The 138859-nt window shown below is 33.9% G+C and overlaps 13 protein-coding genes and 1 long non-coding RNA gene across 23 annotated transcripts; 5 read left to right on the top strand and 9 right to left on the bottom strand.

Annotated features, from left to right (window-relative positions):
• Positions 1-37385: 37385 nt before the first annotated feature.
• On the bottom strand, positions 37386-38517 carry LOC132695690 (COMM domain-containing protein 4). The gene is made up of 5 exons (XM_060660106.1): positions 38232-38517; positions 38041-38178; positions 37948-37987; positions 37675-37878; positions 37386-37619 (listed from the first exon to the last, which is right to left on the bottom strand). The coding sequence occupies exons 1-5, from the start codon at positions 38232-38234 to the stop codon at positions 37441-37443; spliced, it is 564 nt and encodes a 187-aa protein (XP_060516089.1). The 5' UTR covers positions 38235-38517; the 3' UTR covers positions 37386-37440.
• Positions 38518-38624: 107 nt separating this feature from the next.
• Positions 38625-44963, bottom strand: LOC132695689 (uncharacterized). Its single transcript, XM_060660105.1, has 5 exons — positions 44917-44963; positions 44181-44331; positions 42220-42525; positions 39278-39693; positions 38625-39222 (listed from the first exon to the last, which is right to left on the bottom strand). The coding sequence occupies exons 1-5, from the start codon at positions 44939-44941 to the stop codon at positions 38786-38788; spliced, it is 1335 nt and encodes a 444-aa protein (XP_060516088.1). The 5' UTR covers positions 44942-44963; the 3' UTR covers positions 38625-38785.
• A 3718-nt stretch (positions 44964-48681) lies between these two features.
• On the bottom strand, positions 48682-68059 carry LOC132695517 (nuclear factor 1 C-type). 5 transcript variants are annotated; one of them, XM_060659808.1, is made up of 10 exons: positions 67510-68059; positions 64045-64200; positions 61879-62254; positions 61022-61084; positions 60381-60476; positions 60173-60325; positions 56708-56898; positions 56310-56654; positions 56159-56249; positions 48682-53580 (listed from the first exon to the last, which is right to left on the bottom strand). In XM_060659808.1, the coding sequence occupies exons 1-10, from the start codon at positions 67588-67590 to the stop codon at positions 53282-53284; spliced, it is 1851 nt and encodes a 616-aa protein (XP_060515791.1). In that variant the 5' UTR covers positions 67591-68059; the 3' UTR covers positions 48682-53281. The 5 variants fall into 5 exon arrangements, with proteins under 5 accessions (XP_060515791.1, XP_060515790.1, XP_060515793.1 ...); XM_060659807.1 differs by having other exon boundaries at positions 60381-60482; positions 67510-68058; XM_060659810.1 differs by having other exon boundaries at positions 60381-60482; positions 67457-67596.
• A 5099-nt stretch (positions 68060-73158) lies between these two features.
• On the bottom strand, positions 73159-75943 carry LOC132695794 (glycine receptor subunit alpha-2). The gene is made up of 8 exons (XM_060660259.1): positions 75870-75943; positions 75632-75818; positions 75057-75283; positions 74738-74820; positions 74481-74615; positions 74127-74303; positions 73414-73616; positions 73159-73360 (listed from the first exon to the last, which is right to left on the bottom strand). The coding sequence occupies exons 1-8, from the start codon at positions 75941-75943 to the stop codon at positions 73202-73204; spliced, it is 1245 nt and encodes a 414-aa protein (XP_060516242.1). The 3' UTR covers positions 73159-73201.
• Positions 75944-76141: 198 nt separating this feature from the next.
• LOC132695760 (CTTNBP2 N-terminal-like protein) lies at positions 76142-79537 on the bottom strand. The gene is made up of 7 exons (XM_060660216.1): positions 79197-79537; positions 79037-79138; positions 78733-78981; positions 78230-78675; positions 78018-78178; positions 77877-77965; positions 76142-77819 (listed from the first exon to the last, which is right to left on the bottom strand). The coding sequence occupies exons 1-7, from the start codon at positions 79347-79349 to the stop codon at positions 77442-77444; spliced, it is 1578 nt and encodes a 525-aa protein (XP_060516199.1). The 5' UTR covers positions 79350-79537; the 3' UTR covers positions 76142-77441.
• A 292-nt stretch (positions 79538-79829) lies between these two features.
• Positions 79830-82023, bottom strand: LOC132708781 (major facilitator superfamily domain-containing protein 10). 2 transcript variants are annotated; one of them, XM_060681353.1, is made up of 6 exons: positions 81394-82008; positions 81172-81330; positions 80937-81119; positions 80636-80885; positions 80409-80576; positions 79830-80261 (listed from the first exon to the last, which is right to left on the bottom strand). In XM_060681353.1, the coding sequence occupies exons 1-6, from the start codon at positions 81721-81723 to the stop codon at positions 80020-80022; spliced, it is 1332 nt and encodes a 443-aa protein (XP_060537336.1). In that variant the 5' UTR covers positions 81724-82008; the 3' UTR covers positions 79830-80019. The 2 variants fall into 2 exon arrangements, with proteins under 2 accessions (XP_060537336.1, XP_060537337.1); XM_060681354.1 differs by lacking the exons at positions 79830-80261; positions 80409-80576; positions 80636-80885 and having other exon boundaries at positions 80942-81079; positions 81394-82023.
• Positions 82024-82885: 862 nt separating this feature from the next.
• On the bottom strand, positions 82886-97232 carry LOC132708778 (casein kinase I). 2 transcript variants are annotated; one of them, XM_060681351.1, is made up of 10 exons: positions 96509-97232; positions 94014-94058; positions 89855-90088; positions 89644-89792; positions 89468-89582; positions 88972-89411; positions 88844-88918; positions 87541-87624; positions 84827-85020; positions 82886-84768 (listed from the first exon to the last, which is right to left on the bottom strand). In XM_060681351.1, the coding sequence occupies exons 2-10, from the start codon at positions 94051-94053 to the stop codon at positions 84717-84719; spliced, it is 1383 nt and encodes a 460-aa protein (XP_060537334.1). In that variant the 5' UTR covers positions 94054-94058; positions 96509-97232; the 3' UTR covers positions 82886-84716. The 2 variants fall into 2 exon arrangements, with proteins under 2 accessions (XP_060537334.1, XP_060537333.1); XM_060681350.1 differs by lacking the exon at positions 88844-88918 and having other exon boundaries at positions 96509-97230.
• A 409-nt stretch (positions 97233-97641) lies between these two features.
• Positions 97642-99129, top strand: LOC132695563 (uncharacterized). 2 transcript variants are annotated; one of them, XR_009617853.1, is made up of 4 exons: positions 97642-98495; positions 98553-98728; positions 98795-98934; positions 98996-99129. It is a non-coding gene; the product is annotated as an uncharacterized LOC132695563 (long non-coding RNA). The 2 variants fall into 2 exon arrangements; XR_009617852.1 differs by having other exon boundaries at positions 97642-98728.
• Positions 99130-99715: 586 nt separating this feature from the next.
• Positions 99716-101277, top strand: LOC132708853 (protein SET-like). Its single transcript, XM_060681489.1, has 5 exons — positions 99716-100344; positions 100447-100636; positions 100687-100871; positions 100938-101076; positions 101137-101277. Exons 1-5 carry the CDS (start codon positions 100096-100098, stop codon positions 101166-101168), a joined length of 795 nt encoding a protein of 264 aa, XP_060537472.1. The 5' UTR covers positions 99716-100095; the 3' UTR covers positions 101169-101277.
• A 347-nt stretch (positions 101278-101624) lies between these two features.
• Positions 101625-104268, top strand: LOC132708664 (carnitine O-palmitoyltransferase 2, mitochondrial). Its single transcript, XM_060681134.1, has 6 exons — positions 101625-101880; positions 101970-103039; positions 103093-103286; positions 103351-103520; positions 103576-103991; positions 104047-104268. Exons 2-6 carry the CDS (start codon positions 102006-102008, stop codon positions 104174-104176), a joined length of 1944 nt encoding a protein of 647 aa, XP_060537117.1. The 5' UTR covers positions 101625-101880; positions 101970-102005; the 3' UTR covers positions 104177-104268.
• Positions 104269-104621: 353 nt separating this feature from the next.
• Positions 104622-113462, bottom strand: LOC132708622 (dual specificity tyrosine-phosphorylation-regulated kinase 2-like). Its single transcript, XM_060681059.1, has 3 exons — positions 112035-113462; positions 110708-111029; positions 104622-110653 (listed from the first exon to the last, which is right to left on the bottom strand). Exons 1-3 carry the CDS (start codon positions 112989-112991, stop codon positions 110355-110357), a joined length of 1578 nt encoding a protein of 525 aa, XP_060537042.1. The 5' UTR covers positions 112992-113462; the 3' UTR covers positions 104622-110354.
• Positions 113463-114446: 984 nt separating this feature from the next.
• LOC132708621 (exostosin-1) lies at positions 114447-121495 on the top strand. The gene is made up of 5 exons (XM_060681057.1): positions 114447-115375; positions 116358-116586; positions 117911-118112; positions 118807-119095; positions 119505-121495. The coding sequence occupies exons 1-5, from the start codon at positions 114715-114717 to the stop codon at positions 120302-120304; spliced, it is 2181 nt and encodes a 726-aa protein (XP_060537040.1). The 5' UTR covers positions 114447-114714; the 3' UTR covers positions 120305-121495.
• Positions 121496-122202: 707 nt separating this feature from the next.
• On the bottom strand, positions 122203-128571 carry LOC132708512 (zinc finger MYM-type protein 2). 2 transcript variants are annotated; one of them, XM_060680842.1, is made up of 10 exons: positions 127237-128571; positions 126533-127185; positions 126328-126480; positions 125065-126268; positions 124467-124996; positions 123889-124410; positions 122967-123425; positions 122772-122910; positions 122614-122713; positions 122203-122558 (listed from the first exon to the last, which is right to left on the bottom strand). In XM_060680842.1, the coding sequence occupies exons 1-10, from the start codon at positions 127973-127975 to the stop codon at positions 122384-122386; spliced, it is 4674 nt and encodes a 1557-aa protein (XP_060536825.1). In that variant the 5' UTR covers positions 127976-128571; the 3' UTR covers positions 122203-122383. The 2 variants fall into 2 exon arrangements, with proteins under 2 accessions (XP_060536825.1, XP_060536824.1); XM_060680841.1 differs by having other exon boundaries at positions 124467-124999; positions 127237-128570.
• Positions 128572-129074: 503 nt separating this feature from the next.
• On the top strand, positions 129075-136064 carry LOC132708513 (double-stranded RNA-binding protein Staufen homolog 2-like). Of its 2 annotated transcripts, none has more exons than XM_060680844.1 (8): positions 129075-129439; positions 129551-129621; positions 129820-129972; positions 130027-130734; positions 132961-133217; positions 133269-133682; positions 133743-134123; positions 134189-136064. In XM_060680844.1, exons 1-8 carry the CDS (start codon positions 129390-129392, stop codon positions 134393-134395), a joined length of 2241 nt encoding a protein of 746 aa, XP_060536827.1. In that variant the 5' UTR covers positions 129075-129389; the 3' UTR covers positions 134396-136064. The 2 variants fall into 2 exon arrangements, with proteins under 2 accessions (XP_060536827.1, XP_060536826.1); XM_060680843.1 differs by having other exon boundaries at positions 129076-129439; positions 130027-130746.
• Positions 136065-138859: the final 2795 nt, after the last annotated feature.

The raw sequence follows: 138859 nt of genomic DNA, 5'->3' as shown, positions 1-138859 counted from the left end.
TAAAGGCATATATTCGTGGGACGACGGAGTTTCTCTAAAACTCTCTAAAACTCATTTTCACTCACTCTCGGACACATACACACGCGCTTCTTTCGTGTCGTTTACCGCCGATGCCCCGACGTATCCTTTCTCTTTTTCTTATTTCGTTTCGCTTATATACTTACACAAATTAATTGGTCATTTGCGTTGGCGGATTTTTTTTTGTCCAGCGAGCGAAAAAAATCCCATACCTGAAATGAGTCATTCGCGGAAAGTTTCCCAAAAATCGCGCTGTAGGTATCATAGTTCGCCAAGGCTACGTACGCGACAAAATTAATCCGACAACATTGAGCTGAAATCTGATATTCTTCCGGATTTATTTAAATATTTGGCTTGGTCTGCATCCATACGCTTTCGAAGCCAGTTTGTTGCACCAGGAGAGCGACTTCTATGCTCGAATATCTTGTCAAATCAATAACTGGAGGTCATTTTCAATTACCGTAACCAATTCTCGTAATTATGACGTTTTTATTACTGGATAATACTGAATAATAAATATTTTGTTATTCACTTTCATTTTAATCCATTTGTCCAGTTTAAATATATAAGTTTCTTCATCGCATGTATGACAGCAAATTTTATGTATATTACTGATTTGTTATATAAAATAATATTTTTGTTGTAATTATTCGCCTTTTCTATTTCGATATATAACTGAGTTGCTTTTGCAAAATGCCAAAAAATATTGAAAAATGAAATAATGCTTTGCAAATTTGTATTGAAGAAATACTTAGTCGGTAAAACATTTTGGCAGACATTCCTATTCCGACCGATTCTGCAATAGTATTTTTGTTTATTGAATTATTTTCAAAATTTTGTTTTGTTGTTTTTGAAATTACATAGACTCTAGCATAGTAACTGACAATAATATTTTGCATACTTGGGTTAAAGAAGTACTTACTAATTTTTTACATATAGAAGAAATCTTTTTTTTAACTACCACTGTTACCGTTGAGGATTTGTATTTTCATCTATTCAGTAGTAATCAAACTCTTGACTGGAACCTTCGGCACTGTACTAACACACAATAACGCGTTTTACCACAAACCGAAACTCAATTTTACGTATTCGACGCGCGTTTCGCCAACCAAGTTGGCATCTTCAGGAGAAGATTAAAATTAAATTTAATAGAACAAATGTTCTCTGAAGTGGGAGGGGGAATTACGCACTGTTCACGCAACCAATCAGCGCGTATAATGGGCTAAATGGGATTGGACGTCTGTCCTTGTTCAGTGCCTTATTCCCTCTCTTAACAGTTTCTAAGCTTTCGTAGGCATCTAATTTTCTACTATTATTTACATGTTTAAATAATTTTAAATTACTAATATCAACCTTATGATTATTGTTGAACATATGTTCGGCTACACTTGATTTTCCTAATCTAGCAAATTTTAAATGAGCTAAATGTTCCTTAAATCTAACATTAATTGAACTTTTGGTTTGCCCTATATATGACTTGTCACATTCTAGCATCATTCTAACTAAAATCAATGGCAAAAATCAACGACTTTTCAAGCTGATAAGGAAAATTTAAAAGTAGTCTCAATTCCTTTCTCTCCCCAATATACAAGTGGACTTGATAGAGCCTTCAGGGCCGCAGATCTTCGAAGTCCGGATCAAAATTAAAAAATCTCTTGGGTAATCCCAAGGATAAACTAGATACCCTTGGAAAGTCGGGAATTTATGAAATATGTTGTAACGATCGTGACAAGTCGTTTGTAGGACAAACCAAAGGATCAATTGATGTTAGATTTAAGGAACATTTAGCTCAATTAAAATTTGCTAGATTAGAAAAATCAAGTGTAGCCGAACATATGTTCAACAATAATCATAAGGTTGATATTAGTAATTTAAAATTAGTTAAACATGTAAATAATAGTAGAAAATTAGATGCCTACGAAAGCTTAGAAATTGTTAAGAGACGGAATAAGGCACTGAACAAGGACAGAGGTCCAATCCCATTTAGCCCATTATACGCGCTGATTGGTTGCGTGAACAGTGCGTAATTCCCCCTCCCACTTCCCGATGTGTATATATATAGAGAACATTTGTTCTATTAAGTTTAGTTTTAATCTTCTCCTGAAGATGCCAACTTGGTTGGCGAAACGCGCGTCGGGTACGTAAAATTGTGTTTCGGTTTGTGGTAAAACGCGTTATTGTGTGTTATTCAGTAGTAAAGTCATCAGTTTTTTATTAAATCATTAAAACAAAGCTAGTATTTCCTTTATAAAATTAGAGTTAAAAATTCCTTTTGAAAATGGAAAGTGATAAAAAGGTCTGTCGGCCAGTGAAACCCACATTTTTTTACCACACCCATTAGTCCTATTCCGAGTCCCAAATAATTAGGGGTTAAAATTGCTTTTAAGTAGTGGTTATGAGAAAATCTGGAACTGGTTCTGCACATAATTTTTACTTCAAAAATTGCTCTCTATTGAATAGTGCCGTATCCTTTCCTTATATCCACAAAAAGTTACGTTTTCTTTATAAAATTGTACTCTAACAAAATACTTAGCAAATTGGACAATTGAATAAAAAAATAAATAGTAAAGTAGTATCCACTACCATAAACATATCTTGGGATTAGTTAAATAGAGTGTTATTTAGCGTTTCCCAAAAAGTAGACCTAGAGAGTTGCGATAAATGTATGAATGTAAATATAAAATATAATAATAATAGTACCAAATAATTAAGAAACAGGTAACCAGAGAGCAATGAGCAAAAATGGGTCACCCAAGAAGCCAATAGAACTGGTAAGATATCTTTGACGATTATTGAACGAGAAACACGTTTAGAAGATTGATTCACTATAAAGTAAACTATACATTTAAATAAAGCAACCATCGAGCTACACAATAGTGAACAAATAATAAAAAATAAAACCAACCCTCAAATAAGAGCGAGTAATCGGTTTGTTCTTCTGGTGCAACGGATGCCCCCCAGAATCGGACTAAAAGCTGTAGATGATGTTAATGGAGGAGAGACGGTGGCGGCCTCTAAACTCAAGATAGAACTACTCTGCATATCATTAATCTTAATTAAAGTTGAATTTAGTTATCTCGTGTAAGGATGCCGATGTCTATTTCATCCAACTCTCATGCGATCGCAAGACGTCGAGTATAACGATCACCTCGTTCTCGATTTTTCACCATAAAAAGAAATTCTAAAAAAATAAATAAATAAATCGCCGCGTGTAATATTCGATGTCAACAATCCTGCTTAACTAATATTATGTAAATGAAATGTAAAGAGGCTGAAAACAAGGGAATTAACGCCTGAATAAAATGGCGATGTCGATTTTCCGCTACCCAGTGAAACGTTTTAACACCCGCCATCAATTAGGAAATGAGATCATTTGTAGCGGTAAAAGGGTCCGGACTTGGGGGATGATATAACGTTACATTGTAAATATTCCACTGTATCCGAGCATGAAATTAAGTAGACTATCTTATTTTATTACTTCATCGAATGGGCTGTTCATTTGTCTCCTATAACTCGTCGGTGTTATAAAATACTAATGCCCTTACGAACGAATTAAAGCTAGTTACTATTTTAAAGCTCTCATTTAAAGAAACATCAGCGTTACATCAACACCCTTGCGGAACTTACACTACCCGTTTCTTTGTAAATAAGGGTTTAATCTAATTGAAAAGTAATCCGAATAGTTGACATCGTCGAGGCAGTTTCACTCAATTAGGCTGACGTGGTGGCTGCAGTCATCTTTAACAGTCGTATATTTGACAGAAGGGGTCCCCCGGATGATGGTCTATACTCTAGCCACCCCAACGCTAAAAGCCTTTTTGATATTACATGTTTAAATGGGGGTAAGTAATATGATTAAGAGACTATACACATAAAAGGCTGGGCGGAAATTCTTACATTATTTATATCCCGTTCAAATGTCGTATATTTAATATTGTTTTATCATATACTATTTACCTAACTGAAAGAGCAAGTTAAATCCGAAAATATTTTATTACCTAAATTACATTTTTGACAATATTTTGCCACACAAGTTACATATTTTTAAATATTCTCAATAATCCAATCATGGAAAACCGAAATGCGTTTCATCGATACTTATTTAATCGATTTAAATGCTGAAATGCTGAACAGCGCGGGTGTATGATATCGAAAGAAAATGGCAATCCTTTTCTCGAGAACACTGGTGTAAAATTGTGAATGATGAGAACCAGTCATTGTTTATAACATGATAAAAAATAGTATCATTTTTTAAAGAAACTTCCACAGGCTACTGTAATACTTTTAATAAAACTTCTGAATTCCTCCTGCATCGGTTTTTGTTTGAGTCGAACTAGCTAACGTTTCCCCAATCATCCTATTGGCTTCTTCAGAGCTTAACTGAAAACTGTTTTCTCTGAAGAAGCCAACAAGATGATTGGCGAAACGTCAGCAACTTCGAATCAACAAAACCGACGCAGGAGGATTCCAGAAGTATTATAAAAAGTATTACAGTAGTCTGTGGAAGTTTCTTTGAAAAATTAAAAAGCTATATGTGTTCTTCTGGACTGATTAAATAAATCATATCAAAAAAAAATCTATCTGCTGTTGCTACGGGATATGGAGATTAACGTGTTATTTGCGTTATAATAATTGCTTTTTGTAATTATACTCTACTGAATAATTTTTTGTAGCTTTTATGATAACTAAATAAATGTTATTATTATTATTTATTTATTTCATTTTGCATTTCGCTCATGGCTGAACTGAAGGAAAAGCGAATCCTTACAATAATGTTCTTTAAGCTTAAACTTAAACTTAAAACTTCAGGTCTTTATTTTCAGTTGTATATGGAGTGTTCAAACTAATCCTAATAAATATGAACCACTTCAAAATTCTAACTTATAAGCACGTAAAGAATTAAAATCTAATTTGGATAATAAAATTCCTCGACATTGCAGTTAATAGCTCAGTTGTCTTGCCTTACCATCTTCCCAAATAAATTTAAATCTCTTATAATATCTATAAATAATTTGTTATTATAATTGTTGTTTTTCCCGTGTAGGCATCCCTGAGCGTTTTTTTTGTTTTAATTTTGACAATATACACTTATTCAACCAAGTCTCAACTTCTCATTTGTCACATTTATTTTTGTTTTACTATATTTAACCGAACTCTTCAATAACTATCTCTGTTCTTTTTTCTCCCTTCTTAGTTTGAGTGGTATGCTGAAAAGCGCACATAAATAGACACACAGTTTTGTGCAATGTGGGCACAGGTCATCACGTTTTTGTGAATGTATTAATACTTAATAGTTAATTTTTCTTTCGAAAAATTTCTTTTACTAATGGGAACATAAACGTCTACGTCATTATTATTATAATTGAAACGCTCGAAAATGTTCAATTTTCTAGACCCTTCTTCTTTATAGAGGGAATAACCCTATTGGCATTTTTGCATCTATCTTTCTATACGAAGTGTTAATATTTGCGATTGTATGTGACGGGCACCAGGTGTAGGTAGGATCGGGGTTCTGATTTCGAAACATCCAAGACGGTATGGCGTGTCATTTCCATATACCCCCGTGACTGGAGCCGGGCGATATCTATCTCCTGGGATAAACAATTGAATTTGAAATGCGACTGACCAATACCGAGTGCAGATTACGATTCCGAAAATTGAATTCAAAAACTTGGTCGGAATCTATAATGCGACCTCCGTGATATATATATATTTTTTGTTTGCCATACGATTTCTTCAGGCTCCAGTACCGTAATGCAATTATATAAAAGCAATAGCCCTTTGGCATCCATCAACTGCAAAAATTTGTATGTATTAAATGAACCAGAATTTAGCAAAATCGTAAGACATGTGTAATAATGGAATGCCAAATTCTCAAAAATGTTTTTAATTACAAATAAATATGTAATTAATATATTATAGATATAATGCACAGTCGAAGAATTCATAAAATCTGGGTTATGACTTAAAAATAATGTATGGTTGACAACCTGATACAGACAAAACTTTTCAAAAACCTGGACGTTTAAATGAAAACGAAATAGCCCAATTATTAGCCAAAATTCAAGATGGGAGGGAAATCAATATGCGCATTATCAGATTTAACAGGCAGGAGCAAAGTACTAAAGGGAGATTTGAAAATTGCAAGAAATGCTGGGTCTCAACATAGCGTTAGCAGAACGGTCAAAGAATCTGACTTAAAAAGAGGTAATGATTCTTACAGAAGAACGGAAATAGTCTCATTTACTTTTCGAACTTAACTAAGGTTTTTCAGTCAACATATAACAGACAAGCGATCTTGCTTTCAGTCCTGGACGATTATCAGTAAGTGTATGGGGTTGGATAAGTGCTTATGGGGTTTGCTGGCAAATTTAGGGAAGGTTTAACGCCGAACATTACAGATTTGTTTTGGAAGATATATTTGGACAAAGATATGCAAAGACCTCATTTTTCTTTCAGTATGATAACTGCCACGTTCATACCATGGCCTTCTTACAGCCCCGATATTAATTTCATTTCATTTCATTAATTCATTTCATTTCAACCGGAAATTTTAATGAATTATGGGAAGTTTTCCGCGAGGTCTGGGACAACTTTAATGCAAATGTTATAGTGAATTTAATTAACTCAGTTTCAGACAGATTGGTTCAAATAGTAGAAAAAAAGTTTACATATTAATTTTTTATAACTTTATTATAAACCATAAATTAAATTATAATTACATATTAATTATAGTTTTCTGTTTTTACTATTGCTATTGGTTTGGTTGAAATTTTTGTTGCAGAAATACTTTTACACATTAAAATCATGTATCACATTTTCCATGTTTTAATATAATATAATAATAATATAATATAATAAGAAACATACAACTTAAAAATGCTCACGAACAATAGTGGTCAAAATTGGCTATTATGCGTGGAAACACAAATATCCTTCTCGGATTTGCAAACATGCGTTTTTGCAATTCACAATTTTATATATTGGAAATCTTATAAAGACTCACTGACAGATTTCTGCTTATGCAAAACTAGAGACAAGGGTGTTCCCTTTTAATTCAACTCTCTGATTTATTAGGTTACATTTTTCAAAAATTTCACAACCAAGCGTAATATGAACAAATAATTTTTCGGTGAAGAAGAAGTTATTTTAAAGTAATACAAAAATACATTTATTCCGATTGATTGAGATTGGACAAAACCAAAAAATATTTCATGTAAATAAATTGTATTTTTCGATTCTATGATTGTTGTAATAATAGAATATTATCTATTATCTTATAATCAAAATGTAATTTGAAATAAATTTTGTATGAATGTTTGACAAAGTTCATTAATTAGCATTTATTGTTCTGCCAACTGAAGAACCCGAATTATTTATATGAGCACAGGATGAGTAAACTAATAATAAATTGCTTATAGCGGAGGTGAAATATATAATAGAGGTGAAAAATGGCTTTCTTTTTTTTTTCATATATAGTTTCATGAAAGTTCCACGAATGCGTCCCTGTTGTCCAGAAATCGGGTAGGTTTACATATATAGTTGACGCATCCCTTCTCGTATATCGCATTGGCACTGGTGTTTGTGGTCGGTTTGCTAAGTGCCCATTTGTTTCCTTTAACAGGGACTTTTAACACGTCTAGTCTACTTTCTGTCTCAAGACAATTAGAAGCTATTCCCGCTATATTTGGGCAAATTTACAACGCAACCATAGTTTTAGATTCCTTTCCCAAATTTTCATTCTTTTTTAGCAGATTCGAATTTATTACTCTTCCGATCAGTGCTGCTAATGGTTTTTGGTCTTCGGTGCCATTAATTTTTTGATTTATGCACTCGCGAGTTTAAGAATACTAAAAGTTAAAAAAAAACACACGGGGAAGATGAATTCAAGAAAGAGGTCATCTTAAAACCATCACCACTCGTGAATGATTACGGTGTATAAGGGTTAAGTGTATTAGAAAAGTTTCGTTTTCTATAGCCTCTATCTTCCGAATTGTGTATATTTATGTTTTCAACTGTCGGTGCGTGCAAACAGTTTATTTTGGGAAGCTTTTAACGTTTCCGCGATTCGCATGTATTGATTTCTGACAACGATTTGAAATGATGGCTTTCTACTACAAACGGACGCGCGATATAGCCCATATATCAACTTCCACCGAATAGCAATATTGCTTGTATGGTGGAAAGATCAGTTTTTCGGCGGCTATAAATCCTCTCGGATATTTATGTATTTTTACAAATAATATATATATTTGAAGTCAGCTTTTATATAGGGTTTCGTCGTATAAAAATAACGTGGCCGAAATAAAAACGATGGAAAAATTTATGCCGCATATTCCGAAAGCAATCGCAGCGGAAGACGGCATCAAAACGTAGCCATTATGTTGTATACCTCGGTAATATCATCCTTATTCATTCCTTTCGTTCCCTCCGCAAAAGACATAATCCTGCAAAGGACATCTTAAAACACACCTTCGCTACAATATTCTACATAAAAGTTCCCGATATATCCACCCTCGCGGCCCGAACATAAACTTTTATTTGATTTAGTATTACCATTAAGATGAAAAATATCATCCCCGATGCTTACGTGATAAAAAACATCCATTTCATATTTGCAAATTGCAAAAGGGTTATATTTTTTGTACATATATGAAACAAGATGTAATTAAAAAACTGCCAAATTGCAGATAGGTAGCTATATATTTTAAAATTTACATTAATAAGTATCGTCCAAAGTTGCAGTTTCATCTAGGTTTTTAAATTTTTAATTTTTCATATATACAAGGTGTCCGGGTCATCTGTGGTAATTACCAGTGTTCCTATTTTAAATAGAACACCCTGCATATTATTGCATTTTTGGATTCTCTTTGAAATTCTAGATATTTTTCATGTGCAACTTCCATTACTTATAGCCAAATGACTTTTGCAGGCCCTCTAATAATAAACAATTTTTTCTATAAGGGACACTTAATTATTTAATTTTGGATGGATGCCTTGCGGAATGGGCCTATTGTGATATATTGAATGCATATTTTGAATGTAAGTTAATACAGGGTGACCAAAAATGATGGATGAACATTAAATTATAAAAAACGTATATATGTATCATATGTATAGTATAGATGTATGTATCACTGAAGATGGAGGTCATGGGGAACACTTGCTTTAAGTTTTGAAATTGTATTTATTTATTTTTATTTATTTAAATTTAAATTTTTAACATGTTATGCAATATTTATAATCCTACTTGCGCAATCTTTTGTGAATTGCATTCTGGTTTTTAACCGAAAAAATCTCATTAATTAAATCGAATAATATATCAATGACAGAGAACTCTTGTCAAACTGACATGTACTTTCTCACATCTACTACTTTAGTCTACTTTAAAGGGGTAGGAAACCTTATTTCGGACACCCTGTACCGGGTGACTATTTATTTCCCCTTATAAACACACATAAAAGTTGTATATTTTTTAATGGAACACCCCGTATATTATACGCTTAATAAAATCCCTTAAACTTTTTGTATAATATGCCCTATACAACAGTTTTTGCGATATAAGCTCTCTTAACATAAAAGCAATATTCAAAAATAAAATAATATTCTAAAAATAAAAAAAAAAACTGACAGTGACAGTAACCAGTTACAGATTTAGCAAAGCTTAAGTTAATTTTAATTTAAATTTTAAATTAAATTTAAATTTAAATCGATTCTATGACAAATTTCGACAAACATCTAGCCTAGCCAGAAAGAAGAAAACATTGGAAAGAGATGAAGATGGAGAAAGTGATTTAAGGATTTTACTAAGAGTTGAAAAAAATTCCAATATTTCCATGAGAAAAATACCTGAAACACCTGAAAGAAGAGTTTAATGATCAAAAAAATACATCGTACGGGAAGATTCAAACCACTCTCAAAAAAGTAATATACGAGGCAATCAAAATTAGACCTACTTCAAAATTAGCGTCCGGGGATCGAGGGTTTTGATATTGAAAAAAATTAACGGAAAGGATCCTTATTTAAGAAATCTTTTTTGGACTCACGAGTCATCATTTCGTCATCGAAAAAACAGTAGACAGTGGGACACAGTAAATCCTCCGCGCTACAAGGAATTTGAATTTCAAGGAATTTCAAGGACGTGATACTTTAGACGGATGAGCTGCCATTGCAACATTTAAGGAATCTCGTCTTTCAACAAGACGGCGCTCCCCCTCATTGTGTAGTATTTGTTAAAGACTATGTAAATCAAAGGTTTAATGAATGGAACAATAAAATGGTCATCCATCCTGACCTGACGCTGATGGATGCATTTTTATGGGGAATATGAAAAGATCGTTTAAATGCAAATACTAATAAATAAAAAATATAATTAGAATAAAAGTTCAAATTCAAATATATCACTACTCCATTAGAAAGATACGGAGGGCATACGTCAGATGTATTGAAAAAAATGAGGGATCAGTTGAACAATTCCATTTGTAAAACTAGTTACATAGATATTATATTATACTTACCTAAATTATAAGTTCTAGCATATTTTTTAATGTTGCGTTTAAGTTTACAAATATTTCCAAAACTTTTGAATTTAGGTGTAGGATATAATTAGGTATTAGGAGATAATATTATACGAAATGTTTTTTTCTTCTTTTTTTTTTCATAGATTGGGGATTAATAACAATTACACGTAGTTCCTTTTGAACCAATCTAGCCCTCTTATTTGGTTTAATAACCGTTTCCAAAATTTGTTGTTTTTCTTTTTGCGAATAAGGCATTTTATATATGATAAAAGGAGCATATTTTTGCTAAATCTGTACCTGTCACTGTCAGTTATAAACAAACATTTTGTTTTTTCGTGATTCACAGCCACCTAAGATATAAATTATATTATAATCATATATAGTATTATTTTTGAATGATGCGTCCATGTTAAAAGCGCATATATCTCAAAAACTATTTGATTTAGGTATAGGACATATTATATAAGAAATGTGCAGACTTTGTAGGGGTTTTTACTAAGCATATAATATGCAGGGTGCTACATTAAAAAATATATAACTTATATGTGGTTGATTTCTGAAACATCCTGTATATATAAAAACATATCTTGTGAATAGTTTACTACTTTTTGAACAACTTTGGTATTTGATGTTTTTTTTTCGAGCATTATTATATAAAAGTTAAATCATCATAGTTTGTTGGAAAAAATATATAAATTCGTCAGCTGATAATCTGAGCTGACGTGCTTTGATTAATTTCATTACGATAATAATACATTACGCCAAGACATGCAAATATCTTAACAAATACTTTTTTTCTAAAAAGAGCAAGACCTAAGTGAACTTTTGTTATTATTTATTTACAATTCACAAATGACAGACCTTATGGTGGATTGGAATGTATCCCACTTAACTCTATTTATGGCCAAGAATACAGGGTGTTTTCTAATTGAATATCAATAATTGGGGGAGCCATTTTTGGGATCATTTTAAAAAGGAAACTTACAGGGAGGTAAAGTTTTCAAAAATATATATTTTTTTAATATCTCTAATACCGCTTTATATATTTTAATGAGAAATCAAGAGGCATTTTTTAAAAATACACCAGTGACGGACGTACGGAATTTCACCTATCTCTTTTGGCAGACATTGATGCTACGCCACTGATTTCTCTTAAAATAAACATTTTTCTTACAAATCTCCAATCATTTCTAAAGAAATTAAATTTCTTGATTTTTTTCAATCCGATGTACGGTTTTCGCTTTAAAAAATAAAAACCTCTTCTCTGGTCAGAACAATATCGATAATATGACAGCACGCAGAAAATTATTATCGTTATTATTCCTTACCTCAGTAATTGTTTATCTGTTTTATTAAGATACTTACAACAATCGAATTATGTAAACTCTGAATTGAATTGTAGTAGACCGTGTCTCTAAGAATTACTAATTCTGTTGTCAATGCGGTTCTTTGACAGTTGTTTGACATCTGTTTTTAAATTCAGTTCTTCGTGTCTTATGGTCGAGTTTACTGCAAATATGCATTTCATGTATTGTTGGGCTGATATAGTCATACCAGTCATACATCGGACCGTAAGCACTCCAGAAATTAAGGAAGCAGTTTTAAATTCTATGAAAATCCTGAACTTAATACCAGAAAAATTGGAAAATTTTGCACGAGTTCAAGCGTTACTTCCCAGAGATTTTCCTTTACGTATTAACTTTTATCAATGGTTTTTGGACAAAACTGCGCATTATCGGTTGTTTGGCCAAGAAATACTATTTACAGATAAAGCTAACTTTCCCAGGAATGCAATCATAAATTTCCAAAATATCCATATTGGGACCAATGAAAACCCCCATCAAGTTGTAGAATTTAAACACCAGGAACAGTTTTCAGTAAATGTTTGGACTGGAATTGTTGGAAATTACTTAATTAGACCCTTGTTCCTGCCAGAAAGTCTAAAGGGTCATAATTATCGCAGATTTTCAGAAGAGTATTTGCCAATATTGCTAGAATAAGTACCATATTTAATTAGGAACAGAATGTGGTTCATGCACGACGGCGCGCCTGCTCACTTTAGTGTTGCAGTAAGAGGATATTTAAATCACACATTTAATAACCGATGGGTTGGTCACGGCGGGCCTCACCCATGGCCCCCTAGGTCCCCAGAATTAAATAGTTTGAACTTTTTCTTATGAGGGTATATTGAAAGTCTGGTTTATCGCACCCCAGTTAACACCGTGGAAGAACTGAAGGATCGTATAAAAGCTTCCTGCGATTTATTTAGAAACACAAAAGTGCTGAAGCGTGTATCCTTCAGGGTGGAGGTCACTTTCAACAACTTATCTAGTTTCTACGTTCTACTTTTTTTCAAAAAGGTTGATATTAATTTATTAACAGAAAATTGTGTTAAAAATAATAATAGTGTTCTTTTTTTTTAAATAAGAATAGTTTATTATTTACCTTGTTGGGATGTTATGTTCTTTCATTAAAATTGTAAAAGTAAACAGAACAGTCTTCCAATACACAATACAATACAATCGACATATTTCAACAATAACAAAGTGACAATAATATATGATGTATCTTAAACTACACATCAAAGAAGAATCTTAGTACAACGTATAAATTTACACTTGATTTTTAAATTTTACTTATTTGTACCGAGAAGAAGCCTTATTGATAGGCGAACATAATCTATGGAGTTTAACAAAATTACAGCATTATATGTAAAAGATCATCAAAATTTTGCAGTTGCAGTTGCAGTGTCTCAGATTCATGGGTCATGAACTGATTTCCTAAATACTAATTTGTCATCCAAATATTTAGCAATGATGGAATTTATTACAAGTTTCAAAGAGCATAGAAAGTTGTGCTTGAAATATATGGTCAAATTTGAGTGATAATATTACCATCACCAATTGTCTTGCAATGGTACACTATCCCAGCGAGAATGGATCAGAATTTAGGTCTGACCTGGGAGGATATATGTACAGAAATCATAGAGGCGTGGAACTAGGTAAGAGCTTTCTTTAAGGTATGGGATATGGGATATGGGTAGTTCTTAACATGTATTTCAAAATTTCAGAGAGTTATAGCCTGTGAAATCCACGACGGTAGGCAAAACAGTGGCTTTGGTTAGTTCTCTGGATTTAGATTGCGGGCGATATATTTCAACTTCTTCTCGACTTCTACACGGATGATAAACACGTATGCTTGACAAATCATTTTGACCATCTTGATTTTGCAATGTTCTGTCTGTTCCTATGGGATTACGTCATTAGTTACTACTTGTTTGGGCTCATGCTGGTACCATCTTTGACCCTTCAGTTCACATTGGTAAATTTTGCACAAATCAAAGCGTACGAAGGAGCATACTTTGTTATGCCTATCAACATACTATTAAAACAAGTATACTGCAGCCAGACTTGATGTGAACTACAGTCTCATTGTTTTTTTTAAGGATTTACACTTGTCATCCCTTCTGATTTTCATTCTCTGGCCCACATATTTTGTTCTTCTGGCTTAGTCTTAGGCACCAGTTAGCACTGCTTCTAATTTCAGTTTGTATCGTGTCTATCCTTAGCTAATAATTCCATATCACATTATTATTATTATAAATATAAAAAAAATTAATATTACTTATTTGGATGAGTTTTTTTTGGTCCCGCCGGAGCTTCCTCAAGTTCCCCGCCTATCCAGTGCGCCACTGACGTTATTATCGAAATAAAAAAAAATCTCTAATGGTCCCTAACACTTGCGAATCGGCTTAAGAAAATTTTGAAAGTTAATAACGCGGGTGGGGGTTCGCCCCACCCAAGATTTTAATCATTGTCGTTGAAATCGAAGAAAACCAGTTTGATCTTAAATCGCTTAGTCGCATATTGAAAGACGCTCGCGTCGGGGGAGGGGAAATAAGGACTTGGAAAATTTCATTAGGAAAATGTTCTCATAAAAATAATATAAATTGATTAATGGCCGGGGGGTAATTGAATCACGAGGCGCGAACAAAAAAATATCGCCCGCGGATAAATGACAAAATTTATTCGGGCTATGAAGTTTAAAAAGTTTGTAGTGACAGTTCGCAAGAGGGGGTAGGGCTTATTGGAATGAATGGCTCGGTGGAGCGCAAGAGCGTGAACCGCAGTTGAGAGAAGTGATTTAACATCGGGAGAAGGGCCCTAATTTAATATGAGCCCCTCTGCATTATTAGTTACATACACAAATACTATTAATGTAATGAAGAAGTTGTAATCCGATTTGCCATACACTGATAGCATTTAATAAATGACGTGCGATCACGGACACGAACAACTGAACGTTATAAGTTGTAATTTAAATTAATTCACTTCGCGCGTAAATGTTTCATTGAGATTAATAACAAAATATATAGGGAAAATGTATTGTACATAAGAGTACAGGTTAATTTGTAGCATCATGTTCAATGGTGGTGGTTTAAATCTGTTCCAAATAAAATTGAAAAATATTTTTAATCGATTATATCAAAATTAATATTGTTGGAGCTTAAAATTTTAAATTAAAAAATGTGAGAGGTCGTTCTTGAAACCAACTAAAATGTTTTCTAAACTTTCAATCACAGCACTATCAAATAAAAATTAATATATCAATGCAAAATAAAACAATTATAGGCTTTTTGTGAACATATACAAAGACGCATACGTAATAATACACATAGCGATTTTAATAAAATATAAACAAAAGAAAACATTCTAATAAGAACTCTCGCCCGGTAAAATCGTTGAAAAAAATTGTTCTTTTTAACAAATAACACAGTCTCTATAGTAACACTACCAGTTTTTCAAAAGGACTTAAAGAAAATCTTAATACTACATAGTGTTACAGGTTGTTCTTATCACAGAAAATATAATAAAAAGCATTATACCATTTTACAATACACAGCTTAAGCATCGTTTCTCGTATTGCAGGATTTAAATTTTAAAAAAATATTGTGAACTATATTATTTAATCCTCTTGTATAAGTCGGCTATCATTGTTTATAATGAATATAAAATTCTGTACAAACACTTTTAAAACCCAGACACTGTTTAATTTTTGAAAATACACTCTTATTTAACTCTTCTGTTATTAAGAAGTATATAATAATTATAAGTACATCTTTTTCATTATTAAGGGAATCGCAATTTAAATTGCAGAATAAAATATTAGGTAAAATATTTAACTCCGTACACTTAATTAACACATTCAATCCTCGTTTATGGAAAAATAACTTTATTATTGTTAAAATGCATTTCTCAACTAAATATGTGAGTTACATCAATTAAGCAAAAGAAATGTGTGTGTGTGTGTGTGTGTGTGTGTATTCAGTTTTAAATTAAATTACCCATAATACTCAATTTTTTTCCTTCTGTGTATCTTCAGTTAATAATTGCATGGGGACATTCTCAGCTTGACCTTTACATCTTCGAAACCTTATCGCCATCCTATTGAGGCCAGACAAAGGCCGCTATAATTATACAGTCGGCAACAAAATTATATTCTATGATATATTGATACATTCTTATAACATCAAATTCATACTGTCTATTGTTGGTAGCTATTTGGTGATGGCTTCATATTACGTTATGGTTCCCATCAGTGGCTATGTTATTGCTGGTATCGGTTTCTAGGACTGAGGCCTCTGGCCACGTCAAGGTCTATGCCCCCCTAGAGAGGGAAAGTTAACAACTTTTTAGCAGTAAGGATATTACTACTAATATGTATTTGTCGTAAATATATTAGTCTCAAACTCAAAGCACTAGAGTCGACTTAACAATGATAATGAAAATGACTTAATAGAGACGCACAGTAAGGCATAATATTTAAGATAGTTACTATTTGTTATTATGCAGGACATCCGTACAATGCATTAATTCCAACGGTCACAGATCAACGTTCGAGGGGTCCATTGAACTAAATTGACCATATGGACACAAATCTCACACCCATGGGCGTTGCCAATGGCAAAGATCAACATTAAATTTATTAGTAATTTCATTTTGAGTAATACGAATTGTAATACGATTTTTGCTAATTTAAAAAAAAAATCTTCATTCCTTAATGAATAATGCATATCCTGAACATAACGCTTGTAATTTAAAAAAGAAACCTGTCATAAGAAGTTTTGGCAAATTCAACGATCAAAAGAAAATATGGAGTATTTTATCGCTAACAAACGATAGGTTAAAAATATATTGGCCGTAACGCCACTGGTTAAAGACAATTTCCACGCCTTTTTCACCCGTGAAACGGTATCAAGGGTGTAGTTTCTATATTAAAACGGCCTCCATATAGAACGATTGTATTCTCAATGTAGGAAAACATTCGATTCAACGCTATATATGTATTATATTAAGAGTCATACGTTATAGATTTTTGAAGGGTCGTATTCCCACCCGACCAATTAATTTTATTGCTTATGCTCGCTGCTCCTATCGCAATCCAAACGTCGTACGAGTTTGATCTTGTAGTCAAAAAAGACAATGCACTCGAAAGTCTCGACGATCAAATAGCAAACAGTTAATGCGAAAGTTCAGCTAAAAGCGACAAAAACAAAACTATAACCGCGGAATATAAAAACCGAAGAAAATCATATAACGTAGCAAAATGAAAATTTAGTCAGTTATAAAAGTTTAGGGCAAATAAAATGTTTCCGTGATTTCCTACGATAAATCCGCAAAAGTGGTCCAATATAAAGACATTCGGTTATACCGAAAAGCCCAAGTACCTGAGTTGCTACGAGAACCCGTATAGTAACGTCAAGCGGCGGCTGGAACAATCGTAAACGTACAATCATATTTTGGAGGTTTTGCACCAGTAAATATACCCAAACACTTAAATACACAAAACGAAGTGTTTGCCGAACTTATATACCTGAAACTTTAACGCAACTTGATTAAAACTCCTATTAAGCTATATTACACCAAAATATGTTAGCTAAAATTAAGTTTTCCTGAATATGGGTCATTTTTTTTTAAATCTAAAGTAAACGTATAGGCTCTGTGTGGTCAAGGGAAAATTGGATGCCAGCGATTTTCGTGAGCGTCAGTCGAATCTTTGCACTCCGAATTTTCGTACACTCTAATGAGTAGTGTGATTAAAAGTGAAAATATAAATAATTTTAAACGGTTTTTAATTATAAATAAAAAATGGTTAGAACGAGGCGATCAGGAAATACTTGTGTTCCTGGCTGCTGTGTTAATGAAGACTTAAACAACATAAAATTTTTTAAATTCCCCACGCAAGGCTATAACCTCGAAAAGAGAGTAAAGTGGGTTAAAGCTGTGTAAAGAATCAAGTAAGTAAGACCATGATTATCCTAATAACTGATTAAGAATTTATTGTTATAAATTTGTAAAAATGATTATTCAATTTTCTGTGGTCGTGACGGAAGTTCTTGGGAACCTAGTTTAAGATCATGTATTTGCAGTCAACATTTTGTAGGAGGTAAAAAGTCGGAGCATCCTAATAGCCCTGCATATCTCGCAACAATATTTCCTGGAAAATATTACGGAAAACCAAAAATAAATAAATCAGAGCAAGTACAAGCCCAAAGCAGGTAATTTTTCTATTTATTAAACCTTGATTTATAAACGCGGGTATGTTTTTCCCCGGCCATGTAATTAACATTAAAAACAGAAAAAAAATCGCAAAATGTTTTTTCAACGAAAAACTATATTTTTTGCTTTACATTTGCCGTTTAGTTGGTTGTAAAATTTTTCATTTGTCCTTAATGTAATATTTATTGAGTAAACCACGTACATTTCAAGAAGTTTCTCTATCGGTTTCGTAAAATTATAATCGATATATCGGATTGACAATTAGTAACGTTATCAGTAATTATTGTACATAATTTTTGGACCGAGATCAGTAGATACAAAACGGCTGGACGTAAAAGACCCACGTTTGTACATGAAAAATTAATTGAATCGTAGATGTTCATTTTACTAAAAAATTATAGGATTTCTCTATTACAGATTCGCGAGAGCAATGCGGAGAAGTCAAAATTCAAATGGTTCCGAAATGGACAACACTAAGCTTGTTAATATAAGAACACGTAACGATGACCTCAACGACAATAAGGATACCGATAACCTGAATGATCATATGGATATCCAGCAATGTAGTGAAGTTATTATTGACTCACTGCAACCGCGGTTTAAAGATGTCGCTGTACAGATTGATTTTCATGAAGAAATGAATTCAACCTTCGTAAATAATATAATATATAACATAATAAATATGGTTTTTTTTTAATTGGACTTTTTCGGTAGCTACAGTTTCAATATAGCCGACATTAAATTTTTTCGTTTCTTTATCCCATATTGGTTTCGATTTGCATGATATGATATTTTGGGAGATATTTTCAAACCCGGTCTGCAATATTACCGATGCCATATTTTCAGGTTATGCTGTCAATAAAAAAACTATTATTATTTGTTTGTTACACGTTTTAATTACAGAAAAAAAAATTGTTAATACATAATTTTTACGTACCTTTCGTTTAAATCACTTTATACTACTTATCCATCTCAAAATTTATTGTTAATTGTTTTATTTATAAATTAACACGTAAATACAATGATAAAATTGGAGTGCTGTAATTCCTTCTTTTCCGTGGGCGGCGCTACTAGGTATCATACACGGAGCGAATACCTCCAATATTATTCGAAACATCTACATCTCGGTCCACAGGTTTTCTATAATTAATAATACTTAAGATGGAGTTGGGAGCATATTGTCAAATATTAATATTAATAGAATATATAAAACTATGAAAATAAAATACAAAACAACTTTAACGCACCTTGCACCAGATAGAGCTGTTTCCTTATTTATTTCAGTTAATTATCATTACATATATATGATAGGATTTAAAATCATTTTTTTTAGAAAGACGGAACTGAATGCTAACTGCTGCTTAGGCTAGATAAGCTTTTTTGTTTGTGTTTGAAAATTGGTACTATCGAAAACTGTATTTATATTAGTGTAATTATTACATATTTTTTATACAAATGATTCTTATCGGTTAAGTGATAAATAATGAATAACATAAACTAATGAAAAAATAACAAATATATTAGAACACATTACATATATATTGGTTGGTTTGTATTTATCTTTTCGTTAATCGTCACTTCATTTGTGCTAATATTTAAAAAAAAAAAAAGTTACGGTGATTTCTTGGGCAGAAGAATTTTTGGGCTCCATTTACAAAGTTGTATTTATTTTTTAATATTCTTCTTAACCTGGAAATTAGTGGAACGCTTCTTGAAACACCCACTATAACATAAACATCTTTAAACAAGAACGTCACGTCACGTCTTTGGAAAAATCAATATTATCCCAACAAAAATTTTCAAAAGTATATTAATATTTTCCCATTACAAGAAAATATGTCCTTATTCTAAGATTTATTATCTTGATCTAAGACAAGAAAAAATATTAATTGGTTGATCTGAACATCGCAAATTTGACGCAAAACGGCATGGTCATTTTGAATGTACATGATACATGATAAGCTATTATCTTCATTCGGGTTTAAAGGCCGTCGTCGATTGGAATTACTTCCTAACGTTTCGCTAGCACGAGTGGCGAGCTTCTTCAGAGGTCCTTCCATCTCCGATGTTGGACGTAGACTGACGATTTCTCCTGCGCAGGTTGTATTTATGCCGATTGGTGGAGAGCGGGGCTTGTTCCGCTTCGGTTGGTCTCGGGATATCGATCGGTACTGCTCGGACGTTCCTAAGGATCGGGTTCCAGATTTAGTTGAGTCTAAGGGTCTCCTCCTTTCGGTTGAAATTGTGTGGGTGTTTTTGAATCTCAATGGCTTCCGTGACTAGTCTGTTGTGATAGCCGTTGACCGATGCTAGTAACTTACAGCTCTCAAAGTGTATCCTGTGTTCCCCGCTGCCCAGTGCGTGTTCAGCCACTGCAGACTTCTCTGTATGTCCTAGCCTGCAGCTTGCTTTATGCTCCTTAAGTCTCGTTCCCATTGATCTCTTGGTAGTTCCGATGTAAACCTTTCCGCATGAACACGGAATGCGGTAGACTCCCGCAGCTGAAAGTGAGCCCCTCTTGTCCTTCGCTGACCTGATGGTCTGCTGGATCTTCTTTGTAGGCTTAAAGATTGTTTTGATGTCGTGTCTTTTCAATACTCTGCCAATCCTGTCGGTGACACTCGGAATATACGGCAGATATTCGTGGGAGGTGGAGGGTCGTTGTTCGGTATCCCGTGATCTTGATGATCTTGAGTTCATTGATCGCTCGATCTCCCTCTTACTGTAGCCATTTGCCTCGAACGCAGTTTTTAGGTGTTCAAGTTCCATCTGGAGGTTCTCCGGTTCGCAAATCCTTCGGGCTCGTTCTGTGAGGGTTCTGATAACCCCATACTTTTGACTTGGGTGATGGTTGGATAGAGCATGCAGGTATCTGTCCGTATGGGTTGGTTTTCTGTAAACTGTGTGGCCCAGCTTGTTACCTCGCTTCCTCACTAGTACGTCCAAGAATGCAAGTTGTTTGTCATTTTCAGTCTCCATAGTAAACTGGATGCTGGGATGCTGACTGTTGAGATGCTGCAGAAAGTTGTTGAGCTTGTCCATACCATGTTTCCAAATCACGAAGGTGTCATCCACGTACCGGAACCACGTTGCTGGCTTGTACTCTGAGGTCTCGATCGCTTTTTCCTCAACCAAGCCAACTTATTTATGGAACACTTAAGCCTTAACCAATTTATGATACATGATGTTAATTACCTCAAAGGCAAATTGGGCAGAACTAAATCGCTGTTTCTAAGTGAAAATAATAAAATTCGTGTATTAGACTATTTTAAATCTAAAAAAAAAATCTACTCGGTTTAACATGTTCAACAAGTATAAGCTTCATGCCGCAGTTTTTTAATTAAATTATTAAATAAGGCTCCTTTACCAGTACAACAAAATTTGTTTCAGAACTGATCTACACAATTTAAAAATATTTCGGAAGGGACACTTGATAGTTCCTCAATTAAATTAAATTTAGTATATACGAACTTTCGATGTCCCAATATTCTATTCTACTTATCAAACTTATCTGTCCTTCTATAGATTTTTTTCGATTCCTTTTTTTTCGGCCTATCCCAATAGTTGATTTTATTATTTATTATTACTATTATTATTATATTATGCTGAATTTATATATGTTTCTTCAAATTAGGCCTTCATCCGGATCTGGTTTTCTGGATGTCTGCTTTCACGCCCTTTGCGAGCCGTTTGCCATTTTTGTTAGAGATTGTAATTATTTTCTTTGTATATTTTATTACGGTTAAAACAATTATTATTATTATTATTATTAATAAAATTAATTGTGTAAAAGAAAATAAAGAACAATAATAATAACAAAAACAATATATACAAACAACAATAAGAACAATAAGAACAACAATAAGAACAAAAACAATATACTACAATAGAGTTAAACAGGTGGCGAGGTCTAGCAGCGCTACTCTACCTAACCACCGATACAATGTAGTAATATATTGAGAATTAACAAGAAAAAGAAACAACAAATATAAATAAGTCCCTTAAGTCCACCCGAGATTCACAATTTGACCATTTTAAACAAATCAAACAGATAAAAAAAGAAAAAAAAAAGAGAAACCGAGAAAAAACAAGTGCAATATTCAAAAACGACTAAAAGAAAAACAATAAACAAAAATAAACAAATATTAAAAAAAAATAGCGGTTCAGCCTTAAATGTAGACGTGGATGAACAAGTAATAATATCCAGTGGACGTCAATTGTAAGTTTTATATGTGAAAGAGCTCTGAAACGTAGCCGTACTATGCTTGGGAACATAGAGCAGGTTACGGCGACGAGTCGCCCTGTTATGTATATCACTACCCCAGACCAGTCTATCATAGAGATACCGGGGCTTTTCGTACCTAGTAATGTCATACACTAACGTATACAGATGCACAAAATACTTATCAGACAGATTTAACCACTGAGAATTCTTGAGTGCCGACGTTATATGATCAAATTTACCCAAATCATAGCTGTATCACAAGCAGGCATTTTGCAATTTTTGTAAGCGGTATTCGCCTTTCCGTCTTAGAGGCGGCCAGTATACAAAGTCCGCATATCCCAATAGAGAGAGTATAAGAGAGTCACACAATTTAATTCTAATCTCAGTAGATAAGTAGTCTTTATACATGTAAAGTAATTTCAGTTTCCCTTAGGACTTCTGCAGTAGATAAGATAAGTGAGAATCAAAAAGCAGCTTACTATCAAGAAAGATTCCTAAGTTTTTTCATTTGTCGACAAATTCAAGCGGAGTACCATTTAAAGAAAGCTTCAGATCTTTATACTAGATAATTTCCTCTCTTTTATTACCAAAAAGAACAACCTGGCTCTTGGAATCATTTAATTTCAGACTATGGGCTTTGGAGATTCTAGAAATCGACCGAGAATGATAAGTATATTGGCATATCATCTGCATACTGATGAAAATAGCATTTATTTAAATACCTAGAGAATTCAGAGGTGTAAATAGAGAACAATAAAGGTCCCAAAATGCTGCCCTGCGGAACTCCCACTAGAATTGGCAGAAAGTCAGATACCGCTAATCCCAACCCCCTGCCGGCGACCTTCCAAGTAACTTTTTATAAAAGCAATAGCGGTGTCGGTTAAATCGAAGACCTTTAAATTTAAAATAAAAAGACTATGATCGAAGGCTTTAGTATAATCCAACAAAATCAAACAAGTATTTCTGGACACATCCTGAGCCCTAAAAAGGTTATCAGTGACATTAAGCAGTGCTGTGGTCGTACTGTGTATTAGGAGGCGGCCAAAATATTCGAATCAGCAACATGATTATTAAGTTGATCATATATAACCCTCTCCAATATTTTAGACATTACACAGAGTAAGTTAATATAGCGAAAATGTGAGATTTTCAGAAGATGCAGTTATCTTAGCAACAGGTATTATATTAGCCTTCTTCCAAAGGTGTCAGATGAGGAGTAATTAAAGAAAGTATTTTCAGATCGAGGCCGTCCACAACCTTTGCATTTGATTTAATTCTGGATACTATTCTCTCCACATCCTCATCTGCTACGGTTGCAAAGCTAAGCTGACTAGCAATTCCATCATAAACACGAGCTAAATACAACTCCGAAATCATATCTTTATTAGCCTGCTCTTCACCAGCAGGAGGCGGAACACTTTCAGTAAAAAACTGATTAATTATGACGGATCTGAAACATCTGCTGGGTTGCAGCGAGACCCGCATTTATGTTCAAAAAGGTCAGTGTCTTCCAGCATTTTTTGTCATTTCTGAGAGCCATCGTAAAAAGGTTGCCCAAGGATTTATATTCATTTTTTGCTGCCTCAGTCATTAATCTTTTGTACTTAGACAAAGCCTTATTTCTCAGTGGTTTGATAAGTCTCAAATTATCTGTAAACCAAGAAACTGGTGCTTTGGTTATCTTTGATGTTTTCAGGGGAGCATGAATATTGAGTAAATTATCTAAGTTTTGGTTAAAGAAGAAAGCATATCATCAACATGAGTCAAACTATAAACAATATTCCAAGGAATACCGAACAAATTAATTCTTCTACCAACGAAAAATCAGAGAGTCTATAGAAATCTATCACCAGTCACCAATATGGGAATCAGTCATCCGAGACGGTGTTTATGCCCCTCATTTAGCTCCGCCCCCCCTCAAACAATATATAAGCAAGCAGGTACAGGTTTCAGTCAAGCCCTGAAGAAGCCAACAGGAAGATTGGCGAAACGTTAGCTAGTTCGACTCAAAAAGAACCGACGCAGAATCGAGGAGTTTTATAAAAATGCTTATGTTTTGTTTGAGGGGGGCGGAGCTAAGTGAAGGGCATAAGCGCCGTCTCGTATCACTGATTCAAAAATTAGTGACAGGTAAATGCATTGTCGCATCACCATTTATCATATATGATTGTAATTCGAAAATAATAAGAAATACAGTTTTAGATAGTACTAATAATATTATTATTATAGTCAACAGTGATGATAACATATTGTCTCATAATTTATTTTTATATTTTATTATTATATATTTTATTCTATTATATTTGTTATTTTTATGCGAGCGGTCAAAAATCCTATTTCTTCATTTGGAAGTTGAAACCCATTTTAAGATGTCGAACTGAAATTCTAGAAATATTTAAGAAAAAATCTTTAAGTCCCACCACCAAAGCGTTCGAACAACAAAGGAAATAATAAATTACCATATCGTTGTATAAATTCGTCTGTTTAATATACGAAAAGGCGAAAGAGTATTAAGAAAGTTGAAATTATTAGTTACGCTTTCGTTTCTAATTGAACTTTTCGTCGTATCCTTTGTATTTATAACTTTTTCGAATTTTCCCGTTTTGCCAAATAAATCACTTAATCGAATTGTATTCCGGAGTTTCGGGTGGCGACAGCAATTTCGCACGGAGTTATATTCTTCCCGGACGCTTAAGTTATACAAAGTTTTTAATTTGTGTTCGACATTTTAGGGCTCTAATTTTTACTAAAACCCCGGCTCCTATACCGACCAGCCACTCCGCATGTATATAAACGGCAATAAATTTTTATGTTGATTTCGTAACATTCGCGCAAATCGATAACCCGCATCATCCGTCGGGGATAAAAAAAATAAACGTCGACGACTTCAATTGGTCCACCGGCGAAACGCGGGTGTGGTGATAAATTTAAAACTTCACAATGTGTTTCATTTTATGTAATTTGATTTTTACCCTTAGCGGAAACGCCTACGCTGCTGGAAACACTCATTTACCCCCATTTACGGATTTCTTAATATGCGCTGATTTATTAGTGACGGTTATACAGGGCGCGTCGCAAAGATGAGTTAACCCGATAATTACGGATTTGTTGTGCAAAAATATTGGGGCTCTCATGCCATTTTTCATTTTCGTCTAAAAAAAACATTATTCTTTAATAAATCTCGCGGTTTTTCTTCCGTTAGATTACAGTGTTGTTAACTATTTAAGTATATGTAAGATGTATTTTTTATTCATTTCAAATCTAATTTAAATACAAATGTCCTTAAAATTTAAAATACTTAAAATTAAAATAAAAACTTGTATCGTAAGTGCTATTTCATACCTAATTATAGACCTACACAGATCTCCGACATTAATATGAACACATTGTTGGCAAACAGTTTTTTTTTTTATCTTAGTCCCTATACTTTTCTACCGTTAAATGTTAATTGTTTAGTAAATCTGAGTTTGAATGTCTTTTATTTTAATTGTACAATACATAGAAAATTTTAAGTATAAAAATTTAGTATTTTGGTTATTAATATACGCCACTTTTAAACAGCACGTTCCCCGGGCGGTAGTCCTCTGGATTTAAGTTTTTCGGGATGTATGAAAGATTTTGTCTATTCAGTTACTATTGCAAGTGAACATATCATTTGAAACGGCGAATATTGGAGATTGCTGTGAGCGTTAAGCAACCTACATAAGAGAGAAAAAAAATATGCAAAGTAAAAGTTTATTAAGAGTCGAAGACATTTGGAGTGAAATACGGTAAAAAATAAATTAAGGTATTTTTTACAAAACTTCTGGATTGCTCTTGCGTCGGTTTGTGCTGAGTCAGCTTCAGTCAAGCTCTGAAGAAGCCAACAGGATGATTGGCGAAACGTCAGCAATTTCGATTCAGCAAAAACCGACGCACGAGAAATCCAGAAGTTTTGTAAAAAGTATTACAGTAGCCTGTGGAAGTTTCTTTGGATAATTAAGATATTGTATAACTATAAGACGATGACAGTCCTGGTGATTAGTAGTAGTTTGATTGTGAACGACGTGTGATCAAATCTATTGAATAACTGCTTAAGTCATTGGACGTAGAACGACTGATAAAATTATAAAAACATCACGTCAGACACTGAATCTAAAAGTAAACTAGAAAATAATGGAGTCTTGTCCTCACACCGACATACATGTTGCACTTTGATGCTTGCACGTTGATGAATTCAATTTCAAACTGCAAATGTCACATTAGTGGCTATCAAGGCCCAGATTGGCAAAATCTGGCAGCTTGAGCAGTGCAAGCTCATGTTTAATATTATTCACAAAAATGCAACACAAGTTTTATTTATTCATCAGGTACATAGCTTGTAATAAGTAACGTAGCACTGAATAATCGGATTGCAAACACATCAAGTATGTATAATAAACTTCCTGAAAGATATAAAAGTATGCATAGCTATATACTATTTCTTAAACAACGAAATTCCCAATAGTAGCAAATCGTGCTGACCCATATTTTCAGCTCACCCTATATAACGGGGTAACTATCTTTTTCTATTATTCAACCGGTCTACGCCCTGCACTGGTCGTATGGGTTATTATACCAAGACAAATCCTACTGTCCGACCGCATAAAAAATTATTAATGAATCATTGACCAAGCGGAGATGCAGTAGCAGTCGAGTCATCGAAGAAATAAACACAACTAATGAATGAAGGCGAAGCTTTTTGTCGAAACGCTTTGAACACACCGTCTAAGATGGCGCGTTTCAGCCACCGGCGGTTTTAAATCATCATTAAACTGTATTCAGGATTTTGCCTCACACATACACTTGTGTTGCTTTTAAAGGCCACCTTATAACACGTGTGTTGAACTCAAAAACTCGCAGATTTGCATTTAGTATTCTTATATATACCGGGGTGTATTTAGAAAAAAACTATCGTTAAAGAGCTTTGGAAGGGTGTTCAATTTTTCATATTTTTGAGGTTTTAGAGATGGCCATCCTAATAACATTATATTTTTCACCACACCCAAGAGCATCTGTGTTTTAAATTTTCTATATTTTTATTTACTCCTTCTCCAATTATTTTCTCTTTCTTGCTGTAAGTCGGTGCAATTATAAAACTTGTGATTAAAATTAAAAATCCAGCAAAAATTAAAAACAATATATACGATATATACGAAATGGATTTCAGTAACAGTGTCGATGGTTCGACAGTTTTTGGAAATATTGAGAATGTCCTTCTCAGCAATATTAATATGATTAAAGTTCAATATTTGTAATAAATGGAATCTTACGACTCAAACACATCGAAATAATTAATACTTATGGAAATCAAAATAATTGTACAACTTTATGCTTAAATGCTCTGTAAAGTAGTAATGACATTTTCAAATTATTTTTCTTGTAATATTTGTTTTATATATTAATTTATTTTGACAACTATGACAACGACGAATTTTACCCTGTACCCTACAGAAATATCTAAAACTGGACACTTTGTACATGCTGACATAAAACTGACATAACAAATCAGTACGCAACAATCGAAATTCGAATGGTGAGTTGTCGTAGAGATTTAGCCAATAAGGGCAAGCGGCAAACGATAGGTGTTAGTATATATCAGTGGAAACCTCTAGATCAAATGAAAAAGCGATTTTCTTGAAAGGGAATTCATGGCAAGGCCCGTTCGATCAAATACGCATTAGCATCAAGTTAGCGCTTGCCGTCATGTGACCGCCTCCCCCTTTACGCCTTCCGTTCATCGCCAAACCGGGGTTTACTCGTCTACATATCTCCTTTCCGCCCTAAAATCAAACTGCCCCCACCAAATATAACGCTTTCGTGGTTGAAACCGTCCGTTTGAAAATCACACTTATACAGATTCCTGAAAAATTTATTCAAATCGTTTAAGTTTTTAGTTTTATGAAACAAAAAATTGAGTGAATGTTAAATATTTAAATAAAGTTAAAAGTCAAATTATCACCCTTAAAATGAAGAGTTTTTGCATATATAACAACATTTTTTGAAAAAGATATCAAAATCAAAAATGAAAAAAGCTTCACCTGGTTGCATGGTTATATTTTCAAATGTTAATAATAATTATAATAATCATTGCATTGTGCAGAGAAGAGATTGGCAATAAAAAGATGTAATAACAAGGTCGAACTGTGAAAAGTAAAAAATAAAAGAGGCGTAAAAGGTTTACAATTAATTAATTAAACTAAAACTTTAGGGATCGGCTGAGTGCTTTGATAAGGAAAATGAAAAATAATTGCTATTCAGAAAAGTTTCATTTATATAAAAATGACCAAAAAAAAAACCTGGAAACTGATAAAACAATCAACAAATGAATAAGAAATCATTAAGAACAGGATTGTAAATGTTTCAGTGAGGTAGGTGAGAAAACGGCAAGTAAAATAACTAAGCTCGATTTAAAAATTGACAATGACAAATTGACAAAAAAAAACAATTCTAGAAAATGAAATAGCCTAAAACAAGATTCCGTATCTGTAATCTGTAAGTAATAAAGAACAACCACCATCTTATCCTGCTACCACTTTAACATCTAGGATGCCAATCCATAAATCTTGGAGAATAAAAAATAACCAACAATTATAGCATTATAGCTCTGACCAGTAAAATAATTGAAGAGTGAATTAAATTAAGCTTAAATAAATATGTCGATAAGAATTATCTTATTTTAGAACACCAGTATTCATGTAGGCTCAGTTTTATGTTATAGGGAAAACAACAAATGCATGGGAATTTTTCTCGACCTGGGGGAAGAATTTGACACAGTGGCTCACCAAAATTTGTTAATAAAAATGGAAAAACTGGGAGTAAAATGTATTGCTAATAAACTATTCCGATTTTACCTGTCAAATACAACTAACTCAGAGTTCAAAAATTAACAATGCCCTCAGTAGCTCTTGAACAGCGAATCTTGGTGTCCTCCGGGGGGCGGTGCTTGGCCCAGTGCGTTTTAATATTTACGTTAATGAGTTATGTAGCTTAATATAAAAAGTTGGTATGATAACATTTACTTAACACTGAACGTTGATAAGTCAAATTTTCTTGGCTTCTCAGTAACAAAAGTGAACGACTCCACTTTGACTGTCAAAACAGCCCCCACTGCGATTGTACCCTTAAAATAAATAAAATTAATAAAACTAAATATCTTGGAGTCATTAGAGATTCAAATTTAAAATGGCAAGGGCATATTGAATACATTTCTAATAAAATTAAAAAATTTATCTATAAATATTATCAACTTAAACTGGTTATGACTGAAAAAAGGTGTACTGTGTGATAGTTGAATCACTACTTGGCTGCATCATTGCATGGGATGCAGCCAATTAAACCATAATTGAACCTTTCATTGTCGGTCAAAAACATGTCTTCAGGGTGATGTTGCATAAAAACAAGTTTTATTCTAGTATTTATTTAATCATACCCGTATTACAAAATAATCAATTGTATATAAAATCAGCGGTAAGATTTGCCCAAAAAATCAACAATACTTGCACAATGCAACAAAAAATATCACGACACACAAAAATATATTTTTAATACCATACGAAAAATATTTAACAAGTTACACATTGAATTTAAGAATAAACCATTTTATAAACTCACGCAGTCGCTAATAAATAATAAAATAACTTGGTCCATTTCTTAGCACGCTGGGTATAGTCTCTGCCTATTATTGTTATACTTTCTTTAAAACTCATTCCATTTGTTTTTATAATTAATAATCCTTAAATGTTATAGTATTTAAAACAAAAAATATTTTTGACCAATATATAGTCCATAATAAAACCACAAATTGCATTGTATCGTTTTGTAACCTGTTAGATTTAACAATTTGCAAAAATATTTTCACAACAGACACTGAAATCCATAGTGCACAGTATAATTGTTGGGGAATGTTATGTTGTAATTGCTGTTGTTAGAAATAAATCATTATCATTATTATTAATTTAAAAATATATACAAACGTTTAACAAAACAATTTTTCTAAATATTACTTTAGTCTACTTGGTATTGACCTAAGCAAAAGGTCTAAGCACTTGGAACCCGACATTTTTTTAACCCAGCATCCCTCAATTAGATGGGGCTACTGTTTTACACCTTCCGAAAGAATTAAATGATACTTTAAATGGAGTGTCATTTTCAGAATAGTATTTTCCTATCGGTGTTATATACTCGCGAAGCCATTTTTGTAATCGCTGGGATTTCATAAGCGTACTTAACATGCGTCTTATCTATTTAGCAATATTTGAAGTCAATTGTGGACAAAACTTTCCAAATTGGGTTTCATTACCAGGTCGAATGACGCAAATCATTACGTTTCCTTCTTGTTTTAATGGGATTTGATACTAATACTAGTTTTTTTCTCAGAAGTCAAATTAACCAAATCACATAGGTAATTTGCTAGCGTTAAGTAAAGAATTATAAAGTATTGTCGCTTTTCTTATCAATAACGTTATTAAGAAGTGGATGTAACATAATATTAGGTGCATTAAGCATCAAATTAGTTGATGTTGAGCCAACATTTCACCAAATCAGAGTCGTAAATAAAGTTTTTGGATCCATACGGTATACGGGATTACTCGGAAGCACAAAACTTAACTTAACTTAAACGAAAGAAAGAATAAAGAGTGAGACCGACATGTTCCGCTCATCGAAACCTGAACACGACTACAATCGTAAATCAAAGAAAATTAAATATTAAAAACGTTCAAACTTCTCGGAGCGCGCGTTCTAAATTTAAAATGAATGTAAAGTAGATAATTCGAATTTGAGAAATTTGAGCCATTCTTTTCGCAGAGCAAAGAAATTTAATTTAATAGTGTCGACACATGTGCTTGTCGTTTTGAGCTTTGAAACGTTATTTCCATATTTCCGAGACCGTCTTTGTCTGGATCTCGAGGTAGGGGGAATGCTGCGTTGACTTCTAGCACCGTTAAATTCGTAGCGCCATTTTCATTTTTTAAAAATATTTTTGTCGAATTTTTTTATATATATGTTGATGGAACATAACCACTCAGAGTTCTTTTACTCAATTATAGTCTGTTTATTTTATGACTAATTTATAACAATGATAGTTTTTTTATTAAGTTATAGTTTAATTTAAGTGCAGAGTAATAAACACTGTAATAGTTTTTACAAAACTTCTGGATTCCTCCTGCTTCAGTTTTTGTTAAGTCGAACTTGTTAACGTTTCGCCAATCATTCTGTTGGCTTCTTCAGAGTTTGACTGAAACTGGCTCGCATTTTAGGTTGCTTAGAGATTTCTATAGACTCTCCGATTTTTCGATTACATGCAAGAATTTTAGTTTTAAATAACATTTTATGTGCGGTTTCGTGATTGTATTCTTCAACTGCTGATGAGTTTATGTGTTTGAGTTTTAAGGGTCTTTCATGTTCTTTGAGCCTATTCCTGAAACTCTCACCATCATTTTAGACATATTAAAATCCGATAATCTGGAACCAAACCTCCTCACCTTAATTGAAAACTGCTTGTCTGGAACATATTTTTGAACAAACGCCGGGAACAGTTATGGGTTCTCCACTATCACCACTCATCGCGAATATATTTATGGAAGCCTTTGAGAAGAAAGCTCTCGACATCTTCGACATTTAAACTCTATACACTCTAACAGACGTTTTACCATTGAATTAGGAACTAATAACAACCTCCCATTCTTAGATATTCTTATCAATAGAAAATCAGACCTAACATTGGGTCATATCACCATCCGGGCCAAAAATCATCGGTTATCAACTCTCTTGTTTACAGAGCTGTAAAACTAACTCAGCTCGAGTCACTGAACCCAGAATTAAAACCCCTTACTTCTCTTCTCTCTAATAATTTCCACATTAAAGATATTAAGCGTTCCATCACAAAATACACTTCACCACAACCTTCCAATAGCACACTTGTCACTGTTGTCCTTCCTTCAATTCAAATTCATTGGAGAGACCGGAGGAAAAATCTCAACTAGGCTCAAAGAACATGAAAGAACCTTAAGACTAAGAGCAATAAACTCATCACTAGTTACCGAACTCAAATTTTATTGGATAAAACCAAAATTTTTGCATGTAATTAATTAATTAATATGGGAACCAGTCTTCCGAGACGGTGTTTATGCCCCTCATTTAGCTCCGCCACCCTCAAACTATATATAAGCAGGTATTACAGAGTAAAATGCGAGCCAGTTTCAATCAAGCTCTGAAGAAGCCAACAGGATGATTGGCTTGTGCATTTTTTATTCATAATTTTGATCGAGCGAAACTATTTTATTCTAAGTTATTAAGTTAAGTTAAGTTATTATTTGTTATTTTAAAAAATTGATTCTTTTTTTTTGGTGGAAATATCAAACTAAAATCTACAATTTGAGAACTTTGCTCTAGTATTTTGCCCCACATACGAGGGGGTATCCAAAAAAAACCGGAATCATTTTTTATAAACTATATATTGTTTTGAAAATCACAGAACGACCTTATCCCCTTCAAAATACTCTCCATTAAAACTAATACATTTGCCCCAGCGGCGCTTCCACTGTTCGAAACATTATTTATATTCATCTTTGGCTATAGCCGACAGCTCATCCTTCGTTTTTTTCTTGACCTCTTCAATGTTGTCAAATCGCTGTCCTTTCATGTCCCTTTTCATACGTGGAAATAAGAAGAAGTCACACGGAGCGAGATCAGGCGAGTAAGGTGCATGGGGCAGAGGAACCATGCCATTTTTAGCCAAAAACTGCTTAACAGAAATGGCTGTGTGTGCAGGTGCATTATCGTGGTGAAAGAACCAGTCCCCTGTCCGCCACAAATCGGGTCTTTTTTGTCGAATACTGTTGCGCAATCTTCGTAAAACTTCCAGATAAAAAGCTTGATTAACGGTCTCACCTGGTGGAACGAACTCTGCATGAACTACGCCGTTGATGTCGAAACAGCAAATCAGAATATTTTTGATATTTGACTTGACCTGACGACATTTTTTTAGAAGGGGAGACAGTGACGTCTTCCATTGGCTGGACTGTTGCTTCGTTTCTCGATCGTAACCATAGCACCATAACTCGTCACCAGTAATGATCTTTGAAAGAAAATCTGGATCCGTTTCAAGCTGTTGATTCAAAGCACGACATGTTTCAACTCGATGTTCTTTTTGCATGTCAGTCAGAACACGAGGAACAAACTTGGCAGCAACTCTTTTCATTCCCAAATCTTAGGTTAAAATTCGCTGATCCGCGCTCCAAGACAACCCACTAATCTTTGATAATTGTTCAATTGTTTGTCGACGGTCTGTGAGCACAAACTCTCAAACCTTTTCAATATTTTCGTCGATTCGAGCAGTTGATGGACGTCCAGAACGAGGTCGGTCATCAATTGACTCGTCGCCATTTTTGAAGCGAACAAACCACTGGTACACTTGAGTTTTTCCCATCACATCGTCTTTATAAGCTGTTTTTAATATTGAAACAGTTTCAGTAGCACTTTTACCGAGCAGAAAACAAAATTGCACAGCTGCACGTTGTTCTTTTAAATTTGCCATCGAAAAAAACGAAATAACAAAAAAACAGCGTTAACAAAAAATGGCACTGCAAGTGAACAAAACAAGTTAAATTTAAAACGAAGGTGGCGTTGAACTCGTAATAAGTTGTATCCCCAACCTAGCGGCAGAAAGGTGTACTATACAAGCTCTGCGCGCGGCAATTCAATTCCGGTTTTTTATGGGTACCCCCTTGTACATTTTTGTATAAACTTCACATACTTTTGTGTGCAACTATTATTTATATTTTTGATTATGTTCTTCTATGACAAATTAGAAAATATGAAACATTTTGATTTGTTTGAAAATCTCAACAAAAGATTTTTTCATGATTTGTTTTTTTGATAAATTGATTCTCTTAAAGCATCAAACCAAATGTACTCGTTTACATATCCGGATAACAATCTGATTAATTTTTAGCAAAGCACGGGTAAATCAAATAAACCCGCCGGATCTGTTTATTACCCCCCTTTATTTTTCACCATTGTTTGCGATGCCGAGTTTTAATAAGCGTAAGCCCAAAATTTATGTAACATATTGACAGGACGCAAGTGTTTTTGACTCAATCATTAATAAAAGATACATTAATTCCTATTATCCAAACTAATAAATAGGACGAGGCAATGGCTTTAACTACTAAATCAGGAGTGGGATATGAGCGCCCCTTCGGGATAAAGGAGGATGTTAGTCCCTTATTATATGCCTTGGTTGTGTCCCAGCTGACGCAAACGTATTATAACTTCGAAAAAACAGGCTAATATATATCACGGAGCAGAATGTGTCCACATATCTGTATTTTCGTAAAATAAAAGTCCGCAGCGTTGAATTTATGATGACAGGCCACTGTCGGATGAAATGTGGACTGCGATCACCAACAAAATCGAACGTATAAATAAGAAAAAGGACCCCCTACTTTTAAAATATATTATTGGCATCTTTTTCGTGTTATATAAATCCGAGAAATATGGACCGCGTATATACGAGGATGTCCGAAACAAAAAAAAAAACGACAGCGAGGATAAGTTAAATTCCGCTCTAATTGCCGAATGAGAATTATCAGTGACCATGCCGCATGAAAGAAAAATCCCAATTATCCGGGAGACGAAATTTGGATCCTTAATGACGGGAAAAAATGTCCCAGCTCATCGGATTACGTCATTCAGATGAGGTTCAACCGTTGGGGGGATTGGAAACGTCTAATCGAAAAAGAACGAAAATTTGCCTGGCTCGCTCTGTCTCCCTTTCTCTCTCTATCTCTTTCTTTTTTCTCTCTCTCTCTCTCTCTCTCTCTCTCTCTCTCTCTCTCTCTCTTTCTCTGCCTACAGAATGTTTGTTGGAGAAATCTAGAGAACGGGATTCCCACAAAATCTGCATTGAGTTTTTTTACAAAATACAAATATTTGAAGGGCATTTTTTTAGAAGGAGTAAATTCCCATAAATACGCATACAAGTAGTATTTACTTTTAATAATTTAAATATATCATTTAAAATTTGTCCATGACGTCATGCGGATTAATTTCTTTTTGTTTATAACTTCCATAAACTTAATAAACGTTCCGTTTGCAAAGTTGGTTCGCATATTATAATTAAAGCGATTAAAGGATTAATTACCAAGTGGCAATATTAATATAAATGTAGTATTGTTTAAAAATAATTTTAAAAAAGCAAGTATGTGTTAGGATTTGGTTATGAACCGCTGATATATCCCCAATATACTCTCTCGAGTTATCCATTTACAGTTACACCTATTAAACTCTTCATAATTTACTTTCTTACATGATGCTAAAGACGCAAATAAGATGAAAATAATGAAAAAATGATTATTGCTCGCTAATTTTGCAATATTATAAATATTATGTAAATTAATTATGAAATCATTAATTTTTGATTGGATAATAATAAAATTACAAATTTTTAACATAAGTCTACAAAATAAACAATCCATTGTGATTTTCTTAAAAGTGTGGTCTCCTTAAAAGTGAGTAAACAGAACGACTAAACAATTTTTTCAATGTGTTATAAAATCATGTATTACTTATTATGTGACTTATTATGTAATAAAAGAAAACCGTTTAATAATATTACAATTACAAATTTACAAACATAGGTTTACAAAATATATAGGCGAATATGATTTTTTTAAAAGTGTTTCAAAGGATAAAATTACTTTACATTGTTTTTATTTAAAAAAGTACTTATGTATTATTTATTATGTGAATTATTATGTAATAAAAAATTATAGGCTTAACAATAGTAAAATTACTAATTTACAACATAAGTTTACAAAATACATGAGTCAATGTCACTTTCCTAATAGTGTGTCAGAAAGGAAATTCTTTTACAATGTATTATTTATTATGTGCTAGTATGTAACATAAGGCAATGCTTGCTAAAGTGAGGTTGAATATATATTTTTTTATATATATAATTCAAGTCCGTTACCTGACGTTTCCAGGTTTTCCAGGTTAATAGGAATCCTGTAAGAATAAATCGACGAACTTCGAGAAAACATCATTCTTCTGTGGTATTATTGTAATGGGTGTTGAAGCAATTGAAGCAATACGTGTCAACACATGTGCATCGCATGTCGGCGTCATTAGAATCGCATTACAGACCGATTTAGGTTTATCCAACACGAGATCGACACGCGACTTTGACGATAGGCCGTATATACCCACCTCCTTTAACCCCGGTATTTGGCAAATCCCTTTACATTCCGCTTTCCCCCCACAGGATATACATAATATATAAAACACGGTTTTGATATCGGGCTTTCTAAGGTTTTAAAATTGTGATTGAGAATTTATAGCGGCAGATTATGTTCGGTTCGCTTCGCGGTCAGGGGTACATATTAAATTACGTCGAGATTTAGATACTGTTTTATCAGCCACTAAATCTCCTATAAAATTTGCGGCAAGTGTTCTTGGCTTCCTACTGTTCCCGAAACGAATTTCGAGAACCTTCCAATCGAATTTTTCACCCAAGAGGGACGGAATAAAACGTATACACTTTTTTACATTTTGCTATACGTCTATAAATTCTTGTTTAGACGTAATAATTTTACGATAAAAGATAAATGGAGCCGCTCGGGTTTGCGGATTGGTTTTCATCGCAGTATACCCCCCTTTCTGACGATAGTTCGCATAAATTAAAAAAAAATACTTCTCGTATTCAAGTAGAACATAATTTTTATAGAAAAATGTACTTTCACTCCAAGGAAGTAATATGCAGTCAGTGCAATAAAAATGGAATTAAATATTGATTCTAAACGTTTGAGATTGTTTAGGGTGGTATTAAATAGCAGTGCTGGAAAACCAAAATGTCACAATGAAGTTAAATGTCTTACTTCTTTTTATTCTGAAAATACTTCTTTTATTTGCCAAGCTAGCATGTAAAAACTTAATACTGATTGTGTTTACTATAAGTCGGTAAGCAATACCACAATTACAATGTGCAAATTACAAACTTGGTAACACTTTTTGGTTATAACAATATAATAATAAGTCAAGTTACTTATAAATTGATTTATTTCTCTAAATATTAACAAAATAACTAGATTAAATGTCACATATAGTCATTCAGATCAGCCATAGTCTTCCTAACACTTTTCAAGTCGGCTAATAATGCATCTACTGTGCCAGGCGCTAGTGCTATAGTCCTAGTATTTCCAGCATTTGTCAAGTCCACTTTAACGCAATTCAAATCCATGTCGGCGTTAGCTGCGAATTGCTCCAAAGCGTTCACTAAAAAAAATAAGCCCTTAAATCAATTTTTGACCGGATTTTCTTCCAATAAAACCTTTTAAAGATTGTGTCTTAAACGTTTCGGCTAAATTTGCGTTCTGATCTTCAAATACCCTTTTAATAGAAGTGCTATGTTCTCGAGGTAAACCAAGTTGCTGAAGTTCCGACTGCAAAGCGCTACTATCACAATTAAAACGAGTTGCCGACGATATTATATAAGTTAAACACGCTATACAAGCTTTTAAATCGATATCGGAATCTACAAAACAAGTAAATTAATACGGGAGCCGCGTCAATACGCTGTCCCAGCGCATGCACCATTTCCTACCAAGCTTAGAGTCAATAAACAATTTATTGAGTTTCTCGACCTAAAAGGAAACAATAAATTAATACCAACGCGCTAATCTCTTATAAAACTTACGTCAAAGGGTGGGTGTACTATACCTTTCACTGCCATTTGCCCTAAGAGCTTTAATTTAACCGAAGACAGTCTGGAAAGGGTGTTTATTTCAGCAAGAACCCAATCCGGACAATCGGCATCGCCACAAAACCGAAACCTCTAAAACAGTCAATTTTAAACCACCACCACAGATTTTGAATATAAAAACTCACCATGTTTACGTATTATTTGTCCCACGACAACCTAACCTAAAATTCACACTACCATGGCAGTGTTGTCTATGTTTTCGACGTTTCAAACAACCAAACGCTACAAACCGCGCCCTCTAATGAAATATTTTCTAACCGATATTTTTGAACACGTTAGGTCAGTATTCTGAAGCCTTAGGTCTTTATTTTGGAATCATTAAAATGTAGAATGCAGAAGAGGCCTAGAAAACTTTTTGCAGGTCACGTGGTGTGGTAACTGTGTTGCCAGTTCCCAATAGAGGACGCGATCAACACAAAAATTACAATTGATTGTTAGCAAATCCTTTTTGTTGTGAAAACTGGTATTATGCTAAAATTCCGAAAAATCATATGGTATCACGAATGTAATAACACAGGTGTTTCACAATTTTTATTCACAAAAATATAGAAAGTATCTTACTTAAAATACCTATATGCTTAATAGAAAATTATTAATAATTTATGACTTAACTATACAATAAAAATCACTAGGAAACCGGCAAAATATCAAGTTGGGAGAACTATAATTAGTTTGTTGTTTAATCTTCTCGGCCTATAAATACAGTGGGCTGACCTTTGTACAACCTTAGACTGGTATTTTTTCCTAAAGTCTTGATCAATTCCCCGTCATCATCCGGTTCTTCGCTCTGCGATTTTTGAGGACTTTGTTCCGATTTTCCGTGGTACTTGGCAATTTCCGCTCTATACTTGTCGTAAGCCGCTCTTCCTGGCTGATAATGCTTGTTACCAGCACCTTCTGCCTGCTGATAGCTTACTAATTTAGCTTCAGGCAGATATTTAGGCCCACCCCTAAAATGTTGCTGGTACTGCTCTTCGGAAGCTTTCACCGGCACCTGCTGATATTCATAATAGCCAGGTTGGACGTTTTGGTACCTATCTTGCTCAGTTGGTTGGTAGGATTGATATCGCACCTCTTGGAGGTATTCTGGTTGTACCGGTGTGAATTTGGGAACAGCTATAAAGCAATTGGTTAGCATTAATTGTCTATATACCGAAAACCAAACTAATACCGGATCTTAAATCCTGATACGGAACGATTTGGGATTGGTAGATTTGATCTTCAACAACTTCCTGAACTTCTGGAGCTCTAGCTTGGTATTTAACAGGAGCCGCTTGTTCGTAGGTTTCAGCTCGTTTCTGCTGCTGATACTCCTGCAACTTAATGTAATAGTTCACCTCATCCTCGTTAGATGCTTGGACTGGTTTGGGCAATTCTTTAACGGCAGGTCTTTGTTGAATCTTCTGTGCTATGTAAATGGCCGATTTGGAAGGGGAATTTTGTTGTTTAATTAAATCGGCAGCCCTTTGTTGTTCGTAAAGGGCGTTCTGATGAGCAATGAGGGCGTTTTGATAGGCTAATATGTTTCCCTTAGCCAAATGCCCGGAAGGCTTCTTCGGTGGTTCGGGAAGCTGAATTTCAGGAGTACTGTTACGAAACAAACCACAATTAAATCATGGACTAAATTGTCTGCGGTTACGTTTGATTTTAAAGTCTGATTTTATGCTACGAATTGGTGCGCAACCAAACGTGAACGACTAAGTCCTATTGAGGAGTCCGTATGACGCCGTTATTTAACTTCTTAAATTTCTTCGTGTGTCTTTTTCTATAAAAATTTGCCGGATGAAAGTTTTCAGAGGCAGTTACTTAATCGCTCAAATGTGTAACTTAAAACTTTTTTCCTTGTAGCGGGCGCATGAAAGTAAAAGTGAACGGGCGGTGGAGTTTTTAAAAATACCCGATTTGCTTCACTTCAGATATTATTGTGCTTAACTATGCGGTTTGATAATACCCACTCGACATTGTAAATAAACAAATCGTGCTACGTTGCGAATTTATTCAAGTTCACCGTAGATTGTGAAACCGATTCTTTTAATACCGTTAAATGACTTAGGTTACATTACACCTACCAACCTCTCTATTTACCGAATTTTTAGTTTAAATTTAGCAAATAATCTGAAAAATGACTATATATTTTCGAATTTAACTCTGCTAACTCCTTTAGTTATCACGTAAGAAAATTCAATTTAAGGTTCTTTGTTAAATTGGGTATTTTGTTTACATTGTTTTTACTCATCTTCTTCTCAAATTCTATGATGAAAAATTTTAGCTCTACCTTTTCAGTATTTTGTTTATAATTTGTCATTATTAAGCAATTAAAGAACAAAAATCATTAAAATCAAAAATAATCTTATTTTCGTACAAATAAAAAATACATAACTAATAAACTAAAAATAAATCAAAGATATTTTAAAATTGCAAGGAACATGGAACACTTTCCGAAATTATTTTGATTACTGTCTTCGATGGCTTTGCATTTGGTGCACTATTGTTTATTTATGAGAAATTGAAAAAAAAATTAAACAAACAACGGTCATTGATTGAAAAACACTCTCTTTAAACAATAACCTATAAAAATGAATACACGTAATTCCTGTGGGACACACGAGGTAAGTAAAAAGCAAGAGGTCCATTTTGAATCTCAATATTATTACTATGAATACAATGAATTAATTACCGTAGACACCCGTTGCATAAATTTTTGGATTTTTTTTTAGGTTTTCTTCCAAATTGTGCCTTTTTTTGGTGTTTTCCGCCAAAGAAATGCGATTTCAAATTTTTCGCAACCTTTAAATCACTACTCGTATTATAACATCATTATTTATGCTCTGTTACCGAAATAGCAAAGCGTGAAAATGATTATATTAATTAATGCATTTTGGAACGCAATACGTTCAATATTGAGTACGTTTTATATGTTCTAATAACCACGACTTTGGTACAAAACGGCCTGGTCCGCGTTTTTACGCATTACTACACGTGTACGGACTTTTACGGAAAAAATGTGACCCCTTATACCCCCGCCCCACCTTAAGTCGTCGTAAAATAAGGAAAGTCTGTGAAAACGCTATTGGGAATACGAATAATTAAATCCAAAGTGAAATCCTCACGAATTTACGCGAAAATCGTAAAAAAAGAAGAAAATAAAACGAATCTCCATCTTTCGCTAAATGATAAACACTTAATTTCGTCAATCGACCATCAGGCGTTTTACTGATATGGCGATGAGCATATACGGTGTGAAATTCTTTAGCTTTCTTCTTAATGACGCGTCCACAACGAAATGTTAATCGAACAATGACCAGAATGGCTTCAAAAACGCAAGTTTTGAAAAATAATCGCAAATTTGAAAATAATTACGAACGAGAGTGAAAGGACGCAGGGGATTCATAAAAACGGATTCAACCTTGCGAGGTAGCCAACAAACTGTAAAGATCTACCAATCAGTGCATAAATATCAAAGTGACCATCAATTTCAAATTCAAATAAATTGCAAAATGGCACAGCGCAATTTTCTTCCAAAGTGCAATTAGTCCTAGTTTTATTAACTGTCGTCAAAGTCGGTTCGTTGATATACAATGCGCGTAGCGTCCATAATTTAATGCGTGAGAAGTTGTTTGCTTCGATAAAAAAAAATGCGCTTTCAAGAATGTCATGAATCTTACATAAAATTAATTTTAAAATGCATAGCTGTCGGAATAATATTACTAAATACGATAAAAAACAGTAAGCCGGTGCGCTTAAAAGATTTTAATGTCATCTACGTGACTATGGAAAGTCTGGGGTCCATTCGAAATGTTTTTTGCAATTAAAATTATAACACACATAACATTAAAAGCAGCACGACTTGGCGTAGAAAAACTGTCACAATGAAAAGTGAAATCTGGTGATCTACGGGGGCAAATTTAATATTAAAGCTTATACTGTTATGTCACTTAATTAAATTAGGAACAATAGCGGCGGCAATAAAACTTTTCCCGTTAAGATTTTGACAAGCCTATATATACGAGCCGAAAGAAAAACCAAAATCCTTGGCTAACGAGGTCTAAAAAATTTTATTTATTGTTCTCTTAATTATCTCGGATTTCGCAACTCGCCAATTACTATACTTACTGTTGCGACTGGGATTGCGATGCGTACTGATAGGGTGATTGCTTTGAAATTGTATCTCGGGTGTCGGCAGTACTCGAAGGTTGTTGATATCGTACGTAAATTTTCGGGTTGTACACGGTTTTAGTTGTTGGTGTTACCTCTTTAAGGTATTGCTCTACTATGGGCTGTTGTTTGGGTTGAAGTCTTACGCGGCTGAAACGGCTTTTAGATATTTGTTCGTAATTCGTTGGTAAATATTCGGATTCAACTTGATAGTCTGCTTGAGGTTCGAAATACTGTATAGAAGCTTGCAGTTTGTCATCTTGCCTGCAAACAGCAAAATGAAGAGAAATTCATGGTCCTGCCGAATGATCGAATTTCCGGGATAATCATACAAGGTGATTTGGAAAGATCGGCCAAACAATTATTGGCAGATTCTTTAACTTCATATACTTTATAATTCTCCTGCTTTTTCAGATATTTGCTGAAACTATTAGGTTATACTTTTCATGTTGATTTTTTAAATAAAAACAGCATATTACCAGAAAAAAAGGGGTTTCTTGTATCCTATTACCCCATATTTTCTCTTTGTATGGCTATGATCTTGTATAAAGTTCTTAGTTTGCATACTTTTTTCCCTCGTGTATAATTGTAGTTTTTCAAATATTGTACATTAAATAATAAATTAAAAAATCATTTTTCAATTAGTAGAAGGGGGCGCATATGTAGTAACGAAGAAGGGAGGACGAGTGGAACATTTATTTTTAATTTGAATAATTATTATCAAACTTCTTATTTGCTAACGGTAATTTTTAACTTTTAATTGATTAAATAATGTACAATATCTCAAAAAGGACGAAAAAAAATATGCAAAACAATAGGTTTATTAAACCAAATGAGAACATAGCATACACCAAGAAGATTTGGGCAAGTAATAAAGTAAAAGACACACACATAAAATGTGTAAACTTACAGAACAATTATACGTGCCAAAGTTTTAACAAAATATATAAAATCTGAAATATTTATTTTAACAATGTCCAATATTTTCATACAAAGAATCGGTAATTAACAAATTGACCCATCTTTCCGTCTCACCCCGTATACGTATTCAAATTAATAACTTTTGAATAAAACTTAGTACAAATCTACCGGGCAAACTTTTTGTTGACAGAATGAGGGTGAAACATTAAAATAACGGGATTCGAAGCTTAAACTTGACTAAGTCGCCCCACATAATTTTTCAAAGGGCTTTCTAATCCTCATCCATTGCCACTTGGTTTCTAAAATTCTCGCAATTCGTTTATAAGCTACGAGACCTTAAAACCCCATTGATGTCTATATTTATTAATATGTCTCCGCCACTGGTGCTCGTTTATTTAGAAATTACTTAGGCAAATTAAATCGTTTGGGCAACAAGAATGAAAATGCACAAAATGGATAATATAAAACAGGGTAAGTATAACGAACATTTAGATAATCCGTTACGTATTATTTCCCTGGTTGCAAAATCGTACAATATATCAAAATAACAAAAATATTCAAATTGAAAGTAAACGGAATAATTTTAACGGTATAAATCGTAATTTAATTTTGCAACATCTCGGGTAGCAGGTAAGCGTTGAATGACCCACATGTGCGATTTTATTGTCGCCCGAACCCACGCAGTAAATTGCATTGTTGTTTATTAAAAGCGAAATTTAACTGACATTTAATACAATCGAAACGACCCTTTCTCGTATTATACGGCCGTTCTAAATATTACCGGTAGCACCAATGATGCGAATACCAATACGCTCTCGACGGACTCAAAAATGGTGCGCTACTGACCCATATATTGCGCCACCGCTGAAAAGTAAATAGATTGGAGGCACACGCTATGGGTAATTACTATAATCAAGCTCCTATAGAGACCAAGGTAGTATAATGCCACCAAATACGAGTATGGAGAGAATTTTTTTTATTGCTCAATGGGCACTCACCTTGATACCTTATATACTGGCGATTGCCTTTCCTGTCTGTAACTTTCCTGTTCTTCTTGCACATCCGTATTATACCGAGACGGTCCTGGAATGTAACGCCTACCATCCTCTGATTGAGAATGACACTGCGCTGACAATAATGTCAGATAAACTACAGCAGAAAAAACGATTCTCATAATAAATTAATAATAATGTGTGACCTTAATTATTTTAAATTGAAATTACGTTAATCTTCATTTTTTTCAAACCAAATAACCGTATCTCTAAAGTCTCTGAAGAGTTTAAATTTCAATATCAAATTATTTTCCATCTGCAATTTGAAAAAAGAATTCCCAAGAAAACGTACACATACAATCAAGTTGATTTTCAGATATTTTTTTTTATAAATTTATATTAAGTCAAATTATTTTGTCGATGTACTTTCAAAAGCTGGTAGATAGGATTCGCAGAGACTCAGAGATCACATTCCCACTCTATTCTTAAATTATAATTTCATTGGTGACAGAAATTTAAATTTAATTTATATAGAAATTTTTTTTCCTAAGATTATATAATAAACACTTGTTCGTTGCCTTTAAATTAAATTTTTAATGTTTTTGAGTACTCAAGTCCGATTTTTACGCAAAAACATTAGATTTCATCTGGCACTTTCAACCCTTATCCCAAAGTCATCGCACCTCATCACAACACATCTATCTAGCACACGTTGGTTTCCGTTCATATGCGTAAAAATTACCTAAACAGTACGAAATGTATATCATCCTGCAACTACAGCTAAATGGATTTGAGAGACAAACTGAAAAATGTTACTGCGTTCGATGTATATATAGCTTCTTTGAAAGAGAAAGGGTTCTACAAGCAGTTTCATTCATATACTATTCGTACGGTACATCTCGAAGCCCACTGCACTGTTACAAACTCGCGATTTTGTTGCTTCAAGATTCCTAAACAAATTACACGTTTTCTTGTGAATAATTTGCCAACTCTCTCAATTATAACTAGAATTTTCGAATTAACATATTTTCAAAAAAAAAACTTTTTAGAAAAATTTCAATTTTTCAAAATTTTTTCGAATTAACATATTTTCAAAAAAAAAACTTTTTAGAAAAATCTCAATTTTTCAAAATTGTATTTAACTTGTTCGAGATAGAAATGAACTTTCCTAATAATATATTTGATATTGAGGCTATACGGCTACAACAATTTTTCACAGTCTTTAAAAACAACCCTTGATTTTCTTATAAATAATATATAAAATAATATTCTTTATTATTTTTGTCGGCATATTTGAGTCTGTCGAAGCCGGTTTAGACATTGTTTTCAGGGAATTGGAGGTGAAAGCCTTTGCAAGAGTACGGGAGAGTGGAACTCCCTAGTTGTGCAATCAAGGTTTACCTACTAAAACACCCTCAATCTAATGTTAATATATATATATATATATATATATATATATATATATATATATATATATATATATATATATATATATATATATATATATATATATATATATATATATATATATATATATATATATATATATATATATATATATATATATATATATATATATATATATATATATATATATATATATATATATATATATATATATATATATATATATATATATATATTTCTTGAAGCAAAGAACTCCATCCATTCGAGGTGTTTTGCTAGTCCTGATTGATTTTTTCGTGAACCAAATGTCCTGAACTGTTTTCTTCTATATATTTTATCTATATTTTACTGCTAAAGGGCGTATGATACTCCTTCTACTGCTGCTACTACTCATAAAAGCACGCACATCGGAGAATAGTAATTTTTTGGATATGGTTTTACAGTTGTTATGTATCTACTTGTATCTATTTCTTCCTAAGTTTGATGGCATCAATTGAGATGTTTTCAGCCCGATCTAGTAAACCCAATAAGCGTAGTGTGTAGGCAATTGTGATTGATGTTTGTGGAGGATATTTAGGTCAATATTAGCGGCTGCTCAGATTGCCTAAAAACAGGCACATAATCGTTTATTATTATATTCAATTATTCTACTTACTTAGCTTTTACGAAATCTGCTATATGTAAAATATATGTTTGCCTTTTAAAAGCTTTTTAAAATATATAAAAATTACAATTTTCCTGTGTAAATGCATCGTTCCCATTGAGAATAGAATAACCGAAATCAGTTACATTAAGCCGGAAAATGTTAATGACACATTTCAACAAAAAATGTCTGTTCTCATAAAAGCTTCTAAAAGACAACATTACAGTCCTTATTAATTATTAAGTTTTAAAAAATAACAGTAGATAAGTAATGAGCTGTATTTTTTAAAATTCACCCCCCATCGTGTGCGTCCTTGTTAGCTATCATAAAGTTAAGCAAAGATCCTCTTATTTTTGAAACGTAGGTAATCGTAAAGTTATTAATAGCCTGCCATTTAAAACCGACAGCGATTTTATGTTAATCGACGCTCTATTTTTTACGAACAACCTTTGAATATCGTTTTATTTTATATGCAGTTGATTAATACACAACCTAACTATTACGGTTTAAAATATTCAGTTTGACGAAATATCTAAATGGATCTGTCTAACTGGGGCATTTAAAATAAAAAATACGATCTTAGCTCTTCGCATTGATCAAATTATTAAGCAACCGTGGAATGAAATGGGTCGCAAAACAGACCTCTAAGGTATTCTCACTTGATTCCAAAGTAATGTTAATTTGCAAGCAATTGACTCGATAAAAAATGCAGTCCCAGTGGAATAAAATACTCATTAATACCGTTGTTTCAGATTTCAGGCGTCTACCATTGCTCGGGAACGTTAAATTACCTAACTTATGCGGAATTAATAAAACAAGACTTGTTATGAAATAAACCCTCTGATTTATTCTTAAAATTAAAAGTACAATCGCTTGTATCAAGCCTATTAATAATAGTAATAATGTAACCACTACGTGACGCATTTTGAATACGTCTAACAATTGAATCAACAATATCAATGGCACTGGTTAAATATCACCCGATTCTATAATGTATTATATACGCGCAAGTAACAAAGAATTTTTATTATGTTAATTATTTACAATATACGAATGAACCGCACTTTGCCGTTTTGTTTCAAGTCAATAGATCAGTTGTACGGAAAAATTTCGACTAATTTTGTTAAAAACGTATTAATAATCAAATGTAAAAACAATATCAACAAATAACGTATTAAATACTAAGAATTAATTCATCCAGTATTAATGTCTAATAACATAAGGTATCACACAATTTGTACAACATACAAAGTAAATAATAATTATTTTATACTATTATAAATAAAACGCAAAGCAAGATATATACATGAGAAATATTACTTACTTACCCTTAACATTTGCCCCAAAAGCCTCACAAAACGATCGACGGTAATTTTATGCGACTTTTTTGACAGAATGCGACGTTACCAATTTGTTCCTATATCTTATCTTCACAACCCCTCTTCCGGCCATCTAAAAGCCCAAAAATTTCAAGCAAAATTAATATAAATTATTGTCATTCTCACTAAGAGCATTTAAATATCTAACGTTCAATTCCGTGTACCGAGCGGCCATTTATATAAGTTACAAATTGATATAACAAAAGCTTGCAGATCTATTAACTTGTCATTTAACTAATGGAACCTTTCCATTCGATCGAATTCGTTCATTCCATCATCCAAACGTTTAAGTCGCATTAAAATGTGTTTTTTTAGGGTTTCATTCCCAATCATCCAAATCAATCAATTAACTATTGCGCGTATGACGAAACGCAATTAATTTACAACACTCCGATGCAAATCGCGACCAAGAAAATTGCCTTTTCCTCCGATGATTTCCACCCCAGTAAACACGTGCCCGAAATCGAATCCGATCGAACAGAAATACCCGACAAATATTATATATATATATATATATATATATATATATATATATATATATATATATATATATATATATATATATATATATATATATATATATATATATATATATATATATATATATATATATATATATATATATATATATATATATATATATATATGATGACACTATATTCCGGGATATCATCCGTTCGCTCGTTGAACTCCGACTGGAATCCTGCAAATCCTGCATCCGACTGGAATCCTGCAGACGTTTCGCCAAAATCTCACTTGGCATCTTCAATGCTCGCGCTCCGAAAACACTTCGAACACTGGAGCGCGAGCATTGAAGATGCCAAGTGAGATTTTGGCGAAACGTCTGCAGGATTCCAGTCGGATGCAGGATTTGCAGGATTCCAGTCGGAGTTCAACGAGCGAACGGATGATATCCCGGAATATAGTGTCATCATATTTTTCCATCCGTGAATCAATACGTGAGAATATATATATATATATATATATATATATATATATATATATATATATATATATATATATATATATATATATATATATATATATATATATATATATATATATATATAGAGTCCTCTTCTCGTGTAATAAACAAAAACAGAGCGCCCATGTTTGTTTTTTTAAGCGAATTTTTTTTTCTGTCTAGCGGAGGGAGTAGGTTACATCAGTCAGGGCCACTCTGATCAACAATAAATACACCTTCAAAGAAACCCGAGGGAATACGACCTGGAATGGGGACGACACGCGACCTGAACAATCCGAAACGTCGCGAAACCATGTCGTTTTTCGTTGCAAAGTGCGACTTTTCGGTCTATTCGTATCGCCCCTTCGCTAAACCCTTCCGAAATTTCTTTTAAGCCACCGACACGTTGAAATGTCTCTACCGCCAAATTAACCGTACAGGGTAAACCTCTTTAGACGGTTACTTCTCGAAAACTGTTGAAGACATAGTTTTGTGAGATTGCTGCAGATTTTCAACAAAATTCCAAGGCTTACTTGATAATTTAAAAAAAACGAGGGATGCTGCTGCCACAGTGAATGAAATAAATGAAATTTTATTTTTACATTTGTTTGTTATTATTATATTAACGTAAAAATGGCGACTCAGAGCCGAAACGTAGTTTTTTTTTAATTTAAAATATACGATAATGATAATTGACAGCGAAATCTTTTATCTGTATAATATAAAAAAATATATTTTTTTGATAATTAATTCAGATACAATTTCACTTCTGAAGAAAGAAGTATTTCCACCTTTTTAATGATATAGTGCCCCACGTTGTGTGTTTTCATAAAGAAACGAGATATATCTTCAATCTTACGTAGTTAGCCATGCCGATAGAATTGTTTCTACAGAAACGAATACCTTTAGTTTGTTCACTGACATTATGCGACAAAATGCGATTATTTGTTGTAGTGCTATAAAGCTCTAATACTTCAAACAAAATGTACTTATAAGCTGTATGTTATTTCCACCTTTTCAACGATATAATGCAAAACATTATCTATTTTCAAAAATAAACCAGATTGATCTCTAATTTAACGTAGTTAGCCATGCTCATAGTTGTTGCTATAGAAACGAATGAATACCTTTTGTTCGTTTACTGACATTTAGTATTGCTGTAGGTATGTATGCAAAGAAGCTGTAATACTTCAGTCAACCACAATGTTTGTAATTCATTTTTTTATTAAAAAGTTCAAATAAATCAATTGCATGGTAAATTTTAATTCCTGAAAAAACTGCGAAATCGGTTAAAAGAGAAAATCACGTTGCTTTTGGTTATATCGTTAAAACGTTGGAATAATTTGTTTTTAAAAAAGACATAAGTTTGTAAAACGATGTACCGCAAATTCAAATTACTTAAAAAAATGTAATCGACGATTTTTTTCTAAAATATTTTCTTAAATATCAAGCCGAGCGTGGAATTTTTAAAAAATCTGAAACGTCTATAGAAACAACTTTGCCTATTAAACGCACTCAGTACCTCTTTAATATCAAGATCCCTTCACTATACATCGAAAAAAGCTCACCCTATACAGACACCGGTTTATAACAATTGAATAACATTTTTAATTAATTGACCTGGTAGATTATTTTTTTTTCAGACCGTTTAATTAAACCCACAATTATGCTAGGTCGTTTCCCAAGCGGGTCTTTCAGACAAGATTTTGTTACGAATAACAATGTTTATTATAAATGGAGTCGTCTGGGAAAAATAAAAATGGCGAAATTATCTAGCCGGAAACGAAAGAAAGTACGAGAGAATTTGTATCCTTGTTAAAAGTAAAATAAAACCCATCGGCTTTTTTTATTATGTTAATGCACGAATCTATTTAAATATTCAATCGTTATAAACCGCGTTATATTATGACCTGCATGTGTTTTCAGCTTCCTATAGTTAGTAGGGTGAGTATATTGATTTTTCGTATCAGGAGTAGAGAGATTTCGCGCATTTAGACAACCATCATATCATATATATATAAATATATTATTTACAATTAATAATGCCGTTTGACGGAGCTGCAAATTCGACTAAGCGCTCGTAAATATGTTCGATTGTTTATAATTAAAAAGGGAAACAATCGCGCATATTCGTGAGAATACTTGTTAATTATTTAAATGAGCTGGTTAATTTAGGAATTCTCATAATAAATCGTGTGAGCAAGCTCGTTAAATACGTTGTCAACTAGGCTAGTGTAACAATATCAATATTATTGTAATACTAAGGCACGGACCCAGCTCAATGCTTGTTCACTAGACAAGCTCTCGTGGTGGTTTTCTTCGTGACGTGGAAGACAAGCGAAACTGGATGTTCTATACTCGGCATAGGAACGAAATTATGTGCGCCCCACAAACCACCCCAGGTTACAATATGTTTTATCCACATTTCAGGAGACTAGAGAGTAAAAGTCTCCCCTGGTATTTTTTATTATTTTGACGGCATCGTTACGAGGAGAATGGAAAGCTGCTGTACATTGTGCAGGTCCTATATTCGGTTTAAACAAACGTCAAAGGATGTCTTATTAAACTGCTTGGCAAACAAAAATTGTTAACTGAAACAAGAGACAACTATTTTTTTTTTAATTTTAAACAACAAAAAAACAAATTCGGTAGATTTTTCATATCTTTTGTGGTGATCGGCTTTTTGCAACTCTCAATAATTTGAAACTATCCTTTTATCAGCAGGATTTATGTGACATGACACATTTGTGAAAAACAAGTTTGGATCTGGAATGAACATTATGCAAAAAAAAATCTCCTACAACCAAAACGCCAATATTTTATATTATATTTAATAGAATTAATAAAATTATAGAATTAATAGATCTTCTGCAGGAAAAATTTATGTATGTTTAAAATGGACCATTCCACAGAAGTAACGGTTAAAATAAACTTTTATACAGGGTGACTGGTTTAACATACGAATGAACGACGAAAATTTTGAAATAGCTGAATGTACAAATTGCTCAATGTTTTATTTTATCAGTGGATGTTTTAGGTTTCCGAATCTAATGAGGAAAAGATTGCAGAGAGAAAAGTCGTATTTGCTTCAAATTTTTAAATGGAACAACAATATTCATATAAAGTATGTTTGGCTAACACAACGGCAAGTAACTCTTATTAACATTTAACAGTCACCCTGTTTGCAGAAATCCTGGCGAATTTTGGTTAGGGAATTTTTGGAAACGTTGAAACAAGGTTACTAACGAGTTGATTGGATTATTTAGAAACTAGTAAATATAACATGTTTATTAACTTGCGATAAATAGACTTTACCAATGCACCCTACCTCTTAATTTTTTTTTAAATCTTTGCCGATAAAATAGACTGCCTATGACGTTTGTACAAGTCGCTAATAAAAAATGTCTTGACGTGCATACGGAATCTAACAAGTGCGAGATGATAATATAATATGACGATGCTTTATATCTTTGGCAAGCTGACAAGACAAATGTATTTATGGAAGCTGCAATAAGAAAGTTACGACGTTTGTAACTGTCTGCCACGCGTCTATACGCGATAGTCAATTTGTAAATAGGGAAAATCGCTTTGTATAACGTTGCTCTTTTTTTGTTGTTTTATTTTGAAACACTCTCTTTGGATTACGCGGTAATGTATGTACAATATTAGACTAGAGACCATTAACGGTGTATGTACAACGCCAAATCAACTGAAATTACGCCCTAAGTCTTTTCATTATTAACTTTTTTTAAGGTCACTTGTAGTGTATTACCGAAACATCAAATCTAATTAATTGCTCGCGGTGGCTTTTATCAAGGGGGGTTAGATTTGGGCCGCAACGTGGCTAACCTCACCAAAATTCGACGGTACTGTGCCCGCGTTTCCATCGAAAGAGTCCTTCCAAAACGACTCGGACGACTTGTGAGCACAGCCTTTATTGGCACTGGTGACTAATCTATTTAAATACATTATAATATACTATTTAACTACACTACTTGAGCAGCTTCTATACTCGGAAATTTACCACTGATAACCCCATACCTTTTTCGTCACCCGTCGAATGTCCTGCACAACATGCCCCATCATTTTGTGGTCCAGTAACAAGAAATTTCAACATAATAGGCCTATGGGAATAAATTTTGAGAGCAAATGGATCAATTCATAGTAACGAATTCAACAGACCAATACGAAAGCCAATAAAAACCAAGTGAGTGTACACGATTTCCTTTAAAACTGACATTGGACAGGTTTGTAAATTCAACAAATTTTTCAACACGTCCTGCTAGCACCCCCAACTCCAGACGTCCCACTTACAAAGCTGACTTTATGATATTGTATATTCATCAACTACTAGCGACGTATTCACCGTGAATGAGTTCCTGCATAGCAGAAATGACGACACGTTGAGAGTAGACGAAATCGAAATCATGGAAGAGCCTATGAGAAAATTCAAGAAATTAATGTAGTCCCATGAATCGAATAATTAGAGAACAAGTCGTTGCATAGATGAATTTACAAACCTTTCCACTACGAAATAGAGAGAAAAAGCAAATGGGGTTATCAGAAGTGAAAACTCCGAGGATACGATTGCGCACTGATTACTATAGCCCGCACACGAAATAATCAAAATCCAACAGAACATCACACATAAACTGGCAAGAAAGCTGCAAGAGCCGCAAGTTCATCGAACTCGTTGTCGATTTGAATAAAGTTTTTAGGGTGATTTCGGGGTGGCCGATAACGGATCGACCTGATCGCGCGACGCGGGCGGGGTACCACCTTCGAGGGTTGGATCACCAGCTTGGAAAAACCGATCGGCGTCGCACATCAAATTCGCGCTATTGCAGCACTGCGCAGAATGTTCCGCGCCTGCAGCGGGACCGGATGTGTCGTCCATTAAAATTATCGCGTTTTGTTCGGGATTGGTGGGGTGCGTGATCATACTGAAGTCTTCTTGGTCAAGGGTGAATAGTGGTGTGCTCCATCTGGGTATACTGCTAGAACGCGGGGTACCTAAAATATATCTCTATTCATTACAAAAATATATACTGCAACAACAGCTTTGTTTAGTCAAACATCTATTTCTATGATCGTATGCTTCCGTTCCTTCAGAATCCTGCACGTCGCTCGACCGCATTTTGAGTTTGATTTTATTTATGATGATTCTAAAGAAAAAAGCAGAAAAATAATAACTAGGACTGGATTATCCTCATTAAGTGACAATTGTCGAAGATACACCTGAAAAAGCACACTAGAAGCTATTTGGATGGATTTAGAGTCAGATGAAAAAGCGGCATAATCAGACCTTGACTAACGCCTGTAGCGGGTAAGGAAATTTTAAAAATGGAGATTATAAAAAGGAAATTTTTGGATTATAGAAACTAAAGACCGAAATAGTCGTTTGACCCATACATACTGATCGACATAATTGTTGGTTAACTGTTTTAGTAGTTGTGTCTGTGATATCCCCAACATAAGTATATAAACATATTTATATAACATAAACTTGATTGTATAGAAAAATAGAAACGGTGACTTGTACTGTGATACTAAAAAAAATGTGATTGTTATTTATACACAGTGTTACACAGATTACAATATTATATAACACAAAAAATACTATAGAGAAACTCAGCTTGTTTTCAAGATACAGAAAATCAACAATTTTGTCAAGAGTGAGATTTTTATTTATAAAGGACTATTGTTAAAATTATAGTAAAATTCTTAAAATTCCACTTTGTACAACTATGAGCATCAAATTGGGTCCGTGGGGACATTTGTTCGGAGCGCAAAGGACTACAGCACACTATGTTTTTTTTAATTGGCCAAAAGCCATTTTGCATAAGAAAAGTAAATAAAAAAAGTAAAATATTTGATTTTCTAGAAACTTTTTAATTGCAATACGGACCTAATATTTTCCGCATAATTTATATATGTTTGAAATGCTTCCTTTGAGTGTTCAATTTAAATGTTATGCTATGTTATGTTATGTTATGTTATGTAATACGGTCCTGTTACATTATTACACGTTTATTGATTATTTATATAATAAAATGATTATTTCGTTTTCTAATTGAAATAGTTTTATTATTATTGTTTTTACTGACTGTCGTGAGTATTTAAACATTCAAACAATAAATTTATTTTAAGGATCTCAACGTAAAATGCTAAAAACTGTGTTAAAAAAGTTGCGAAAAAGTATTTACAAAATATTTTTCATATGAAGAAAGAAGAGAATATGTCAAATTTTTAAAATCTCGAATTTCTCAATTTTCTCCCGTTGCTCAGAAACTGCGGGTGCTATTCCAAATCTGACTATGCCATTTTTCAAATGGCAAAAAATCGTCACCGAAAATGGGACCCCTGGTACCGTGCGGTCAATTTATCTTGATAACATTTGAATTGGCTGAAACTTTTTTATTTTTAGACATATCAAGGTAAAGAAATACACAAAATGTCGGGTTGGTAGCCAAGTGTTTTTGCAACTGATGTATAAAATAAAACAGTATCAATTTTCTGACATATAAGCCACCATCATATTTTTTAAATGTAACACCCTATGTGTTTAATAGAATATCTTATTCCGATTACAATAATGTAACACACTTTATATTTCAGTCAAAAAGAAAGTGCAGAACAAGGTCAAAGGAGGATGCAGTTTTGTTTGGATTTTTTAAATAGACATAATGAATATAATAATTTTCTGAAAAACATTTTGTGGACTGACTACAAGAAAAGGTTGTAATATACAAAATACGCGATATTGGTATTTAAATAATCCTAGACTCCTGACAAATATACGAAATAAAAACCTAGGGGTTAAGTTAAATGGAGATCATGATTTGCAACTCTTAGAGCACCAAATAGAACAATATATAGAAGATTTTCCCCTAAATATATCAGCGCTGATCATATGGCAGCACAATGTTGTGCAAGTTAAAAAATTTCTTAACATGGATTATCCCAGGGGTTGGATAGGGAACGGCGGAACTATTTTGTAGCCAGCATCCCCGATTTAACTGTAATAGAATTTTTCTCTTGTAATAATGTTGTTGTCCTTCGATAAAGGATTTCAGAGGCAATCAATCAGTTAAGAGACAATTTGGAAACGTTACTACACGCAAAGCATCACGACATCATACAATTAGAGTGTATGAGAAATGTGTTCAGGAAAATGGTGGTCACATACAGCAGTATTTGGAATAGTTAAAGAATTTTTTAGTTTAGCGCGTGTTTTTTGGTATTTTTGTTGTACTTTAAGTTGTTTGTTTACCTTGGTATCTCTAAAAACAAAAATAAGATAAATTGAACGCACGGTATATTTTATTTATTTAACATCGCTTGATATAAAATACTTTGCTTTCAATATCAAATAAGACTCGTCAAAACTGAGAGCGAACTATAGAAATTCGATTCACGTATCTAATTCCGGAGATATTGAAGTCTGGAATATGAAGTTCGCGGCCATATTGCCTCAATTTAGCGGATTTCCCGTTGCCGTTTGCATAAAACGAGATAAATGGAATGGTTTCGACGGTAATAAAAGACGACAGGGTGTTTGAATTTGGGTCAAGTTAATTTCACAAATTACCTCTCGACGTAGTCACGCTGGGTGAGTACATACTGAGGTTCGTAGGGCTGATAACGCCAGTCATCCCGCTCATACTGGGGTAGCTGAAGAGCTAAAAAAAATTACAGAACTTAAAACGTGGCTCCCGGTACTCCCAGTACTAACTACCAACATGTCCTGGTTGGCCGTGGAAGTGATTAAACGACGAGTAATCTCTACTGGGAGAGTACGGGCTGCTAGTGACCACCGAGTTCCTTTGGGATGGTGATTTCCTCCGTTCGTGGCTACCCGGACTTAATGGTGGCGACGAACTTATTTCAGGCACTTCGTCAACTGGTGAAGCTTCGCTGCAAGGCGGTGTAATACTGGCAGGAGGTGAATTGGTTCCGCTCATCGACACTTCGCCGGTAGATCGTATAATTGCGACGGGTCTGGCCATTGGTGGAAGCGGAGGCGGAGGAAGCATCGTTGAAGGGAAGTACTGCGACTTGGGGCTTCGGGAAAGACCCGTCTGCATCTGAAACGGTCTGTTTGTTATCGGGGTTGACAGAGACAGGGTTGCGAACTGACCTGTGCGTTTTGATTATTGTCAGTCTCTTGACAGACGAAGGTTACGAAGTCGGACAATGTGTCGTGGCCGTTTTCTGGATATTTGACTTGACTTTGGTGATGGTGTTGACCTTCGGGGCTGTGCTGATAGTACAAGGTTCCCGGACTAGCTTGTGAACTAGACGAAACTATCGTCGTGTTTTGTGGCATCGCTGGAACAACGACGATCAAACATTATGAAAATCGAAGTAATCGATACAAAATTCAGCTATAGCAAAAATCAACAATGGTATGAACATTTATTTCAGAACGGTTATTGACATAAATTAATTCTAATAAAAAATCACAGATGTTTCGGAAAACTGAGTTGAATGCTATCAGGAATCTTAATAAGAATTGTACAAGAAAAATTTAGGACCCCAATGCGTAGAAAAGATTAACAAATACACAGCACAAAAGTGTTGAAAGAGAATTGGTTATTAAAATCGGGTGTAGATCCAAATTCCAAATTGCAGAACTGGTTAATCAAGTAGAGCACCGAGGTCTTATGCAGAATTCACATAACATAAGTTAGATTTTAAATAAAATGAAAAAAAAACATGTATGGGTTAATTGGTACAATATACAATCCCTATTGCGCTCATTTGTCATGTTAAGCAAACTCAAATTTTACTAATGTCAGATTGATAGTTTAAAGCAGCCATGCGGATGTAGTTTAAGGTCAAAGAGAATTGAAGACAGAGAGAAGTTTAAAAAATGTCACAGCGAGGGAGTAGTCAGGTAGTTAGCGGCAGATCCATGGATATATAAGGAAATCCACGAGGATCCAATAGGAATACAAAAAAATAAATAAATTATGGTTGACTTTAAACTAAAAATCGGCAGCCTTGAGCATTTCAACAAAATTCAGAACCTAAATGACAACTTTTTCGATACGCCACCGGGTATATTAATATTAAACAAATAACTAATTTCCTATAAAATTCATTCAAATTCAAATGGAAGGATCATTTAGTGTTTCGGTTTGAAATTCATAGTGCTCTTCTAAGCACGAAAAACATTCTGGATAGACCCCAACATAATTGTTAAATTTACAACAACGCTGCTTTACTTATAACGCGATTAAACTTTATAATAATTATTATTAATTAATTTGTTGGAATTACAAAAGTCTCTGTTCTAAACAAATTATTATTCTAGCAATAATACAGTTTATTAGTATTGTAATATTCGAAAAATGGTTAATGTTGAGTAGCTGAGATGTACAAGCATTCGTATTTTCAAGAATTTAAAATATTTCAAAAAAGATTATTGTTATTGTTATTATCAAATGAACGAATAACATTCAAAAATTCGAAGACATTTATTCTATGGTATTGAAATGAAATACCTAAAAATGCACTTGAGAACAATAAAACAAATAACGAATTTTTGATAAAGTCGTATAAGATTTTATGGTTGCTGCTCACGTCAAGCGGACGAGTTTGTCTGATAAAAAAAAGGTCAATAAATTTATTATTTTTTTAACAAGTCAAAAGCGCTCTGGTCGAGGTCGTAAATAAAAGAAAGCAAGAGTCAGCAAACGATTTCATGTTTCCGAAGACAAATAAATTCTAATCCATATATACATTAGGCGCTGTAAAACTTGACTGCAGTCGGTCGGTATCGAAAAATCGATATCAAATATGAAATTATTTGCTCCTTTTGTCGCGTATTTCGTGACAACTAAATCATTAAACTGCAAACGACTCCTTCGCTGAGATGATTTTAATTATCTGCTAACGTCGCGCTTGATATAACGTTTTCTTTTCATAGGACATCATTTCGCTGGAGAAATAACGACCTGGAAATAATGCCAACGTCTATTTTTTAATTTAGTGCATCCAAACAGAATGCTACGCCCGTTTTAAAACTACTAGACTGTGAACAAAAGCAAATAAGGAAAATAAGAATATTAATCTCGTGGATATGTAGCTCCGGGCCATTGATTCGGGACATGTAACATTGCTTTCTATAAAAATTTATTACTTCAGCGCGCGTGTGGCTAATAGTGACACAGACGGCTTAACTGCTATCGGTTGTGTTGTGCTATCAATTTACCGATTTTTTTCTTCCCATTTTACAACTCCACCAAGTCACGATAATTTCTATTATCTATCGAAAAAAAGTTTTGACTGAATACCCCAAGAAGCTAATTGGTAATCAATTTCCATTCCATTTCGACAATTGATTTCCTGTCCTCACGTAGAAAATAGTACCGTGAGGTCATCAGTTCCTGAGGAAAAACATTGTGTAATCTCTTTTAGAGTCTACCCTTTTTTTTCACGCACATCTTACGAGTTTACTGCATTTTCAGGGGTTCACGGTTTTTCATCTGTTAATTATTTTTATTTAATTATTAATTATATATCAACAAGGAAGAATTTAGGTCTTAAGTGATTTTTAAATTAATTCACCATAAAACTGACAGCCTTATTATTTAGGAAACATAAATTTTAATTTTCATATCATACGTGTATAACGCATCTCATTTAAACAAGGCAACTAGAAAAAAAAACGAAAAACGATAAATATACAAAAAAAATATATAAAAAAGGCATAATTTATTACTGAATAGATTGTTGAAATGGCGGATTTTTATGGATTGATTAACTTTCGACGAGCATTTTCTTTTCACATTTTCTTATTTGCTTTCTCTTACAACTTTATATAATACTATAATATTGAAATTTCAGTTTTAGTTTTCGTTTCGATCTTTTTTATACGTTGTTGTTGTTAAACAATAAATAAATAACATAAAATGATAAATAAATAAATAAATATATTCCTCACTTTGCTCTTTCCTAATAAATCCGAGCGTACTGTTCAACATGTTGCTCACTTTTAATATATATTTTAAGCTTCATTTGTTTTTTCTTCTATAGTCATAATTTGTTATGGGGCTGTAAGTTTGTTAATAAATAACAAATAAATAATTTAAATAAACTAACAAATAAATACATTCATCACTCTGCTCTTTTCCAATAAATCATACCATACTATTTATCTTCTGGTGCACTTTTAGCATATATATAATAATAAAATGTTAGTTTCAGTTTTCTTTTCTTTTTTTTTTTACTAACGTACAGTTTACATAGATAACTTCGTAATCTTTTATGGGGTTCTAAATCTGTAGATAAATAATAAATCAATATCATAAATTAATCATTCTACTCATTTCTAATAAATTGGGCCATACAGTTTAACTTCTTCCACACTTTCACTATAGGCTGCATCAAGTAAATGAGTATTGTAAAATGTAGAACAGGTCCCGATGGAAAAACGGTTTCTGTTTTGCTGGGGAAAACTCACGAGACGTTTATTTTTAACCTGGCATTTTATTATATGCATGATTCTGCAAAAATGTCACGCAGTTAAGAACCCCATTACAAGGTATATGTTTACGTCGCCGCCTCCGAATGTGGAAACACAAAAAATTCTACTCACAGTATGTCGCTGAGACGACCATAGCGTCGACAGATGACGATCTATCAGCTACCACGGGTCCTTGCTCGTAGTTGTTGCAATAGTAGGCAGGATGTTCTAGTTTGACGTTGTTCATATTTGGTTGTGGTTCGGAGAGTTCGTGTAATATAGAAGCTAAAAATAAACAAAAATTAATGTTGAATTTATTGGAAGATTTAGCGGAAATTACATTTGGACAACTTCCATAATTCCTTCGATGAAAATACTCCGGTTGCTAATATAATGTCATTACATATAACTCCATTGTAGGGATTGTGTGTGTATCCTGTAACTGGAAAGAGTAGCCTTAATAATTATCCAGACTTTGACCAATGGGTTTTCAATATTTTCCCTAAGTTTTAAATAAATCGCTAAAAGTAGTCCAGTCCAGTTAGCTTCAATATTATATTATACGGTGTATCACGTTCGAGTTTGCCGCTCGCTAATGATTGGGTTCCCAGATTAGAAATGTGGCAAGCAGTATTTGTTAAGCACCCCTGATGTAGACAATCGGAATAATTTGTGCTTAACCTACCTTAAACGACTACTTCGATATTCTAGACGCAAAACACTTAACATATTCAAAAACCACTTTAGCATAAAATATACCGTCCAATAAATTTGCAACTCAGTGCCTACATGTCTAAGCAGTGTATGTAGCCGTAGTGATCGATAAACTGAATATTGTTGGAGCAATAAATCATCAAGGATCGACTATTACTTAAACCACGATTGATTGCTGTGACCAGAATTTTCATGGACCCTACCCTAAATGGTTTTTTAAATATTCCGCCTAAATTTACACAAAACAACATTCGTAGCATATCTCACCTTTATTTTTCCTTTCGTCTTCCTTTTTGTTGTTATTGTTGTAACAAATGCCGCTCAATATCTCTGAAAGAGAATAATAACGATATTGCGATAGAGACGGAGAAAGTTAGAAGTATTTGGCACCCTGTATATAGCGGACGGTTGGTAAAAATACCTTAAATTATTTTTAGAAAAATTTTGATACTTTCAGCGAAATTTAATCCATTTTGAAATGTCTGGTGTTACTGTAATTTTATTTTAAAAATAACTATAGGTCTTAATGTGATATATCCTTTTGTATATTTTTAGTTGCTACTTTATTTTGAATGGTTAATATAAAGTGGTCTAATTATAGACTTTATATGTTCGAATATATAAAAACATCAAAATAGAAATCCCTGTACCGTATGGTTGCTGCTAATTGGACTGTATTGATTACATAACGTGGACAAATCTATAAAGTTCGTCAGTCCATTAGTCTGGTGATTTTTCAAAAGTCTAAATTTACCCAAGACGCACTCATTAGTACAATCGTCAGTGATAAAAATAGAATTTTTCCATGGTAATAATGAGAAAATTTTCTATATAGGGCTATTAGCGTACGCTACGATCAAAATCCTACGAAATTTATTGCAAAACAAATGGCTTGCGGCACAGTTGGCAGCTTAAAAACTATAATGAAATTAAATAATGGTCCGGGAATTTGATTATTGGGATTGGCATATTTTCAAAAAATCGGTTCACCTATAAACAAGACGTTTGCACTTTCATTTAGGATGAAACAAAATATACACAAATCGCTGGATGCCGATCTGATGCCAGTATTTATCGTAAATAAACATAAAAAATCGCCATAATATACAGGACGTGCCACTTACCATGACTATTAATGAAATTAGCTAAGTACAAATCCAATTCTCTAACAGACACATTTATATGATATGGATTCACGCACAATCCCGGTTGGGAACAGTCTGGATTTTTTTCAAGCCGTTCGCCATCGGTGCTTTCCAAAGGGATGGCCTTGAACAGTATCACCATTACGAGATCAAGTCGCCAAACTTTATCCGCCTGCCTCAGGCAGTCTATCCTTCGCATTTTGCCCTTTTGGTCGGGGTTGGACAGCACACACACTGCCGGTCTTTTGCCCGTAATACTCAGGACAAAATCCTCCCGACACTCCTGCGTGATGTCCTTTCTTAATTTGCCTAGTAGCCTGGATGCCCATTTCTGCTTAACTTCCGCTTTCTCATTCTTTAACAAAAATAATGCAACTCAGACCAAAACATCCACATTACATTTATATATATATATATATATATATATATATATATATATATATATATATATATATATATATATATATATATATATATATATATATATATATATATATATATATATATATATATATCTATTCACAGGCTGGTACAGCACGTTTGACAAATTCAGCGCCATTTTGTTTATTTGGTTATTAAATTTACATCAAAAAATTATGTGGCAAAAATAGCAATATTTGGGATATTTTCCATATAACTTATATGGAATTTTACATTTTAAATGTGGTTCTTTTCTGCTATTCAATGTTTTAATTTCAACCATTTTGACCTCTTGACCGCTGTCCGCTCTGATTTAAATCAATCAAAGTTGGTTGATGAAAAATGAGGAGTTTTTATCTAATACATAAATGCATAAATTTAAAATAAAAACATTTCACTCAACCCACATTAACTTATTGAAATTTGGAGTGTGGAAAAGTTATTTCAACTTCGTATCACTCGTGTTTTGTGTTTTTCTATTTTTGATATTTCCAAAAACCGAAGTAACGAAGACAAAACTCGACCGTCAAAAATACTTTTCTTAGAGGTTTCAAAATGTCTCACTAAGCTTGAAAAAACATATATCTTTCTCATTCCAAATTTAAACGTGCTTCGAAACGTCCTTACGGCGAATAACAATTTTTATGTCACTCCAGATCTAACCTATGGCTGCAATTTTTGTTTCCAGAAATAAATTAAAATACGTCGGTAATTTGGCCCGCAGTTAGCGTTTGATGCGTCTAATAATAGTGTGGATACGAGAAATCACTTTTATACAAGCCATAGTTATGACGTAATCTGGAAAAACACGTGTGCATCCAACAACTGTTTTATAACCGAAATTTAATTACCTATTGCCTGGACGGCGGCATAATTCTATCAAAAGGTAATAAAGAGTAAAAAACAATTAAAATTGCACTCGGATGTATATACCGTAATACGCAAATAAAGTTAATATGCGAGTACGACGTAAAACTGGGTTAATAGATCTTTCTAAAATTATCATATTTAAGTTATGGGTACATTATATGTCGTTTTTTATGTAGTATATTGTATTATTCGTATCTTATGGAATGCATTATCAGTAAGTCTTGAGTAAGTGTGCGCCAGTGTACTTCAAGAAGGTTTTATTTAACAGGCATGTCCAAAATTAGTCAAAGAAAAAACATCGTCCAATTTTAACTGCGCGACATTTCGAATTTAATCCTATATCGTAAACTGTAAACGACATACACATGCATGTGTGTATGTGTGTCTAGCGAATCGTCCACTACTAAATCCAATGTCTTAAACTAAAAATAAGTCCACGTTCTTAAATAACATGGCTTTTTTTGTTAGATAAATTGCAATGTGAAACTTCTGCACTGTGCATTGCTAAATTGAAATAGTGCATGAAATAAGTTGCTAAAATAAGCGAAGAAAAATTGAAAGAGAAGATTTAAAATAAGGAACCTTTTCGAGATAGCCGCGCGAATTGTTTTATTCGATTAAAATCGAAGTTGTTTGTTATCGACGTGACAGTTCGATCTATATATATTGTATCGGCTAAACGTCCCATTCTTGAATTTTTCTTTTCAAACAAGCTAAACAGTATACCGACGAAAATAGACCGGGTTATTTTTAATCCGTTATAGTTTCTGCTTTAATGAGTTTTTTCGTCTATCGAATAGCTTACGCAAAATGAAGACGAATCGCAAAACAAACGGATTATGTTAAAAAAATTACCTGCAAAGCTTCTTTGCATTGTCGTTCCTCTTCGAGAGACATTCGTTTTTCGTGTTTCTTGTAATATTTTCGCTTGGCCGCTTGTAGATTGAACCACGTGTAAGAGAAAGACTTGACGAAGGGCAATAGCGCTTCGATGAAAGGGTGGAACTCATCCTGCATTTTGAAAACCAACTAGTTTCAATTGCAATGCTCGACGAAACGGTTTGAGTTAATATATGTATAAGGCAAACTCGTCAAGCACCAATGACAGATGAAATTGTTCACATTAAGAGGAGCAAAATATATCAACCGTCATTAACGTGCCTCGGTAATATTTTGCGGATCACATTGTATATACTGCTGCATCGAAGATTTACATCTATAACTCGCGAAATCAGGTAAAATTTAAAAAATCTCCGATACAACAAAGGTTGAAACACAAATTTAAAAACTACAATATCAAAATGCGTCTAGATAAACAAATAACCAGATGAAGAAGTAGATTTCCGTTAAAAACGATAATTCAGTGAGGGAAATATTTAAACAAAACAAAACACGCAATTTTATTCGCATACTACAGGGGGATTCAAATGTCAGCGCAGGAACAGGGAGAAAATTCAGAATGAGTGTCTTATTAAAGAGGTCCACCAAAAGCAACTTTTCCGAATTGGTATACAAAATTTTGACATATTCAGAAAACCCTATATTCTATTATACTTCTACATAAAACAGATTAAGTATTCAAAAAACAGTGGATGAGGTAGCTGAATTCCTGATCTATTTGAAATTTAGGTAGCGATTTAAAAAATGTTTTTTTTTTAATTTAAACCGTAGGCGGTTCATATCAACAAAAGACACTGTTTGAACCTGGAATGCTGTATTTGTCAAAATATATTTAGATCCCCTATTATGGCCGTATTTACAAAATTTGGAAAATTTTCATATGTCCGTTCAGCAGCATTCTAAAGGGGGCACTTAACATGAATCACCCTATAGAGGTATTTTTGTTACACGGACAAACCCACGTGCCTACGCGATTCTTGGATCGTAACCTACGTCATCTTTTTATTACTTGCCAACGACGTATTATCTCAAACGCGTAACATTTTACTGCCGATATTGACGTCTGTTGTACGTCACGAAATATCCCTTATTTAATAATGTTAAATTTGTGGGAGAAATGATTGAAAAATTAAAAAAGAAAAAAAACAAACAAAACCACTTGGCGGAAGTTTTAGATCGTCTATCCGCCGCATGGGACAGTAACCTTTCTTGGCACACCGATGGTGGGTACCGTTGCCAGAATAACCTTCCAGAAGTTTAATTTTCTCCGTGCCAAAAGGTGTTTTGAATTGAAGGTTATACGCTGGCCTCAAGGCAAACTAGCTGGCCGAATAATTTTCATCACGAGCTTTTCATTCCAGTTTTCGTATTTCGACATAAACTATACCCGACGTATTTTTTATATTTACGGCGTGCTTGGTCATTTTTTTTCTTTTTTCCAAGGACTTCGGTACTTATACTGATTATTAAAATTTGATTATTTCAATGAACGCGCATAAAATTAGATCATTAGAATCACCCCGTATATATGCGTTTCGCCGTGTACAGAGCCGACCAAATTCGATTTGTATGTTTTGGAGGTTTCCGGTATATCTAGCAAAGACAGTCGAAAATGAGTATTTAATTTCAGGCTACACCTTTTTTAAGAAGTTGTTGTCTTAAAACTTATAACAATAGCGGCTCGAAAGGTCCCAAAATAAGCTTAGTGGATTGACGATGATGTCTATTTATTTTTTGACTCTATAAGTGAAGCTGCCAATTTTTTTTTAATATTAATATATTTGGTTATTATTCCGTGATAGTTCTCAAGCAAAGTTTGGATAGTTATTGTTTCTGTGCAGCGATTATTTAAAAAATAATTACATTTTCCACAACAAATTGAGATCATAAATGCCTTTAAAATTATGACATCATCTGTGGAGTATGATAATCAGTAAAGAGACTTTTATGCCTGAAACTCAACTCAACACACATATTAAGATGCCGTTTTCATATATATCGTCGTTATTAGAATACCGAACATCTCCAAAAGACATCGAATTTTGCCCACACTGTGTAATATAATATGGAGGGAGACAAAAAAAAATTAAAACACACGGGGGCCATCGGCATCGGGTAATGTTGAAGCCCGTTTGGTCACGTACAAACTTTGCATGCAAAAAACAACAATATTGCATCGCACAAACAACAATCGTATGACAATAAATGCGTCGCATGGGGACTCGCACTGAGATGCATTTAAAACCAGCTCGAAAAGGTGGGGCTTTAAGCAAGCCATTACGCTCGCACTTCGAATTCCAAATTTCGAATATGAATCTGTACATCTGTCTACCACACCACACAAAATTTTACGTCAAACCGACCAAATTCACGGGACGGTAATTTATAAAAAAAAAATTCGAAATACAGGCTGAACGTTTTAGCGATGGGCGAGAGGGGCGTAAACAGAAAAAAAAATACATTTTACGCGTGATATTGCGCGTAAATAAATAATCAGTAACGGACAAGATAAGAGAAAAGGTTTGGAAATAGCTCGCGCTAAAATCCTAGAATAGACCCGGGATAGAGAGAGAAATGAAATTGCGCAATTTTTAAGATTTATATCGGATACATTTGCATCAATTGTCTGGAACAATTTGAAATTGAGAAACCCGTATTTATTATACGATCGCATGTGCCCTCGTCTAAATAAAACGGAATTGTCGCGGGGGGTTGATTTTCGGGAAAATATTCGCGTTTCGGGACGAGATGCGGCGAAAACATGATTATCCACTTAGAAAATGTTGTAGATTCGTATATACCTATACACGTTTAGGCGACTCGTATAAAATCTGACTATTTATACCGTACTATTTATAGTTTGGTGCGGGTAGCGGCAAAATGACACAGCAAAGAGACCGAACGGATGAAAGTAACTTAAGGACTTCGCGTACTTTTAACTTCCGAAGAACAGCGTGCGAATAAACCGTCACTGGAGGTGGATATCAAATAAACAAAATGGAATTGTATATCGAGGACGAGAACGATCGAGGCGTTATATATATATATATATATATATATATATATATATATATATATATATATATATATATATATATATATATATAGCGAGATTATATAGCAAACAGCAAAAAAAAAACAGTTAAAAAGACATTGAACATGAACACCAAGTGCATGTGTTTTAAGACATGAGACAGAACAGTCATGAACATATATCAAACACGTCAACATCGAGGTCGGCGGTCTGGCCTAAGGGTGAAAGGGCACCTACTACTCCCTGGACCGGACTGCGAACTTTTTACAGTATACAGATAGTACAAGTACAGGTACAGAACAGAATAACACTCATGTTAATCATGTTAATTACATATCACGCATGACGGCGCGAGAGGAAGAGGGAGGGTAGCAGCGGGTAGGCACCTGTCCCGAGGACGGCGTCTGCAGGTACGACGAAACATCGGGCTCCACCATGCAGCTGCGTAACGTGTCGGGGATGAACATTCCTCAGGGTCACCGTCACCGGAGGGCGGCGCGTGCCGTCTCTTGGCCCATCACCAGCACTCCGGAACGGACACCAAATGCCGATCCAGTCACACAATAACCACCAACAAAACACCAAACACTCGGGTCCAGTTCCAGTTCGAGCACATACCAAAACGCGGCCGATACGAAGGAAAAAGCGGAAAGTTAAACGGAACGTTGGTGAGAAATACACTAGCACTGAATGTCCACGACGCGCGGTCCTCCGCTATTAATAAAGAAGCGTCCGACCTATCACCGGTAGCGTCGGCATGTATTTATAACGCTCCGGCGACGCTAGCGACGCTGATGCTGTCCGGGCGATATGCTGGTCGCTGTCGCTGATCTCACAAAACCTCGACGAATCATGTCGTCGACTACTGCTGCTGCTGCTGCTGCTGCTGCCGCCGCTGCTGCGTCCATGTGCTAACACCGCGTCCTCGGTGGCGTCGACGATGCCTTTACCGAATACCGACGACGGCAGGGACGCACGGCGTCGACGCACACGATTATGTCGACTTGCGGCGTGTCGTCTGCCGCCGCCGTCGTCGCCACAAAGTTGCCGTCGTTTTTCGTTTTTTTCACGATTTCTTAACTCTAACGAAGGAAACGCGACCTCAAATCCAACTCTTCTAATGTTGAACAAAGTTCCTTCGAACAACAATACGAGATATTAATAACTAATTTGTTTCTCATCACAACACTATGTAATTTTATTCAGAATCGTTTTTGTGTGTTTTCTAAATTCCTCGTATTTTTTAATTTATTATTATTATTATTATTATCTAACTAAACTAATTACGTCGACCATGCTTCGGATTATTTTTAAAATTTGTTACACCACCAGAAACTTCTACATCATGGGTTGAACTGTCTTCTCAAACGAACCAATGGACTGTTCAAACCATAGGTAGCATCATTAAATGGAACATAAAATGAACGCTTTCTTTTGGAAGAATAAAACTACAGTCGATATCGCCGATATCGTCGATATTTAAATGCAACAAAATGTCAATTTTAATAATTTAATTTATTATTTATTATTATATTATTATTAATTTAATTAATTATTAATTTTAATAATAATAAAATAAATAATTTAATAATAATTTTAATACGTTGTTTAGTGTTTGGCGCATTCATATTTGCGTGCTGTTTCCTGTACTAATTTCCACCTTGAAATACAAAATATTAATTTTTTAACGGAAACCCCTGCTAACTAATTAATTAAGGCTTTGCAAAAAGAAAAAAAGTGTGCTTATATCGTTCGACTTGGCAAATCCTTTACAAAATTTGCATCGCGATAGTATTGCAGAATATTGCCCCGTTTTGGGTGGATGGCGATGATATTTTAGTGACGCAGTGTGATAAAGGCGATTCGGCAACACCGCGCACCGACGGCACGTATCGTAACGATCGCTGCCACAAGCTGCAGTTGCAGCGAAGGATTTATGAACGGCTGGTTGTTGGATAGAACCAACCCCTATGCTTGACGGGACGAACTCATTGAAACGTGAATAAAATAATAAATAAACTTACATTAATTACGGTTCCATTTTCCTCAATAAAACCATGTTCTGAAGGAACCACTAACGAAGGTAACGGAGTACACCAGCATAGGGTTGGGATAGGATAAGTCTTACAAAATGTACTAGGGAACTTTTCATATTTTTCTTACACCTACAATTTGGAAGGAATGTATTATTTAAACTGGTAGAAAAATCATTATTTTGACGCCATTTTTGGTCTATGCAATTACTATTACAATTATACCATCTCTTAATTATTAATGTTCATTAAACTAATGAGCAATATTTTATATTTGTTATCGTGCATATTCGGAAAAGTAAAATTTGTAGAACTAGAAAAGAGCTCATTGAATTTTTCTAATTCTAATTCTAATTCTAATCAAATTATAAAATTGTGACATAAGAACTACATAAACCTCCAGCATAAGCAGCTCAAAAAACAACGCCTGTTAACGGACCAAAGTGGTAAAATGGCTTTCGAGAATATGGTAATAGTTTCTCCATAAGCCGAATATCAGACGCACACGAATATGCAGTGCAATAAATTATGAGACTAAAGCGAGCAGTAAATAGAAAGCTGTAGTTTAACTTTAATGCACTCATGGATATATATTCTACGCGAGCTGTCTGACATAACGTAGGTGTCCATTTTCTTAAGCCCAATTAAATGCAATATAAATTATGTCGGTTATCATTTTGAAAACTTAAAAAAATTATTTACCTTTTCAGCATGCTTTTAACTGAAGGGCACCCCTAAATTTTAATAACCCAGACAGGTAAGATAATAACAATATGGATAAGAGGTCAATTTTATTACAATCAAGAATACAAGATTCCCTTGACTATTAACTGCATTACAGGATAGACTTGAAAATATTTGCATCCACATATTCGTAAGTACAGTCGTCAATGATGGTAGAAAAGTGGATCAGGGGCAATTTTATTGCTACCGGCTTTAATTAGACTATTCTGGTAGCCAAAACTTTAATCATATTTTCCACAAACAAGTGAAAATATTGTTTCACAGCCAACCGCGAAATATTTTATATATTTACCCTGCAATTCCGCTCTTCGTTTTAAGCGTTTATGCGGCACACAATTCCAATGGATATGCTTTAAAGACTCTAATATCATTATTTCGGCAAAATTGCACCTAACTGTGCCAAGAAATGTTATTGCAGATTAATTCTGGTCGAGGATATTGCGCTCACTGTAATACCACCCCTTTATGTAGATAATCGTATAATAGGACGGTGCATTTGACTTGAAAGCAGAATTGGTCTACGTACGACGACACCACAAAAATAAATTTAGTAATAAGGGTTCACTTTGATTAGCCTTAAGCTAAACTTCACCCGGTATATATATATATATATATATATATATATATATATATATATATATATATATATATATATATATATATATATATATATATATATATATATATATATATATATATATATATAGGGTTTTTCACTTAAAACTCCGCACGCCAATAACTCCAAAACGAAAAGAAATATTTAATTTATGTAAAAAGTAGTCAAAGTGTGGGGTCAAATAGATATTTCTTAAAGTTTAAAAAATGCGACGCCTGCAAAGAGCTGGGCGTCGCGACGCGTCGAAAAATTATTCGATTGCAGAGACTTTGGAAATACGCGCATACAAAAGTACATATTATTTAAAAACTTTTTTGTTATTTACTCAAACTTATTTACTTTACCCGTTTCTAAGTTATACCGATTTAAAGTAAACATTTCTTGATTAATAAAAAATGTGATTAACGCTTATTTTTACAAGTATGCCATGAATGTTAGTTACTATGGCAACCATTGTTATCGCAGTTGTTTTAAGTGCAATTACAAACAATAGATTTCAACTATTTTAGTATGATTTTATTTATTATTTTTTATTGAATTAGTTCTGATAACATGATAAATAAATGAAAAAACAGTAAAATACCTACAAGTTAATAACCAAAATTATTATTGCAATTAACTACATAATAAGACATTTCAAAAATTTTGTTCAAAATTATGTCCATCTGCTCGAACACAACTATCAAAAACTTTTAACAGATGAGCTTGGGTCACTTGTAGGAGAGTCCTTCTTGTGATAGCGGCACACGCTGCACTAATTTTGTTAATGAGATCAGCCATATCTTCGATAGGTTCTTCATAGATAACGTTTTTTAGCCCCAAAGAAAATAATCTGGTGGTGTAATGTCCGGGGACCTCGCCGGCCACCTCTCTCTTCTCGGTTCAAATACCTCGTTACTATTTGGGCATTATGTGCAGGCGCTCCATCCTGCTGTAGTCACATATTGATTCTAGTGTCAAGAGGCACTTCTTCTAATAGTTCCGGAAATGTAGTTTGAAGAAATCTTAAATAGCGATCGGCATTTAAAGTTCCTTCGTAAAAGTAAGGTCCAATAAAGAATCCATTTAATATGCCGCACCAAACATTGATATTAAAAATTCGTTGGTTACCTCTTTCTGTAATCCAACGAGGATGGTTTTCGGACCAAAAACGACAGTTGTATCTATTAACGATTCCATTATTTTGAAATCGACTTTTGTCGCTCCATAAAATTTTCGAGAGAAAATTTGCATCTTGGCTATACAAATCGGACAATGTCGCTAAGAAATACATTCTTCTAGCATAATCGCCTGGTTCTGGTTTATGAACTAGTTTACTTTTGTACGGGTGAAAAGAGTTTCTATGTAGAATTCTCCACGAAGAACTTATGGTAACACCGGTATTTTCTTTTATCTCTGATAGGAATATCTTGGGGTTATTATCAACCTGCTGAATTACAGCAGCAGTATTTTCATCATTTGTAGCCGTCCTGTTCCTATCTCTTTTAGGTTTTATGAAGCTACCATATTCTCTTAAGTTTTTACATAAACTTAAAAAGGTTTTTGCATCGGGGACTCTTCTATGCGGATAACGCCGTGCGTAAACTCTTTTTGCTTCTCTACAATTGCATCTGCATTCTCCAAACACCAGTAACATGTCTACTTTTTCCTCATTGCTAAATTGCACCATTTTCACATAATAATTCTTAGTTTTTTTTTAACCGAACAAATTTGGATATTTCTCGTGACAAAATGTGACAATTTTTTGATACAGCAATAACAACTTACGTTTGTAATTGCACTTAAAACAACTGCGATAACAATGGTTGCCATAGTAACTAACATTCATGGCATGCTTGTAAAAATAAGCGTTAATCACATTTTTTATTAATCAAGAAATGTTTACTTTAAATCGGTATAACTTAGAAACGGGTAAAGTAAATAAGTTTGAGTAAATAACAAAAAAGTTTTTAAATAATATGTACTTTTGTATGCGCGTATTTCCAAAGTCTCTGCAATCGAATAATTTTTCGACGCCTCGCGACGCCCAGCTCTTTGCAGGCGTCGAATTTTTTAAATTTTAGGAAATATCTACTTTGACTACTTTTTACATAAATTAAATATTTCTTTTCGTTTTGGACTTATTGGCGTGCGGAGTTTTAAGTGAAAAACCCTGTATATATATATATATATATATATATATATATATATATATATATATATATATATATATATATATATATATATATATATATATATATATATATATATATATATATATATATTGTCGTACATTTATACTTTGGTTAGTTTAGAACTAAGAAAATATCTTTCTTGAATTATGGCAAAATATTAAAAAATATTTTATAGTTATTTAAGAGTAATTATTTGCCTAATAAGTGCATTACTGGTAATGGTAATACTTTCGTTATACGTATTTCGTAATACGTTCCTTCTTTTAATGCATCTAAAAATAGACGTCATGGTGACCAATTTTGACGTGACGTATTAGATTTAATATTTTTATATTGAAGGTAGAATCCACAACAAAGAAAGCGAAATTTACGCATTCGTGGGACAATAGATAAAAAGAAAGACTCCTTAAATATAAAATCATTTATTACACATTACAGTTAACAATATAATTGAAATTAAGACGAGCAGATAAATATTGTGCTAAACATATAAACGTGGGATAAGAAGGGGTCAGAGGAACGTAGACCAATAAACAATGTTCAAAATGAGGAAGGAAAAGGGAAAAAAAAATCGGGAGAACTGATCGATACAAAGTGCTATGCTTCTTCCGTTGCAGAATGTTGGATATTGAGGCTGACTGACTGTGCTAAAACGCGGCCTTTCCATTCCCTAAAACATGACACAATTTTAAGTGTCCGAGTTTAGTATTAGGTTTTATTCACCCTGTAATTATTTAGTTCGGATATATCTTCGTCGGAATAGCCCTTCATCGCTTTCGTAGCGACCGGTCCCATGTAATTGTTCACGATAGCAAATTCCATTAAAGACATAAATACAAAAACGGAACAACTGGACATCCATACGTCTATTGCCTTCACGTACGACACTGGCGGCAAAGACTGTTGCGATTGAGTATTTTGCGTGGCTAAAATATACATCGATTTTTTTAATGGAATTTAATAATTGCACGCGTGCGTGCAATGGTAAAGTGAGGATTCGAACGGGCGATTTTATAACACGTACCCGTTCTAAAATTCTTAAGAAATTTCGAATGCACCGTAACGGCGATTAATTTCGATTTTTCGGTATAGCCGGGCTTGCAAAATCACCGAAATTTTTGGCGAACCGCACGGTTTGATTTTTGTCGAACTTGAACAACTAATATCGAGGTTATATGAATGAATACTTGATATCACACTCGCTGTTAAAAAGTGATAAAAAAAATCACGAACTTAAAAATTTCATTTGAAAGGTTTTCCGATTCTCTACGCGAAGCTTTTCTAATTTTTAAAGCTAATTTATTACTTAGTGAAAATCTTAATAGGCCATTTTGCCAAAATTCCGTCCAAATTTGCAGATTTGCATTCCAATTGAAAATTTTAAGTTATTAAGAAGAAAGTACATCTTTAAACGACTACATAAATGAGTTAGTTACCTAAAGTTAACAAAGATGTAACACCTAATGTCACTCGGGCAGGTATGGCTTCCGGCTTAATCCAAAATGAAATCCACGACATCACGACGATCAAAGCCGAGGGAATATAAGTGTGAAATAAATGATATCCAAGTCGTCGTCTCAAATTGAAGACAACAGCAAGACATGTGAAATTACCTAAAAGCGTACCAATCCGAAACTCAAATATCAAATTCGCTCTTCCTAAATCTCCACGAAAAGTGAGTCATCAAAGAGATTTTCCTTAATTATCGCAACGAATGTTTAAGTTTCGAAGTCTATTTATACTTGGCAGTAAAAATATTAATCATCGAAATTAGGAAAAATGATAAATACCGGTCGAATACTCGATAGTGCAGTCAGTGGTATAGTTGTTGGAAATATCAAGTTGAGGCAATTCTATTTCGGGGTTTACTACAAGAGGATCCGTCATATTCCATATGAACACCAAATCGTGATCGGTATGAGACACTAGAAAAAAAAACAATTGCGAAATAAAGATTGTTAGACATTTTTCACGGATATCCATATCGGTAGAGTTTTGATTGAAATCGTGATGAACTTATATGGAGGTGGCACGTAATTTTACTTACAACTTTCAATCATCATAGTGCAGATTTGCGTATCGTGTGGGTAAGACTCGAATTTCATGGCACACGATAATACCAACGTCAGTCTGCAAATGAACTAGTTGTCGATCGATGCTGGACTGATTTTTAATAACTAATAGCTAGCAGAGGATCGTAAAATTGATTTCAATTACTAGCCACCAAGAAACAGATTAACTGACGTCTTTATCACCCATTAAATGAAATAAATACGACTAAAAAGAGAGTCCTATGTTTGGAATTAATTTCATATAAAAGTGACGATCCTCTGCTACCTGAGAAAATTCAATTTGGAGGGGCTCACTTGGACATGTAAAGCAACGTTTTATCGTGGTAGAGCCAGAGATAATGGTTGGGTATAGTCATTTCGTGGAAAGTGACGCTTTTGGCGTTTTTAAAGAAACAATCGGGCCTCCAAATGCTGTGCAACCATTCCACGTCCAGTATTCGATATTCCTCGCTCATATTTTCGGGGAGACGTAAACGAGGGTCTCTCCAACTTTGTGCTAAGAAGATGTCCGTTACGTACGTCTGTATAGAAATCGTGCGATATTAAAATCTTTCATTCCCGGCAAATAAAAAGCGATGCGAGCCTACTTAGAAGACTATTAATTTGACAACAACGCATTTGAAAACCTAGCACTACCTAGAGCTACCTGGATATACGTTCGAGGATCTCGCCTTGGCCTATTTTTCAAGCGTTATAATATAGACCAAGTTTCAAGGTGGGAAATTTTGAAAATAGATAGCCACGTCTGCTCTTTATGGTAGTCCCTCAAGATTGATTACGGAATAATTTGTTTTTACAACGGCTGACAAAGCGAATTTAGAGGGAACGGAAAGGACAGGAAAATTAATGATAAAAAAATTTTACTTTACCATTGATTCCTCGTTTATCGAGTCGAGCGAAAGGACTGTGACGTGGAAATAAACAATGGTGGGTTGTCCGTGGTATTTTGGAGCCCTGTTTTTATCATAATGTTTGGGTCTCAGCGGTAATATGTCTCGGAGAGATAAACTTGTCTCGTCCATATAATGTTTTACTTTACTATTGGAATGGTTTCTCCTGTAAGGTATAACCACGTTGCTCAAAAAGTTAAATAATTCAATTACTTACAACGTATGGGTGCTGACCACGCAGGAAATAGTAAATAGAGAGAATAAGACACAATATTTTAAGGCGTGATGCATTATCCATATAACCTCTATTGAGGTATTCGAAACTATCCTACAGACTGACTGTTCTTCCATCACAGATAATTAAATTATTGTATTATAGGCTTAACAGAACAATATAAATGGTGTGCTATACCGGATGTCTTTAACGCGCCAAAGTACACCTAAGGAACGATTTAAAAAAAAAACTCATACTCTTAATATATTGCTTATATATTTCGCTAAGAAATCACATTTATTTTTACAATTTTTTTTTAAATTAAAATCAAAATAAAAATTACAACGCCAACGTGTAGGAAATATTTTTCACTCAGATTTAAATCGAATTATTTTTTGTCTTTCCTGAAACTAAAAAAAATATCAATTTATTTATAATTTATGTTACAATAGTTATATACAATTTCACTGGGATTTTATGTCTAATCCACCGAATTTACTCCCATCTTTTAGAGAAGTGTGGAATATATACACGCTTAAAACTAATTTTGGAAGCATGGAATCCCTTAAATCACTGACAATAAGTTCTCGTTTTTGAAACCTTTATCTACACTGGTAGAATTCCGATATCGTCATAAAAATGGACACAAATAAGAATATCGCAAAATTTTTCACTGGTTTAAAATCGGCTATTAAAAACAAACAATACCGGGAAGCTTATTAGTGATATCGAAAAACGTTGAAGGATTTATACTGGATGAAGTTTGATCTTTGGTTTGTTAAGCGATTAGCGGTTTGATTTTACCCATCGTTCATTTCCTTCCGCGTCTTCTGGATAGACTTAAATTAAAAAGAAGATCGCTGCCTGAAAAACCTTATCCAAAAATCTCGATATTTTAAAGCTGATTTTTTTTACTACTTAATGATAGTATATACAAAACGCTAATGAACGAATAGGGTGTGAAGGAAAACCTTCTACCTTGAGGTAAAGAAAATTTATCCCAAACGACCTAAAATCTTTTCCGATATTTAGAAAAAAAAGTGTAATAATAATTTTTGTCACAATTATTCTATAATATCATATATACCACACATTTTGTTTTACCTTGATGAATACTAATTAGTAACATTTCACCCTATTACAAAGTGCTATTCTCTAGCAATCGAAGAAACCATAATTTATTTACGATGAATGTCATCTTACGTTAACCTTGATAGGGACCCATCTATTTGAATCACGCCGACCGGCCGCAAAATTTTAAGTAACCCCTCGCCATTTGCTTTCAATAAAAAGCAATATACTAAGCGAACCTTCTCTACTTAATTTACACAGGACGAATATTTAAATAAAACAAGTTATTTACAATTTTTTTTAGAGAAACAGATTTACGTCTGAAAATAAATTTACTTAACCTAATGAGTCAATATATGTTCATATATCCTTACCGATAACTGCAAACAGCAAGAATTCGAAATTATTTTTAGCGATTATCACAAGTGGACCTGAGACCCACATCTAGAGCGGTTGTGTGAAATACATAATCCAAAAAAAAACAATTTTACCGCAAATTTGAATTTATGTATTATTGCTAGTGGCCATTGTGACAAACATCTGCTGGAAATCTGCTAACTCTTGCCCTAGCGACTCGATACCCTGACCTGAACGAACGGTTTGCAGCTGTTGAGGTAACTGATCCCCTTCTTTAGGTACCACATTCGACTTTTTTTTCTCTGATTCGCCACTGTCGGGTCTTCTTGAAGCTGCTGTTTTGTTGGGAATGACGGGTTTGTTTGGCGGTATAGGGGGAGGCACTCCTCTAGCTGCCGCGGAACTTTTTTTGGGGGGAGTCTGTGGCGCGGTTTGCTGTTGCAAATGGGGATGAAAACTGGGTTTCGGAACTGGTCTAATTGTGGAAGATCCCTGAGCTGAAATACCCGCGATGCCTGGGCTAAGCTAAAAATATCATTGCCCCCTCGTAAGAAAATATAATGAACATAAAAAAAAAATTACCTTGGCTGAAGGTGCTATAGGAGAAGGAGAAGCTATAACAGTTTGCCTGAGGGCTTGACCAGGAGTAACAGACTGTGCAATTCCAGTAGCTAAAATTTAGCAATTCATTTTATATAACAAGCTATCTATAAACAACTATACTTGGGCCTGAGACAGGAACACTGGAAACTGTAGCAGTAGGTTGAACAACTTTGGCAACGCTGCTTATCATAGCAGTTCCACTATCAGTTAGCTGGATTCTACTTCTTATTGCATCACATTCGGCTCTTAATCTAGCTAGTTCAGTCTCTATTTCCATTATTCTAAAAGAATACACATTTACCATAGCGTGATTGGATTATAAAATATAAAACCTTTGATCTTTTGACAAAAGCAGAGTCTTAAAATTCTTCTTCTCAGCCTCAAATTCATGTGCTTGCTTCTCAAGTTCTGCTTCCATCTGCAATGACTTTTTACTCTCCTCTTCTAACCCTTCAGCCATACTATCAATACGTGATTTTTCCTCAGAAAGAATTTGAGCCAGATCTTCACTTCTTTTTCTTTCTTCAATATATTTTACTATAATCTTCTTTCTCTCTGCTAAAAGTACTAATACTATTTGCTTCTGTCTGGCCCTTTCTTCATCAGCAAGCTCAACTTGTCTCTTGACTTCTTTTTCCAATTTCTTCCTTGCAGTCCTTTCCATTTCCAATTCCTGCCTCAAACGTGTTCTTTCCATTTCCAATCCATAAGTTATGTCATCACCTTGGGCAGTATCATGTTCATGCTTGCATTTTTCTTCTTCTAATTCTTGAATTACCTGCACAAATTAAAATGGTTAATAGTTATCAATGCAGTTCTTGACAAATATGAGAACCTTCTTGTGTTTTATTTCAGCCTCTTTCAAAATGTTCATCATGTGTTGGTTAGCCCACCTCTGCTGCATAGCTAGCTGCTGCAAAGCTTGCAATTGATTTTCTGCTGCAGCTGCCATATCCTTTTCACTTAAAGGTGGTTTAGAAGAAATAGTATCAGCAATACTGTCTCTAAGCAATGCTGTGTAAGGGTCAGCCACTACTGCCGGTCGATACCTTCCCAAATTTGCTACTTGTTTTAATTTTTCCGACTGTAAATTTATATAAGGTTATGGTAGTGTGCTATCCACCATATTAATATTTTACCTTTAATGCGGCAATTGTGATGTCTCTTGCTTGGAGTTCTCCTTCAAAGCAGGTAACCAACTTAATTAAATCATTTTTGGATAATTCCATTTTAGTATTCCTCTGTGACAACAAACATTAAATATAAGTGAGATTAATAAAAAGCAAAGCAGATTCTAACCTTCAAGGTACTACTACTAAGGTTTGTCCTATCCATTTGTTCATATTGTGATGTTCCCGGTTGATTTTCTGGAACCGTTGACAAGGAAGGACCCAAATCAGCGGCAACCCCTAAACCTTTAAGCCAGTCAATTTCTACATTGTTAGTGGCCATATTGCAAAAACACCTTGTTTCCTTAAGTTTTTAAGAAAACATTGCTACAACCGGCTGGCTTTCTTCGAGACAAATAAATAAAACTCGCTACCACTTAACATTGTGTTTGACAAGTTTTTTTTTTTAATTTTTGCTTCACATTTGACAACAGAAAACACTCTTTTAGGTTAATGTCGAATCGATTATTAGATAGGGACATTTAACTTTAAAGTCAAGGCTGTTTTGGGAACAGTCACAAAATATCTCTGGTATAGAACAGGGATAGGAAGTTTAGGGTTAGACAAGCTTTGGCAAAATGCCGAAATATTGTAGTTGAATTTGAAACGAACCACATTTTTAAAAATATCAATCTCCTACCTCGAAAATAACGTCAACTTTTAGAAATAATAATCCATCTTACAAATTAATAATATATATATATATCACATTTAGCCTACTAGCCAACCGACCAAAACTTATCAATGGTAAACGCTTTCCCAATAAACCACCCATTGTTGGGCGCCAAGTTTTGCCAGCGTCGTATTAGATTTATAGTAAAAATCATAGCTTTTATAAAAACTTTATTCAATGTTAAAGGTGTGAGACAATACTGATGTTTGATTATCAATAATATGAACTGGTTAGTAAAATTATGTTTTGAATTAATAATGGGCTAGTCTTCAGGCCTGCATTATTTTCCTTTTGCTGACGGTGACCTTTTTAATGTCAGAACCGGCCATAACAATAAAACAGATCCTATTAGATAAGTAAATTTGTAACCTATGCTCCAGAATGATATACTAGCAAAAATAGGACCTAACGCTCTGGCCAAAGCTCCAAGTGATCTGAAAATGCCCATCACGGTTCCTTTCTGCTGTTCACTTCCATATTCTGAAGCCAAGGTTGTCATACACGGAACAACCATAGCTGTGGCTGAAATAATAATCCAACATTAATCTGAATGGTATTTTATAATATAATGTAATATTAATGAGAAAATAAAAACCAAAAATAAAATCAGTCAAAATTGATTAATACATATTATATTATTATATAATTATCAATTATAAAATTACATACAAACTGCATATAAGAAGAGCCCAATGTAAAGCATAATAGGTCCAACAGCTAAACCAACACATACATAGGAGGGGATTATTATCCACAATCCCAAAATGGCAGTACCCTTCGTTTTATGGGGGGGAATTTTCCTTACGAAACCTCCCTGGAGTAGGGCCATTGTTACACCTGAAAATATGTCATATATAAAAAAGTTGCAAGTATAAGTAAATTTATGGACCCCTTACCAATGGCAAAAAACATCCAGCCCTGTTGCATTGCATTATAATTAAAAACGTGATGTGTTAGGAATGTTAAAGTAAATTCTAAGCCACTATAAATAAATAAATATACAAAATACACTTTTCCCAGTCTTCTAAGTTCCGTGATATCTTTAGATTTAAGGCTACTAACAGCGGTAAAATGGAATAAATCTTTCATGTATATTAAAACTTTGATATTTCTAAGTATTGCTGTTATATTTTTGGCTCTCTTTTCCTAAAAAAATGAATATATAAGCGAAAATGTCACTTAATCACAATTTTATACCTTTGGAAGCGATTCTTGAAAAAAAAACATGAAGTATAGCAAATCTGCTAATGCAAGAAAGGTGGAAAACAAGGCAGGTGCAACAAACCAGTTTCCAGTTCTTTTTGTAGCCCAGACGGTGAATCCAGCACCAATCATTGGTCCTACAATGAAACCAAGGGAGAATGCTATACCGACAAGTGCCTAGGAGGAAAATATTTTTAGAATGATTTATGCTGAATGAAATTCGACATACCATTCCTTTTCCACGTGTTTTCATTGATGATACATCAGTTACAATTGCCATGCTAAGAGAGACATTGCCTTTACTTATTCCACCAATGAACCGGGCAATAATAAAAAACCACAAGTTGGTAGCTAAAGCCCATACCACATAGGAAAGTACCAATCCTCCCTAATGTGTATAACATCATCAGTATATTACGTAAAGTTCATTATTTCTATTTTTTACACTTACCAAACAAAAAATCATTACCGGCTTTCTACCAACGATATCGGAAATACCTCCCACAATAGGAGAGGCAACGAACTGTAAAAAGCTAAACATTGAGCCCAGAAAACCGCCAAATAGCACGGAATTGAATTTTTCTGGGGCCCCAACGAGCTTTTGAAAACCGTAGACTTTACTTGAGAGCCATGAATACAACCCAGACGAATCATTTTCCCTGTAGTAATCTAACAACGATGGTAACAATGGCAATATTATAGTAAACGCCAGCAAGTCTAGCAAAAGAGATATGAAGACTACATAGACAGTAGGATTAACTTTTTCAATTTTGTTAGCCATCTTCGAAGTTCAGGAGTGAAACTGCTTTATTTGTTACCTCATTTTTTTTTAAGAGAGCTATTCCACTTAAATGGTAACTCGGTACTTTAGATAAAAAAATGTCCACTTAGCCACTCACATGTTTGTGCTTATAGGTTAAAAATTTGGAAGTGAAAGTATACATTGTACAATTATAATTTCAAGGACAGCTCCTATGGACTCCTATGCAGCAACACTGTAAAAGCACGAATTGCCATCATTTGAAAAAAATGTATAATTTTTGTTGATATCCAAGTTAGAAAAAAGCAATATACTGACATAAGAAACAACAACTCCGATAACGCTTTATCTAAGGACATATCCTACTCAATATCAAAATTTTTGATTTGGCATATATCTAAAAGTAGGATCGAGGCACGTGGCACTTATGAAATTTTAAAAAACGTGCAGCAAAAAAGATCGCTTGAATAAAAGAATTGGAACTGTTCATTTTAATAAGTTTTCATACCCTCAAAAGTTATTTTAATATATAGATAAGTGAAAATGATTAAATAATAAAAAAGTAAAGTTTCGCTTGATCAGGCATTCTATGTCGGTATTAAATGTTTTAACAAAATAAAGCCGTTTGTAAATATTAATTAAATTGGTTGAGAGAAAAAAAATATTAATTCGCAATATCAATCCAAAATTTCAAATAATCCAGATTTAAACTATTTGTGAACAAGCCAGATTAAATAGGAATATTAAAATATTTTGCAAAAAAAATTGCTAGGTAAAAAATTGGTAGTTTATAATATTTGGAAAATAAGAGTAGAATAATTTATAAGGAAAATTGAAAAATTAACTTGACAATTATTCGTAAGTAGTCAGTCATTGTGTTTGAGAAGTTTAATCCAAAAAACACTGTATAGTTTACGGTTGATAAGAATTTGAGTTGGGCATAAAATTATAAAAATTTGAATCACAATTGACGCGATGAAAGGAAAATATAGCCAAACTTGCTTGTGTGTACGCATTCTATGACTTTGTATTTTTGGAAAGTCCGAAAAGGTGCGTTGTTTTGAATAAACCAATCAAAAAACGTTAAACCCGTAAAGCTATTGGCTAGTTGTTGTTCCTCGTAAATGAATTATTTGAAAAAATGTTCATCTCATTTTACCACGAAAAACACAATACAGCTTCCAAATTTCAGAAAAGTTTATTACCTATAGAAAGTACACAGATGATGCACATATTTTTGTATTTAATAAGGTACAACAGTTTAATACATACACAATTAAAACATGGGATGAGCGGTATAAGTCTTTTAATCGGGAAATTTACTGTTCACTCTAAGAGTATATTACAGGCGTAGTCTACCCAGAGTTTACTTTATTAGTATCAATTTATCACCGAAGGGTTCTGAAATAATAATACATTTCTAATTTTCTATATAATTTTTAATAGCCACAAAAAGTATCGATGGTGCATGTCTGAAAAACAATTAAATTGTTACTAGACTTTCTGCATAACGAAAGCAGTCGATCGATTATCACTTGAGATCAACAACAAAGCAAAATTTCACAATGCTTAAATCACATAACCACTTTTTTTTTTTGAGAATTCCCTGTTCCTATTCATATTAGTAGTGACTGTTAAAAAATAAAACGTAGAATGTAATGGGTGCCTAAAATGGAAAACTGATATTGGAAAGTACCTAGATTGACATCGTTTAAATATATCGATTAAATGAATGTCATAACAAGCTAACTAAACGATAAACTCTGATTAAATTTAATACGAAACTCCTTTATTTACAACAGAATGGGGTCGCTTTCCATATGTTTTGTTCGGATAATACTTGCAACAGGCGTTCAAGGGGAAGTCCGGCAAAAAACCATCTCACAAAATAAAGAAAAAATTTAAAAACGTTAAAAACCGTACCCTTCCATGGCGATAAATAACGCAACACACGCTCCCCTAAAATATAGCAATTGAATTATTTGTTAAATAATAAAAACAAGAAACAAAATTCGGAGATTAAAAAGAAATAATTGCGGCGGAATTTATTTTGACTTAAAGAAATCAACAAAATTTAATTGTACAAAAACGTCATTTGTGGTTAAAAACGAAAAATAATTTTCACGTGATAACTTGGACGAGGCGGTGTCGTCCAACGAGGAGGTGATTTCGTTACGATTATTTCAATTTTTTATACTAAAAACTGTTTTTTTATCGCACGCCCCTTTTTCAGGTATCAAAAATCACATTCTCGGACAAGATAATAAAAACCCGCCATACTACAATAGTTCGATTGGCCAAATTCAAAAGTAACGCAATTTTTTGATGAAGCAACAGTTAACAAAATAGTAAAAAGATTTTTTTTTCCTTTAAAGTACCGGTGCGCAATATTTCCAAATATAATTTCGCTAGAAGAGGAAACAACCCCATCAAAACGCTTTCAGCTATAAAAACGTACGTACGAATAATTAATTTATAATGAAACATTTCTGCCAGTAGTATGCGGTTATATTCTATTTACATACTTGGTAATTTACATTGCTCTTTAAGAAATTTTATTATAAAACGTACTAAAATTGGCCTTACTCGCAAAAATCAACATTCAGCTAAAAACTTTCTCGCGAAAAACTAACGCTAACATGGAAAAAAGTTTAAAACTCGACTACCAAGAATGCACACTATAATAAAATCAAAATTATTTTAATACGAAACGCAGGATTTGGTAAATAAATAATGATATAGTACAAATTGATATTAGCAAGTAAGAATGAGCAATTAATGAATCGATGAAAGAAGTACAGAACCGACGAGTAAGGCTTCTGTAGAACATTCACAGATATGGTACGACTTAATGTAAACTTATACGTAATTAAGGCTATCCTATATTTAGCTATTTATTCCAAATAACAAGGTTGACATTGGTCATCTCAGAAACTAAATCAAGTCAATGTTGCCGCACTGCTGTGACCGCACGGCAACAGTGTGAGGTGTTGGTCGGTCTCACTATACTGTAGTCATTTCGTGCGCAAACCTTTTTTCTTCTTTCTTTTGAAGAAACAGCAACACCTGTAATTATTACGCCGCCTCTAGCGCGTTGCAACGCATCGACCTATCATTTACTCACTTAGTTTCGTCTAGCAACTCAATTTCTTGAGGTTGAGTAATTGGTGTATTACTGTGGCCGGCGGTTGGATCGTCCGCATTTAGTTCGCCATTTGTTGAACTTACAACTTGAACTGAACCGTGCCTATCGGCAGGAGTCAAATTTCCCAGCGTGCTCTGTTTTGAAGCTTCTGGCCAAGCGTTGGTCTTGTTAGTCTATAGTGGAAATATTCAATTAACGATTTCCACCGAATCGAAATTTGCGAATAGATATTATTCCTCGCTGCTTACAATAAAATGTTCCAATGATGATTCATGCAAAAATCTTTTCTTTTAACAAACTTTTTAAAAACAAAAAGGATTAAATATATTCCGTTTTTAATCAAAATTTTAATTTCAACACCCATTTGCAAGTTAACACGTCAGAATTGCATTTAACATTCGAAAAACTTATATAGGTTTGATTATTCGTGGCGAAAATAAAGAATAGTACGAGAGAAACTCAGCAATGCTGCTGTAACATGCCTTAATTATTTTAATAACAAGTCTGGTAAACGGCATTTGAGTTACGAGTTCGTTTTGCACGAAACGAGCGCAGCGGAGCGAGTGCTTAATAAACGAGCCACTTAAATCGTTTTCTACTCGCTTCTGTAAGTAATCGGATGTTTTCGGAGATATTACCGCACTGCTTGAGTTTTGACGTTTGTCAATTCTGACGGCCATGTTGGTAAATGTATTCGTGTTGTTTTACAAAAATGTACCCAAAAACTAAAAGTTGTAGAAAAAGTATACTATGCAACACGTTTGGTAAACTTTTTAAGTAACTCGTTTATTAAACAATCACTCCGCACGTGCCAAATAAAATACCTTACATCGATACACCGATCTAGCTTGCGGAAAGGGTCACACAGCGGATATTTTCGGAAATACTACCGCACGGTTTGAATTTTGACGTTTGTCAATTGTGACTGTCATGTCAGTAACTATATTCGTGTTGATATAAGAAAGTGACCAATTGCTTTTGAATGTATTATCCAAGGGTGGTCATTAACATACAATGCAACAAGATTATTATTATTAATTAGGGTAATTAGTAATTAATTAATTATTAATATTTAATGGTTCATTGTTAAGGTAATAATCTTATTGCATTGTATGTTAATGACCACCCTTTTATAATTCCAATTGGTCACTTTCTTATATCTATGAACATACCATACCTAAAAACTAACGGTCGTAGAAAAAGTATAGTATAGTATAGTATAGTATAGTATCACAGTGCCGAATAAACTCGTGACTCAAATGCCACTTACCACACTTGTTGCATAATATACTATTACCAAACGTGTTGTACACTATACTTTTTCTACAACCGTTAGTTTTTGCGTACATTTTTGCGAAACAACACGTATACATCCGATTGTTCCTCAACTCGTGCGGAAATGTCCGAAGTGGTACGAATCCTTGGGAAAAGAAACGTAACGTAAAATGACACTGTCAGCACGATTGGTGTATAAAGAAGAGAGTAGAAAGACAATTTTTACAGCAAACCACACCAGACCGGACCAAATTGACAGCTTCCAAAAATCTTCTGATATTTCTAAATACCAGAGGCAACTAGATGCAATAATCCATGATTTTTCGTATTTTGTGAAAACGGAAGGCATAATTTCGATGGGAACTAAAAACCACCCTAACGGATTAAACATATGGTGTTTAAATTAATTAATAGTCACTTAATTAATTCAAAGAACTACTACAAAATGAAATAGTCCGTCTCTTCTTTGCCAATTGGCGAATAAGAAAGAAATAACAAAGCACCCACAATAACACATAAGAGGAGTGCGAGAAGAAGGAATAGACACCTTAACAGATATAACCTTAGTAACCAAGCAGAGAAACGGAAAGCAAAAAAATTTGTTATCTATTGAAATATCACTTGTTGATGACAACTAACTTCATTTTCATGGCAGTTCTACTTCACCTGCTAGAATTTTAGAACTGAAACACTTTATCAGGTTTTACTGGAATTGCTAGTTGTAAACCCTTGGTTTTTATATGAGTTCATAAAGAAAATATATAAATATAAATATAATCTAAAATGAAAATAAAAATGTAGGCACTGCTAGCCTGCGTAAGGTTTTATTACAATTGGTATATTGGTATATATATATTTCACTTTTTGCTTATTTAAATGATTTTTTTAAATATATGTAACGTTAAAATGGTGTGCATTTTGACACTATTCAGATTATTTAAAAAACCTAAAAGTTTAGGTATCATAAACCTTTTTCAAAACCACATTTATTTTATACCCCTAGCATATCGTAGTAAAACTTTTTGAACGCCACACATATTTGCCGTTATAACTTGGAAAACGCCCATATTTACACGGCTACTTCAGACTCAATTAATTTAATAATAATATAAAAATTTTAAATATTCCAAGTGTTTAATGTAAGGCTACATTAGAACGTTTTATGAAATTATATTTTAATAAGTAAACATCACAAGTCTCTTTCTAGCAAGCAGTATGCAACGAATACGGTATTCAGATATTAGGGCACGGAACAATAAAGGGAAACGGAATAAGAAAATACCTCTTCAAGTCGAGATATCAATAGGAAAGCTTCTTCTTGCCACGAATTGTCCTTTTTATATGAAAACATTGAAAACGATATTAATTCTACACGTCGCTAATTATATTGAGCGCGTTTAAACGGTTGCAAATATTACCTTATTCGGTGCGGCGTGCCTTTCTCTGTTTGGCGATATAACCACGTCATGAGCAGTTGTCTGCAAAGAACCTACTGGTGTACTCTAAAGAAAGAGAAAAAAAATCGCTATCAATTTACTTCTTAAAGGACGAGCTGTGATAACTACATCTACCGAACTGAAATTATGCTTATGAGGCAAATTCTATTTAGAGTGAGGCAGGTAGTAATGGGAATTGTTTCCTTTGTCATACACGCTAATAGTAATGGCGGAAAATTGCAATACGAAATTCTCTATAATTATTTCTTACATTTTCTACCTGCCTGGGCAAATGGCTAATCATTCCAATCGTTTAGACTTCTTTGAAGAAAGTGCTTGTGATATATTTTGACTAATATTATTAATGATTCTTTGTTGAATATAAAGGGCAATGTATAATATAAAAGTTGGGTCAACGTTCAACCGTGCTAGAACTCGGAAAAATTGGGTTTTTATTTTTTATATTAAAAACGGTATTTATTCACAGTTAATGCAATAATAAATTAGTTTTATAAATTTTTCCCAATAAATCATTTTTAATATGGAATTATTTAGAAAACAATTTATCAATATTCAATATTCTTAATATCTTAATATTCTTAAATTTAATTTTCTCAAATAAATTTCTGTTATTCGAAAATGCTTTACCTATTATTTTTTATTTGGAAACGGTTTCATGAATACTACAATACAAGACACAAAAAAGTTTCTAAGTAAAAACGGCTACCAAAACTTGTGTAAGTTGTTCTTTAAATTTAATTACGAACAATGACTCTGACTCTACCTCTAAAAAAGATGCAGAAAGTGTGTCTTAATCATAATAATGATAATTACCTTATTTTTCTATCTCTTCTTGTTTTGAAATTAACAACTCCCCTCAAATTTTTCGCATTTGTTTTGAAACACCTCATATAAACGGCAAAAGAAAGTTTCTTTTTTAGGTAAATAAAATATATGTTGTAATAGGTGTTCAAATAGAAATGTGCTTTGGTTTTCGGGGAGAATTTTATTCAAAATATAAATAAATTAAGTATTTGATTGCATCATTTGTATGATGTGTTAATAACATAATATTTGTGCGTTTCAAAAGAAAATTTTAGTTTTCTCCATCTTTTACGAAACAAAAAATATTGACTAGTTGGAGAGTAACACAACAATTTCCATTACTAGCCGTCTTTTTCTATTGTAAAATATTGCCTCATTTTTCTATTTCCAGTTCATTGAAGGCGGAGAGCAAATAAATGCCATATTGCGACATGATTCTAGCGTCAGTTACGATAAATACCTTATCCGATTTGGTTTTAATTTTATTAGAAGGCGGGGCGTTCCGTATTTGCTGAAGTATATACACGTTAGGGGGCTGTATTGAACAAAATTTGACATATAAAGCAAGATCTTCTAAGTGGCGCTTACCATTGTCTTTCCGGTCCAATCGAATTCCCCGTCATCCACGTAACCTTTCTTATTGAATAAACTCGTAAATAAATTCCTTAAATATTCATAGTCGGGCATTTCGAAAAAATCTAATCTCCGCACGTATCTCAAGTAAGTGGCCATTTCTTCCGGGTGATTTTCGCATAGGGTATCGATCGGCGTCGCCCTTTTGGTGTCGCCGATTTTCTGGTACCGTTCTTTGAGGGTGTCCGCTTTCAACCCCTGCCAAGGCAGCGAACCCCTCAGGAAGTACATAAACATATGACCCAAAGCTTCCAAGTCATCTCGGCGGGATTGTTCTTTGCCTAAATGAGTGTTAATCGACATATACCTCGCTGTGCCCGTCAATGACTTGTGTTCTCGATACGGAATATGCTTATTCGTTTCCAATTCAATATATTCTTTTGCTAAACCAAAATCTGGAAGAACATTTAATTACGCACAAAAGAAATTGCCAATGCGAAAGTTGTTTCACCTATAATATGAATGATTTTTTCCCGCTTTGTACTTTGCCTGCCGATTAAGAAGTTCTCCGGTTTTACGTCTCTATAGATAAGATGCCTGGAATGGACGTATTCAATTCGGTGTAGCTACAATTTATAAATCGTTTTAATTGTCAATTAGACTACCAAGGGGCGAAATTAAACTCACTAATTGTATTGCGATCATGAGGACAGTCTTAAGGGAGAATCTACGTTCGCACAAATCGAAAAGGTCTTCAAGGCTGGGACCTAACAATTCCATTACTAAAGCGTTATATTTCCCGCACGGTCCAAAATAATGCACTTCCGGAATACCGTCTGTAAAAACAATCTATGAGTAAACCGTAAATGCGAAAAACCCACGGATAAATATATATTACCATGACTGCCGAGCAATTTGTAAAATCTATATTCTAAATGAAGCTGGGGCGCTTTTGACTTCATGGGTTCCAGCTTGATGGCAACATGCTCGTTATTATAAAGATTCCTGCCTAATCGAAGTTCTCCAAAGTTACCACAGCCTATTTTTTTACCCACACGAAAATTCGGACCCACCATCAGCACACCCGAGCTGGAATTCACGCTGTGTCTCGTATTGTGAGACTCGCTGGCACCTAAAACGATTAAATATTTATAACAAACAAAATGAAACGGTCCGAAGGTTGGTACGTATCGATTTCTTTTATAGTTCTATTATTTATATAGCTGGAGGCTCTTGCAAAAAAGGGTAAACAAAACGTACCAAAGAAACGAAACGGCATTATTTGAAATATATCGCGGCCTATGGGACATGGTATACCAAGAGAGTTTACAAAGAAAAATTAAGCAAAGAAAAACGGGTCGATGTGTATCGGTTCGAAAAAAATTAACAAGTTATTTTTTTTTTATTTACAAGGTGATTCAAAAAATTATTATACATATAAAATTACAAATTTCATCTGCTTCGCCACCAAAACATTTTTTATGTACAGAAACTTTTGAAGCTATGAAGTGTTGATTGCAATTAATGAGAATTATTATTACCATGTTGATTACAAAATCACGAATAATAAAAAAATTCTGATTAGCCAAATAAGTGCCGCGACTTTCTCGGACTTTTCAAATTATAATGGCAACCCTGGTAATTTTAAACCGGAATTAATACTTCCGGTATAAAGGCATTCGTAAATAGATTACGGGGAAAAAAATGACATTTTTCTGGTATCAGAGTAAAAATATTCTTTAACCACGTGGCCTTCAATCAATTTGAAAATTTGACCGGAACTGATTATACAAACACAAAACTTGGGTGTTAACATTGTTGAATAAAATGCGAAAAAATAACGTTGACAAATAATTTTAATTATCCAAATTAGGCAAAGAAAAGCCCCGACGTTTCTGGGATTTCCAGATTATAATGGCAATCGTGCTGACATTTACGGGTATTGCAGATTATAACGGTAGTTTTAGGCCGGAACTAATACTTCCGGTATAAAGGCATTCGTGTATGGATGGGAAAGAGGACGAAAGAAAATTACATTTTCCTCGTGTCGGATCAAAAGTCGCATCCTCTTTATCTACATTCGCATCGATCGAACTGGGAAACAAATTTGTTTAAAGGAGGGAGCAATATAAAGTGAAAATCGCTAGGAAAATGGCAATTTATCACTGGATAGACATTCGACCTGACTTCTAGGTGTCTAATTAAAATTCTTGAAAAAGCGCCACGTTGGTCAATGACGAAGAAAGTTATGGCACCGTCCGAGGACAAAGCCTAATAGCACGAACCGCATTGCCTTTAATTAACAACAAACGATAGAATTTTAAACACATCGCAAAGCCGACCAATGCAAATTCGCTTTATAACTCGTTCGAATGAAACTGACGCTAACATTTTTTTTTACGAACAACCCTTTCGTCCGTCTACATGCCAGTAGCTCGAATTTAAAATAGGTACGTGAGGGATTGTCAAAAGGGGTGCGTGATATATCAGACCAAAAAAGCGACCCCCTATTTTCAACGTTTGCCAGGAAAAGCTAATTATGTGTCGTGGGAATAACTGAATTCCGAAAAGCTCTTTCGGTGATTAGAGACGCGTCCGTAAAATCAAAAAATAGCAAATTAAATTTAAATGAAATCGCTAAATAGGTCACAGCAACATTTTATTTATTCCTAAATACCGGAGATCCCAATAATGGCAACGAGGTTTGGTATTGGCAAAACGAACGGTAATAGAAATTTATTTGTCCAAAAAAAGACAATATAATTTCATAAATTACACCACAAATCAAATTTTGACAAAAAGGACCCACTCTCGATTTTAATAAGCGTTTACCAACAATACCTTTCTAAAAGAAAAATGTTAGCGAGAAGGCCCTAGAGTCTACAATCATCATCGACGCTGGAAGCGCACTAATATATCGCATTACTATTAATTATACGAGACCCAGGCCCAAATAGATGGTAAAGTCTTAGGAGTTTAAACAAATACTAAATATAAATAAAAATTGCTATTGAATATTTAAATTAATTATTCTAAAAGTAAATTTTGTTCTATAACTAATTTAGATTGCAATCTTGATTTTTTAAAACGCGGTTTCAACAAAATTGTTAATTCAAATTCAAATCTTTGTTGTTCAATGCTCTTTGCTCTATCTCTGCAGCGAAAGTGGTGCGGTGTTCGAACGTTTTTGAAAAAAAATATCGATAACTCCAAAAGAGCTTCAAGCATTTTAATAACATTGAGGTGATTAAAAAGGGCTTTTCCTGGCCTGTCAATTGTCAACAATACGATCTTTTACGTTATTGCTATTAGATAGTGAAAAGGGCCCATCAACGCAGTGCAAACCGCATCTCCATATCCTTATCTAAAATATGAAAAAAAAGGACAAAAAACTCAAATAAAGTTGATTTTTATAAAACGTTATATTGATATTTTAAATCCAAATAAAATGTTATTTCAGTTTTCAAATTATATAGTATTATTAATTAAGTTAAATCAATAACTTGGTCACTAATCGATTTTATTAACTATTGACTACTTATTGTATTTAAGAATGAAATATGAAAAAACATTTAAGATAACTAATAATTAAAAATAATAAATAAAACATCTCCTTTGACAGAAATCATTCATTTATAATAATCAAGATTGCCATGAAATTTTATCTTCATCTGACAAAACCACGGATAATAGAGATATATTGGCCCTGCATGTGCCGTTAATACAGGAACTTACATAGCAACTATGAAAAAAAAAGAGAAAATCATTCCCTTCTTTATGAAACTATATTATATATTATATTATACGGGCAAAACACTAATACGCATCATGGATGGCGTTGTTTGATGCTTGTCAAAGTCTCTCGGTTACCGACCGTTTTAAATGTTAGAAATTCACGTAACATTTGAATTGTCTTACTGTGGTTGTGTTTATTTCTTTAAGAATGTCTTATTTAAACCGGAGTTCATCGCAATCCATCGCGTAGAGCAAATAGTATAAGATAGATGGGAAGGCCCCCATTATTGGCAATGTTAAAAACCGTATACGAGTTTCAACGCCTCTAGTGTCCATTCATGAAAACGGAAAACGCGCGGGCCGTACGGTTCAATTCTATACAAAGTTTGAAAGGTAAAATGTGCAAAAAAAATTATGCCGAAATAGTTTTAATTTTTATCTTATTAAAATATAAATAAAGTGCTGTTATCCTTTACAAAATACTGTAGTATTTTCAGTGACGACACTGACAGTATTTTAGTACTTGGACACATATTAGAAGGCATTCGTAACAGCATACGCGACCTTCCCCATTTCAATTTTAAATATCGTTTGGTATCCTAAATAACAAATTGAGGATTTATTTGACAAATGTTTACCAAAATTCAATTTTACTTTAGTTTCATTTTCTATTATTCATATTTTGGGTTAAAATAAAGATGTTAAGATACGATTTTTCGTACGTTCCTCGGTCCTTACTTGACTTATCTAATTCAAGTCATGTCGTTGCATTTTTTTTAGAAAATGACAAAAAAAAATCCGCATCTATTTCAGATCACAGAACAATGTGTCAGACGTGGAGAATAATTTACTCAAAAGCCTTAAACAGTAAATATTTGATAATAGCATTATTCACTATTGTTAGTTTTTTCAATTATTCGACGATCTATGTGCAAATTTGTTTAAATTATTAGGTTCCCCAAGCACACGCCAGTGCAGGTATATGTACATTAATGTATTTATAAGAGACGAAATTTTTTTGACACAAATAAATTGATAAAGAGGCCAAATTTCGACTTTGGTTAATTTTTCCTATGGTTGTATTATTTTTCTTCTAGTTTTATTTCCTTTTTCATATTTTTCTATATTTTATTTTATTCTATATATACATTTTATCAATAAAGGCCATTGATTATTATTATTATTATTAAAAACCCGTTTTAGACAAGTTATAATTAAACAATATATTATATTATTATACGAAATAAGTAAACATAGAAAGTGTCGAAGAGATACAAAAAACGATGGGAAAACTTATATTTCCGATATAAATAAAACCTTACCGCGGTGTTTCGAGTTTTTCTTCTGATCCGTTTTGTCCATGTTTCCTGAAACGAAAAGTGAAAAAAACTGATTAATATTCGAATCCTCACAATACGTGAAGGGTATTTAAAATTAGACTACGACTGGAAGTGGAAAATTGCGAGAAACATTAAGGAAACGAATCATACCCAATCAAATATTGTTGATTTGAAAACCGCAACCTAGACACAACAGAATAATGACGGCCCTTACTTATAATAAATGATAGTTTTTTTCTAGGAAATATGGGGGGAACAAAAACAATTTTCTACATCGTAAAATGGAGTTTTATTTATTACCCCACGAAGATTCAAACAGCTCTCGTAGTGGGGTCGCCCTTAACTGCGGTATAAGGGAAGGAACGCAGCAAAATAGAGCAATAAAAACCACCCAAGAACGTTACTGGCATATATTTTTCTGTATCTTTGACATCCTAAATTTGTGGACAGATCCAGGGCAAGGACGAAAGAGATGGAAAAAGGAATTACGGAAGTTACCTACATCGGCGGCATTTTCTAGGCAGGCAGTTTCAATCTTTTATAGGCACCGTATATTTTTCAGATCAATTTGGATAATGTTATCTATCCATCATTCATTGCCGAACTATTTACATAGGTTCTGTTTAAACATGAATTTAGCTCAAGAGTAAAAAAAAGAGTAAAAAATCGAAAAATGTGATGACTACGTATAAGGGTGTGGGTTGCGTCACAGATTAAGCAACTGAAATCCACAGATAAAGCCCAGTTAGGGTAATCGTCCCAAAACAATAATCGGTTAAGATTTATGTAAATATAATTAAGTCTAACGACGATCCTCAAGGTCCTTCGCAATTTGTTTTTAATAGCTGAACGCATACAAGGTGATTTTGAACGATGACGACTGAAGAAATCGAGCGAGAAATTTGCTCGCGACTTTCTCAATTTGGAGTAATAAAGCGCAAATTGATTGAAAATTAACTAGTGCGTTGATGAAAACGAAAACTCACAGTAGGTGTAAATATCAATCGGAAAGCTGCTGCGAGCAGCTTTATTCAATAATAATAATAATAGTTATACAACAAAAACCGTCTGGAAGCGAATCACTTCGGTGCCTCTAAATAATAAAAAAACCCTAGTAAAGCGAGATCCCATTCGAATATTTTTAGCTGAATCGATGCAATACGGAAAAAGAACGTTATAAAATAATCTGCCAAGCAGCTTGTAATACAAAACAAAGCTTAACGCTGAATGGATATGCGAGTATCGATCAGTCGCAACAAATTTAGAAACAGCTGTAAGGATATATTTTGTTGCTTACTGTGTAAAACGATGACAACACCTGTTCGGATATAATAAATATTCTTAGGGTTTCGCATGTCATTTTTGCAATGTAAAGAAGCCCGGTGTAATTCTGCAACTTTCCAAATTGATAGCCAACACCACGAGTTCTATTTTTAACGTTGCCGATAGTTCTATTTTTACGAACAATATAGACTTTTTTTTTAAAACAATATAACCTCCATCTGGTACTATAACACACTTACCCAGTGTATTATAAAAGTAGCCGGCGGCTATTTCGATATGCCCGTATACATAAAACGAACATTTTTCGGTACACACGGTATAAAGTCGAAATTTACTTCGTTATTTAAATAAACAAAGATAAACTCCTTTTTAAAAAATCAAGTCGCTGTAATATCAGGATCGTCACACTGGCGTAACGGTTACGTCAGTACCGGGGCTTTGCAACAATTGTAAAAATACATTTTGAGGAAGTTTTAAAAACATAAGACTCGCCGATGAGCGCTGATTGCGATAAGTCTTATCTGTTGGCGCGATTGTTCATTGTTTGGTACAAAGGTTTCGTATTTGCCGAAGAGAATATCGCGGACTGATACATTAAAACGTACAATATCGAAAAAATAAATTTGCACTATGCAAAATGTTTCAATTATTCAAATTCGTTTCTGATATAGGTGTCAATCAGCTGATTCTCGCTGCTAGGAAAACGCAAAATTCTTGTCGTCTAAGCGACACTGACCAATGCTATATGGTACGAATTTAGAATAGTAAAGTAACAACTATTTATATAACGAATACACTTCAGTGAAACTATGCGGATGACAAACCTTGCTTTTAGAAGCCGTCCAGTGTTCCAAAATCAATTTTATCTAACATCGATAACTTAAATTTCACCGAGTTTTAGTGCTATCAATGTTTCGCATGTGATCCTGATAGATATGCAATGGAATATAGGAATTACAATTGGATAAACAGGCAAATGCAAATAAAACGACTTAGATAAAACAAAGCAAATACACTTATCGGAAGAATAGCGAAACTTAAAGAGTTATCGATAGAACAGTAGTCCAAAAAAAAAAAGAAATCGCATGTACAGAATGTATGTTAATCGGGGTTGTTTCGGAAAATAACAAGTCTGCACAAGTTTTGGGACCAACACAAATAGGAGAGGCTTAATATATTTTATTAGCACTTACCTATACTTTTGTCGCGTAATTAGATGAGTACCACCCGGCGAAAGCAAACTGAAGAGCAGGTTTTTGAACTAAAGTATTGTCTTAAACATTAATCTTTTTGGGTATATCACATTTTGATCTATCACAGTCATTTCGAAAATATCAAGAACAAAGTTGTTTCTGGGGCACTAAGCAGTAACACGAGTATGACGATTTGTACCGGAATAGCAACAAATACATCAAACTAAAACTGATTGCAAACTGTCTCGAGTTTAGAACTTCCCTTCAGGTGTCATTTCAATCCCATATTCCGTGATTAGATTGAGAACGGCTTGAAACGCCATTACGCACTGTGCCGGCCAACGTCATTTATCAGTAAACAATTCATCAAAGTTTACGACGAAATTCAATAAAATGCACTTAAATAAACACAAGTGGACATCCACTACACAAATCTAGCCTAAAACGTTCATCCTATGCTAAGAAAACACCATATTCATACACTCTTCTTTACGGACAGTCTGCCGTGCAATTGACTTTTGGGTCAAAACATTACTGGGCATGCGCCGAACTCCCACAAAATTCCCAATGTCATTCGTCAGCGAAAAATCCGAAAATTTGATTTTTTTCATTCTTTGGCGAAACTTTTCTTTAGCAAACGCTTCTCGTTTGTCTCGACAAACATCGTTTCAAAGAGAAAAAATCGTTCCACAGCCTTCTATAACGACAAACCCTAAGAATTTACTACGAAATGAAAGGTGTGGTGAATCATATGGTCTGTTGCTATGGCGACGTTTAATTAATAACATTTTGAATATTCGCGCGCATCATAAATTCCATTGTTTTAGAAAAGAAAAATATTTTTAATACTTATTAGAACACTCTGTTGAAAATACCCTACAGAAAAATTGCGATGGCTCTTTTTTATAACTAACAACAACTTTTTATTAAAAGTAGAGGTTATATCCAATATATATATATATATATATATATATATATATATATATATATATATATATATATATATATATATATATATATATATATATATATATATATATATATATATATATATATATATATATATATATATATATATATATATATATATATATATAATTTAATGGACTCGTTACAGTTGTTCCGCTAGAATAAGGTATGACTTTCCGATGATAATATGTATTATGCAACCAGAACAACAGGAATTTTTGCAGTTGTGCAAAAGTGTGTAGCTCTTCTTCGCTCACAGGCCTTTAACTGATAGTGATTTGTTAGGTATTTTTGAAAACCGTCTCCCACACATGCAATTAAATATTTCTGTTTAAAATTTTTTCTGATCTGTGTTCGCTTTCCTTTTTTTGTATATCCTTCGTAGAAACTATGCTACGCTACATCGTCGGCAGTATAATAATATTGTGACAACCTTAACAAATATTTTTATTTTTTTTAAATAAGTTAATAACAAAAAATACAATAAAAGCTGTTGGCAATTTTATCCTGTGGTGGGTTTTTAAATGTTCTAGAACGTAGTCCATCTTCCATTCATTTTAAAAGTTTGCTTTTAAAAAAGAAAATTGTATTTTGACAAAATGGCCAGCCATAGTCCTAGTAAAAAGTTAAGAAGATTGTCTAATTCCCACAAAGTGGCTGGATTTAACGTGGAAATTCAAAACGCCGTGGAAGAAATAGATTCACTTCAAAGGGAGTTGGATAAAATTAATGAGGATGCCAGTCAAGAAATTTTGCAGCTCCAACAGAAACATAACCACATCAGAACGCCGTATTTGCACAAACGGGTCCAAATTATCAGCAATATTCCCAACTTCTGGTTTACAGCTGTATCCTTTTTATTCAAATGCTCAAGTGATTCTGGCATGAGGAAATTGATTTGTTTCACTACTTGAAGAATTTAATAAGGAAGTGTCAGGAGATGTTATAAAATTCTATTTTGATGAAAATCCGTACTTTGAGAATATTTGTCTTACTAAAGAACTCCATCTCCGCAAGGGTAAACCTATGACCACAATATTTCCCAAAATATTTGCCCAAAAAATTACATTTTCAGAAGTTCCCTATTCCAGAAGTAGAACAATCATCTGGAACGGACAGCAATTGGGCTTTCATCATCAGGAAGTGAACAAGTCAAGAAAACGACGCTTAAAATCAATGAATCATAGTTTCTTTAGTTGGTTTAATAATAATGTTGATCCACACACAGATGATATTGCATTCATCATCAAAGTATGTAGTTTTGGGTTAACTTTATTTTTTTTAGTATATATATTTTTGGTTTAAATTTTTAAATAGGATGACTTGTGGTTAAGTCCACTTAAGTACTACCTCGTTGCTCATAGTGAAGAAGAAGTGAATGGAATAGGAGGTGATGAGAATAATAGTGAAATATAAAGATGAAGTGGGTGAGAGCAACAACAGATCATCATCTACGCGTAAGTTTTGTGTTTTAAAATAACTGAAATATGTGTATAAAGTGCAACTTATACTTTTCAGTGGCTGGATATTTTGATGTGAGTGCAATTTAGATAAGTATTTGTTTCCTGTTATGTACAGGTTATAATTCTATATAAGTTTATTTTTGTAAAGAAGTACTTATCTGAAAGGAATAAAGTTTTGCATTAGCGGTGTATTTTTTCAAAAATAACATTTGTGGCAACCTACACACTACACGGGCAACGTACATTTCAAAAAAAAAATCTATTTAAGTACAAAACATAAATCTAACAACGAATTACTTTAAAATGAAATCTAATGAATAACAGAACACAAAACAATTCTCTACCCTAAACCCCTAACTGCGTTGCGCTACTGTGGGTACTGCGTATCGATCGCGTCTTTCCAAGAGAAATCAGCAGATTACGAACGTGAAGTTTTATCTTATCTTAAGCGCATTTGATCCATCTATTAAAAGCCCAAAACGAATTTTTTGCCTACTCTTAATAGTACCATACTCAATTGTAAAAGGACAACATTTTAGTATAGCAAATAACTTTAATGCTTTTCATTACATGCAGAGGTTATAACCAATATATATATATATTTTTTAAATTAACTTTAAATTTAACGAATTGATTCTAGTTATTAAGCAAGGATATTGATGAACTGCTTTTACATACAAAATTTGAGATTCCCATGGCAATACGTGTTATGCAACCAAACCGACAGGAAATTATCTGCGGTTTTGCAAAATGGTGTGGCTGCTCGAGTTTGCAGGCTATTTTTGGTCCTTCGAGTTGGATTAATATAGTCTATTCTTTCTCTAATAATGATTTGTTAAGTATCTTAGAAAACTATCTCCCACACTTGCAATTAATCATTTCTGTTTCTGTTTAATCTTTTCTTATCTGTGATCGCTTTAATTTTTTTTGTACATCCTTCGTTGAAGCTAGTATAATAATATAATAAAAATATTTTTAAATTTGTCTAAAGTAACTTAATTAAAAAAGACAGTAAAAGGGGGTCTACAATTTTATAGTCCTTGGTCCGTACGTACCAATATATTTGTCGTGGGTTTTTTAATATTTTAGAGTGTAGCGCTCTTCGATCCGTTGTAAACGTTTGCTTTTAAAAAAAAGTGTATATACTCTGACAAAATGGCCAGCGATAGTCCAAGTAAAAAATTAAAAAGATTGTCTGATTCCGACAGAGTGGCGGAATACGATGTGGAAACTCAAAAAGCCTTGGAAGAAATAGATTCACTTCAAAACGAATTAGATAAAATTAATGAGGAAGCCAGTCAAGAAATTTTGCAGCTCGAACAGAAATATAACCATATCAGAACGCCGTATTTGGACAAACGGACTCAAATTATCAGCAATATTCCCAACTTCTGGGTTACAGCTGTATCCTTTTCATTCAAATACTCAAGTCATTTTGGCATTGGGAAATTGATTTATTTTCTTTCGTTTTGCAATTACCGATATACATTGTCCTTATATTAATAGATAATGAACCATCCTGATCTAAGAGGACTTGTTGGAGGCTCTGATGAAGAGGATTGCTTGCATCATTTAACAAAACTTGAAGTTGAAGAATTTGATGACATAGTGTCAGGCCATGTTATAAAATTCTATTTTGATGAAAATCCATACTTTGAGAACTCAGTGCTTACTAAAGAATTTCATCTTGGAGAGGGTAGACCTTATGGGGACAATATTTTTTCTCCAATAAATAGACATTTTTAGAAGTCCCCAATTCCAGAAGTACCGCTATCGTCTGGAAAGAAGGCCAGCAATTAGGTAGTAATCATCAGGACGTCAACAGGACTGGCACAAGGAAAAGACGCTTGGAGTCAATGAAACATAGTTTCTTTAGTTGGTTTAATGATAATGTTGATCCATATACAGATGATATTGCAGACATCATCAAAGTATGAAATTTTGGGTTGACTATTAATTTTGTTTGGTATATATTGTTTGTTTCAATTTTTAAATAGGATGACTTGTGGTTAAATCCTCTTCAGTACTACCTCGTTGCTGATGGCCAAGAAGAAGAGAATGGAATAGGAGATGATGAGAGTAGTAGTGAAGATAATGATGAAGCAGGAGATAGTAACAACAGGTCGTCATCTACATGTAAGTTTCATATTTTAAAATAATTGAATCTAATCTAATGTGGTAACTCATACTTTTCAGTGGATGCATCTTTTGATGTGAGACCGATTTAGATCAGTATTTGTTTTCTGTTATATATAGGTTATAATTCTATCTATGTTTATTTTTGCAAAGAATTAAATTTTGCTTTAGTTACTTATCTGTATTAAATAAAGTTTTGCATTGGCTGTGTCTTTTTTCAAAAAAAATTGTACCTACCTATAGTGCCAACCTATCCTAAAACCGTTTGCGATCCTAATCTGTTCGCGCCCATTATCTGAATTTTCGCTATTTTGGTAAGTACAAATCCAAGGCCTAACAATGAATTACTTTAAAATCTAATCCAACAATTAACAGAATACAAAATAACCATTCGGTACCCTAAACCTTTAACTGCGTCGCGCTACCGCTTCTACTGCGCATCTATCGCGTCTTTCCGTGAGAAATCAACAGATTACAAGTTTTAATTAAAATTGTATCTCTGTCCTAAAACGGAATAAAGGCAGAATCAGTAACGTCTTTCATAGACGATTTAAGACTTCAGCGCAATTGATTCGTATATTAAAATTTCAAACGATTATTTACAACACTAATGTAAATAGTCGGATTTTACCTCTTCTTAATCGTACCATGACGTTTAGGTACTGTCTGATTAAGGTTAACAGGAATAACCATCCAATGGAACTGCCGAACGTATTTGAAAGTGAGCAAAATAAATGTGGCTCCATATCCTGACAATAATTTTTGAGTCAGTTAATTTTACTTTTTTGTGTTGGAAGAAAATATGTAAGTAATGTGAAAAACAAATAAGTGTTAAGGCATTCTGGAAGAGAAAATGATCTGTAAATTTTAAATTACTCTAATACAAATTATAGCCTGTTTGCTGGTGTTGAAAGATCGTCATTTTAAATATGCACGTTCAAATGCGAAGGTTGCATTTTTTGTATAAACGTAATCTATGCGAAACACGGAGAAGGTGCTATTGGGACTACCAATATATACAAAGAAGTAAAATCCCAACGATGCATTTCCAAGCTTCTCTACCAAGACTTCCAATTCCCAAGCTGGAATTAACGTGCGAAAGGTACTTAGCTGCTCAGAAACCACTGTTAATAGATGAAGCCTATAGAAAAACTGAGGCGAATGTTAATCATTTTAAGGACAATGTTGGAAAACATTTGCAAAAATTATTGAGGGATTTTGATAAACAAAACAAACATACCAGCTATATATCGGAGTTTTGGTTTGATAACTATTTAAGAGACAGGAAACCAATACCTATAAATTATAATCCTATGTTGGTAATGAATAATGATGAAAGGGAGCAGTACAACACTCAGTTAATAAGAGCAGCAAATCTTGTGATTAGCAGCCTAAGATTTTATAAATCGCTACATAGTAACTGGTTGGAACCTGAAGTCTATCATCTCGATCCTCAAAAAAGTGATACTGAAATGTTCCGCAATATTTGTGCTATGCTTCCCCAATCATTATCGTGGTATGGAGCCTATTTATTTAAGGCCTATCCCCTAGATATGAGTCAGTATCCAAACCTATTCAATTCAACTAGAATACCTGAAACAGATATAGACAGGCTTGTTAAAGGCAAAGGAAGGCACATTACAGTACAGCATAAGGGTCATATTTATGCATTTACAGCGCTTTCAAAAGAAAACCAAATATTACCGCCTGAACAGATTTTAGCAAGACTGAAATATATCTTAGAAGACGACATACCAAAGAATACATTTCCAATTGGAGTTCTAACAACTCTAGAACGAAACAAGTGGGCTACAGTAAGACATGAACTGGCTGAAAATGGAAACCAGGCGACTTTAAAATTAATCGACACCGCATTGTTTAATATTTGTCTTGATGATGAATACGTTAATGATGACCCTTACGCCATTATAAGAAATTTCCTTCATTCCGACGGTGAAAATCGGTAAGAAAATAATTTTATTTCAATCTTATAAACAGCTCCGGTTTCAATTTTAGATGGTTTGACAAGTCATTCTCTTTACAAGTTAGCAAAGATGGAGTGGCGGCTGTCAATTTCGAGCATTCTTGGGGCGATGGCGTAGCTGTATTGCGATATTTGCAGGATATATACAAAGATTCTATTGAAAACCCAGTAATTCATTCCGAAACCAGGCCCTACGACGAAGACATTAATAACATTATAAGACTAGGTATTTTTATTTGTTGGAAAACCAGAAGATGAGATCGTTTTCAACGGGTTAATATATTTTTAAGACATGAACTTAAGTGACCGACTAAAGGTGCACATAGAGGATGCGAAAAGGGAATACAGACTCTTTTACAGTAGCCTTGACTTTGATTATTTAATCATGGATCGGCTAGGGAAGAACCTTTGTAAGAAACAAGCTGTTAGTCCAGATGCGATCGTACAACTCGGAATACAAGTTAAAATTATCCATTACTACTAGGAATAATTATTTATCAAAATATAAATTTTAGGTGGCTTATCATAAAATGCAGGGAAAATTTGTGCCCACCTACGAATCATGCAGTACGGCTGCTTTTAAGCATGGCAGAACAGAAACTGTCAGATCTTGTACCATGGCGACTAAGGCTTTTACTTTGGCGATCAACGCTCAACAAAAACCGCCACTAAATGAACTAAAAATGATGATCGCCGAGTGCTCAAGAACGCACAGTCAGCTTACAAGGGAGGCTGCCATGGGGCAAGGATTCGATCGGCATTTATATGTTTTAAAAAAATTTGCTGAGAAAACCAACATGACGTGCAACATTTTCGATGATCCCGATTATGCCTATTTGAACCGTATTATACTTTCAACGAGTACTCTGACATCGCCAGTCATATATGCTGGAGGATTTGGACCTGTAGTTCGCGACGGCCTAGGAGTGGGGTGTGTCTTTTTGAAAAAAAAAATTGATTAATTAATTTCATATTTTTAATTTTAGGTATACTATTAAAGACGACCAACTCCGAATCTTGGTTACTTGTTATCCACCGTATCATAGCGCCTCAAAGGGCATTGATGCCTTGCGACAGTCCTTTGAGGAACTGACAGCGATACTGGATACGAATTAGCCTTAATGTATCTTTAAATTTACCTCGTGTATTAAAAAAAAAGTGTATTATTATATTTTGCACCGTTAAAACACAATAAATTTTTGATTTTTGATAGATTTGCTGATGGAAGTTATTTTACTTGCCCTTTATTGACTAGATATTATTAACGTGCTAGTTAATTGTAGACCAATTAACAGAAAGCAAAAATTAAGAACTAGTAAGTAGTTTTTAATGTACAAATGTATTTAAATGAAATATTTTCCATTTTATTTTATTACTTGCAACAATTTTAGAGGTATTAAACAATCATCAAAAATTGTAATTTACACCGCTTTCAAAAGTAACAGAAAATTTATAAATTACTGTCTACGTAGACACGAGTTAAAAAAATGCAAAAAACAGTAAAATATAACGATGGTGTATTATTTTCTTTTCAGTTTATAAAATTTGTCTGGGAACAAATTAAATCACTAATTACAGGTACGTATTTATATATTGTGAACGTTAAAAAGGTTGTCGTAAACTAAAACATGAGTCAATGAGTAAAACATCTAAAAAAGTGTTTATGTTGGGCAAATATATCCGGAACTTAATTCAATCTGTTTGAACTCACTATTGGACTTGATGGTTTTCTTATTCATCATATTTTATTACCAATTACGTATTATTACACACTGAATGACGTCACTGTTAAAATAGAACGCGGATTAAATAAAACAACGGCATTATAATAAAGAGAAATGTATTTAAATCCTATTAGTATGATATATAAACATGACTTAACGCTACATACAATCACATCTTTGCTAGAAGTTAAAACAGTAGTTAGTCAATCTTAGCAGGGTAATTTTGTGTGTAAACTGAAAAGTCGAATCTTATATTTTCCTTCCCACAAAAATCTTTTGAAAAACCATCGTGAAGTGTTAAAGGATAGCGACGACGATAAGAAAATAAAAACAGGCGAAAGGTGGTTTAAAATCAAAGTAAAATCCAAGACGAAGATAGTGAATATTTTCGTTAAACTTATATACGAGATCAAGCCCTATTTTGCAGCAGTCGGCAGTTGATGGTTATTACAACTAATTAATTAAAACTAATAGCAAAAAACAGGAAAATGTCATATTTGCTTTTTATTTATTATCCAGAGACGTCCGTTTCTCCGAATAAGTGACTATTTAATTTTTCTAAATAGACATTCTAAAATTAAGTGAAAACAAATTAATATTTAAAAGTTCCGTTATATATAACGATTTACGTTGAAAATTAATTCGCAATTAAACAGCTATTTGAGATAAAATTTACTGAAGCAATTATGGGACGCAGAGTTTTTTGTATGTCAACATATTTACTGAAGAACCCAACTTAATAGACCTCATTTTAAAGTTTCAGATATTTTTAAAGTACAGAGTTTTCATTTATATTATTAAAGGGGATACGGGGGATACGCAAGGACGTTTTACATAAAAGCCTGTGCAGCACTCTGTATATATGGTCGGACAGTATTTGGATTTTTGAAAGTATTAAATTTTGCTAAATAATCACCATCATTGTTGCCTTCGAAATTAAAACATTGTAAATTCTGATGACACCCTGGTATTAATAGTGTCACTCAGACTGATTATAATTCCTACAAACACTATTTGTTTATCATATAGGTTATTCAGAATACCAAAAATCTTGAAATAATTAGTCTTTTTTATTCAAACAATGAAAACGTTTAGTGAAAATTGTTTCAATAACGGCTAAACTAAAATATATATTTATGAAAACGGGAAACAAAGAACTTTTACAATGAGTAAAAATATAAGTGCTATGAAGTTGGTGATATATTTATCTTTACGACCATCATGCTTTTACTGTTATGTTCAGAAAATAATCGAGAAAAAAATCACAAAACTTTTATATAAAAAGTGTTTAACTACCGCTTTTAATAAACTCTGTAGGCGGGCTGTGGTCATAGCTCGGGTCTAAGCAGAGATGGACCTCTGAACAAGCTTGTTACTTATGCTTGCGAAACGTTAGGAAACAATGCTAACCAACAAAGGCCTTTAGACCGGAATCAGAACAACAGCTCATCAACTGGCGGCAATTGCGTTAACCATTTGTCTGTGGGTGGGCGTCATAAAATGTACACAGAATAAAAATGGCCGAATTTATTCTCAACGTAAATCACGCATTACAAAAATGTTCGAATCACGGGTGAAGTGAATGTTATGCTGCAAATTAGTATAACAGGTGCTTCGTTTTTTTTTAAAGGTGATACGAACATTTATTGTTTCAAATAAACACATTTAGGAAGTTTTGTAAAATGTGTGCGTTCAGGAAGTAGTCCTTTTTCAGTCAAAAACTTACTTATCTAAAATAAAACGAAATAATAGCAAAACACATATGAAAAGTGCTCGAAATACTGCAATTAAAAAAAAAAGAGGTACAGTATTTTTGTCCAATACATTGTTTGCCTTTAATGATTAAGGTTTGAATGAGAGTGCCGAAATTACATCCCCTAAATCAATATATTTACAATTAAACTCTAATAATTACAGTTTGGACAACTTACTAACGTATTGATTGGCTTGCTTCAGTAGGCACTCTATTTACACAGCCAGAAGAAAAAAACAGTTAATTGTAGAAATTATTTAAAAAAAAAAACGAACTTTCTTCGGAGGGAAACAATATTTCTGGCTCTTAATGCGGCTTCAATTTGCTTTGGGTTGTGAGTAGATCACCACTGCTAGTGATTCACACCACGTAACTATTGTCCGTACAAATCTGCTATTTTAACATCGATCCTAAATTCGCTAGTCAGGCCAATGTAAACAGTCGTTGCACATAAGAAAGAACTGTTTTTAGGATACCCTGACACCACGTTTATCCTTACGGTACCATTGGGCAATGAAAAGTACCCTAGATACAAAAAGAATTCTAAAAGCAAAAAAAAAAAAATGGGGATACTTTCCATCAATCCGTCCGGTACCTACGCAAACATTTTCGTAAAGGGCAGTACGAATATTAAACAAACAAAAAATCAGAAAATACTAGTTTTCTAAAACACCTTGTACACATTAGAACTACGCATTTATATATATGTACACACATACTTTAGAAGTAAAAAACGAAAGCAAAACTCAAGGCGACTCAAAATTATTTTTAAGCTACTCATATATATCAGTATAAACTAAAATTATAACTTATCACAAAAACGCCGTCTAATTACCACTAGTAAAATAATGGGAACATCCTAATCCTTCCCAGTTAGTTTATATACATCGGTTTATTGGTTGCGTTCTAATTTATACTGACCAATATGGTTTTCGCACTGTTATATTTATCGACCATTGAGCAACTCATTGTTTAAACGGCTTTACACATAACTGCCGAGCATTAACAAAACAAGAAACACCCTCCATCGGAGCTCGAAGCGTTACTCGTCTCTCTTGGACTACTTGACATTCGGTGACGACCAGCATACGAGTTTCGGGTGTATATAGAACGGGCAAAAGAAAAACAGGTATTGGGATTTACGACCAGGGTGTCCTTTCTTGCCTATGTTAATATTCGGTGACGTAACTTACTAGCATAGCGCGTTTGGTAGTTATACATATATGAATGATCTCGTAAAACAAAGATTCCAAGTAAACTTAAAGATCGAAAAATCACTCTAATGACGTTAAACTGATATTAGGTACCTAATATCACTGTTTTATCACAAACAAAATTTTTTTTTGGATTTAAAAGTAGGTACAATGCAACTTCGTTAATCTGAACATACACGATCATTTTAAAGTTCCAAATGTGTTTTCATTGATTGAGTGTTTTATTACCAAAATATTGTTAACATCACGTTACATGACATTATATATGTATATTCGAAACATTTGGGTAAACCAAATTTTAATTTAAAAAAAGACCTTATAAAAGGAATTTTTCAAAATTCCAAAACAAGTGATATGTATAAGGTTTGTTTATGCTAAAAAATGTCAGTCTGTATTGTAGTCATTTTTGACATTTTCACCAAGTTCCAAGAATGTAATGTAAAAATAATCAAATACTCTTATTATAAACTTATTTTTATTTGGTTATATCTTATAACATATTTAAAAATGTTCAACTAGTATGAGAATCCAAAAAACTTTGCTTTCCTAATACTCTGGGGTAAATGGCAGTATTCTTGAACATTTATTATACTGTATACAGGGTTTTGCAGAATTAATTAATCAACAATAATTAAAATATAGTTTCCTATATAAACATTTCCTTTCCTATATGCACGGTATTGAAATTCTAAGAAAAAAAGTATATTTTTTACATAATTTTCAAACCAACCGAGATTTTCATTAACATTTTATGCATTGCTTTCAAGAAGCCAAAGGTCTTTATTGATGCAAAATCCTTTACAGAAATAGTTTGAAACTTTAGAGTATTAATTTTTAATAATTTTATCATGAAATGGTTTTTTATTTTTATTCTACTGAAAAGGGTGCAAAAAAATCAACAGATCAAATTTGTTTCATGGGGATTTCATTGCATTTAAGGAAAAGGCAGTGGCGCACCGTTTTTTCTTTGAATTTATTCCATACAAATCTGGTACGGACGGCACTGGCAAATGTTTTAAAAAAAATTTCGCGTCAAAAAAATTATTGTGTTGCTCGAAATATGTTTATATAGGAGACTAGGGTTTACTTTGGTCCTGCATTAATTTCGGAACGCCCTGTTTATTTATCTAAACATACCTTAACGCTTGCTTTTAGAATAATTTTTTTTATGAATTAGAAATGTTGGAATTAATGTACAGTGGTACCTTATTTTGTTTTACTGGAAGGCCCTATAAATATATATATTTTTTCTCCGATGATGGAAGATATACTTCACCCTTAATTTCTAAAAATATTTAAAAAATTATTTAAATTTGAAATTTCAAAATTAAATATAAAAATCCATACTTTTATAAGCCGTTTTCGAATTACGTCAATTAAGTTTAAAATTTTAAACTTAAATAATTCAAAAGTGGTTTATTGCAATAACAGCAACATAAGTATTTTAGAAATCTGGAAAAAAATATAGGGAGTTCTATTAAGTAATATAACTTGCGACGCGAATATGCTTTTTTTTTTAAGTTTAATGCAAAAATACGAAAACCGACCCTGTACATTCCTATGCTTTTTTTGTATTTTCTTGTTCGCATTAACGAGGTTGCAGTTCATTAGGAAGGTATTTGTAGATATTTACAACAAGCTCCAAGAAGTTTTCAGCAAAGCTCGCGGATACCAAAACAGTATAAAAGTACAAATGAAATTTAAACCGATTTCTATGTCAATTAAGTAGATATTACACAGATACAAATTGGAAAAAAAATCGTCTTAATTAAAAAGAAAACTAATAGTCTTTTCAGTAGATAACCTAAATAAAGGCAGTTTTAAATATTACAAAAAAAAACACAATGATATCTCCTTATTGCACACCTAAAATGACGATGAAAATGATAATAAATATCGCGAAAACGTGATGAAAACGTGGTGAAATAAATGTATAAATAATTAGAAACACATCGTCCTAAAAAAAGTAGTGAAAAATCGTCAACTTTACGAATTATTAATCAATAATCCAAGGATTATCGAGACTCTTTTTAAAAAAATACTCATCAAAGTGCAATACTCCAAAATTACAATAAAAAAAAGTCCCAAATTACTCGACAGATCCTAAATATAAGACCGTTTTATTCGCGCAGTTTCTGTCAACTTGGCAACGTCTACAACCCATGGGGATGGCGGGGAAATACCGAAGTAAACTTAATGGGTTTGGATATTCAAATGGAGATTTGACTTTATATTTACGGCAAAGTTTGAAAAAACTATTAGAAAGTCCAGCGGATATTTTTTCCATTCCCTCTCCCATCGAATACGAAATAATTATTCCCGTGGAAGCGATCACTGTGGTCGCGAAAATTGAAAACGGTTTTACTATTATTGTCATGTTTCGCGTTTAACCTCGAACCTGGGGGGAGAAAAAAAAACCTGCGGAGGGAAAAACAATCCAGCATATTTTCACAGTCAACTGCAAAGATTTAAACATCGATCCTGTCATAACGTCCGCACCTAAAATGTATCCAACGGTAATAAGCCCATAAGGCTGCGACGTTACACTGTCGTATGGTATGCCTTTCAACACAACACTTATACAAAAAGTAGTATTTACCAGGTCATGCATCTCCCTCTTGCGTTTTGGGGGTTCGTGGACCGGTAGATGTGCTCCTGGACGCTCCCGCGCTATTTTGATCTTTCTCGTTTGGTGGCCTCGGAAGTCTTCTTCGAAGCCACGCGTGACGTAAGGCAGCACTGGGAGTCATCCTTTGCTCGGGATCCCATTCAAGGCAGCGCTGGATAAAGTCCAGAAACAAGGGATCGTCGCACCCCTTAAGAGCCCGTTTGAGATCCTTACCGCCTGGCGGACCACGCGGCTTACCCCTCCGACTTAAACCACCCGATAACACCACCGTACCTAATTAGTATCAAGATTTTAAAAAACAACGATAAATTCATCAGAATAACTAACCGTCAGCTAAAGTCGAACATGTGCAGTATCTGGGGATCCCTTTAGAACTGATAAAATTTTTGGCCCGCTTTGATTGGTCGAGGAGCTTTTGTGGGGGCAATCCCAGAAGTTCCATGATGCAAGCTAATTGATCGGCTTCATCTTCGCCAGGTAATAGGGGAAATCCGGTCAATAATTCGGCTAATATACAACCCAACGACCACATGTCAATCGGCATGCCATATTTGGCACCCAATATTACCTCCGGGGCACGATAAAATCTCGACTGTATGTAGGTATACACCCTATTATTTTCGTAACATGACGATCCAAAATCAATTACCTGGCAATAAAGAGAAAAAATGTATACAAGCATGATTTCATTTTATTTTATTCATAAAATTAATAAGTCGGGGTTTAGAGCAACTGAAGAGCATAAGGGAAAAACGAACCAAAATATCTAAAATCAAGCATGTTGTGCTAAATGGTAGTTCAGCATGTACATTGTATTTTCTTTATATCAAAGTCTATGGGAGTTGCCGAACATGCCTAACAATAGGAGTGATGAAGAATTTGATATTAAGTTTACTGATCATTGACGACAAGTAAAATATTTTCCGCTGTTATTTTTGCTATTTATTTTACAATAAAACACATGCAAACATTTTGGTGAAACGCTGATGACCGGCCGCTTGAAAATGAAACTTTAAAACAGAACGTTATATAAAGGCAAAAAAAGTTTAAATTGCGATTTATCTTAAGTTAATATTGAATTTTGATGTAAGCTATTCTAAACTACGATTTTGAGTTTTGATTTCTGATATAATTTTAAATTAAAAAAAAAAACACGTCCAAATTTTTTTGAGTTTTTAAGTTTGTCTAGTCAAAGACAAACATCCGATGGGAAAAACACACTATACAAGGCAAACTAAGCAAATAAAACAAAGCAAAATATTTTATCTTCAATGAAAATCTAATAGTATCAAAATAGAGACGTCTACATTTAAATTCTATATTTAAATGTAGCCATAAATAAAAAACATTTTTAAACTTCCTTAAGTTTAACAAATCTATTTTTATCGCCTGTTTGGTTTTGTTGTTAATGACAAGGCGAAAACTCATTTTTTTTTCTTGAACAACCTAGGAAAGAATTCAGCAGTTCATCAATCACGCTGAGAAAAAACGGGACATGCAACAGGCAGTATTGGACAACACAGTTCTTAAATTCTTTACTATAAATAAACCCAGAAATCAAACCAAAAAAATGATGTAACAAATTTAAGCTATGCAATATAGACAATTAAAATAAACCCGACCCATTAGTTTAATAAAAGAAGTATGTACTCACTTTAAGACCGCTACGTCCTTGTTGCTTAAGAAGAACATTTTCGGGTTTCATGTCACAATGGATTATCTTGTTGCGGTTGAGGGCATCCAAACATAAGAGTAAAGAATGACTGAATTTTCTCACAAGCTGCAGACTGAAGCCTTGAAATTTATTTTTTTTTATAAGTTCGTACAGGTTTATGGAGAGTAACTCAAAAGTGATGCACATGTGGTTTCTAAATGTAAATGAATCGAGCATATGAATTATATTCATAGTGTTATCTTTGTCTTGTTTCCTTAGATGCTCTAAAATCCGAACTTCCTCCTGAGCTTGTCTGTGGAACCTCTTCTCATTCCTAACCATTTTGAGTGCCACATGCATATGATTCTTGTGATCATAAGCTTTTACCACTTGTCCAAATGAACCTTTTCCAATGCATTTAAGTACTTCATACCTATAAGCAACATGATCATGAGGAATGTGAATATAAGACCCTTGGTCATTGTCATAGTCAGAATTGTTAGGATTCCCTATAATTCCAGGTCTTTTCTTAGCGTTAGCTCCTATAAAATAGATCTGCGGATAGTTAAAAATTTCATGATGCTCGTAAGGTGTTAATTTATTCATAAACAATTTCATAACTTGCTCAGGAGTTGCTAAAGTAGTCCTTGGCTTGCAGTCACCACTGATATTAGTCAAAGACACTTGTGAAGTTTTGATAGGAGTTGTCACAGTGCCACTTCTTGCTAAACATTGGAGGGCACAAGTAGCCCCTACATTTAATTCGGGAAGACCAGCGGAGTTTGCTGAACTCGCAGTTGAAGCAGCAGGGGGACTTTGTTCTTTCAGTGAGTTTTTGTTTAGAGGGGGCAAATTACCACCCCCACCCTCTTGTATGTATGAATGTGAAGTTACAGGAAAAAGTTGCGTCCGTGACATCGGCATCTTCAGAGTGTTGGTGATGACAACACTGGACATTTCAATTTCTAAGCATTTCTAACTTAATTCAGAGGTTGTTATCCAACCATTTGAGCAAGTTAATAAAACCCAACTACTCATGCTTCAGTCAAGCAACTGGCTTCTCTTAAAAATACACCTATTCGCGTCACCGGAACTAATTGTGTGAACAACTCTTCAATATCACAATACAAATTCGAATTGCCAAGCACCCTCTCAATCATAACAAAACTTTCGTGAACTATTACCCCGTGTGCATCGTTTCTGTCATAATCACATCACACTATAAATTTTTCCTCGTTCCAGCGACATTTTTCTTTGGTTTCTTATTCACTGTATGGTAGGTTAACTTTGAATGTTTCCGTCGAAGCTCGGACAAATAATTTTTACCAGCATTTCAGTTTAAAATTAATAATGTTTGAACAAAGGCTTTGGATTATTTTACAGCCATATTTTTCAAGCCAAAGAAATTGTCAAGTTTTATTTGCTCAAAGCGCATGATCACTAAAAATTTCATTTGGATTTCTATCCCTCGGTTATTTTCGGCAGCAACGCGAAATACAGCAACAGGATCGTAATTGGAACATTTAGTGATGGCTAATGTGGCTAATCAACATGACCTCTACAACAAGGTGGTGAAATGACAGATTGTAAATAATCGATAAGTCATCACAAAAAGGAATATAAATGTCGATCGCTATAGGGTTATATGTTCGTTTATACGAGTTATTCGATACTGAAAAAGCGACTAAATAACAGAAATAGTATTCACTAAAACGCGTGAATAGTTTAGCCGTCGTTATCACTCTCACAATTAGTGTGTGAGATCAAAATATTTGATATTAGGAACGCCACGCAGCTAGATATATCGCTTCCTTAATGTGATGATGTGTTGGCTCATACTTCAGCTTTTAAGACAATAAGCATTATGCAATAATTAGTGCATAGTAACAATTTGATTTTTGGCACAATGTGGTATTACTGTCCTGAACATTTCAAGTTGGTTGCACTCATAGGCGGATTTTTGATGTCGTCACAGTTAAGGATTCAAAATAACGCGCCTAAAAACAAATCCAAATTTCGATTGGGATTATTGTCCTTTAACCTTGACTTAAAATCCTCAGGTCATCGACATACTTGTTTCAGCTTAATAATATGCAATGACCATATAATAATATTAATTTTTATAGTCAAGATTTAATAATTAAGAGTGTTAAAAGGGTAACCGCAGTAATTTTCTAGAAACACTAAACAACTAAGCCAAACTGAATTACATAGTTCGTAATTAAATGGGCAACAATTTATAAAAAGAATACAGCATTTTCTTAAATTAACGTAATTACTTAATAGCATTTCAGAGTTGCTTGCGTTTGTATAGTGATAAGTTTAGTTTAAATAATTATAGCCTTCTTTGATGTTTTCCCATGGATAGGAAATGGGCCTAACATAACCTCAACTCTCCGAACGAAGAAGAAGTCAAACTTATAGCATTTTGTAAACTGTCATGTTAAGTTGACGGGGGCGTATGTATTTATGTTTTACAAACGAGACAATACATAAAAAAATCATTTTGATATACTCCTAGCATAACAGACGATGTAATCTACTAAATCGCTAAATTTAGGAAGAGTAGGAGATGATTTTGATAAGATTTCCTTCAGGTTAACCAATACCAATGTTTGGATGTATTTTTTATATAGTTTAGGCAACTAAAGATGGTATTTCTGCACTACTGGAGATATATATGAAAAAAGAAATGCAAGCGAAACGTCGCTATCTTTTAGTATTCGTTGTGGCGTTCTTAACCCTATGGTATTTTGGTGGCTATCATTTACGGCACAATTTCGATTCCAACATAGATGTAAAGAAGCAGCTACCAGATTTTGTCAATTTAAATATTTTAGAGACTGGTTATACAATTGGTAGGAATCGAAAACATGTTGAAGATGTTCCAAAAAGTTATTGCCGCATGGAAACATGTTTTGATTTTACCAGATGTGAAAAAGACTTCAAAGTATATGTGTATCCTCAAGAGGATAGCAGTGTACCTAGTCCGTCCTATTTAAAGCTTCTCAATGTTTTATTAGAGTCACGTTACTACAGCTCCAATCCAAAAGAAGCTTGTTTATTCATCCTTAGCATAGATACTTTGGATAGGGACCGTTTGAGTAATGATTATGTTCGAAACATGCAAAGCAGGCTGCAACGTTTGCCACATTGGAACAACGGCGTTAATCATGTAATTTTTAATCTGTATTCTGGCACTTGGCCAAATTATACGGAAAATGATTTGGATTTTGACTATGGCAAAGCAATACTCGCTAAAGCCAGCATGTCTGAGAACCAAGTTAGGCCTGGCTTTGATATAAGCATTCCATTATTTCATAAAATCCATAGAGAAAAGGGTAAGTAAAGCATTTTGTAGTTTTCTGGCGACTTTGAGCCTTAATCTTTAAGATAACCTAAGAGACCCTAATGTAAGTGTTTGTTATTCTAAATCCATACACAGAGTGTTTCAATAAAACATTCTCCAAGGGTGGGCTGGAGATTCCTTATCTACAACATCGAAAATGTAGATCGGAAATTAAGTTTATGTTTCAAAGGGTTCAAAGAAATAAATGTCCATAAAAACATTTGTTCATTTTCATGATTTTAGTTTTTCGCTCTAAAAGTAAATAACAAAAATAGTAAAAAAGTCAGTGGAATATATCTCTTTCGACAATACTATTCGTTAAGATACCTCCCTGGACGACATAGCACTTCACTAAGTTTTTTTCTTATTTTTGGCTAACGAATCTCTAGTCGTCCTTTAGGCTATGTTTTTTGGAACATCCTGTAGAAAAGATTTGGCAAAAATAAATCGCTTGACTTTTTAACCATATCATATTAAAATTTTATATATATTTAACTGGCAGTTGGCAGACTGTTAAGCGGCCTATACACATGCAGGCAAGTGTTAAGACTTGCCTGTACAGGTTGAGACACGCGAGTAAGTGCGAAAACTCACGGCGCGTTCAATTCCAAGCGCGGCTCGCAGCGAGTCAGATTGTGTCTGATTTTTAGAGCAAGTGCGAAGGCCACCCTCATTTTTTACACAACAGCAGGCCCCACCAACTGGTGAACCTCGAGATTTACCTGAATAGTGTGTGGCCGCCATTCGTTTCGCACTTGCTCGTGGACTTATCTGGACACACTTGCGCGCGGACTTGCCTGCATGTGTATAGCCCCCATTATATTCTATTCCATACAAATTAACTTAATTTTTTAAACTTCCAATTTAAAGTCTCTATTAAATTTAAAATATGTGAAAGTTTTACAATGCAGTTACACCTTTTCATTGGATATAAATTTTATAATTTGAAGTATATTTTTGAAAATGGGTTTTAGGTGGAGATCCTGGGTCAGTTTCAGCTAACAATTATCCTCTAGAAAAGACATATTTACTAGCATTTAAAGGAAAGAGATATGTGCATGGTATAGGTTCAGATACCAGAAACTCCCTGTATCACTTACATAACAGAAAAGACATGGTAATGGTAACAACTTGTAGACATGGAAAAAGTTGGAAAGACATGAAAGATGAACGTTGTGACCAAGATAACAAAGAATATGACAGGTAAAATGTTGTTGATTGATAACATTTTTGTCTATGTTCAAATAAATAAAATCCATTCCCAATCCCCTTTAATATGGTGCCTAGATTTTTGTCTAAAAGCTATTAAATTTGTATTAGCGGCGTTTTTGTTTAATGGTTTAGGAGGTTTAATAACTGCATTTTTTGCTTTAGGGGTTTTAAATTCAGCATATAAAGGTGTTATTTTGCTATCTTTATTGCAACGTTATTAACCGATTTGGTTGAAACCTGCTGTTAAATATTTTCATTTGTTTAATTTTATGCGGTATTATACCCTGTATTTTTTTGGTCAACCCTCATTTTTAACAACGTAATTTGTTGGCCTGTGATAAATAGGTATATCCCATCATTCATGAATCAATTTAACACCAGGGAACTTTTTAATTACGGTAGGAACCAAGCAAATGGCAAAAAGTAAATGAAAATTATTATGGTTGTGGTTTTAAATTGAGTACTGAAAAAATATATATTGACTGTGTTTGTTAAGCAAAATATCTTTATTTTTGTGCGTCTCTTGGGTAATTTCATTCATTTTTAATAATAATTTTAATTTGCCTTGCCTAGCATTGGGATATCATAGGTGAAGTTGGATAGGATAAATGTTATAGTTGATAGGGATAAGGGTTGGAACATCAATACCTCTCGGGATAGGGGATGAGAGATAACCAAGGCCCGCGTCTCTGAAGTAGACGTATCCCCTATTAGGACCACAGGGCAAGACCTAACCATTACCCTAACTTAATTTATGCTTTTTTTTTGAGATCCTCGGCCCAGTTTTTGCTAATCATGTTGTCTTGCAACAATAGTGGCAAAATCTCTTTTTCTTTGCATTTTAAAATGTGAATCCCATTGTTCCTTTTAATCCTCTACATTGAAATAATTTTGTTTTCACAGTACTCCTATATTGTTTTCGTTAACTTTTAGTACAAACCCATCATCTTAGCAAATTCCGCTTCTTAAAAATTCTTTCTTTCTTTAAATTTTCGTAAATCTTCGTTTCTCACGCTGTGCTTTATTAGAAAAATTGCCTCATATTTTTTTATATTTTGCCTTTTTGACTGTATGTAAGGGAATTTTTGTCACCCATTAATTTTATTAACACTCTTTTTTTACATTACTGTGTTCCTATCTTTCTTAATTCCATCTATCTTTATTAATTCTTGATTTAGATATTGCCCCCATCAATGTTATACTCTTATATTATTATAACTTTATTGGGTAACATACATTTCCGAGTTTTTAACTATCAAATTTTTAATTTAAATGATTCTAGTTTAAAATGGATTATATTTTCAATGTGTTTAAGATATGACTATGAGACTCTATTACAAAATTCCACATTTTGCCTTGTTCCTCGTGGGAGAAGACTAGGTTCCTTTAGATTTTTAGAAGCTTTACAAGCTGGTTGCATACCCGTTTTGCTATCAAATGGCTGGACATTGCCGTTTTCCGAAGTTATCGATTGGAATAAAGCTGTAGTATGGGCCGATGAAAGGTTGTTACTTCAGGTAATGTGTATTGAATATACTGTGTCAATGATACTAGAGCATGGGGATTTACGAATCCTAAAAATTAGAGAGATGATTAAATTATGAAAAATGTTTCTCTAGCGAATTTCGAGGAAAAATTTCTTATATATATTTGTTAATGTTAGGAGGTTTGAAAAACGTAAGCTGTATCGGTTTTGAATAGTTTGTTGGTTGGTAGTCGTTAGATTCTTGTTAATTTGTCGGTTAGTTTTGTTAATTTGAGGAAAATCCAGAGATTAGTCACTTTTCCACTAAATTCCAGAACGATTTGGAGGAAATATTTTATTTTTACGTTTATATATATTTTTTTGTGATTTTTGTTTAACAATATTTTCTAATTATTACTATTGTAGTGCTTATTCTAAAGGTTTTAACTTAGTAGTCATTTGGTTTTAACCAGAGATCGATTCTTTCCAATAAATTTAGAATTAGGAAGCAAATAAATAGAAGCAAATGAATAGAAATATATGTACATTATTGAAGTTGAGTTGATGAAGTCTTTGATTGTGTCAAATTGTAGATTTTTTGATAATTACTTAAATAGAACATCTTGTTGTCAACGCACACTCTAAATGGAGATTTTTTTGGTAATTTAACCGTCTAGGTGACTAGTTTTCGAGATCCCCATGTTTAAAATCTTGGACTTAAGCTGTACATTTCAATTTTTCTTTAGGTGCCACACATCATCAGGTCGATATCTCCTAGTAAAATATTACAACTCCGTCAACAAACTCAAGTGCTTTGGGATAGATATTTTTCTTCCATTGAAAAAATAGTATATACGACTCTAGAAATAATTAAAGAAAAATTGCCTAGAAAGCAAAAACGAGACGGAACTATTTGGAATAATTTCCCAGGAGCTTTAGTCACTTTGCCGACTTTTTCCGACGCAAAGGAAGACTTTCCTTTTCACGTTCAATCCGAGGCACTTCGATTTACTGCGGTTGTCTATTGCCAATTAGGTATTTAAGTTATTCCTTATTCTATCAGGTCTATTAAAAGTTTATTAGGTCAGGATAGGATTTGAAGAATTTTTTGTTTTAAAAGGTTTTCACTGAGCTATTGCTTCCTGGTTAACCGGAAGCGATGTCACCCTCAATATTTTAAACACCCTGTATATTTTATAAATTTGGATTCATTTTGTTAAGGTATGTTAATTCTACTGCCAAAAATTTTAAAATTTTAGCCAGTCTTAATTTAATTAACACAGAAAAAAGGATATTCTCTTCCGTTTAAAATTGGGAAACCGGGAGCGACAGCTAAGTGGGAATATTTTTAAATAGCACTGAAATTCATGCCTAAGTATAAGTTTTTAATGAGCGCTTTGCGTGAATGACGTTAAATTATGAGTTTACTTGATCATTTTTTTAGGTATACCCCTATCAACTACGTCAGCACTTTATAGATTAGTTACAAGCCTAAGTAAAAGCAAATACGTCTCGAAAATTCTAATAGTGTGGTCAAACGAGAAACGTCGTCCTAACCGTAGTCGTTGGCCAAGTTTACCGATACATATTCCATTACATATCATCGAAACTGGATACGGAATCGAAGCGAAATCCAGTATTTCCCAAAGGTTTTATCCCCACAAGGAGATTGAAACTGACACAGTACTTTCATTGGACGAGGATACAGTTCTGACCACTGAGGAAATTGATTTTGCTTTTGTCGTTTGGAAACAATTTCCAGATAGAATCGTTGGTTATCCCGGTAGATCGCACTACTGGGATGACTCAAAGTCAACATGGGGTTACACGTCAAAGTGGACCAATGATTATTCAATAGTTTTAACTGGCGCTGCCTTTTATCACCGATACTACAACTATCTTTACACGGAATGGTTGAGCCCTTTGTTGCACAAAACTGTAGAACAAAGCCAAAATTGTGAGGACATCTTGATGAATTTTTTAGTGAGTCATGTGACCAGGAGGCCACCTATCAAAGTGACACAAAGGAAACAGTATAAGGAACAATCTGGGGCGGGCAGTTGGTCTCCTTGGAACGATCCGGATCATTTTATCCAGAGGCAGACATGTCTTAACACGTTCGCAGCTGTTTTCGGTTATATGCCCCTTTTGAGATCTAACTTCCGGCTGGATCCTGTGCTTTTCAAAGATTCGGTCTCCAACAAACGGAAAAGGTATAAAAAAATTGAACTTGTGGGGAACTAATCCTTCATGTTTTTTATACGATATATTCAAAGTTCCACGAGAGTGTATATAACCTCGCAAAATATGTGAAATTGAAAATGATGCAGGAGCTAAACAGAGGCTAATATGATTTGTATTCCAGCAAGATAATTTTAAACATCCACCATATCTGTTAAGCAATAATGTACAAACCTAAAGTTTTTCTGAATTTTGAGAGGTTATTTATGTTGCCATACATATTATGTGATGTGTTATTATTATTAAATATAAGTCCCCTGGCAACTGCTATATTTAATGTTGTAAATACAAAGTGAAATTAGTTTTTATATAACAATTTTGGGGGGAACTAGTTTTGTCGGATCACTGCATTATTATTATATTGTTTTTTTTTTCAATTTTAATTCAAATTTAAATCGTATTAATTTAAATTCATTACGCCAAGTTCTTCGTGGATTTTTTAACGAAAGGTTTATCCTTATCAATAAAATGAATCAATAAAAATGAGAGCTTATGGACAGAATTTGTCGTTGTAACATTATTGTGATTAATTTGGTATTAGCTTTGTTCCAACCGCGGTCAGAAATTGGTTTTTGAACTGTAAATTGCTGTCACTGAACCGATTTTTGTCAGGCAAAATAACATTAATCGTATCAAAAAATCAGTTGAGTGACAGGAGTTTATTGCTACAAACCGGTTTCTAACTGCGGTTGGAACAAAGCTATTGTATTTTCGTATGATGTCGATTTTATGTAACAATGCCAAAAATGAGAGAAGCAGTAAAAATACCGGAAAGGAAAGGAATTTATAAATTATAATATTTGTTGAGCTTAATTTAACAGAACTGTTAGGTTGTGATGTGTAAAATCGAGTAACTACTTTTTCTTCACCAAATAAATTTCGTGAATTAATTCACGAAGAAATTCGCCATAAGTATTTGGAATATTTTTCGCCATATTCGTTCGTTTCTTTCTTGTTAAAAAAAATATTTCCAAGACAGAAATTTAGGCCATTTAGTTTAAGCGAATTATTACTTTAAATCGTATCCTAGTCAATTTAATTTTTGTTTAAACTTTGAGTGTACTTTTAATTGTGTAAATATCTTTGTATCGGTTTTATTTATCCAGTTACCATTGTATTGCTTTTTATTAGATCAAATGTTGTTATTTCGTTCTAAAGTTTATATCATTACGTTTGTGAAAATAATTTCTGAAAGACTTGTATGTATGTATCTATTTATTACGTTGAAAAAATTCAAAAATACATAATTTTTTTAAATATTTTATATGACACAAAGTGTTATATTTTCGATTTTATCCGCTTTCCTTAGTATTTCAGTATGTACCGACTCCTACATATGCATATCTAATTTACAAACTTGTCGCTATTAACCAGGCTGGAGAATCTTTAATACCGTATTCGGCACATAAAAATAAGTAAAAAAGTTCATATAGAAAATGTGTTGAAATATTGCAAAAAACGTTTTTTTCTTATTTTTTTATATTTTGATAGATAAACTTGTTTTTGTTTAATCAGTGGCGTTGAGGAAAGGAAAAACGCCGTCCAAATATTTAATTTTTAGTCGAGTAAAATTAAATTACTGATGGACTGAAAGCAACTTTATGTGAGGTAGTAAGGTATTTCCTGGTATAGTTACAATATTTTTAAAATATTGAAACCTTGAAACTTCGAGCAATGGGGAATTTTTATGGTTATCTATCTCACGTTTTTTGGTTAGTGCGCGAGGAGGGTGATTTTAATGTGATTGTACCAAAGGTAATACAAAGTCGGGAATTCCCATCTCGAATTAGAAAAGTAAAGAAAAAAAGCGTAGTTGGACGATTCGAATCGATTTATTTAAAACGACTTTCTTATCAAAGCGCTTACATTCTTCAAAAAAGAGAAAAATAATACTCTATGAAATATTCTAATACATTTAATCGATATCCCATAATAATAATTGTTACTCTATTCGTACAATACCAATTAAAAATTTGATAATTCGCTTAAAACAGCTATCCACTATTTTAGTACATTTATACAAAATGGGTGTGTAATCACTTATGAAACCATAATAAAAAAAAGACCACGAGAAATTCATTTTTAACTAGTAAGTAGAGCCACGTTGATTTCTTTGACCATCTTGACCCGGTGAAGCATTTTTTCTAACGCTTCTTTAGCCAATGGCATGGTCGAATACCATACGGGGCTGTCTGGGACGCAAGATCGTTCGGGTTGCAAGTAAAACACGTCATTCCTTGTTTTTACACTTTCAGGACTAGGAATAATAGTATAAAGATTATATTAGAATGGTTACGAAGATCGTTACTCACCATTTGGAAAGGTAAAATTCGTACAACTTAACGGGACACCTAAGCGGGTTCTCTTCGTTTTCCTGCTGCTCGTAGACCTTCTTTTTACGTTGATTATTTTCTGAAAATTAATGAAAATGTAGCGTGCGTTTCGTTGCAAATAAATCGACCGCGCTTACGAGTTGCCGATTGGGGGGGATAAAATCGAAGTAAAACGTTACGCGATCCGGGCACTTTGGACGCTCCCGGTTGATTCGGATTTCTTTTCCAATGTTTCATGATGTGCGAAAATGATAACTGCATGTGCTCGTCGACGCTCTGAAAATCGCCACTTATAGAAATCCATTTGGCACCGAGTCCCGCAAAGAACCTACTGTCAAGTTGAAATGTTTCGTATTGAAGAACATCAAAGTGCTGAGCAACACGTGCGGCGAATGGGCGCCGAGCTGTTTACTCTCCCACAAATGCTCTTCTTCCACCCTGGTCACGATGTAGTGAGAATCGTTGTATAAAACTGAAAATTTCTTCGCCACTTCGTCCAAGCAATCGGTGAACTTCTCGTAGTACGGATCGCAGAAGATGTTGTCTATCCTTCCGTTTTCGAAAAGGTATTGTTGAATACCGAGGCACAAGTAATATATTGTGTCCGGGGCGTACTCCTGTCCATTAGGTTTCCTCACTTCTTTCACAAATAAACAAAGCGAATAGTTCAATTCGTCCGCTGTAAGTTGGAGTATTTCCGTTTTGAACAATTTCATGCGTCGCGAGGACTTCTCTAGTTCCGCGTTCTTCGTAGTAACCCATTGCTTCCACGCGTTGACGCCGAACGTGTACTTTGAAAACAGTTAAGTCAACCACAAATTAATCGAGGGGTAAACTGCAGTAATTGCCTATAATTCTTTGGAATACTTCATACTCTGTTCCTTTGCCGTTTAGTCCTCACAAAGAAAGAAAGAAAGGAACGAAGGAAGACAGGATTGTTACCAGATGAAAGAAAAACCCCATTTTAGGTAATGTTAAAGCAATACGAGAGTTATTTGAGTATAAAACTTGGAAGATTAGCAGTCCCTTTATTATTTTAGTTCTGACAACTTTTTTGAGCGATATTTCCAAATTTCATCCAAAGAATCTTGGTATTATGATGCACAGCTAGGTTTATTTGATAGTACACATGCGCAATACTCCCTTAACCCCTAACAAGTAGATTTTCCCTTGGTGAGTGAAAGGAGTAGTGTAGTGTTATATACCAGCTTTTTAGGAGTATTAATTCTATGGTTTAACACTTATATACAATACCTTTAAGCACATGTTTGCGTCGGGCTTCTCTTGTGGCTCCGGCGGCGGTGGAGGTTGTTGCACCTGCTGCATCATCGGAATATCCACTTGATGATGCGACATCCTTCTGCCGCGCTTCGACTGACCTCTCGGGTTTCCTCTGATCCCCCTTTTTCTGCCGCGCAGAGGAGACCTTTCCATTAAATGATGATGCATCGGTTGTGGGTCGTCGACGTTTTCTTCGGTACCATCTTGGTGCGCGCCTTGCGGAGCAGTTATGGTATTTGCCGTCAATGCCCCTTCTAAATCGACAGCGGGTTCGTCGAGCTCCGTAGCCATTTTTAGTGCCATTTGAAGCATGTCATCGCCAAACGTATTGCTAGCATCGACCGGTTCAGGACTGTAGTCAGCTCCATCGGCTGTGTTATCTTCTAAGTCACTTTCAGAGTCTGTATTGTCTTCCTTCTTTTCTTCGGCCACCATTTCGGCCATCATCAGCAATTCAGCCTCGTAGGGGTCCGTCGGGATTTTAACTTGGATTTTCTGTAAAAAATGCGATGAACGTGTTTTTTGTTATTGACGGTTTTATGTTCAGGTACCTTAATTTCTTTCATGATTCCCGCAGCTGAATTTCTTGTGGTGGGAATAAATATGGGTATAGGGATAGGTAGCGGGAATGGCACTGGTATAGGTACAGGTGTGGAGTACATATGGCAAGGAGCTGGAACATATATGGGGACTGGAATTGGAATAACTATTTTGGATATTTCTTCTCTATCCGTTTGTATCCCTGCATCAACCATGACAGGGTTTGATTGTACTGCCCTTGCGGTTTTCTTAATGGAAACCATTGTCCCCACGTTTCTTTGTTCTGGACAAGGAGGCGGCCGCACAATAAAATGCTGTTTCACTTGAACCTGAATTGGGATTTCGGACAGATTCTGTACAGGAACTGGCGCTGTTGGTGACGTTTGAACGCTCTGTTGAACTAACGGAGTAGCTTTGGAACGAGTAATCCTAGTAGAACCAATAGGGGTTAATCCCGGAGGTAAATTATTACCAGTGCCATTAGCACTAGCAAGGCTCTGTACACTCGATATTACTGGTAGTGGAGGTTCATCACCACTAGCTGCTGTAGAAATAATTCTTATAAATATCAATCTAAGATGGAATATAGAACAGAACGCAAACACTTACCATTTTCTGTGGGAGATTTCTTGTTTTTCTGTGGAGCGCCCGCTGGCACCGGCACCTCCGCATCGGTGACATTGTTCATGGAAACAGGTTGCTTCATAAATTGATTTTGGAAGCTCATAACGCAACTGTATGAACAAAAATTGCGTACAGTAGCGTCGGACATTGTTAAGTGGTAAGCCGGATGGGCATTTTTTTGACAAAAATTACATGTAATCGGTTTCGTACTGACAGCACTCAATGAGACTTTGTATAAACTCAAGCAGTTTATGCTGCACATATTAATAACAGAGGAATTGCTGGAATATTTTTTAATCATGTCAAAATTATATTTTTTCACTTTACACCAGCTGCATGGTACTATCTTCCGATGTGCAATTATGTAAATGTTTTCGCAACTGTTAGAACAAAAACTATATTGCACATTATCATAGTACATTGTGTGCTGTTCCAGTATCGATTTGTGAAAGTAACGTCGACACATGGCACATTTTCCTGGGGATATTTTATTGACAAAATTAAATGCCACAAAGCATGGTTCCCCGCAGAAATAATTTTTAACATCGTCTTGTTCAAATTCTATAGTAATAACCTTTTCTGTTTTGCAAACGGAACAAATAGTTCCTGGGTCGACTTTTGGTGGGCGATCGTTGGTCATTATATCATACTTTTCCATACACGTTTTCGAACAAAAATCTTTGAACTGTCCTTTCTCACCTACGGGCGCTAAAAAACCATCTGGGCCACTGGACATGTCTTGTTGGCAGTAGGAACAAACTTTAAGTCCTTTTTTGTATTGTTCAAGGCATGTGCTGGTGCAAAACTGTCTAATGTCATTCCCAAAACGTACGCAATATTTACCAAGCGATGTCGCTTTGACTGTTCCGGAACAGCTAGCGCAATTCGACCCAATCATCTTTTGATATTTGGATAAGCAAAACTCATTACAAAAATCCATTATTTCCCAGGTGAGATTTTTTTCTATGTCATCTGTAACTTTTTTACATGTAGCACACTTTCTGATAAACGATAAAGACGGAGGTTCCTTTGCGGATGAGTCGATAAAATTTTTAACTCTTATGCCACCTTCGTCAGTAATTACATCAATTTTTTTTGAAGAACATTCTTTAAAAACACTTAAACAAGAATTATCACAAATATATAAAACTTCATCGTCACTTTTATAATGGTACTTGACTTTTCTTTTCTAAAAAAAAAAAGAAAAATTGATTTGTATAAAAAAATAAGTAAATTTGCAAGTGTTACCATTTTGCATTCATTGCAATTCTGAAATTCTTCTTTGTCATATTTGTAAACCTTTAATTCATAGCTAGAATCTGGTTCTTGTATTGATGATTCACTTGTAGTATCTGAAATATCCTTTAAAGGTGGAATTGAACAAGCGGCATCTTTCTCTGCCTAAAAACCATGTGCAAAATAATATTACACCAACAAAACCGATAAACAATACTTGTGTGAATTCCCTTTCAGTATCAGGAATAATGGTTAGTTCTTCATTTGCGCCCTCTTGTTCATCAGCCGGGTCTACAGAATCCGAACCAATCGGATCTAAATCAGTTTCCTTATTACCGATTGTATCCTTGTCAGATTCAGTGTCTTTTTCATGGTCAGCAGAATCAAAATTCACATGTGCAAACTCAATACTTTTTTCATTGATATCTGTACATTTTGTAGGGCTCTCTGTTTCACTACGAGATTTATTTGAATCGGCTTTATCCTCATCACTATCGGAGTCTTTTGAGTGTTCTTGGCTCTTCTCATATGTTGATAAGACAGTTTCAGATATATCTGAAGCTGCATAACTTCCAGTATCCACTTCTCCCAAGGCCGAGGTCCCCTCTTTTTCAATTCTTGAATAACCAATCTCCATGGTCTCTGAAGTTCCATCCTTACTGAGAACAACATCCTCAATTGGAGGAGGTTCTCCAGGAGGTTGCCGACCATCAATTTCTTTATCTGAATCACTAGATGGTTTTTTCAGATTCTCACAAGTTTCCTTCGCAGAGCGTCTCGGTTGTGATTCAATATTGTAATCCACATTTGGAAGCTCTATTGGATCAGACTGTTCTTCTATCAGGAAAGATGAATCATTTTCTTCATTATCTAGAAAAAAAGCTAATTAAAATAATTCAGTACAAAATATAGGGTATTTACCTTTTTCCGACGATGATTGAATATCAATAGGTTCTTGGGTTTTACCTGGACTACTGGTCTCATCAAGTTCTTGTGATAGCATTGTGCTCTGAGTTTCCACATCTGTGCTCCCAGTTTTAACATTTTCAGGACTCTTAACATTTTCACTAACAGTATATTCTGTGTCTGATTTGTTGTTGTGATTGGGTGATCCTGATGCCTCTGATTCTATAACATCTGTTTCTAATTCATCCAGTTGACTTTTTTCAGATGTCTTATGACTTATTTCTTCCAAATCATTACGACTTTTGTCTTCGCAATTTCTATCTTCACCATGACATATATTTGCCTCATTAATAATAGGTATATTGGCCTCATCACTACCTCCTATAAGTTCACTATCTCTCTCAAGATTTTCATTATTCTGGTTTTCTATAACATTTAAATTACTTTCTAAGTGAGTTTCTGCAATAACATTTGGTACTGGCTCCTGATTTACCCTAAGACTTTGATCGACATCTGAAGTGCGTGTTTCCTCATGCCTAATTTCATTTTCATTCTCCAAACTGCCCGCACTGGTGGAATTTACAGCATTTAAACAAACCGCATTTGAAGGGACACCATCTTCTACTGTCTCAAGCTTTTCACTATTATTTTTGACAGAGTCTATTACCATTCGCTCACTTGAATCTGTTAAAGCATTTTGGGTTGGAAGTACATCCGCATTTTCTGTTGGAGTGTCGGTACTATCGACATCCATTCTATCGAAATTTCAAACAAACCTATGGGGCCCTCATTATCTCCTCCACTTTATATTGTTCTTTAGATCCATATCAGCTTGTTTTACGGAGGAATATAGCTTGCTAAATTTAAAATGATTTTCACATCATCATTCCAGTTGTATAAGGTAACTGTTGTTCTGTACACGATAAACAGTAAAATATTAAAAATAACTGACTTGGTATTGAAAATCCCGGCTTTTTAGTTGTTTGGTTAAATTTCAAATTCAACACTTTTATTGCGATGCTAAAATTTTGCGCGGTAAACTTTTTAGCCCTGTCAACGTGTTGCACTTGAAACTGTTTAACGATGCTTCTTTTCCGATAAAACCTTGGTTTTGTTATTATTTCGGGAGCAACTATACAAAAACTTGCATTTTAATACCAAGCCAACATAATGGTGGAAATAACTAAATATACTTACCAACTTAACCATATCACATACCCTAACATTTGCTATTTTTGCCACTCTGTAATCGAGATAGTTTATTTTTCAAAATAATTCGCTTATCCAAAAAAAATCGCCAATTTATCTTTAAAAGTTAGTTATTTTTTTTTTGTATCAGTTTTGTTTTAAACAATTTATTGAAATAAATATAAATAAAGTGCAGCCAACTGAACTACGTTGGTGGGTTGTAACGCCATAAAATGATTCACTTTTAACATTTCGATGAATGCTGTAGGACAGTTCAAAAAAGATACGACCTATTAAAATCTTGATAAAGGTTTAAAAAAAATCTAGTAAATTTTTCTCAAATACAGAGTGGATCACAGAAATTTAAATACGATTTCAATGACGTCATAACATGGCGGCTGTAATATTTACGTCGTACAATAGGATAATTTCATAGCAGTATTCTGTCTTTAATCCGCTGAATCTACAATTGTCGTGTCCGTTTTGAATTTTCTTTAAATTAGTTCAAATCAGAATTCCCATTTTGCTGGTGATCGGTTCCGTTGATATTTACCCTTTGGCGTGACATATTCTACTTTACCTCTTTTGTAGACCTTGCTTTGCTAACGGAGAATACGAATTTTCGCGCAGGCTTAATGCAAGTGCTGCTGCGATTGGAAAGTGCTCCCCTCTGCTAAACGACTCACAAGAAAATACCGACAGTAGCGGTCGCTATGCGTTGACTTCATTTATAAAATCCATCGTCGCGATATTTCTAACATGGCCGCATGTTAGTTGCTGATTTTTTCTTTATTGTTTGCCAATGAACGTACATTTAGTAGTGGTGTTTGGTTAAGAAATCAAGATTTGTTGTCAACGATTATTAATACGTACTGGAACTCTACTGTAATTTGATAAAACGCTAACGCCGGTTGAATAGGTGCACTCCCAAACTTGTCGAGATTTCAGTTAGAATTTTTTATTATTTCGTTTCTATTATCATGCTTCAAGAGCATCACATAAATCAAAACAGCATGCAGAGAAATCCAAGGTAAATGCTTTCCTAAATCAATAGTGTTTCCCACACATTTCAAATTATCTTAACCACTAAATATGAAAAAGTGACCAATCATATACATACTAAGTTTGATGTTGATTTTAGAATGGGAATGCAGCAAATGGGGCCGCCTCCGAATCAACGAACTCCTATGATTATGAGCATGCCTGCAACTGGTGTGTAAATTTATTATATTCAAATATTATGTTAATAACAAAGAGAAGCATCTTTAACTTAGATGTGTTTTGAAAAATTCACAGAAAATCTGTAGTCTGTAATTTCTAATTCAACTTTCTTAGAAGTTTTTTGAAAAAAGTAGCAAAATCTCTTGCATTATGGTGAAGATGGGCCCTAATTTATATGATTTATAACAGGGGTACTTGTCTCAATGTCACCTGGGCCTGGCCCTGCTCTTATAACCACAACGTCAATCCCACAACCACAAGCTAAACCAAACCTCCAGCAGCCCCAAGTTTATCATTACGAAGCACCACCTACACAACCTGTCCCGCATAATCAACAGCCAGGTACAATTTGTGTTTAATAATGCGCCAAGACTGTACCATAAACAATTATTGCAGAGCCAGACCAACATTCACAGCAACCACAGTCACAACAGCTCATAAATAACCAAGATCAACAACAATTGAACCAAAATTGTCCAAACACTAGTACTTCTACAGCGCCCAACATGACTTTGGCAAACATAAAAGAAAAAACACCCATGTGCTTGGTAAATGAATTAGCAAGGTACAATAAAATTCAACATCAATATCGGCTAACGGGAGAACAAGGGCCCGCACACAAAAAAATATTCACAGTTACCTTGAAATTGGGTAAAGAGGAATATGAAGCCGAGGGTCCTAGCATTAAGAAGGCCCAACATTCCGCAGCCGCTAAAGCATTAACCAAGACCGAATTTAAGCATCCACCACAGAAAACAATTATTAACAGGCCTGGCAATAGACCCTCGAATCCAGGTGTTGTCACTCCAACAGTCGAACTTAATGCTTTGGCAATGAAAAGGGGAGAACGTACAGTGTACGTTGTTGAAGGTGGAGGGGCACCACCCCATCAGGGCTATATGAACCAGCCGAGTTATTATCCAAGACACAATCTCAACTATCCCCAGGCTCAACCCAGATATGGATATGACGCCCGGCGTAATATCAGAGGTCATTACACATATGACAATAGGTATTATGGCCAATTCAGACCTGGGGCACCCCATCATAATCCGGGTGACCCATATACTGTAAGGTTAAGAGTGGGGGAACGAGAGTATCCAGGTACTGATTACGGTAAATTATCTTTTCTTTTGATGTTGTAGTTAGTTCTGGTAAATCTTCATTTAACAAAATATGTATTTTTTTTTTTAATTTAAATATTCTCGTCTTAAGCACTGCAAGCAGGAATGCTATAACCTCCAGGTGAGCTCCTGTCGGAAGAATTCCTCCTGTGCGTTTGTTTGGGATCATCTGTCTTATCTCAAAATCTAGAAAGAATTTCAAAAAACTGTAAGAAGAAAAGTTGTTTTGACTCAGTTATATTTTTAAATTTTTTTCAAAGAACTTTTACAGGCCACTGTTGTTGTTTATAAAAAGTAACAACTCTAATATTTAAAACACAATACTCTATATATTAAGGCATTTTTGAAATCCTGTGTACTTTCTAGATATATTTTATAATAACCTATAACTAAGTTAAATTTTATGTCAAAAATTATGTTTGCAGGTCTAAATATATTTCTAGATTTCTCTGATTGGAAATGGTGTGGAACATGCTTTATTTCAAAAAGTTGTAGATTTCAAAATATTAGCAATGAAACATTTTTCCATTGTAAAAATGCAATAGCACTATTAATTGGCCAAGAAAATAACCACGAAATTAATTTATTAACAAAAAAGCTTTTGAATTTGTTTAACAGCTAAAAGTGGATCAAATTTTATCAAAAACACTATTATAAATCTTATAAATAATTCGTGGTAATTAATTATAAACAAAAAAGTTTTTAAATTTGTTTAATGTCTAAAAATGAAACAAAATTTATCAAAAACATTAAGTCACTTGCTGAAAAATATCCAGATGGTCAGAAATCTACAATAAACATTGTTTTAAAAAAATAATTAAAAATGTTGGGACTATTATAAAAATATACATTTTTAAAAATTTTTATTTTTATATTTAGTATTTTCTCCATTATTTATTTTTAAAATAACTACATTGATTTCCAAACCTACAGTAAGCCAAAATAGTGACGTTTCGGTAGTACACGCTTTCCTTTTTTCGCCATGTTTCATCGTCACAGGATTTTTATAATGAAAACCGTTTTATTTTGCTAATATTTCGAAATATACAACTTTTTTAAATATTCAACCGTACATAAACTCACCCTTTTTTCAAATGTAAAATATGGTAAAATTATAAAAAAAAATTTCCATTCGAAAAATTCATTTAAGTTATTAATATTACTTTTTTATTTGTTTATTTTTAAATTTATAACACAGATCACTAACGTACATCCCTTACTATAAAGAAATAATTTATTTAAAAAAAAAACTGAGAAATCGAGAGATATTATTTAGACTTGCGAACGTCACTTTTAACATAAAATTCCAAATATGTCAGGAAAGTAAAGGATATTATATATGAAAAAATGAAAAATTATTTAATATAGAGGGTGTTCTATTTAAAATCCGAAAGTTGTTAGTTGTACACCAATATAATATTTCAAAAGAATAACTGAATCCAAACAACTTTTGTCTCCAATTTTTGGATATTTTTAATAGAAAGATATCATCCCATAATAAATGGGACACCCTGTACATTACTTTTCGTGAGGTATTAATTGTTTTCATATACTTGCGGCAGTTAGAATTATTTACCTTCTCGTTTATTAAGAAATAAATTCAACCTTCGGGGAGGTTATTTATTCTGGGTTCATGTGCACTGTAATACTTCCTTGGCAAAATATATTTGGAGTGGATGATGACTGGTTCCGGGAAAAAGGGGAGGTGTCACACAGTCAGTCTTTGGTTTGGTTATTGACCTTTGACCAACGCTGTGGATTTTTTTACAGCTGCGTAATATATATTTATTTTTTCTAAATTAATTTCGCATTGCTGACGCGCTTTTTCATTAAATACCTATTTTCCTTACAACTGTTTTTATTTAATGACAACATTGGGGAAACATGGTTTTACCGGTGTCCATCTATCGGTGTCCAAAACGGTTGGCATCATTGGAATTTCGTCCACACCTATATTTTATTTACTAAATAGTGCGAAAAGGTCGTGGAGTCCTGAGAGTTAAATAACAAATCTCAAAATTTCGTTATGGATCGTTATGGATCCGATACAGTATGGAGTTTTCTGCAGGCGCTGCGCTTTTTCTACGTGCTTTTCGCAGAAAATTGCACCGTGTTATGTGTAACTCTTTTCCAATTAAACCTTACAATATTCCTCAGAGCACTATTTAGTTTTTATTTGTATATAATTTTATTTTTTTATTCGTAGGTCATGGATACACCGTGCAAGCAGCACGGCATGATGCTGCAGCCAAAGCTATAGAGCATATAAAACAACTCGGTGTAGTGGATGGTACTGATAATCCGACAAGTTCTGAAAACGGGCAAATAAATAATGACCAACAAACCATGTCGAATTCGTTAACCAATGATGTGAATTCGGAATTAAAGTCTCCCATTTCGTTGGTTTACGAGATATCTCTAAAGAGAAATCTGAATGTTACATTTGAAGTTTTGAGCGAAAAGGTTCGTAGGCTGGTTGCGAAAGCAGTACCGGTGTAAGAATATTTTCCGCAGGGTCCGCCGCACATGAAGGTTTTCGTGACGCAGTGTAGGGTCGGTGACTTTCTGGCAGAAGGGGAAGGTAATGGGAAAAAGATTTCGAAAAAAAGGGCTGCCGAAAAGATGCTGGAGGAATTATCCAAGTTGCCACCTCTTCCCAATGTGGCGAACATATCGCAAATGAAACGCAAAAGGGTTACTAACAAGAAAAAAACACGGAACCTCATTAAAGTGAATATGGATAAAAATTCGGAAACGCCTGAAGAAATTAATCCCATTTCTCGTCTCATCCAAATTCAACAGGCTAATAAAGAAAGAGAACCAGTTTACACGGTGTTGGAGGAACGCGGGGCGCCTCGCAGACGAGAGTTCGTTATCGAGGCTTCGGTTAACGGTCACTCCTGTACGGGAGTCGGGCCTAATAAAAAGGTAATTGGTGTTTAAATATTATCTTTTAGATGTAATAATTCCCTTGTTTTCTATTCGCAGGTGGCGAAACGCAACGCCGCAGATGCGCTGTTAACTGAACTCGGTTACAGTACCGCAGGATCCAAATCTCAGACACAAAACAAAAGCGATAAGGAGGTTGATGCGTTAATTGGCAGCAATGACAAAAATCGTAAGGTCACTTTTGTGGAGGAGAAGGTTGAACAGCCTCCCGCCCAATCGATTGGCGGCAGCGGCGGACGTCAGCTTGTACCGGGGGTTCTGTTGGTTACTGAGCAAAACGCGGGATTCAGTAAACCGAAAACTGAGAATATTGAACAAAAACCACCTGTTCAGATGCAACCAGCGACGATGAAAAATCCTCCGCCAGGGGTCAGATCCAAAGATCAGTTGTTGTATTTGGCCCAGTTGATGAACATTCAGGTATTTGGGTGTAGATTATTCGCGACAGTGACTGTAAAATTTAAAAATATGACTTTGAATTTCAGGTCCAGTTTTCAGATTTCCCAAAGGCAAATCATGAAATGTATTTGACTCTGGTAAGTCTAGGAACAAATCCGACTCAAGTTTGTCATGGTGAAGGCCCCACGACGGAAGCATCTCACGAGAAAGCGGCTTTAGAAGCTTTAAAGGTTCTTTCCGAGTTGGGCCTCGACATTGCCCCCAAGGACGGCAATGCCCAAATAGAGAAGTAGAAAACTACATTAGTTCGCTTGTTTTTTTTCGTACAAAAGAAAGTACATGTGTTTATTGGTTTCCTTAGAATACCTGTTTGATTTATTACCATTTGACCTCGGTTATAGTATTAGTAGTGACTAACCATGTGCTTTGGACTACTGAGGTTGCGTCTTGAGAAATTTTTAATTATTTATTTTTGAACGGAATGAAACAAACTCTTCGAAGAAACATAATTTGCATAAGTTTGATAAACTTTGAACTCTTTGTAGACTATACCAATGAATGTGGCTATTTTACATAACGATGAAAAATTTCTTTACTTACCTTTCGGAGAGTTGAAAAACTCCACGTATTTTTGCGGTATCCTTTTTCATTGGTACAGACGTCAACTACTGGGAGTTCCATGTGGCCATGTCAATTCATGGATAACTTTGAACTTTTATTACTCTCATATTTATGTGATGTAGTTATTATTTTTTTGATTTCAAGAACAGCATAGTTTAATAGTAATCAAAAACATAAATATATTAGGTGAATAGTTAAATCACCAACATTAAAACCCCCCTGAAGAACTCTGACGCGTTTAGTAGTTGTAGTTTGTGGTTGAATCCCAAACGGACATTCAGCTATTCAAAAATTCGAAAATTTGGAACTCACATTTAATGGACCAGAGCGAGAAGACCTTAAGGACAGTAATACCCAAATGAAGAAGTAGAAATGTTCATTACCGCGCTTATTTACTAAGTACTAGTGTTAAATGGTTTCATTAGTAGTAAGTAACCATGTGCGTTGGAGTGTAGAGATTGCGTTTTGAGAAATTTTTAATTATTCATTTTTGAACGGAATGAAACAAGTTCTTCGAAGAAAAATGATATATATAAGTTTGATAAACTTTGAACTCTTTGTAGACTATACCAATGAATGTGGCTATTTTATGTGACTGAGAAATTTCTTTACTTATTCTTCAAAGCCTTTAAAAGTATCCTCGTGTTTGCAGTATCCTTTTTCATTGGTACAGAAGACGTCAACTACTGGGAGTTCCATGTGGCCATGTCAAAGAAAAAAATTAAAAAAAAACAGAAAAAAAAGAAAAATGTTGCATTATTCATATACTTGGATAACTTAGAATTATTATTAATCTCATATTTATGTGATGTCATTAACATATGTGAAGTATATGAAATGATTTCATGTATGACATATAATTCTGGTTATTGCTTGCACTGTATATTTCAAAAAAAGAAAAAAAGAAAGGCAGTGTTTACCGCATTTCGTTTTAGTTACAGGGCGACCGAAAACGAAATCGGGTCCAGTAGTTCAGAATTGATTTGTTCCACTAGCATTTCGAACAACGTAAAAGCTGCATAAATGTTTTTTTTTTAATTAGCGTCCATATAGCGACGCATTTATCCATTTTGATTAAAAGTTGCAAATTTAAAGTTTTCTTTGGCAAATTTAGCCGAATGTAGCTTTAGACACTTGAATTTTACCATACGACAATTCTGATCTGCTGAAATGTATTTATTTCACTTATTGTTTGTAGATTGATTTCATTATTCCGGGGCCTTTGGATTGAACTGTTGTGTATTGTAGTTTAAGAACTAGATCATAATTCTTCTGTAATTTGGATATAAAGTAAGCATGTAGCCTCATTTGAATTTGAAATCAATAAACAGTATCACCAAATTTTGTTGTTGTTTGTGCACTTTAATATGTTACATCAGTTTAAAAAATAATAGTAAACACATTGGTGGCGTACCATGATTTATAAGTATAAATATCAATTAGATTACCCTTTCTGACATGAATAATTTTATTTTCACAAAATAGAGCCCTGATGAGGATAAACAATTATGCCAAGTTATATCAAAATCAGCCGAAAGGTTTTTGAGTAATTATTAAAAAAACGAATTTTTCGGAAGGTCCAGGCACATGGCAACGGTTTTCAATTTTTTATCTCGAAAACTAAAGGAACAAAAAAAAAGCTCATTTAAAAGGTTTAAAGTAATTAATAAAAAAATGTTTTATAAAACTCGAAAACAACATTAGTTGGGACGCATATGCGATTGCTTAAGCAATATAATTATTAAAAATGACTAAATGGCGAAACGGAAAAGGATGGGCTAGAAAATTGAATTTAATTCTATTTTTTTTTAAATATAAATCCCATTTAATTCGAGCCGAAGTTTTCAAAGGCCTGTTGGAATTTGTATAATTTTGGTTAGTTTCCCTTATAGGTGCTTGACAACCGGTCGATTTTTCGGAGGATCTATATCTGTATATTTTGACTAATATGTCCTGTTATTCGGACACAGTCGATAAATTCCGGTAAAACAAAAGATCTTTAAGAACGTTAAAGGCATAGCTAGCAAGCGGAAATGGTAAAGTCAGGCATCACTGACCATGCAATATGAGATTTCGATGCCAAGGTTACTAACGGATCACAATAAGGCACGGGTGCGGACTCGCTGCATATTTTCTATATACAGGGCGTCCCACGACAAAATTTCTCGCTCTATTGTGGAAAAACCACGAATATTAAAAATACGGGTTAAATATTTCATAAAAACTTCCTTCCGTCCATGGCTATGAACTCATTTTATTGGAATATTTATATTATTGTATTTTTAATAACTCCTAAAATACTTGACATGTATAATGCAGTTCTATAGAAAAACTTTGAGTTTGTTAAAAATTCCTATGCTCTGGGTTTTTTATAATTTAATTTTTTGATATATTGCCTTTTAAAGTAAAATTTCATGTGTGATACCGAAGAAATAATATATATTATCGGTTTTTTAATTTATACGGATTAAAATTGCAATTTGTGTGGAAAATCTTATAATCTAAAACGCCAAGATAATTTTGACACCCATATTGAAATAAAAAAAAATGTACAGCTGTTATTCTAATTTTTAATATCAAGAAAGCGTCACATTTGGGTTACATTATTAAACTCATCGGGATTATAAAGTTAAATATTTATAATTATTAATGAATATAAACCTACAAATATTTTTGCGATATTTGTGATAAGGTAATAAAGACGACAGTTTGGAAATCTTTATTTTAAACGGTACTTAAAATTGAGTTTTTTCATAAATTACTTTTATATGTATTCTAAATGTTATAACAGCATTCCATGTGAACCTTTTATCTGTATTAATTTTTTTATTATCAATAGTATCGGGAAATATCCGCCTATGCTTTTCCCAATGACACTTTTTCCGTAATAATTTTTTTTTATTGATAAACAATTACAACCACTCCCATATATATATTTACTTTGCGCTGCCACGGTTAATTATGGTGCAATGAACTTTATTTGGGAGGGTGAAGGCCTCGGCAACACTGCATTCACAGAACAGCAGTTTAGCTGAATTATTTCTATATAGATGTATTGATTATATCCACGCGAAACGACTTTAAGCCGAAGAGAGAGTAATATACCAATATGTATCGTTCTACCTTTAAATAATTTTTTTTGTAAAGTTGCAGAAGCTCCTTTCCTCTATTTAAGTTCCACTTCGAGCAGGTCGTTCAAAATTCTCGAGTAATTGCTTAGAAACACTTTTCGCAACGTTTTTTTATAAGACCGTTTGCGGTTGCCATTTTTTCAACATTCAAGACCACGTTTTCCGCTCTTTGTTTATGTTATTCGAAGAGATTGACTTTATCGACCTCTTGTTATTGTTAATGTGGGTGCAATCACCCCAACCTTTGAAATTATAATGTTTTATGAACGGATACGATTTTTTTTGGAAGCCAAAACAAGAGATTTAAATAATAGTTTTTTATTAGAAAATTACGAAAAGTACAAACACCAGACTTACTTTTGCGGTTTTAGATATTTCGAGTCATTACAATTATTCAGTTCAATAAACCACGAGATAACGTTGTTAACTAAATAAGGCCACAAAGTTTTAAGCTACGTACTACATTTTGATTTCGCAAGAACAGTATAGTGTAATAATAATAAACAATTATAAATATATTAGGCGAATAGTTAATGTTGAAAAGAAAATCACAAAATCAAATTTCATTGGAAATTTTACCACAGGCCGGAAGAAAAACCACCCGGAGGAACCCTCACGCGTTTACTAGGTGTAATTATCGGCTGATTATTTTCCGATTCCACTTTTTCTTCAACTGTTTTGCTTGGGGCCGTATTTTCGTCGATTCCATTGCTAGGTTTTTCCGCCATAGCGAAACAGCCGGAAATCGTCGACTGCGGATAATGTTTTCGTTTGCTAGGTGTTATAATTTGATTTCCGGAATCTTTAATTCCGAAAATATCAGAATGCCCACCGCCCGGCGGTCGCAAAACTCTGCTGGAATTTTTATCATCGCCGTTCATACCCACATTATAACTCGTAGACGACATGTCGAAACTGTAAGGGCGAAAAAGAAAGATAAATCCCAAACGTGCACTTAAATATTTGAAATAACGAAAACTTTTAACGGAAAACGCGCTTAAACGA

Source organism: Cylas formicarius, unplaced genomic scaffold (genome assembly GCF_029955315.1).
Source record: "Cylas formicarius isolate icCylForm1 unplaced genomic scaffold, icCylForm1.1 PGA_scaffold_12__32_contigs__length_19106922, whole genome shotgun sequence".
NCBI classification, from domain to species: domain Eukaryota; kingdom Metazoa; phylum Arthropoda; class Insecta; order Coleoptera; family Brentidae; genus Cylas; species Cylas formicarius.
Note: the sequence above shows the minus strand (reverse complement) of the source record. Positions and strands in the feature narration are given on the sequence as shown.

Excerpts from the sequence above, each read along its gene's own strand:
- LOC132695690 (XM_060660106.1), bottom strand. Across the intron at positions 37,988-38,040 it reads TAGTACACCCACCCTTTGAC|GTCGAGAAACTCAATAAATT; the intron begins GTAAGTTTTATA and ends GTTTCCTTTTAG. Across the intron at positions 37,879-37,947 it reads GTTTATTGACTCTAAGCTTG|ATTCCGATATCGATTTAAAA; the intron begins GTAGGAAATGGT and ends CTTGTTTTGTAG.
- LOC132695689 (XM_060660105.1), bottom strand. The coding sequence starts at position 44,941 with ATGATATACATTTCGTACTGTTTAG. Across the intron at positions 44,332-44,916 it reads ATACATTTCGTACTGTTTAG|TTTATCTGACATTATTGTCA; the intron begins GTAATTTTTACG and ends TTTCTGCTGTAG. Across the intron at positions 42,526-44,180 it reads CCAGTATATAAGGTATCAAG|GCAAGATGACAAACTGCAAG; the intron begins GTGAGTGCCCAT and ends TGCTGTTTGCAG.
- LOC132695517 (XM_060659807.1), bottom strand. The coding sequence starts at position 67,590 with ATGTTCATCCCCGACACGTTACGCAGCTGCATGGTGGAGCCCGATGTT. Across the intron at positions 60,483-61,021 it reads AGACGAAAGGAAAAATAAAG|TTACAGGATACACACACAAT; the intron begins GTGAGATATGCT and ends TACTCTTTCCAG. Across the intron at positions 56,250-56,309 it reads TCCACGGCCAACCAGGACAT|CTCTTCAGCTACCCCAGTAT; the intron begins GTTGGTAGTTAG and ends AATTTTTTTTAG.
- LOC132695794 (XM_060660259.1), bottom strand. The coding sequence starts at position 75,943 with ATGCATCACGCCTTAAAATATTGTGTCTTATTCTCTCTATTTACTATT. Across the intron at positions 74,821-75,056 it reads ACGTTGCTTTACATGTCCAA|ACTGACGTTGGTATTATCGT; the intron begins GTGAGCCCCTCC and ends GTTCATTTGCAG. Across the intron at positions 74,616-74,737 it reads CACTATGATGATTGAAAGTT|TGTCTCATACCGATCACGAT; the intron begins GTAAGTAAAATT and ends TTTTTTTTCTAG.
- LOC132695760 (XM_060660216.1), bottom strand. The coding sequence starts at position 79,349 with ATGGCCACTAACAATGTAGAAATTGACTGGCTTAAAGGTTTAGGGGTT. Across the intron at positions 79,139-79,196 it reads TTAGTAGTAGTACCTTGAAG|AGGAATACTAAAATGGAATT; the intron begins GTTAGAATCTGC and ends TTGTTGTCACAG. Across the intron at positions 77,820-77,876 it reads CTATAGCACCTTCAGCCAAG|CTTAGCCCAGGCATCGCGGG; the intron begins GTAATTTTTTTT and ends TGATATTTTTAG.
- LOC132708781 (XM_060681353.1), bottom strand. The coding sequence starts at position 81,723 with ATGGCTAACAAAATTGAAAAAGTTAATCCTACTGTCTATGTAGTCTTC. Across the intron at positions 80,577-80,635 it reads CTGGATGTTTTTTGCCATTG|GTGTAACAATGGCCCTACTC; the intron begins GTAAGGGGTCCA and ends ACATATTTTCAG. Across the intron at positions 80,262-80,408 it reads GCTCTTCTTATATGCAGTTT|CCACAGCTATGGTTGTTCCG; the intron begins GTATGTAATTTT and ends TTATTATTTCAG.
- LOC132708778 (XM_060681351.1), bottom strand. The coding sequence starts at position 94,053 with ATGGACAAAACGGATCAGAAGAAAAACTCGAAACACCGCG. Across the intron at positions 90,089-94,013 it reads GAAAAACTCGAAACACCGCG|GTGCCAGCGAGTCTCACAAT; the intron begins GTAAGGTTTTAT and ends TAATCGTTTTAG. Across the intron at positions 89,793-89,854 it reads CAAATTGCTCGGCAGTCATG|ACGGTATTCCGGAAGTGCAT; the intron begins GTAATATATATT and ends TTGTTTTTACAG.
- LOC132708853 (XM_060681489.1), top strand. The coding sequence starts at position 100,096 with ATGGCCAGCGATAGTCCAAGTAAAAAATTAAAAAGATTGTCTGATTCC. Across the intron at positions 100,345-100,446 it reads CCAACTTCTGGGTTACAGCT|ATAATGAACCATCCTGATCT; the intron begins GTATCCTTTTCA and ends TTATATTAATAG. Across the intron at positions 100,637-100,686 it reads AGAATTTCATCTTGGAGAGG|AAGTCCCCAATTCCAGAAGT; the intron begins GTAGACCTTATG and ends AGACATTTTTAG.
- LOC132708664 (XM_060681134.1), top strand. The coding sequence starts at position 102,006 with ATGCACGTTCAAATGCGAAGGTTGCATTTTTTGTATAAACGTAATCTA. Across the intron at positions 103,040-103,092 it reads CATTCCGACGGTGAAAATCG|ATGGTTTGACAAGTCATTCT; the intron begins GTAAGAAAATAA and ends TTTCAATTTTAG. Across the intron at positions 103,287-103,350 it reads TAATAACATTATAAGACTAG|ACATGAACTTAAGTGACCGA; the intron begins GTATTTTTATTT and ends TATATTTTTAAG.
- LOC132708622 (XM_060681059.1), bottom strand. The coding sequence starts at position 112,991 with ATGTCCAGTGTTGTCATCACCAACACTCTGAAGATGCCGATGTCACGG. Across the intron at positions 111,030-112,034 it reads AAGGACGTAGCGGTCTTAAA|GTAATTGATTTTGGATCGTC; the intron begins GTGAGTACATAC and ends CTTTATTGCCAG. Across the intron at positions 110,654-110,707 it reads ATGTTCGACTTTAGCTGACG|GTACGGTGGTGTTATCGGGT; the intron begins GTTAGTTATTCT and ends GATACTAATTAG.
- LOC132708621 (XM_060681057.1), top strand. The coding sequence starts at position 114,715 with ATGAAAAAAGAAATGCAAGCGAAACGTCGCTATCTTTTAGTATTCGTT. Across the intron at positions 116,587-117,910 it reads GATAACAAAGAATATGACAG|ATATGACTATGAGACTCTAT; the intron begins GTAAAATGTTGT and ends AATGTGTTTAAG. Across the intron at positions 119,096-119,504 it reads GGTTGTCTATTGCCAATTAG|GTATACCCCTATCAACTACG; the intron begins GTATTTAAGTTA and ends TCATTTTTTTAG.
- LOC132708512 (XM_060680841.1), bottom strand. The coding sequence starts at position 127,975 with ATGGATGTCGATAGTACCGACACTCCAACAGAAAATGCGGATGTACTT. Across the intron at positions 127,186-127,236 it reads TCAATCATCGTCGGAAAAAG|ATAATGAAGAAAATGATTCA; the intron begins GTAAATACCCTA and ends CTTTTTTTCTAG. Across the intron at positions 126,481-126,532 it reads CTGAAAGGGAATTCACACAA|GCAGAGAAAGATGCCGCTTG; the intron begins GTATTGTTTATC and ends CATGGTTTTTAG.
- LOC132708513 (XM_060680843.1), top strand. The coding sequence starts at position 129,390 with ATGCTTCAAGAGCATCACATAAATCAAAACAGCATGCAGAGAAATCCA. Across the intron at positions 129,440-129,550 it reads AGCATGCAGAGAAATCCAAG|AATGGGAATGCAGCAAATGG; the intron begins GTAAATGCTTTC and ends TGTTGATTTTAG. Across the intron at positions 129,622-129,819 it reads TATGAGCATGCCTGCAACTG|GGGTACTTGTCTCAATGTCA; the intron begins GTGTGTAAATTT and ends GATTTATAACAG.